Source organism: Melospiza georgiana, chromosome 12, assembly GCF_028018845.1.
Source record: "Melospiza georgiana isolate bMelGeo1 chromosome 12, bMelGeo1.pri, whole genome shotgun sequence".
NCBI classification, from domain to species: Eukaryota; Metazoa; Chordata; class Aves; order Passeriformes; family Passerellidae; genus Melospiza; species Melospiza georgiana.
In genome coordinates, this window is record NC_080441.1 from 5,361,286 (window position 1) to 5,477,934 (window position 116,649).

At 54.3% G+C, this 116,649-nt stretch overlaps 5 protein-coding genes and 2 pseudogenes across 7 annotated transcripts; 2 read left to right on the forward strand and 5 right to left on the reverse strand.

Annotated features, from left to right (window-relative positions):
• The first annotated feature begins 1,304 nt into the window (after positions 1–1,304).
• Positions 1,305–9,115, forward strand: LOC131088549 (phosphatidylinositol 3,4,5-trisphosphate 5-phosphatase 2-like; annotated as a pseudogene).
• A 4,728-nt stretch (positions 9,116–13,843) lies between these two features.
• Positions 13,844–14,968, forward strand: P2RY4 (pyrimidinergic receptor P2Y4). The gene has a single exon (XM_058032683.1). It carries the CDS (start codon positions 13,844–13,846, stop codon positions 14,966–14,968), a length of 1,125 nt encoding a protein of 374 aa, XP_057888666.1.
• A 1,706-nt stretch (positions 14,969–16,674) lies between these two features.
• On the reverse strand, positions 16,675–20,369 carry LOC131088542 (diacylglycerol O-acyltransferase 2-like). Of its 2 annotated transcripts, none has more exons than XM_058032688.1 (8): positions 20,330–20,369; positions 18,794–18,922; positions 18,614–18,721; positions 18,297–18,367; positions 18,013–18,217; positions 17,237–17,411; positions 16,930–17,132; positions 16,675–16,829 (listed from the first exon to the last, which is right to left on the reverse strand). In XM_058032688.1, exons 1-8 carry the CDS (start codon positions 20,367–20,369, stop codon positions 16,675–16,677), a joined length of 1,086 nt encoding a protein of 361 aa, XP_057888671.1. The 2 variants fall into 2 exon arrangements, with proteins under 2 accessions (XP_057888671.1, XP_057888670.1); XM_058032687.1 differs by having other exon boundaries at positions 18,794–18,988.
• A 1,298-nt stretch (positions 20,370–21,667) lies between these two features.
• On the reverse strand, positions 21,668–26,489 carry IGBP1 (immunoglobulin binding protein 1). The gene is made up of 6 exons (XM_058032692.1): positions 26,296–26,489; positions 25,482–25,781; positions 24,180–24,375; positions 23,240–23,325; positions 22,515–22,618; positions 21,668–22,187 (listed from the first exon to the last, which is right to left on the reverse strand). The coding sequence occupies exons 1-6, from the start codon at positions 26,484–26,486 to the stop codon at positions 22,039–22,041; spliced, it is 1,026 nt and encodes a 341-aa protein (XP_057888675.1). The 5' UTR covers positions 26,487–26,489; the 3' UTR covers positions 21,668–22,038.
• Positions 26,490–31,270: 4,781 nt separating this feature from the next.
• Positions 31,271–34,155, reverse strand: LOC131088543 (protein Wnt-11b-like). Its single transcript, XM_058032689.1, has 5 exons — positions 34,085–34,155; positions 33,770–33,990; positions 33,125–33,396; positions 32,159–32,451; positions 31,271–31,445 (listed from the first exon to the last, which is right to left on the reverse strand). Exons 1-5 carry the CDS (start codon positions 34,153–34,155, stop codon positions 31,271–31,273), a joined length of 1,032 nt encoding a protein of 343 aa, XP_057888672.1.
• Positions 34,156–41,270: 7,115 nt separating this feature from the next.
• LOC131088539 (transforming growth factor beta activator LRRC32-like) lies at positions 41,271–44,244 on the reverse strand (annotated as a pseudogene).
• A 3,340-nt stretch (positions 44,245–47,584) lies between these two features.
• Positions 47,585–108,070, reverse strand: EDA (ectodysplasin A). Of its 2 annotated transcripts, none has more exons than XM_058032685.1 (8): positions 107,795–108,070; positions 72,074–72,179; positions 56,718–56,747; positions 53,571–53,750; positions 52,755–52,789; positions 52,601–52,652; positions 50,141–50,265; positions 47,585–48,799 (listed from the first exon to the last, which is right to left on the reverse strand). In XM_058032685.1, exons 1-8 carry the CDS (start codon positions 108,068–108,070, stop codon positions 48,548–48,550), a joined length of 1,056 nt encoding a protein of 351 aa, XP_057888668.1. In that variant the 3' UTR covers positions 47,585–48,547. The 2 variants fall into 2 exon arrangements, with proteins under 2 accessions (XP_057888668.1, XP_057888667.1); XM_058032684.1 differs by having other exon boundaries at positions 50,135–50,265.
• Between the last annotated feature and the right edge of the window lie 8,579 nt (positions 108,071–116,649).

Consider the following 116,649-nt stretch of genomic DNA (forward strand, 5'->3'; position numbering starts at 1 on the left):
GGCTTGGCACAGTGCTCCATCCTCATCCTCCTCCAGCAGGGGTCTGCTTCTCCATCTATCTCCTGAGCAGCTCTGGAGCTGCCAGGCACTTGGACAGCAGACGGTGCTCATCTGTAATTAAGTGCTGTTAATCACCCTGGCAGCTCGAGCCACCACACGCCTGTGGGCCCTGCTCACTCCCGGCCACAAGGAGTAAAACCTCAGGGGCTGCACCCAGGACCTGCGGTGCTGTCCAAACCCTGTCCTACCAGGAAAAGTCTCCCTCCTTCCCGACCCCTTCCCGAGAGCCCCTGCACCCAAATTCCCTCCTCCCTGCAGGCAGGGCACACCCAGGTGTGGTGACACGAGTGCCACTGTGGGTGCCTGGCGTCTCTCTCGGCCCCAAGGCGGGCAACAGGTCCCCAGGAGCGGGCAGCTCAATCCCTGCCCACCACCCCAAACATTTCCGGGGCTTTGTGCCGTCCTGCACCGCTGGCAGTGCCTTGTCCCAGCGTTCTGCCATCCCTCACCCCGGGAGGATGTGCAGGGAGCAGCTGGAGGGAGGCAGGGCGCGCCCGGGGCTGTCCCCGCCGTGCCGAGCCCCGCGGCCGCCGCCTGGCCCCGGTGGCGGGGCTGGAGGAGGAGCGAGGAGGCCGCTCCGGGCCCGGGGCGCTCCGGAGGAGGAAGAGCGCGGCCGCCGCGGTGCCGAGCGGGGGGAGCGGCCCGTGGGACGGGCACCGAGGGCATCGCGGGGGGCACTGCGGGACCCCGGGGCCGGTGTGACCGCCGGGGGACCCCAGCAGCATCACAGCCCCGCTCCCCCTCGGCTGGACCCCAAAAGCTCAGCTCGCTGCCCGCAGCACCCCGCAGGAGCCACGGGAGCCCCGCACGGCGTGTGAGAGGGACGGTGAGTGCATCGGGTGGGGTCGGAGCCCTGAGCGCCGCCAGCACGGCCTGTCCTCGCCGCGCTCAGCGGCAGGATGGTGGCCCAGGGCCGCTTTTCCTGTGACCCACCACCAGCAGAGATGCCCTCGCTGATCTGCCCCCGTGCTCCCTGCAGGCTGGAGCCCCCGTGATGAGGATCACCCGGACCCCCAGCCTCCCCCAGCTGCCCCCCGGCTGCTCCTGCCACGCTGCCCGGCCGCAGGGCACCCTGTCCCCATGAGCATCGCCTCGGTGGCTCCCTGTCACCGGCCGGGACCTGCGGCCAGCACCACGCTCGGGTTCAGGGGACACGGTGTCCCCACGCCGCCCCCTCCTTCACCCGCCCCAGCAGCCCCCGTGAGTGCCAGCAGCCCCTGCTGAGCTGGATGTGGCGCTGGGACGGGGACACGGCTCGGCAGGATGGCGGCAGCGCGCTGGTACCACCGCGACATCAGCCAGGTGGTGGCCGAGGAGCTGCTGGCCAAGGCTGGGCGGGACGGCTCCTTCCTGGTGCGGGACAGCGAGTCGGTGAAGGGCGCATATGCCCTGTGCCTGCTGTGAGTCCCTGCCCCTCCTCTGCCTGTGCCTTCTGTGCCTCTGTCCCCTGCCGGCCTCCCTCTGTGCCTCTCCCCGCTCCAGGCACCGCCAAAACCTCATGGAAGAGCTGCAGGGATGTGGGTGGGGTGGCAGCTCCCTGGCACCGGGGTTTTGGGTGATCCCCGAGTTGGGAGCAGGATGAGGGTTGGGCCCACAGCCGTGCCCAGCACCATGGCTGCTGAATGGGTAACCCCAAATCCGGGGCACACTGAGCTGCTCTGGGGTGCCTGCTGGCCTGTGAGCATCTCCCAGCTGGCATGTGCTGGGGATTTGGGGCTACAGCCCCCAAGATGGGGCCTCTTGCCACCCCCACACCTGGAACCAGGTGTGCAGCCCCTGAGAGCGCTGCTGCCTGCACCCTTCCTGCCCTGCACCCTTCCTGCCCTGCACCCTTCCTGCCGCTGTCACATGTCTGTGCAGGCAGGTTTGGCAGGATGCGCCCCCTTTCCTTCACTGCCCTGGCTCTTTGTGTGGGACAAACTGCAAATTTGGGCTCTGGGGGTGCGGGGCATGAGCCAGAGATGGTGGCATGGGCAGGGATGGGCCCTGGCCCCACAGGCAGCACGGCAAAGGCTCTGTGTGTAGCCCAGTGAGTGCTGGGGGAGTCACAGCAGTCCCGAGCTGTTTGGGAGCAGGGGAACACTGCACATCCTCCCGCAGACTCCGAGCTGGGGGTGATGATTTATTTCTAGAAGTGCTGGCTCGGCCCCTCTCCCTGCAGAGGGGACGGGGTGTTTGTCTCAGGGCTGGGCCCCAGCGCTGCCGAGGGCAGCAGAACGGGGCCCTCACCTGCTCTCTCCAGGTTCCAGAGGCACGTCTACACCTACCGCATCCTCCCCGATGAGGAGGGGCTGCTCTCCGTGCAGGTGGGTGCATCCCCCGGCCCGGGCGGTGCCTGGGAGCTGGATGTGGGCAGGATGCAGCTGTGCAGGGCCCCCGGTGCTCGTCCCCCTCCCCGGCGAGATGGCATCAGCCTGTGGTTTGTGTTCTGCACAAGCTGCAGGATGCGGGCGCTTTGCAGCCTCACCAGCTCGGGAGGAGCTGCCTCTGCACAGCATCCCGGCGCTGTCCCTTGCTGCCACACGCCCTGTCACAGCCTGGCCACACAGAGCCAACCCCACGGTGGGTCTGTCCTGCCCTCGCTTCCATGTCCCCTCGGGGCTTCTCCTGGTGCCCAGCTTTCTCCAGCTGCCCTTTCTGCCCCCTAAAAGGAGCATCCCGGGTGCCCGCAGGGGAGCATCCCTGCCTGCTGGGCCCGGTGTCCAGCTGGCCCTTCCCACTCACCACGGGCACATTTTGAGGGACAGACCCACCGAACCCTGCAGGCTGGGGCTGCCTTGGCAGAGGAGGGGATGTGATGGCTCTTCCCCCGCTCTGCCTCCCCAGACCATCCAGGGCATCCAAGCCAAGTGTTTCCGCACCCTCCCCGAGCTGATCGGTGCCTACCAGCACCCCAACAACGGGCTGGTGACCCCGCTGCTGCACGCCGTGCCCCGGCCGCGGCCCGAGGAGGACTCGGGTGAGCCGGGAGGGGCCGGGGGCCGTGCCGGGCTGGCGGCGGGAGGGGAGGGTCCCGCTGAGCTGCTGACTCTGCCCGCAGACGGGGAGGATGCCCGGGGCTGGGGGCACACGGTGCCGTGTCCCGGCGCTGCCCCCTCCAGCCGCACCCACATCCCGCAGCAGCTGCACCAGAGGCTGCAGGAGCAGCTCCACAGCAGGTAACGCAGCCCTGCCCGCCCCGGGAGATGGGATGGTGGTGCCCAGTGGGGATCTTGATGTCCACCCCTGTCCCAGCCCGGCCAGCGACTTCATGGGCTTCATGGCCGAGTACCTGACCCACCACGTGCAGGACCTGGAGGCTCTGTGCCACGGGCACCCGCAGCTGCGGCACCTCAGCACCGCCTTCGCCACGGCCTGCCGGGCACTGCACAGGTCAGCGCGGCCTGGGGGCTGGAGCGGGGCCACCCCCCGCTCCCTGTCCCCTTTTGGTGCGTCAAGGCCCGGGAAACGCCCACAGCGCCCCTTCTCTCCTCCCCTGCAGCGAGATCGACTTCACGCTGGCGGGTCTGGAGACCCTGGCCAGGGTGTTCGACCCCCCTGTGTCCCCTCGCAGCCCGGCCAGGGAGCAGGTGAGTGTCCCCACAGCCCCCAGGGACATCCACATCCCAGACCCACAGCGAGGAATCCACCCCTCCAGTGCCACCGTGCTGCTCCAAAATTATCCATCCTCCCCTTCAGGGCTTCCTGAGCAGCGACCCAGACCTGGAGCTGCTCCTCAACAAGATCTCCACTGTCAACCACCTCCTGTCTTCGCTGGAGAAGAAGGTGCCTGACCCCAGTCATGGTGCAGGAGGAGGCACAGCTCCCCCTCCCCTAAATTAACCCCTCTGCCACCCCAAACTCTGGTGGCAGCACAGGGCTCCCAGCTGTCCCAGTGCCCCCATCATGCTGCCTGTCCCTCTGGCAGGTGCTGAAGTCGCTGCAGGAGACGGTGACAAGGCACAACCTGGCCCTGCCCAGCGTGGCCGTGGCCCCCCAGCCAGCTGCCAGGCCCCTGGCCGTGCAGAACTTCGAGGTGAGCCTGGGGACACAGAGGGACCCCGGTGCCACTGCTGGGCAGGGCGGGTGTGGGGACAGCTCCAGAGCCACATCCCCACGTGCAGGTGAAGGTGGGCAAGTCGCAGCGTGCAGGCCTGGTGGTGGACGTGGAGTCGGGGACAGTGACGGTCACCAAGCGGGGCAGTGGATCCCCGGAGGAGGTGATCCCACAGGATAAAAGTAAGGACTGCTGCACTCCTGCTGACTGCAGCTGGCATGGTTTGGGGCTGTTCACTGCCATAGGCCTGATGCCACGGGGATGGGCCACAGGCTCTGTCACATCCCCTGTGGTGGGCAGTGGGGGCCACCGTGCCCCCCTGACCCCCATCATTCAGTCCTGCAGCTGATCAAGTACCAGAGTGTGCAGAGCAAGGTGAGGCTGGTGTGTGCCCGTGAGAACCAGAAGAGCCTGAGCAGGGATTTCATCTTCCCCAACGCCCGGGTGAGCAGCACCAGCCGTGCCCATGGCATGTCCCTGGGGGAATATGGGGCCCTTGGGAATGGGGGAAGCAGCAAATCAGTGGTCTCAGGACTGTGACACCTCTGCAAGCTGGCTCCTACACCTGGGGGTGATGCCCACCTCGTCCTGGGGTGCTGTGCCCCCCATGTCTCTAAGACACCCTCACCATCCTGCAGAAGCGAGAGGCTTTTTGCCAGCTGCTGCAGCTGATGAGGATCCAGCACTCCAACCTGGACGAGCCTGAGATCATCTCGGTGTATGTCGGGACGTGGAACATGGGTAAGGGACCAGGAGAAGGTGGCCTTGTCCTGGGAGGTTTTGTGGCTCTTTGTGAGCCTGGCTGGGTTTTGGGAGGTGTCTCAGGTCCAAGCTGGTGGTCAGTTTGAGGAGGAGGCTGGAGAAGAACCAATCTGGCTGCCACGTGCTTTGTCTGCCCTGTGGCCATGCACTCACTAGGAGGGTGCTGGGGAGACAGAGGAACAGGGATATCACGAGGGTTTTGGGCTGTAAATCCCAGCAGCAGCCTGGGATGCACACGGCTGATCCAGGATGGCAGGCAGCTCCTGGAGACGGGCAGGGCTGCGCTGGAGAGGAGCTCGGGGTGCTGGCACGTCCCCTCCGTGTGACACATGTCCCTGCCCGCAGGCAGCACGCCCCCACCCCGCTCCCTGGCCTCGTGGCTGACCTCGAGGGGCTTGGGGCGCACACAGGACGAGACCACAGCCTGCATCCCCCACGACCTGTACGTGATCGGCACCCAGGAGAACTCCCTGGGCGACCGCGAGTGGGTCGAGTTCCTCTGCGCCTCCCTCAAGAGCCTCATGGCCATCGACTACCGAGTGGTAACGGCGGGCACAGCCAGCCCTGGGGGGCTGGCTACCAGCAGCCATCACCCCACAGCTCCCACCCCAACCCCCAGGTCCTCCCCCCCACCCAAATCAGCCCAGGGAACACCCAGTGCCCCACAGTCCCCATGAGCGCTGTCCCCAGGATTTAGGGTCACACTGACCTACCTGTGTGTCCAGCCCCATCCTCCTGGCCGTGGGGCAGGATGGGGGGCAGGCAGGCTGACCCCCTGCCCCCCACAGGTGGCCCTGCAGTGCCTGTGGAGCATCAAGATCGTGGTGCTGGTGAAGCCGGAGCACCAGCGGCGCATCAGCCACGTCCACACCTCCAGCGTGAAAACCGGGATTGCCAACACGCTGGGTAGGGAGAGGATGGGGCTGGGAGGTGACCCCGAGGGAGGGGACAGCCCGAGAGCCAGCACAGGAACCCTGGGCTCCCCCAGAGCTCAGCGGTGGCACATCCCTGCAGGGAACAAGGGAGCTGTGGGCGTCTCCTTCCTTTTCAATGGGACCTCATTTGGCTTTGTCAACTGCCACCTGGCCTCCGGCAGCGAGAAGACCCACAGGTGATGCAGGGATGGGGAGGATGGGTGTCTCAGGGGGCTGGAGGAGCCCCGAGGGGCTGTGGGGCTGCCCCCACCTGGCAGGAATAGAATGAGAGGTGTCCCCGGGGAGGCTCACGCGGTGCTGCTGTCCCCCTGCAGGCGTAACCAGAACTACAGCGACATCCTGCACTCCCTGGCCCTGGGGGACAAACGTCTGGGGGGCTTCGACCTCACCCTGCGCTTCACCCACCTCTTCTGGTTCGGGGACCTCAACTACCGCCTGGACATGGACGTGCAGGTGGGACCTGCAGTGCCAGGCTGGGGACAGCGCGGGGAGAGGAGCCCGGGGGTCACTGTCCCTTCCCTGGCACAGGACATCCTCAGCCACATCGTCAAGAAGGAGTTTCAAGCCCTCCTGGCTGTTGACCAGCTCAGCCTGGAGCGGGAGAAGAACAAAGTGTTCCTGCGGTTCAGTGAGTGTGGGGACAAGGGCGCTGCTCCTCTTGCGGGGACAGTGCCACCAGGGTCCCCACAGCCCTCCCCGTGTCACCCCCAGCTCTCAAGGTCCCCTCTCCGGGCACAGCCCTGCACAAGGTGCTGAGAGCCTGGGGGACCTTGGCGTGCACTGTGCCAGGGGTGTGAGCCTGCTGTGGGGACAATGACACCCCATGGGGACAGGCAGGACCCCATGCCACCTGCATGTCCTGATTGCAGGTGAGAGTGACATCTCCTTCCCTCCCACGTACCGGTACGAGCGGGGCACCCGGGACACCTACGTGTGGCAGAAGTCCAAGCCCACAGGGGTGAGTCCAGAGGCGTCCCTGCAAGCAGGACAGCTCTGGGGACAGGGACAGCAGGGTGCTGAGGGGGCTGTGTCGTGATGCTGTCCCCACAGCTCCATCAGCCTGTTCCCTACCAAAACAGGGTCTGGGCAGGAGGGAACTCACTTTTTGGGGTGCTGGGATGCCCTTGTGGGCAGGGGGACCCAGAGCTGAGGGGCTGCTGGACCAGCTGCTTTCTCTGTTTGTAGATGAGGATCAATGTCCCCTCGTGGTGTGACCGCATCCTGTGGAAGTCACACCCGGAGACCCACGTGGTCTGTAACTCCTACGGTGAGTGAGACCCTGAGTGACAGCAGCCAGGGGTGGCCAGTGCTGCCCAGGACCCCAGGGCTCTGGGACCCTCCCCAAGCTGTCCCTCCCACCATCCAGGCTGCACTGATGACATCGTGACCAGCGACCACTCGCCTGTCTTTGCCACCTTTGAGGTGGGCGTGACGTCGCAGTTTGTGCCCAAGGAGGGTAAGGGCTGGGGTCTGTCACCCCTCAGGCCGGGTTTGGGGTGAGGCCTGGCACACCCTGACCTGCCAGGACCTGCCTGCAGCTCCTGGCTCCGGCCCCGAGGCGCTGGCCTGCATCGAGTGGGAGAGCATCGAGGTGATCCTGAAAACCACGAGCCGCAGCAAGTGCTACATCGAGTTCCACTCCTACTGCCTGGAGGGTGAGGGGGTGCTGGGGTGCTGGGCATGGCTGTGGGGGTGACCTGGCCTGGCTGGAGCTGTGTGTCCCTCTGTCCCCCCCAGAGGTGCAGCGGAGCGGGGAGAACACCTTCCAGAACTGTGACATCCCCGGGTTCCTCAAGCTGGGCTGGTCCTCCAAGCATCTGCCTGTGGTGCGTGGCCCCGGAGCATCCTCACCCCCATCCCTGCCTCTGGCTCTCTGCCCTGAACCCCAATGCGAGCTGCACCTGTCACCACCCCCAGGACAGAGCCTCCCTGTGCCCCCCACCCCTTGGCAGCCCCCTAAGCCTCCCCTCTCTGTGCACAGCTGAACCCCATCCTGCCCGACCTGGAGTACCTGGGGGACCAGCACCTGCTCCTCAGCATCAAGGGCGTGGACAGCTGCGAGTCCTTCGGTACGTGGGGATGGTGACACTGGGGCCACCGTGGTGGCAGGGGGTGCCAAGCACAGCCCTCAGGTTACAGCCTGCTGGAGGTAGCGGGACCCTGGCACCCACCCTGCTCGGGGTGCTGCTGCTCACGGGGGTCTCCCGTGTCCCCCGAGCCCCGGGGGCTGACGCTGTGCCCGCAGGAGAGTGCTGCCTGGCCCTGCGGTCAGCGATCGGCAGCACGGCCCAGCAGTTCGAGACGTTCCTGTTCCACCGCGGCGAGGAGACGGGTTCTGTGCGCGGCTGGATGCGGGTCCGGGTGCCCCGGGGCCGGAGCGGCACCCGCGAGCGGCTCTACGGTAACGGCGGCCGCGCCCAGCTCCCTCCCGGTGCTCGGGGACGTCCTGGGCCACGTTTCCCTCTGGCCCCGGCCGTGAGGTGAGGCCTGACCTCGCTGCCTTTGCAGAGTGGATCAGCTTTGAGGAGGAGGATGCTGAGCCGGCGGCAGAGCCCGCGGCGTGCCCCAAGGCAGCCCCGCAGCGCCTCAGGTACCCCGGGCGGGCTCGGCCGTGCCGCAGCCCCGGAGCGGGGGGATGCTGAGCCCCTTCCCTCTGTGCGCTTCGCAGGAGCCGCCCCCGCAGCCTCCCGGAGCCGGCCACCGGCTACACCAACCCTGCCTACTTCATCTTCGAGGGGGTGCCCAACGCGTGGCTCCCGGCCCCCGGAGAAGGCCCCAGGCAGCAGGGAGAGGGCCTGGCCGGGGGGCAGCGCTGCCGGAGCCCCGCCGGAGCGCGGGTCCCGCTGTCCTCGCAGGAGGAGCCGTGGTGTGGCCGGCCCCGCTGTGCCCCACTGAGCCCGTCCCCAGGGCACCCCCTGAGCCCCCCCAGAGCGGGACACCACAAGAGACCCAAATCAGCCGTCCTGACACGGGACGCGCTGGGGCTGGGCGACTGCTCGCTGTATGCGGCCACTCACCTGAGCCAGGTGTCCCCGCAGGGCAGGGGGGACAGGCAGGAGCTGCCACCGCGCCAGAGCCAGCACGGCCTGGAGCCGCCGCCGCGGCCGCACCGGGAGGCGCCGAGGCCGCTGGGGAAGCGGGGAGCGCTCGGTGCCTTGGACCTGGAGGCTCAGCCCGCTCCTCCCGCCGACCTGCAGCCCGCCAGGATGTAGCGACAGCTGTGCCCCGTGCACCCCGGTGCCCTCGGAGCTGCTCCCTCCTCCCTCAATGCTCCCGGAGGGATTTCCCTCCAGCACAGCTCCCCAGACCGCTGCGCTGCTTCCCTTTGCTCTCACTCTCCAGAATAAAGCGTCAGGGACTGGGTGTGTGTTTGCTCACCTGCTTCTGCGGAAGGGCAAGCAGAAAAAACGCCGAGCCAGGCGGAGAAAACACCAAAGCACTGCCCTACAGCTCTCTGCATCCCATGGGAACCCTGCACATCCCATGGGAACCCTGCACATCCCAGCCCTCGAGGCTGCCCCTGCCCGTGGCAAAGCTGACGGGTGTCACAGCCCTTGACCCTCTCGCTCTGCTTTGCCCTGCACAGGGAGAGGGGCACCCCCTCAAACACACAGGGATCGGGCCGTGTCCCGGCTGTGCCACACGCGCGGTGGCCCCGGTTTGGGGACACGATGCCCGGGCTGGCCTCAAGGTGGCAGTGGCCGCCTTTGTCCCCAGGATCGCCCCGCAGGGCCGGGGGCCAGCGAACAGCGCCGCGGGCACTGCGGGAGCCCGGGGGCAGCGGGGCTGTCCTGGGGGGGGCGAGGGGCCCCAGTGATGGGGCTGCGACCCTCGTGGCTGGGGGACTGCGGTCTCCATGAGAGAGGGGCCGTGGTGGCCGTGGGCAGAGGGACACAGCCCATGGGAGAGGGACTATGGACCTTGTGGTTGAGTGACCACGGTCCCCACGGGCAGAGGGATGTGGCCACCACGGGCGGGGGGACACGGTGCCCATGGATGAGGGGCTGTGCCCTCATGGCTGAGGAGCCTTTCCCTTTCCTGGGAAAAGGGCTGTGACAGCATGGGAGAGGCCACCATGCCCCGTGTCCGGGGGCTGCAGGTGGCCCAAAGCCTGCGAGGGCAACAGAGGGATGGCAGCACATTGGGGCTGAGCCCTGCGGCAGCTCCTGCCTCCGCCTCTGCCCGCCTCCAGCCCTGCCTTCCCTGGGCACTTTGCTCCCGGCCGTGGGAAGCGGAGAGGGCACACTCGGCACGGCACGGCACAGCACGGCACGGCACTGTCAGAGCCACCCACAGCCCCCGGCATGGTCCCGTCCCGCGTGGGGAACAGGCTGTCCCCGTGGGGGCCCCACTCCTGAGAGCCGCCCAGGTCTGCAGGTGAGCCGGGACAGCCCTTGTTCAGTGACAGCCGGGAGGGACAGCCCTGCCTTGTCACGAGGTCCCAGCTGGGCTCAGGGCTGAGGGACAGAGATGGGACCTGCAGGGCTGGGTGGGTGCAGGGTGGGGGTCAGCCACTGCTCACCAGCCCCCCAAATCCCTCTGTACCCCCTCCTCTCTAACATGCCACCTCTTTCCTCTGTCACTGAGAGCCTTCATCCGTCCCAGTGTGTCCCCTTCCTCTCCTTCATCCTCTTCTCCATCCCCCAAATCTGTCTCATCATGGGTTGGAGCTGCCCTGGTGCTGCCGTGGCTCAGCCCGACACCGTGGCTGGGGACAGGGCCAGCCCAGCAAGGCTGGAGGGGAACCCTCACCCTCACCCCCACCCTGCCAGGGTCACCTCGGGCCAGGAGATGGGGTGGACAGCGAGGGAAACGCCCGACCCTGCTGGGCTCCCTGGGGATGTGTCCCGGCAGAGCGTGCCTTGGCTGCTCCTGCAGGCCAGGGGAAGGATTGGAATTGGGTCACATCCCCTTGTGCCGGGGCTTTGGCTGCACCAACCACGTGGCGATTAGGGACAAGGGTCCTTCTGCAGGGTGTTTTGCATAATTTCTCCTTGTTTTGCAATTTCCAAGGGCTTAGGCCAGGAGAAAAGCCCTGCTTTTCCCATGCTCCAGCAGCAGCCGGTCCAGGCTCACCCATCCCTTGGCAGCTGCTCCAAAATCTGCTCTCACCTCCCCTCTCCGAGCTCCTGCTGCTGCTCCATGGTCCCCAGCACCACCATTCCCATCCTGTCCCACCAGCAGGACTTTGGCTCCAGGGCAGGTTCTGCTCTGGTGTTGTCCCACTCCTCCATTTCTCTGGAGCCTTTCCAACACCTCCCTGAATCCCCAGGGCTGGGGGAGCCCTCAGATCCCACCAGGACTGGTGCTGCCAGCGGGGCCAAAGAACAGTTCTGGCTGGGAACATCTGCAGGACCAGGATTCAGGGAAAAGCTGCCAATCCTGAGGCCAAGGGCATCGTGTGCCCTCAATGTGTGCCACACAGCTGGCCCTGCCCCTTCCCACTGGCCCATGGCCATTGCTGCCTTTTCCAGGACCCCCCTTGCTGCTTCCTGGGGAAAACCACTCCAAAGACACCATCCCTGGGGGATGTGCCTGCCATGGACAAGGGGTTCTGCAGCATTCCTTGTACACAAAATGGGCAGAACAAGAGCATCACCTCTTCCTGCAGCACCTTCCATCTCCCTGCTCCAATTCCTCTCCCTGCAGGACCTTCCATCTCCCTCCTCCAATTCCTTTTCCTGCAGCACCTTCCATCTCCCTGCTCCAAGTCCTCTTCCTGCAGCACCTTCCATCTCCCTGCTCCAATTCCTTTTCCTGCAGCACCTTCCATCTCCCTGCTCCAATTCCTCTTCCTGCAGGACCTTCCATCTCCCTGCTCCAAGTCCTCTTCCTGCAGCATCTTCCATCTCCCAGCTCCACATCCTTGCCCTGCAGTGCCTTTCATCTTCTGCTCCAACAATCAGTCCCAACTCTTGGCTCACACCTCAATCTCACCTCAAAAGGTCACGGCCAAGGATAGTTCTGCTAGGAATGTCAGCAAGAAATAGGAATGGGGCTGGTGGTGATGGGTCCTCAGACTAGACCAATCTGATTCATTAGGTTCAATCACTGATTTTGGTTGTGACTAAGATAAGGAAGCAAGAAACTTGTTAAGATATAACTTGCCAAATGTCATCTTCTTCTGCATTTCTATATTTCGGTGTTTATCCTCAAAGGAATGTGCTTGGGAATGGTTAAATCCCACTGCTGACTGTGCTTCAGGCTGTGTCAGCTGCCAGAATCTGGGTGCCTGTGCTCTCCTCTGTGCAGTCCAGCAGTCCACAGCTGCTCAGGAGTTTTCCTCATGCATTTTTCACACTTGATTATTAACTTTTATGTACTGTCTTCTCCATATCTGAATTGGTTGGTGACCTGTGTCACAAACACTGATCCTGCAGCAGCTCTGCTCTGGTCAGCCTCAAAGCTTTGTGTTCCCTTGCACCCAGAGGCTGGAAGAGGAAACAAAATCTCCCGGTCCCTCAAGTCCTCAGCAGCTTGGGGACATGTGGCTGCCAGGCCAGGACCACCACTGGCACCTGCTGGCAAGCTCAGCTTTTCTACCACCTGTTTTCCTGAGAAAACAAACCAAGTTCTCCCCACTGTTAATGTTTGATCAGGACCTGCCTGTTGCTCTCTGAACTCATCCCTGCAATAAAGGCGGGAGCTGTGGCGGGCCAGGCGCCGCTGGGTGTTGGATGCAGGCCCGGATCTCAGCCCGCAACTCAAACAGAGCCCCGGGAGCAGGGCTGGAGGGGCCCTGCTGTCCCATCTGCCTGCTGAGTCATTTATGGGCATCTCTGTCAAGCCCAGGTATCTCTGCAGGCAGGGCGTGGCAGGGATGATCCCACAGAGACACCCCAAAGATATTCCTGCTGGGAGGAGGCCGCACATCCTCAGGGCAAAGGGAAACAGGAGGGGATGATGAGGGAGCCAAGGGATGAAGGAATCTCAGAGGATGTGTCCTTCCACCTTGCAGCACCAGCTCCAGCTAGAGTGCATCCCTGAGCCCTGAGTTCTCCCCTGTCCTGATGCCTGCCACCTCCTGGATGAGGTCTGGACAAAAGGAATTTTGTCAATCAAACATGGTTTTGGCTACACCCTGATCTCTGCCAGCAGCACAGCACTCCTGCTCCCAGGTTACTCATCCGAGCATCCATCCTCTGTTGGAGGAGTCGTTTCACCAGGGATGGTGGAGGGTGTAAAGGGGCAGTCCCAGGCAGCCCTCACCAATCCCTTGCTGGACACCACGGAGGTGGCAGATCCTTCCTTTTCCCTCAAGAAGAGAGCTCTGAACTTTGACAGCTTATCCTCCTTCCGACTTCCCAGGAGTTCACAGGAGATCCCAGCACAGCCAGGAGGGTCATGCCTGCCTTGCTCTGCCTGCAGCTGGGACTTGGCTCCAGCAGCTCCTCCCCACAGGGCTCAGCTCATCCTTCCCTACGGACAAACCCAGCAGCCAGCAGCTCCTCGCTGTGCAGGGACACTCTCTCCCAAAGGCTCCTTTAACAGCCCCCCCAGGATTTCTCCGGGCCACATCATTCCCCCAGACCAGCCTTTCTTCTCCTGCCGCCTTTCTTCTCCCGAGGAGCCCTCCGGGAGCAGCGGCACTGTCGGGATGGTGCCAATTAGGCTGAGGCAGCTTCCAAGAGGGTGGGCTGGCCCCGGCCGGGGGCTGCTGGTGCTCATCGGGGTCTCATTGCTCGGCGGGGCCGTGGGGCTGTGCCCGGAGGGGCTCTGTCCCCAGCGCGGGGCTCTGTCCCCTGCCCGCTCCCGGCTCCGCGCAGCGCGGCAGTCCCTGCACCAACTCAAAGGGGTAATTAATGGGTGATTAATGGTTGATTAATGAGTGTCAGCGCAGGGGCTGCGGAGGGGAGCTTTGCCGAGCCCGCTCCCCCCGCGCGAGTTGAGAAAAACCAGAGAACCATCAAAGTGGCCGGAGCTCCTGGAGGGGCAGAGAATCTGGCAGCTTTGGCTCCTTTCCACGCTTTGTGCCTGACAATGGTGGACAATCACTAGATCAGTGACTAGCGTGCTTTGTTAACTGCTCCCTAGGTCTGGCTGGCACACCATGGCCGCTCCGGTGAGGATGTTCCCGGTTTCCCTGAGGACACCGACGCCGGCTCCCTGGCCAGGGGGGAACACCACAGCAGCACCCGAGGCTAAGTGTGTCTTCAACGAGGAGTTCAAGTTCATCCTGCTGCCCGTCTCCTACAGCATCGTCTTCGTGGTGGGGCTGCCCCTCAACTCCTGGGCCCTGTGGATGTTCATCTCCAGGATGAGGCCCTGGAATGCCACCACCACCTACATGGTCAACCTGGCCCTCTCGGACACGCTCTACGTCCTGTCCCTGCCCACCCTGGTCTATTATTACGCCGACCGCAACAATTGGCCCTTCGGGACGGGGCTGTGCAAGATGGTGCGCTTCCTCTTCTACGCCAACCTCTACAGCAGCATCCTCTTCCTCACCTGCATCAGCGTGCACCGCTACATGGGCATCTGCCACCCCATCCGCTCCCTCAAGTGGGTGAAGACCAAGCACGCCCGCATCATCTGCGTGGCCGCCTGGCTCGCGGTCATCATCTGCCTCATCCCCAACCTCATCTTCGTCACCACCAGCTCCAAGGGCAACACCACCCTGTGCCACGACACCACCAAGCCCGAGGAGTTCGACCACTACGTGCACTACAGCTCCTCCATCATGGCCCTGCTCTTCGGGGTGCCCTTCCTGGTCATCGTGCTGTGCTACTGCCTGATGGCCAAGCGGCTCTGCAAGCCCAGCTTCTCCAGCCCCGGCCTCCGCATGCCCTCCTACAAGAGGCGCTCCATCAAGATGATCATCGTGGTGCTGGCCGTCTTCGCCATCTGCTTCGTGCCCTTCCACATCACCCGCACCCTCTACTACACCTCCCGCTACTTCCAGGCTGACTGCAGGACCCTCAACATCATCAACTTCAGCTACAAGATCACGCGGCCGCTGGCCAGCATCAACAGCTGCCTGGACCCCATCCTGTACTTCATGGTCGGGGACAAGTACCGGGGCCGGCTGCGCCGCGGGGCCGCCCAGCGCCTCCGGCCCGTGCCCACGCTGGACCTGGCCCTGGTGTCACCCTTTGCAGACAGCCTCACGGACGACAGCCACATGGCCGGTGTCACCCGAGGGACAGGGACAGCACGCAGTGGGGGCGGGTGCTGAGGGGGTTTGCAGCCTCAGCTCTGGGCTGCAGGAGCTGCAGCCCCTCAGGGCACTCACAAGTGCCCAGCTCTGAGCTGTCCCTGCCCAGTCTTGCCCTGTGAGAGGAGGGTGCTGGCACTGGACAGGGCAGGAGAGCCGCCCAGCACTCATGGGAATGGGAAGGACACTGAGGAGGCTCTTTTGGGGCAGCAGGCTGATGTTCCATCCCTGAACTCCCGGGGACGCATGGGGCTGACAAATCACTACAGAGAATTGTCACTGGTGCCTCCCTGGGCAGGCACAGCTCTTGCAGGTGACTCAGAGGTGACATGCAGGGACCAGACTGAACCTGGGGACAGAGCCCAGGCTGGGCGGGTTCTCAGAGATGTCCCTGTCACACTGCTGGCCGTGGCAGAAGGGAGGGACATGGCCTGGGGCATTTGCTGCCCATGACCCCCAATAAAGCCCCTTCCCCTCTCTACACTCAGGCCTGTTTCTCCCTGCAGCAGAAGGAAGAGGGACAAGACAATCATCCTCACCCCAGAGAAAATCCACTGGGGCAGGTCTGGGGGGATGAGCTGGAGCTCCTGTGGTGACAGGAAGGTTCTTGGGAATTTCCCTTTATGGGTGTTTGCTCTCAAATGTTTACCCAGCCCTTTTGTTTGACCAAGTGCCTGCGCAGAGCAGTGCACTGAGATTGGTATCAGTGCTGTTGACTCTCCCACGCCAGCCTGGCAGGAATGGGACAGGGACAGGGCTGTCCCCACTCCAGGAGCCCCAGGAATCCCTGCAAGTCCTTCCAGCATCCACCTAAGAAAGGGGTGCCCAGAGTGTCACTGGGTGTCACACACAGCAACCACACCAGTCACACACAGCCACATCCCACAGGAGCTGCCCAGGGGAAGGAGATGGCCCCGGGGATGGCCCATCTCAGCCCCACATCCCTGTCCCAACCACAGAGACCCTCACTCACCACTGAGCCAAGAGCAGAGAGAGCAGGAGACATCCCTCCGGAGCCCAGTTAAACCAGTAAGAGCTGCCCCTCACCTCCCATTATATTCAATGTGGCTCAGGTGCATCTGGGAGCTGCTTGGCTGCACCTGAGTGGTGCAAGGGCCCTGCCAAACACTGCCCCAGCTGCAGGTGGGACTGCAAGGGCACCCAGATGGGCAGTGCAGGGGAACTGCCAATCCCAACCTCTGGAACACACACACAGGCATTGGGAGGTTCAAAATCTGTATTGGGTATGGAGATGGCAGGAAAGGCTCATCTGGGGCCTCATGGTCCTGGCTCAGGACACATCCACAGGTCCCCAAGTCCAGGAGCGTCCCCCTTCCATCCCAGGGTGGGCTGTGCCCCAGGCTGGTCCCACTGGTCATCAGGATGCCACCCCAAAACCCCACGTCAGTCCCTCCTCCCGTGACACCCCTCCCTCAGCTTGTGGTGACCTGGTTACCCCAGGGGACCGTGCCCACGGCTGGCCCCAGCCCCACTCCAGCCCCTTGCAGGGAGCAGCTGTGTCACCCACAGCCCCCTCAAACCCCCTGCCAGGGGGAGCCTTTCCCAATCCTCCCCTCGCTTCCCCCTCTCCTCCCACCTCCCCCTCAGGCTGGAGGAGCAGCAGGCCAGAGTGGGGACTGTCCCCCGCATGTCCCCCATGCCAGGCTGGCTGAAATTCCCCCTGCAAGAGCCCTCAGGAGCCAGGACGGGGCCGGTGCTGGTGGCGCTCAGAGGATGTGCAGCTCGTCTGACTCGGACAACCCGTACTTGGTCTTGTTCTCGTTGAAGAGCTTGAGCAGGGCGCGGATGTAGAGCTCGTGGTACCGATCCACCAGCTCCCGGCTCGGGTTCTCCACCTTGGGCACGGCCAGCGGCTCCCCCACTGCCGGCAGGGGATGGGGTCAGCCTGGCGGCCGCACACCCGGCTCGCTGGGGACACAGCCCAGGAGGTTCTTCCCTGTCCCCCCAGCCCCAGTGCTCACCCACGGTGGTGATGGGTCTGGCGTAGGGCAGGAAGCCGCGGGAGCGGCAGGAGGTGAGGCCGCGGCCGTAGAACAGGCAGGGAGCGAAGCCCATCATCTTCTGGAAGCGCCGCTGGATGCTCCTCATCCAGCTGCCCTCCTCAAAGACCACCTGGCGGAAGAGGTCGTTCTCGCCAAAGGAGAAGGAGGGGACGAGGAAAGCCCTGAGGAGGGAGGGAGGGGACACGGTGGGTGGTGACGGGGCGCTGGGCACCGCCGGGACCCGCGGGGTGGCAGTGCCAGTGTCAGTGTCCCAGCCGTGACCCACCCGTGGCGCAGGGCCATGCGCACGAAGCCCTTGCGGTTCTTGAGGATGAGCGTGGTGACACCGGGCCGGCAGGACAGCGACTCGGCCGCGCCGCCGATGACGATGGCCACCGCGTTGCCCGTGCCTTGCTGGGACAGCAGGTACCCGATGGCACGGCGGGTCACCGGGAACAGTCCTGCGGCGGGACGGGACACCGGGGCTGTGGCACTGCAGCGCCCGGACACCCGGCAGGGACCGCCGAGGGTTCCCCCGAGCGACGGCACCTGGTGGGACCAGGGTAGGGACAGTGCAAGGGCTCCCTCTGCTGCGGGCAGGGCTGGGAAAGGTGCGGGCAGGGCTGGGAAAGGTGCGGGCCGGGAGAGGGCAGGGATGGGAAAGGTGCGGGCAGGGCTGGGAAAGGTGCGGGCAGGGAGCGGGCAGGGCTGGGAAAGGTGCGGGCAGGGAGCGGGCAGGGCTGGGAAAGGTGCGGGCAGGGAGCGGAGAGGGCAGCGTGGGGCAGTCAGGGCGGGCGGAGGGAACTCGCAGGGTGTGGACGAGCAGCGGGCAAGGCGGAGGAGCGGTCCCGACAGGGCGTAGCGAGGTGCGGGCAGAGTGCGAGCAGGGTGAAGGTGCAGCTCAGGCAGGGCGTGGGCAAGGTGTGGGAGAGCTGCGAAGTGAAGCCGTCGCTCAGGCACGGCGCAAGCAGAGCAGCATCCCTGCCCTGATTCTTTCCAGGAGCGCCATCCCTCCCGCGCTTCAGGAGGGATCAGGAGCCGGGCAGGGCAGGCACCGCTCACCGCCACTCATCAGGTACTCCCGGAACAAGGGCAGGCGGAAATTCCCGGCCAGCGTGGTGAGGAAGGAGCGGATGCCCGGGAACAGCTCCTCGAAGCCCGTGGAGCCCGTGATGAAGTTGCAGAAGGCGCCGACGCAGAGGATGCCGTGGGGGTGCGAGCCGATGATGTAGTTGTGGCTGGGGGACAGGTCGTGTGTCTTCACCAGCTGCGGGGACAAAAGGAGTCACGGAAACGTGAAGGTGGCACCTCCTTTTGGGTGGTCCCACCTCGTCCCAGCGCCGTACCTTCACCGGGAAATAATCCCGAAAGTGCTTCCACACGGTCCATCGCCGCAGGCACGACAGCCTCCTGCCACCTGCAAAGCCGGGAGGGGCCCCTGGAGATGTCGCCCAGCCCAGCCCAGCCCAGCCCAGCCCAGCCCGATCCAAGGGAAACCCTCCCCGCGGACCCGCTGCATCCCCCTGCCCACCGTGGTGCTGATGATGGAGGAGTGGAGGGAAGGGGAATGTGGTGCTCCCCAAATTCTGGGAGACACCTGAAAGGAGGACCCCTCTCCCATCCTGCTGCAAAGCTGGAGGAAGCGGGGACACGGCCAGCACACCTTTCTCCGGCGTGTCCCAGTCGAAGATGATCCAGGCCAGGTAGAGCACGGGGATGAGCCAGAGGCTGGTGAACAGCAGGTAGATGAGGAGCAGGAGGCTGACGATTCCTGCGGGAGCCGGGCAGGGGGTCAGCGGCTGTGTGGCCCCCCGGAACCCCCCGCAGCCCCCTACTCACTCACCCAGCAGCAGGAAGCTGAGCACCCACTGCAGCACGGCCAGCAGCTGGAGCGCGGAGCCGATGTCGCGCTGCGAGGGCCAGGGCACGGCCAGCAGCGTCCGCAGGGCGGTCTGGATGCTGGCCCGGCTGCCTGCGGAGAGGGGGACACGGCCCCCGCCCGGAACAGAGCGGCTCGTACGCGGGCGGGGCCACCGGGCTGCCGGCGGGATGGGGATGGGGATGGGGATGGGGAGGATGAGCAGCTGGGGAGGAGGGATGGGGTGTGGGGGGTGGAATGGAGGAGCATCCTCAGGAAGCTCTGGACCATGCCAGGAAGCAGCCCTGGGCAATCAGGGTGGGGAGCACTGGGCACCCCCAAGTCCAAAAGTTCCGTGCACCAGCAGGGCTGAGAGCAGCGGCACATCCTGCTCCATGCCCAGTTCCCAGGAGCACTCCTGTGCCCTCCTTGGTGGGGAGGGGATTTGGGGATTTCTCAGCTGGCACAGCAGGGAGGCACCACCCCCAGCAAGTGCCAAGGCCAGCAGCAAGGCCAAGCCAGGGTGGCCATCCCAGTCTGTCCCCACAGTGGCAGCGCAGCCACTCCACTCCCCCTGCCACCCCTTCCCTCCAGCTGCTCTTGGTGAACCATTAACCTCCCTGGGCTGGGAGCCAGGATCCAAACTCCAAGCCTGGCCCCATCCCTCTCCCTAAAACGGGCCTGAGGTGCCGGCACAGTGCTCCTGGCCAAAGGTCCCCAGGACAAGACCGCTCCAGAGAGACACTCCAGCATCACAAAAGCCTTGTATTCTTGGGAAAACTACCCCAAATCTGCATGTTGGCCAGAGAGATGATCAGGGGGACACAGGAGCACCCTGTCCCTGTGGCTTCCCAAGGCAGGGACCCCTGTGTCAGAGCAGAGCCACCGACCCCTGGTTCAGAAAGCTGGCAGAGGTTCAGTTCCTCCCAGCTCAATCCAAGCCAGGAATGGGACAAATGAAATAAATTAAACACTGGAGCCATCTCTGGCCCACGGGGGAATTTTCCAGTTGGAAATTTTTGTCTTTTTCTCCCATGCAGCACACTGGGCTCTGGGTGATCCCTTCCACCCACCACACATCCCCAAATCCCAGGCACCTGCAGAACCCAGGGTCTTTTTCCCAGGGAAGACACAGAGCTCTTCCCAGCAAACTTGTGCCCACCAAACTGTTGCTTTTTAATTTTCATAGCTCCTATTCCAAAAACCCCTGAATGTCCACACCACAGACACAGAGAACCCCGCAGGGCTCTGCTGTCAGCCCCATCCACAGCGACAGGAGCCTCTGCAAACCCAGCATTTGGAATTTCCAGGAGCATCTTGTGTGTAACACTCCCAAAGCCATCCAAAATTTCATGCCTGTGGAGCAACAGTGCGTTTTTTCTGTGGAGTTATTCTCTAATTGCTCCCAATACCCCTTTTCTCCTCAGCACTCCCAAGCAAGGAGACAACAGTGACAACCAGCAGCTCCTGGCACTGCTGGTGAACCAGGAGCCATGCCAACCCTTTTTGGGGATCTCTTACCACTGAGGTTCTGGGAGCAGGCTGCTATGATGGTTTTCATGGTGGCAGGAGCTCGGTGGTGCCGTGGGTGGAAAGGTGAGTTTGGCAATCAGAGGGCGCCGGGCTGTGTGTCCAGAGGCTTTAACCAGGTGACCCGAGGGACTCCGGCCCTGCTCAGGGGAGGGGACCTGCTCCAGCTGGGATTAGGAGCATGGAGAGCAAGTGCTGGTGCCTGCAAGGGTCACACAGAGGGTGAGGCACTGGGGCTGTGCTGGGAAGTTGCTGTTCCTTGGAAAGTCCCGGCTGTTGGTGCTGGCGGGGGCTGAATTCCTCTGGGAATGCTGCATCCCCCTGGGAATGGTACCGTCCACGCTGGGGGAATGTCACAAACACTGCCATGTGACAGCCCCAGAGCCACCCAAAAATATCACCCTGGAGCTCCACAGCCACCAGACCATTGCTGCTGCTCCCAGCCCCGGGATGGGCACTCTGCCTCCTGCCCAGGGAGCCTGGAGCGCTGTCCAGAGAGGTTTGGGGGGAAAAATGACAAGAAAGGGAAATAGGAGCAGCAGGGAGGCAGCACTGAGGGGGGGCTTCAGGCCAACAGCCCAAGGAACAGTGAGAACCCACAGGGAATAAATCCCTGAAGCTGTCCAGAGGTGCTCCTAGGAAGTGCTGGCTAACATCAGTGTAGGAGAGGGATAAACACACCCACAGGATCATGGTGGAAGAGTAAGAAATGTTTCCTGGGAGATCTGGAACCCACAAACCCTCCTGTGAATTGTTGGGACTCAGTACCTGGGAGAAAGGACCACAGTCCCTGCAGGCTTTCCTGGGTGTGGATCAGTGCTGAGGACAGGGATTGCTGCATGGAAAACATCCCAACTCCAGCTGTGCCCAAATCCTGCTAACAGGAAGGAAAACCACCAGATTTCTACAGAATCCCATTGTCCCAGGGTAAGGAAGCACAGTGGAGGTGACACTGCTCCAGGTGACACAAAGTGCCAGCCATGCTTTGCTTTTCCATCCCAGTATTTTACCAGGTTTGGAACAAGTCCATCCACAGCTACCAACCCACACTGGGCATTTCCAGAACTTCCAGCTGTGATTCCTCACCTTCCTGCACACACCTGCTCTGTGCCAGCTCAGTCCTCCCTCATTCAGGAATGGTGCCAGAGGGATTCAGTTTTCCCCTTTTTAAGGACTGTACTAGTGGGTTTCAAAGCACACTGACTACTTTGTCTTGGAATATGGCACCATTTGTCCCAGTTCTGTCCCTTGTGGGCTCCATGAGGGCATCCAGGGTTCATGTCCTGGAAAAGTTCAGGATGAAGAGCAAGAGAATTTCATGGCAAGAACCAGACAGCACAAAGAGAGTTTATTTTGCTTAAAATAGAGAGGAAAAAAAAATAAATATATCCACCCACAATACAAAGAGCAGTTTCCAAATCCATGGAGCTCCCCTTGGAGGCTGCCTCCGCCTGGGAGGGCAGAGGGAGCCTGACCCTCATGGAGCTGCCCCTCAGAGCTCCAGGGCACCCCCCAACACCACCAGTGGCCCCAGTCTGACATGGAATGCACACCACAGCAAGGGGCCACGTGTCCTCCTGCCATCCTGTGCCCTGTCCATCCAGGGAATTCCCAGATGCTCCACCTATGTACACTGTATTCCCTTCTCCCTCTCCAGGTTGTTCTCCCAGGATCTCCAGGCCCTGCTGGCAGCCAGAGCCTCAGCCCATGTTGTGCCTGTTGCCGTAGCCCCGGGGGTGTGTGTCCTTCCAGTCGTCCCAGTCCCGAGCTTTCCGAAGAGCTTCCTCATCATCCTCCTCCTCCTCTGTCTCCTTCTGCTGCTTCTGCATCTCCTCGTCACTTGTACCTGCTGGAGGGGAGGGACAAAGAGGAGATCCAGGTTCTCCAAAGGCCTGCTGGGAGCCGGGCTTGCCAAGACAGCAGGAGTGAGAACCTTGGAATGGGCTGGGTTGGAAGGGAACTCAGAGCCCATCCAGTGCCACCAGGAACACCTTCCACTATCCCAGGCTGTTCCAAGCCCCAGCCAACCTGGCCTTGGACAGGCCAAGCACAGTCTAACCCAATTGTTTTCCTAATAAAGCTTGAATTCTTCCATAGTCAGGGGTGTTCCATACCCTTGTTCACCCATCCCCTCAAGAGGTTTCCCAAACCCCCTGTTCCCATCCCTGTTCCATACCTGGAACCCTCTGTGGGGTGGACACGATTCCCTGCTTGCGGCGTTGCTCGTACCAGTCATCCACAGTCATGGTGGGCAGCCCAGGATAGCCAGCTCCAAACACCCTGCAGTGGGACAAGAACAGCCAAAACCAGGCAGTGAAATCCCCTGGAATGAGCAGGAACACAGGCAAGAGGCACAGGGCTATTCCATGATCTAATCTGTGCTAAGAATGTCACAAGGCAGGCTTGAGGGGTGACCCAATTGTGGCTTTCCTGTACCTGAGGGAAAGATGGAGAGGGACTGGAATGACAGGATACAGGGAATGGCTTCCCACTGCCAGAGGGCAGGGATGGATGGGATATTGGGAAGGAATTCCTGACTGGGAGGGTGGGGAGGCCCTGGCACAGGGTGCCCAGAGAAGCTGTGGCTGCCCCTAGATCCCTGGAAGTGTCCAAAACCGGGTTGGACAGGGTTTGGAACAACCTGGGATAGGGGAAGGAGATCCCAGGACACCCCTGGGAAGTGAAGCAGATACATGGAAAGCTCAGCATAAATCATGTCCCAGGCACGACAGGAAATCTGGTTTCTCTCCCATTTCGTGCTTTAGGTGCTGAAATTCCTGCACAGATTTCAGGGTGCCACAAACATGAAGGCACCACCTGGATTTCTGCACTTGATGGAATATTTTAGGTTTGACATGAGAGCAGTGCCCCAAAGTGTGTCTGGACCACCCCAACCCATACCTGGCCTGAGCAGCATCCCGGGTGAGGATGAAGGGTTTCACCGGAGTCCTGGCTGGCCGGGGTGGGCCACGGGAACCTGCTGGAGCCTGGGGGTGCAAACAACAGTCACCAGGGAATGGAGGGGATCAAAACTCCCCCTCTGCTTCCCATCCTGAAGTTATTAAAGGTCTTGCAGAGGAGAAACACTTCAGCTGTCAGAGCAACGCCCCAGGATGGAGAATCCAGGCCTGAATTTGGTTTAAATCAGGAATTCCAACTGTGCCTGCACAGGAATCACTTCCTGTGCCTCTGTGCCACCTGCTGGGGTCAAAGCAGAACTTTCCCAGGGCTGAGCTCAGAGGAGAGCAGGAAATGTTGTTTATTGTTGCAGTGGAACATTCTGAGCCCATCATTCCATGGACACCTTGGAGGAGCTGAGTCCTGCAGTGCCAAAAATGACCCCCCAAACCAGCCCTGCCAGGAGGCTGTGCCAGCACATCAGGAGCTGCTGCTCCCAGCAGACAGCCCAGGTCACAGAAACCCTGGACACAACGTTCTGCACAGGCATTGCAGGTCTGTGGGAATGTTCTGTCATTGCAAATGGGCTGATAACACCAGGACAGGCTGCAGACCAGGAATGGAGGCCTGACAGAAACCACAAGGGTCTCATTTTAATATCCAAACCCAACTGTTCTTCAGAATTAAGGATCTGCAGAAAAACCTTTGTACAGCCTATTTCAGCTCTGACATTCCAAGGTGCAGCATTCCACAGGCTGGATAGTGGGGGAAGTGTGGCAGCAGAGCCCAACCCAACACTCAGAATTGAGAATGAAGGAAACCCCATCAGCTCATGCTGCGATCGAGCTCAATTCCAGCTGGGAAGCCACTGAACAAAACTCAGCCACTGAATTCCTCTGGGATTCATCCCCTCATGCCCTGGATCTCAGGAAAGCTCCCTCACCTGCCTGGCTGCATCCCTGCTCTTCAGGATCACCAGCTCCTGCTCGATGCTCTCCATCTCCTCCAGGCTGGTGCCGATCCATTTCTGGATCTGGAGGATGTAAAATTCCCGGATCTGATCCTCGTCCGCTGTCCCGCTCTCCACGGAGCTGCTCATGGAGGCCAATTTGTTCTCCAGCTCCTTCTTCTGCTTGTATCTGCCTCAAACACAGCAAAATCACACCATGGAATCATTCTTCTCCAGCACAGCCCAGCCCTGGGGTCTTTACCACCCTTTCTAAGAGGATCAACCACATTTCATGGAAGTTGAGCTGGTTCCTGTTGGAATTTCAGCCTCTCCTGTCTGTTAAAAGCAGCTGTAAAGTGATATTTAATTCAGAGGGATCTCATGATTTTATTCTTCTCCTAAACATTGAGGAATCCTTGGAAATTGAAGCTTTTCTGGTAACATCAAGCAAGACTGGGAACATCAATCTCCTGAGAAAGCAGGACCGAGGAAATCAATGGAATGGCTGGTTTGGGGGGATTGCATGTCACACAAACAGAATAAAATGCTTTTCCACGGTGTTTTTTAAAATATGATTTTGGCATTTTGGACTTTTTGACCTATTCAGAAATTAGTTATTAAAGGGAATTACTCCTATATAATAAACTTCCAGGGTAAATTCATTTTTACTTTTTCAGGAATTAGTTATTAAAGGGGGAACTACTAAATCCTTGTGTCTTCCTTCCCTCAATTATTGTCACCTGAAGAATGAACAATAACAGCCAGGAAACCTTTGGGAGCTGAGAGGACAAAGAGCATAAAAGAGTAATTCTAAAATAGAAACCCTTCCCCTTTAGAATACAAATCATATTTTTCTATGCTTTTCTACAATTCAAGTCCAGCCCAGTTTGGACCTTCCAGTACTGCCACAATGAGCAACTCAGCGGCCAAAATCCCAACAAAAGCACCAAAGGCACCAACCACCTTTTTTCTAATGAACCCACTGGTAGGAAAGTTCCAGTTTGGAAGTCTTTGTGCTGCCAGCAGTGATTAAAGAACTAATTGTAAGATTAATTATGAAAGATTAAAGAGCTAATTTTAAGTTTTTGAGCAGTTTTTCCTCGGAGACCAGAAACTGGAGTCACAAACGCCCCTCCCCATTAAACAGCGAGCTGCATCTTTTAAAATAAGCATTTTATGATCAAATTATTCCAATACCCAGGGAAGCTCTTCCCTGTCCAACCCTAAGCTGTCTCAGGCTCCTGCTCCTCCCAGAGTGATTCCCAAAGCCCTTCCCAAGGCACAGAGCCCACCCACCTTTCAATTTTGGCTGATCTGTTCACGGCCATGGCCATCAGGGTGGACTGGCCGGGGTCCCGGGGGGCCGGGGAGCTCCTGGCTTCATCCTCACTGGATGTGCTGGAGGGCAGCTGGAAAGAGCCCAGCCCGTAGTTCCTGCAGAGCTTCAGGAAGTGCAGGAAATGCTCCCGGGCACTCTCCAGGTGCTCCCTTCTCTTGCTCAGGTCCACCTGCTTCAGCGTCAGGGCTCCCAGCAGCGCCGGCAGCAGCATGAACTTCAGGTCGGCTGAGGCGACCTCCTCCAGCTCCTCATTCTCACTGCCAGGGAGAGAGCAGGGAACAGGAATGGAGGTGGGAAAGGGGATGGACTCATCCTGGGAGGGGCGGCTGAGGGAGCTGGGGGGGCTCAGCCTGGAGAAAAGGAGGCTCAGGAGGGACCTTGTGGCTCTGCACAGCTCCTGACAGGAGGGGACGGCCAGGGGAGGCTCTGCTCCCAGGGAACAGGGACAGGAGGAGAGGGAAAGGCCTCAAGCTGTGTCAGGGGAGGCTCAGGTTGGAGAACAGCAGGAATTTCTCCATGGAAAGGGCGGCCAGGCCTTGGCAGGGGCTGCCCAGGGAGGTTTGGAGCCCCCATCCCTGGAGGTGTCCAAGCAACGCCCAGACGCGGCACTCAGTGCTCTGAGCGGGGTGACAAGGTGGGGATCGTCACAGGTTGGACTCGATGGTCTCAGAGATCTTGTCCAGCCTCGGTGATTCTGGGATCCTGTCCCGCCCCACCTCTGCCCTGCCCGGGGACCCTCCCCGTCCCCTCAGAGGCGTCCCCGGAGCTCACCTGAACAGCTCCAGCTGCGTCACCATGGCCGCCGCCCGCTTCAGCGCGTCCAGCCCCTGCCGCACCTTGTCCTGCACGGCCGGGGCTCCCGAGGAGGGCTCGGTGCTGGCCTCCAGCTCTTCCCAGAGCCGCCGCCCCAACGCCAGCAGCTCCGCCAGCCGGGGGCCGTCCGCGCCCGCCTCCGCCATCATGGGCCGGGAACGGCGCCGCCGCCACTTCCGGCGCGGTCGGGAGCGACCGTACCCGCCCCGGCCGCCATCTTGGGGAGGTCACCGCCATAGACACAACGCGGGGCGACATCTTGGGGAGGTCACGGCCGGAGCCACGGCGGGCGCCATCTTGGGGAGGGCACGGACGCAGTCGGGGCGCGGAGCCGCCATGTTGGTGAGGGCGGGCTGAGGGGCAGCGGGCCCAGTGGGCGCCGTGATGGCCCCGCCTCGCCCCGAAACTCTGGAACCCCCGGAGGCCCGGGCACCCCCGGCAGGAGCGGCTCGGAGCGGCCGGGAGCGCTCAGGGGCCTCCAGGGCCCGCGCGCTTTTCCCTGCCAGGTCCTGCTTGGTGCGCCGGCCCGCGCGGGTCCTGGCAGGGAGCGCTGGGATGGAGGCTGGGAAACTGGGAAAAATGTGGATAATTAGATAAATTGGCGGAAAACATCCGTTTTCCCGCTGTATAAAAGGGGGACACAGTGGAGATCCTCGACAGTGCAGTCAGTAAATATAAATCTATTTATGTAAGCACAGCACTTTCCTATACTCTATTTTTTCTACAGTACAAGTGGGACATGCGACCTTTTTTTTTTCTTTTTTTTTTTCTTCATTTATTTCACTCCTAAAATCCCCAAAATTCAACCAGACATCAGGCAGGTTAGGGTTAAACCTGTGCTTTTAGGAGCAGGTTATTTCCCTTAGAAATACAGGTGATTGACCTGGCTGTGAGCTAAGCATGGATGTAGCAACTACTGCTACTACTCCTGAGTAATTCCAACTCAGCCTCTGAGCATGACTCAGTTTACAATTGACTCTGTTTGTTTTCTTCATGCCTGTGTCAGATTGTGCAATGAGTTGTTACTCGCAGAGCCCAGGAGTGCTGTGGGTCCTCCCAACCTGTCCGGCCCCATTTTGCTGCTGGGAGGATCTCCTGGATATTCCCGGTGGGATGGCAGCCCCAGAGGGGGGTTCACAGCCACAGCAGTGTCTGCTCTGCAGAGGAGAGAGTCCCCAGGCTTCTGTCCTGCAGAGAAATTCCTCCTGGGAGAAATCAAATCCTTCCCTGTGAGGGTGGGGAGGCCCTGGAATGGATTTCCCACAGAGGCTGTGGCTGTTCCATCCCTGGAAGTGTCCAAGTCCAGGCTGGATGGGGTTTGGAGCAACCTGGGATGAGGAAAGTGTCCCTGCCCATGGTAAAGGGTGGAACAGGATGGGCTTTAAAGTCCCTTCTACCAAACCATCCAAGAATTCCATGATTCCAAGGGTTGGAGAGCTGCTTTCCCTCCAAACCCCCCGCAGCCCCTGCCAGAACTGCCCTTCCAGCTACACCCAAAATTCCTCAGGCTGCAGCTGGTTCCCCCTCAGACCTTATGGCTCTTACTCACCCCTGATTGTCCCTGTCCCTCAGCTGAAGATCCCCACACGGACAATCCCTGCTCTGGTTTGTCACCCTTAGAGCACCACGGTGCTGCTGAGCACCCCAGGAGCAAAGGAGAACAGAGAGGGAAGGGTTTTTCCTTAAATACAGGCGTTTACTCATGTCTGTGCCTTGTGGTGTGATGGTGCACGGACCAACCATCCCAAAGGTCACAGCAACATCCCCCAAATATTCCCAGCAGTGCGGGCTGGAAGGGGTTTGGAGCACCCTGGGGTAGGAGAAGGCTCCCTGCTCACGCCAGGAGGTGGAACTGGGTGAGCTTTAAGGTCCCTTCAACCCAAACCATTCCAGGATTCCCTGATTCTGTGAGATGTCACAGCTGAGCCCACCCTGGGCTTTGTCCTGCTCCTGGCTCAATGTGAGCAGCACAAGGAAAAGCAAGTGCAGGTCCCCATCCACACTCCAGGGCTGTGCAGAAGAAATGGCCCAACACATCCTTGAACTTTTGGAGCCATCCTTCCTCCAAAACGCTTAATTACCAATGGTTTGTTGCTCATGTTACCCTCCTGGAATGAGTTATGCAGCATCCCCCAGTGAATAAGGAAATAAAAGGGAAAATAAATATAAATCAGCGTTTTAACAGCAAAATCAAAAGAACCCATGAAAATCACTCGCCTTCCTCCCGACTTTATTGTTTGCACAAGTCTGACCAGCAACAAATAACCACGTCCACACCAGCGCTACTCCCTTAAACCCCCGGGGACAAACACAGGGCTCATTCCCACCGCATCCATCCCCTGGCTCCTGGGGGATGCTGCCATCCCGGCAGATCTCACATCCCTGCCAATTCCAGGTGCGGGCCCGGGTTCCAGCAGCCCCACCGAGAGCTGTCACAGAGCTGTCACCCCCTGCCAGCCTGACCCTTTGCACTCCCCAGCCAATTCCGGCTCCTTCCCATCTCCCGCGGGATTCCGGCAGCACAGGGACCCCTCCAGCCTTTTCCCAGCTCTCCCCTGTCGCGTCTGGAGTCAGGGAGGGAGAGGAGGAGTGGATTCTGCATATTCAGCACTTGACCCTGCCTTTTCCCAGGCAGAAATTCCAACAGGACCTCTCTAGGAGGGACCCCGACAGCTCCCCTGGGCATTCCTTGCTATTGTGGCTCCTCTCCTCTCCCCCGGGCGATGTGTGTTTGTAGTTACCAAATGCAAATCACATTTCCCACCCTCCTGGCTGGAGTTCTCACTCCTCAAGATCTTTCCCGGTTTTTTTTTTTTCCTCTCACCAGCGTTTTGCAATGCTCGGCGGAGTTCACAGCCCCTCCCGTTGTCACCTCCCTGTGATCTGGGATGCGCGGGGAACTGGATGGAGGGAAGGCGTTGAGGCAATCCTGATTTAGTACCTGCATCCCTCCGAACACAGAAACTGCGGCTGTTGTGCAGCCTGGCAGCTGAAACTCCTTTTTCTGGGGAATGCCGGGTATTGATCCCTAATTGCATTCTAAAAGGAAAACTCGAGATCGCTTTTGGCCTTGGGCAGCTGCGGTTTTCCAGGGGCTCTCGGAAGGGAGGTGGCAGCAGGCAGAGCCTGTCAATGGCACATTTACAACTGATAAGGAGGGTTAACTCGCTCCTGGCACTTCCCAAGCTCGGGCTCAACTTCCAGCCCCTGCATCCTGAACTCCCAGCCCCTGCATCCTCAGCTCCCAGCCCCTGCATCCTCTCCAGCCTCCTCCGATTCCTTCCCTGCTCTCACAGAAAGCTGGAGCACATTAAGGGGAGGGGGTGTTTTACAAGAAAAGCTCGTGCATTGATTCCGTGACCCAGCAGAGACCATTAAAAGTGATGGAATGGATATGGAAATGAGTAATCGTCCAGCTGGGCTCGGGCTGAGCGCGGCCAACTCCGCTCAATGGGAACCAAAAATAGAGCGGAGCTGCTGGAGCCTCCAGGCAGGGCTGGGAGCTGCAGGAATCCACCCGAGGGTTCCCATCCCCTTTACCTGTGCTCCTGGTGCTGTGCAGTCCCTGCAGCACCTGCTTGGACTCATCCTTTCTCTCCAAGGGCTGCACCAGCAGGAATCTCATCCCATCCAAGTGCTTGGCCAGATTCCGTGCTAAGGGAAATGTGGGAGCCCCCATCCCTGGCTCCCAACCCCTTGCTGTTCACACACACACTTGGCTCATCCAGCCCACATTCCCAAGGATCAGAAAATAACCCTGGAGTGCCACAGATTCCAGCAGCAGCCCTGAATGCCAGGCAGACAGAGACCTGAGCAAGCAGAGGGTAAAACAGGAGCAGAGGAAGGCAGGGATCTGTAATTAAAGGCAAATCCGGGCCAGTGAGAAGCAGAAAGAGTTAAAAGTGAGCTGGTCCTCAGAAAAGGAGAGGAAAAGTATCGACATGGGGCTTTGGGGACACAAGGCTCTCCTTACAGCCTCTCTCTCCAGGACCAGCTTGGAAGGACATGCAGGAAAGATTGGCCTAGAAAACAAGACACAGAAAGTTATAACATTTATTTAAAAACACAAACTAGAATCCCACTTACAGGAAGTACAGAAAATAAAGGTTATTTCTTGCTTCCCCAAGACCCTGGAGTTGTGTCCCCTCTCTCCAGGCCAGAATTCCAACATACCTGGTCCTGAAGGGTGGAAGGAGTGGGCTGAAGACCTCAGTGGGGCGGAAGAAGGGGCAGGAAGGACAAGCCATGAGAATTTAATGTGTTGAGTGTGTTCCCACCTCTGATGTGGGGACAGAAGCTGCAGCGATGCCATGGCTGGGCTGTTAACATGTGCTCAGGCGTGGGTTTGCCAGGCTGCCCAGTTTTGGCAGCCCCCAGGAGCTCTCCTGTCCCTGATGTCTCTGCCATCAACAAGAGCAGCACCATCTCCATGCATGCACTGGGGTGCTGCAGAGGGCCCTGGAGCAGTGTCCTCCCCTGGATGAGCCCACAGCACAGTCCTGTTCCCAAGGGAGCTGCCCATGACCCCCTCACCCGAAGCAGCAGTGTTCCATTCCTGCAGCTTCCCCCAGTGGATAACTCTACCCCCTTCCATCTATCACTCCTGGCTTTCAGGAGCTGTCAGAATCCTCCTGCAAAGGGACAATGGCAGCCCAGGGTCCCCGTTTCCCCCAGAGAAAGGGGTTTGTGGAATGATCAATGGCTTTTCCCAGCTGGAGACAAAGGGCTGGCCACTGACCAGCTGCAGGAGGGCAGCTCTTTGTCCCGCCCCGAGGTCTGGGTTGGAAGGCACCGAAAATTCCCAAAATCTCTCAGTGTGAGGCTTTCCATGAGCGACCAGGCTTCCCGCACAGCCTCCTCCTTGCTGGGGCATCCCTTGGGACGGGCTCCTGGTGTCCAGCCGTGCCTGGTGGGTGCGGAGGGGGTTCCCTGCTCACTTGCAGACGTGTCTGTCCAGGCTGCGGCGGCAGCGCCGGCACACCACGGAGCAGCACCAGCGGTAGCGGCAGTGGCAGCGCTCCTGCACCTCCTCCGTGTAGGTGTTGTAGCCACGGCCACAGCACAGCAGGTCACAGCTGTCACTGCCCACTGAGCTCCTGTTGCACGGCCTGCAGAGAGATGTGGGACATGGGGACCTGCCCTTCCTCAGCCCTGGCAGTCCCCAGAGTTGGTGTGCTCAGAGCAGGAGGCTGCAGGATCATGGAATCATGGAAATGTTGGGGTGGAAGGGACCTAAAGATCATCCAGTGCCATCCCTGCCATGGCAGGGACACCTTCCACTGTCCCAGGCTCTGTCCAGCCCTGTCCAGCCTGGCCTTGGACACTCCCAGGGATCCAGGGGCAGCCACAGCTGCTCTGGGCACCCTGTGCCAGGGCCTGCCCACCCTCACAATCAGGAATTCCTTCCCAATATCCCAACTAACCCTGGCAGTGGGAAGCCATTCCCCCTTGTCCTGTCCCTCCATCCTTTGTCCCAAGTCCCTCTCCAGCTTTCCTGGACCCCCTTTAGGCTCTGGAAAGGGCTCTGAGATCTCCCTGGAGCCTTCTCCTCTCCAGGTGAGCACCCCCAGCTCTCCCAGCCTGGCTCCAGCCCTGGGAGCATCTCCCTGGGCACACACAGACTTATGGAACAAATCCCTGCCAGTCTTATATTGGGGTCCCAGACCTGGACACAGCAGTGCAGGAGGGGTCTCACAGGACAGGGATTCAGGGATTCAGGGATGTGCTGCAGGCTCACCCCAGCCCAGCCACATCAGCTGCCCAGGACACCCAAACCCAGCAGAACAGGCACTCCTGGAATCAGAGGCTGAGTTCCTCCTACCTGTCCTGTGTCCCCAGAGAACCCAGCTGGGGGTTTGGGGTGCAGTAGTCAGGAGAGCTGATGAGATAAACCAGATCCATCTCTGTCACTGGCCTGGCATCCCCTTCCTTGGGGATCAGCTGCTTCCTGGGCCCCACGAGCCGATGGGTCACCTTGAGGGCTGCCAGGTACCTGGATTTGAGGTCAGAGGCGATTTCACCCAGGTCTGGCAGCCCTTTCCAGCAGGTCTTCACTGAACAGGAGCCTGAAACCCCGTGGCATTTACACCTGGTATCCAGGGAGTCACTGAGCACCTGCAGGGAAACAGGTGAGTTTGCTCCCTCCTCTGCTGCCCCAGGGATTGACTCCCAAGGGCACCCACGGGAGTTTCAAGGCATGAAAGAGCACAGAGCTGAATTTAATGGGGCAATCAGGGGCTCAGCCCTGCTTCAATCCCTTCTGATAAGAACTTGATCCTTGGGGAACTTCCAGGGGAGCCGGCAATGGGGCTGGAGGCTTCCCAAGCCTCACCTGGGGAACAGGAGTGGATGGAAGCACAAAGATGGGATGGGCTGGGGAGTGGGGCAGCATGAGCTCTGTTTCCAGTGAGAAGGGTGGAAAGAAGAGCTCTCCTGTCTCCCAGAGAGCTGTCTGCCAGCTCCCCCAGAGCACTGGGAGTACTGGTGTGAAATATCAGCTAACTGGGACTACTGGTGTGAAGTGCCAGACGTGCTGGTTATGGAAAGGGTGTGGGATGTCTGGGGGTGGGTAGCAATGCGTGTCTGCTAACACACTTTTAACCATTTTGTTGCCTCCTGACGTTCAGGACACCCCAAAAACCCGTCTGGCTTAAATTAGTGACCTCTGCTCCTGCTGCTGAGCTCCATCTATCCCAGGGGGCTCAGACCCACTGTGTCACCCCCGGGCAGTCCTGGGGGGCCTCACACACCCCATCCCAACCCGCATCCCCGGGGGGGCCGCACCCACCGCCCGTCCCACGGCTCCGTTGTGCCGGTTCACGGCGCGGAGCCCGGGCGCGGTGCCGGCTCTGGCGGAGCCGTCGGCGAAGGCGGCGCCGAGCTGCAGCCCGTGGCTCAGGTTGTCGCCGCAGCCGCCCCAGCGGGAGGCGGGCGCGGGGGGCTCGGCGGGCGCGGGCCCGCAGGAGCAGCGCGGGAGCTCCCCGGAGGCGCAGGAGCGGGCGATGCTCTGCGCCACGGCCGCCGCTGCCAGGGCGTGCACGAAGGCGGCTTCCCGCGTTCCTGCGGAGAAATCAGGGGTATTTGGATGTTTCCTTCCTCGCTGCACAGCCAGGCTTCCCCTCTCGCACGTCTCTCAGCGCAAGGAGTTTCTTTATTTCGCAGGATAAACGCAAGGATTCTCAAATTTTGTGTTTTAACCTGCGGTCCCTGGGTTACACTGATCCTATCCCCACCTCTTACCCCGCTTTTTTTTTGGGAGCCTCTGGCAGCTGTTTGAAATGGAATTTACTGTCTATCACCTCCCCCAGACGGAACTCGCACAGGATTAACGCCACGTAAAGGCAGCATATTTACCCCAAAACAGAAACCCACGCGCTGCCAGCCCGGGATGCTCCTGGGGCAGAGCGGGCTGGGCGGGAGGAGCATCCCTTACCTGTGAGCAGGTCGGGGCCGAAGCTGGGGGCGCGCTGGATGGAGGAGCAGTTCCAGCGCATGTCGGCAAAGCTCTGCTGGCACAGCTGCTGCGTCCGCCGGGCGGCCCGGACAACGCTGGGCATCGCCTCCAGGTGCCGGCGGCACAGCTGCAGCTGCTCGGGCACCAGCAGCCGGCAGTGCTGGCTCTCGTTCCAGGCCACCCCGCTGCCCGCCAGCCCGCTGTGGGGAGAGCTGCGGGTCACCGGGGGGCCCGCAGCGCCCCCAGGGAGCGCCGAGAGGGGCTCTGCAAGGAGAGATCCCCATCCCTACTCACAGCCACTGGATGGCTGCGGAGAGCCCCAGCTGGCACAGCAGCGCGGTGGCAGCGGCGGCGGGGCGGCCCATGGCCGGGAATGGGGCTGGGATGGGGACTGGGAGCTGGGATGGGGCTGGGATGGGGATTGGGAGCTGGGATGGAGCTGGGAGTGGGGCTGGGAGCTGGGATGGAGCTGGGATGGGGCTGGGATGGGGATTGGGAGCTGGGATGGGGCTAGGATAGGGACTGGGAGCTGGGATGGGGCTGGGAGTGGGGCTGGGGCTGGGATGGGGACTGGGAGCTGGGATGGGGCCGGGAATGGGGCTGGGATGGGGCTGGGAGCTGGGATGAGTATTGGGAGTTGGGATGGGGCTGGGATGGGGATTAGGAGCTGGGATGGGGCTAGGATAGGGACTGGGAGCTGGGACAGGGATTGTGAGCAAGGCCGGGGCCGCTCGGCCCCACCGCCCCCTTTATAGCCGCGGGTCCTGCCCCCCGGGGAGGGGAACAAAGGCGGTTTCGGTGCCATTCACACACAGGGTTCGGGACAAGGAGGGGCTGGAGGGCCAGCTGTCACCAGCAGTGACATCCCCAAGCAGCACCTGGAGGGGGTGAGGGATGAGCCGCTGCAGGGTGTTCCCCCAGCAGTGCCAAGGCCACCGCTGGCCGTGTCCCCAAAGTGCCACATCCACGTGGATTTTAAATCCCTGCAGGGCTGTGACTCCACCGCTGCCCTGGGTGCCCTTTCCATAAGGAATTTTCCCCAATATCCAACTAAACCTCCCCAGGCACAGCTGGAAGCTGTGTCCTCCTGTCCTGTCCCCTGGGAACAGAGCCTGACCCCCCTGGCTGCACGTCCTGTAGGGTCAGCACAGGCTCACAATTTCTGCTGCTTTTTCTGCCCTGGCAGGGTACCAGGGCTGGCTCGTGCCTGTCACAAGGTGCATTTCTCGGGATCTCTCTCTCCTACAAGTACAAAACCAAAAGTGCTGCCTGGAGCCCGTGAGGAACCAGGTAGGACGGGATTTTCCCACAGTGGGAGGTGACATTTGACACAAGCCCAGCTGACCCCAGGTTTTGGAAGGCATGACAGGTTGAAACCACTTTTTAGGCTTTCACTTTCTCCCTGGCTGTGCTACTTCCTCTCTTTCTGGAAGGTGCTTTTCCTTGACAGACCCAAACTGGGGGTTGCCATCCCCCTGTGACCTCTCACCTTGACAGGACGTCCCTGGATGGTTGATTGTTGTCCCCTTGTGACCTTCCTTTGACTTGGGACCACTGCACTGAAACCAGAACACAAGGCTTGAGTCATTGTCCTTCCCAAACGATTCCCTTGGGATGCAGAGGCCACAGCCCATTGTGCTGGAGCAATGGCCCTTGAGAAGGGTCCCAGGTCACTCCCAAATCCCCCACCAAGTTACAGGGGGATTGGTTAAAGGGCAGGGAGAAAAGGAGGAACACAGGGGTGACCCCTAAACACCAAACCTGACGTTGGGATTCTGTCCCTTGTGGCTTCCAGCTCAGCTCCTCCTCAGGGTGTGGATGGTGTTTTGTTTTGGGACCTGGAGGATCTCCAGGGGGTTGCCAGGACAGCACTGGGGTTGGATGGCAGCTGGGAAGGCACCTGAGTTCCCAAGGTGTTCCAAAACCGTGAGAATGGTCAGGAAAAGCTGCTGGAGAGCTGGAACGCAGAGAGGAACCACTCCAGGATGGAGGGAATTCCCTTCACAGGGATGGGAGCTGTGATCAGCACCAGGACAGGGGGCTTGGTCCCATCCCATCCCTTCCTTTGGGATGGGAGCTCACCCTGGGAATGGGCAATGGAAGCAGTGCCAGCACAGGGAACTGTCACAGGCTGCCACCTCCCACCAGAGGTATTTTTACCAATCCCTTTTCACAGGAAAGTTTTGCAATGATGGAGTAGTAGGAAAAACACAAACCCTTCCTTTTAAAGCAAAGCCAGCCCTCCTTTGAACGTCAATTCCTCTTTTTAGCTCAATCCTTGGAACAAGAGCAGGGTGAGTGCTAAAAATACCCCTTCCTTCCCCTTCCAAACTGGGCTGGGGGGTGGCAGGAGGGGATTCCCAGCCCAGGAGAGGCTTCCCTTCCCCAGCTGGGGCTTCACTGCTGGGGGGAGACCAAAGGAGCCGGGAAAACTTTGGGAAAGGTCCTGTCCCATCCCATCCCCCTGCCTGGCGCTGGCCACCCTGGGGACACGGGGAGGGGACAGCTCCAGGAGGGGCTAAAGGGGCAGAGCTGGTGCTGGGGTGAGGCTCTAGTGCAGGAACAGCAAAGAGTTGTCCTGGAGGGCCAAAGGTTGCTGTCCCTCCCTGCAGGGAGGCAGGGGCCAAAGCAAACAGCCGTGAGTGGATTGTGACCCCTGTGAGCACGCAGGGTCCCCATGCACTGTCCCAGCTCCCAGTGTCCCCGATCCCTGGCACAGCAGGGGCAGATCCAGAGACCTTCCAGGGGTTTCCCTGCCACCAAAGTGTCCCCCCAGGCCCTGGTGACCTCCCCACCCCAGCCTCACCTCCGGGCCGAGCCTGTGAGGAGCCACGTCCTGCGCCAGAGCGGTGACAGTGACGCAGGGGGAGGTGGCACGTGGTCACGGGGCACTGACGCTCCAGCTCCTGCCATGGCTCGGGATGGGGATGAGATTCCTGCTGCTGGTGGGCACTGGCAGCACCCTGTCCCCTGTGGCATGGTCACCCTGGGTGGCAGGAGCCCCTCCTGACACGGAGCTCAGCTCTCCTGCAGGGAAACCATCCCCTTCCTCCTTCCTGAGAGCACCAGGACAGGCTGGGGACAGTGGCAGGGACCTGATCCTGCAGAGCCACCTCCCAGTGCCACCTGTCCCTCCCTACAGCATCCCAAACCCGGCAGCAGGGACAGCGGCTCTGCACGAGGACACACACAGGGGGTGACACTTCCCTGTGTGCCCGCAGCAGCGTCCCCGTGCAGGCAGCCCAGCACAGCTGGCAGGGAGGATCCAGCTGCAGAACATGTGGCACATCTGTCCCCAAACCCCCAGCAGAAGCAGGAGGGACCCGGGGGAACACGTTCCACATCTGCCACACCCCGGGGCACCTCGGGATGGAGGGCCCAGCCCGGCCAGATTCCCTGGAGAGGAGGAAAAGTGTCATGAACGACACGCCCGGCCTCCCCCGGGCTGGGCAGGGCTGCCAGGGGAGCTGTGCCAGTCACGGAGCCGCTGCACCAGGCCGGGATAATGGGAAGCAGCCCTACGGATGGGAGGGACACAGGGCAGTGTCCTGGAGGTGCCACCAGCCTCTTGTGCCATCCCAAAGCCACAGAGAAAGCGCCACATTCACCAGGAGAACGTCCCAGGTAGCACCAGGATGGGCTGGACGAGATAAAACAGATTTGGGAATGGGATCTGCAGCAATATCAGGGAAAATGAAATAAACTGTACCTCCAGCAGCCCTCTGGAAAGGGAGGTACATTCAGCTGGGTGAAAGGACTCCTTATCTTCCTTATCTTATCAGGACTGGGGAGATTTAGGTTAATTTGGGCTCTGTCTGAACACAGAACAAGAGAAATTCTCCCCTCCTCTCCTCACTCTGCCCAGCTGGGATGGCCTGAGGAGGGAGATCTGCCAGGCACTTCCCAGGATATCCTTCAGCTCCTGCAGCAGATGAAGCCCTGGATCATGAAAAAAAGACCAAAAAAAAAAGAAGGAAAAGGGAAAAATAAAAAAAAAAAAAAACCAAGCAAAAAGGGAAAAGCAAAGCTGCCGCAATTGAAGGGAGTTGAAGGAAGGTAATTTCCGCCTGGGTTAGTGAAACAGCTCGGTGGAAATTCTTGATAAAAATCTATTCTTCTTTGAAAATGCAGATCCAGGGAAATGTGAAGGCTTTCCACTGGAAAGAATGAGTTTTGCTGGATTTCTCAACCAGTTCTCTAGAAAATTTGTCAATGGTCACAACATTTTAATCACTGCTGCTTTTTTTGTCAGACCAAAATTTACACTCCTGCCGCCTTCCAGCCTGACACGAAAATGCAACATTTTTGGCATCGCCGCTTTATTTGTTCAAAATTTAATATTCTACAGATCTTTTGCCCTCCTTCTGGATCAAGAAAACGCTGGAGATGCCAAGACATGCCTGGGATAGGGAAACCATTTCCCCTAAAGCACGGGAAGCTCCGGATGAGCAGCAGAGCAGAGCTCAGCACAGACCCCGCATTTCTCTTGTCCTCGTGCTGGTTCTGGGGACACAAATGTGGTTTGGTGCCACCTCATTGTCCCACCCCGGGCCAGCACAGGCTCACCTCATGTCCTGCTCCTGGCCAAGCTGCTCCTGGGGCTGGAAGAGGGATTAAATTCTTGGTAAATCCATGAGAGCACAACCCAGAATCCCGTTTTTCTTTGAGGCAGGAAAGCACACAGACATCAATAATGGTGATAACCCAACAGGATTGCCCTGGCTCATTTTCCACACCTTCACAGCCTCTCCTCAGCCTGGGGAGTTCCCCCTCTTCCCCCCTTACCCTGGGCTGTACAGAACCCTTAGGGCTCAAAAAATCCTCTGAGATCAAGTCCAGTTATTTGGGAGCTTTTTTCATGGGGTAAAACCAGCCCCAGGATTCTCCCCCTCTATTTTCAGTGCATTTCCCAGCAGATGCTTCAGTCCCCAGAGAAACTCCAGCACCAGCAGCCGCTGTCCCCAAGTGCCACTGCCCTGAAGGGGTCAACCCCCGCCAGCTGCTGCTCCGCGGGGACACAAACACGGCTGGGGACACTCAGGGTGCCCGAGGCAGCGCCTGGCACCGAGTGCCGGCAGCGCATGGTGTCCCTGAGCACCCGGTGGTACGCGGTGTCCCCGCCCGTCCCCAGTGTCCCCGCCCGTCCCCAGCTCCGGGATTAACGCTGGTGGCAGCAGCACAAAGCCAGGACATCTCCTGTGATACAGCCTGGGAAAGGGTGAAACGAGGAGCAGAGGCCACAAAAATGCACCAGAAACACCCAGGGAACGCACTGAAGTGTCCCTGCAATGTCACCGAGCGCTGGGGCAGGAGGATGGCAAAGGTCGGGATGGGCTGAGCTCCCCCAGCTGCTGTCCCAGCACTGGAAAAGCAAATCCTGCCCCAGGGACAGTCTGAGCTCACCTGGGGACACTGGGGGAGCAGGTCCCTGCCCCAGGGACAGTCTGAGCTCACCTGGGGACACTGGGGGAGCAGGTCCCTGCCCCAGGGACAGTCTGCGCTCACCTGGGGACACTGGGGGAGAGGGTCCCTGCCCCAGGGACAGTCTGAGCTCACCTGGGGACACTGGGGGAGCAGGTCCCTGCCCCAGGGACAGTGTGTGCTCACCTGGGGACACTGGGGGAGCAGGTCCCTGCCCCAGGGACAGTCTGAGCTCACTTGGGGACACTGGGGGAGCAGGTCCCTGCCCCAGGGACAGTGTGTGCTCACCTGGGGACACTGGGGGAGCAGGTCCCTGCCCCAGGGACAGTGTGTGCTCACCTGGGGACACTGGGGGAGAGGGTCCCTGTCCCAGGGACAGTCTGCGCTCACCTGGGGACACTGGGGGAGCAGGTCCCTGCCCCTGGAGCTCAGGTGTCACCCAGGGACAGGGGACAGAGCTGGGGAGAAGCCCAAGGTGGGCACAGCAGCTCCTGGGACACCCCATGCCCAGAGAACAGCTGGCTGTGGCTGCCCAGGGACATCAGGTGGGGACAGCACTGGGGATGGAGCCAGGGAGCATCAAAATGAGAGCAGACAAGGGTTGTGGTGGCTGTGACACAGGGACCTGTCACCTTTTGTGACTTGAAAGGGACGTGGGAACAGGAGTTCAGGGGAAGGGGTGTGGGAGCAGGAGATCCAGCAAACAGCAGCCCTGGAGCAGGAGGCTGGGTTCCCTCCTGTCCCCAGGGTCCTGCAGGGTGGTGACACACAGTGACAGGCTCCCCTGCCATAGCTATTCACTGTGACAGGGCACAGAGCTCTGCATCAGAGGGAAACTGAGGCAGAGGTGGAAATGTGGGGGCCACCAAAGTCACTGAGGGGCCTGGAGCTGTGTGCCCAGCAAGGACAGGAAGCTGAAGCCCTGATATATTTTACATCAAAAATGCCCTTTCTGCTTCCCAGTAAAACCATGATAAGCTTGAAGGAAAAAAAAAAAAAAAAAAAAAAAGGAAGAAAATGAAGCAATTGGGATTTTAAGTAACTTCCAAGCCCTTTTGCCCCCACAGCTCCAACCCACCAGGTGTGTGGAGGTGACTGGGCCCAGCTGGGGACTTCCAAGGTGGAACCAGATGGATGTGAAACATTAAAGGTTTCACTGCAGCCTCAGTCTGTCTTTCCTGGAGCTGGACCAGACCTTCAGGTGTTCCCACTCTGCCCAGGGAAGCTGGACAGGTCACCAGCACACAGTGACAATCCCACTCAACACCTCCTCCTGCTGCCTTGCTGAGCCCCTGGATCATCCCTGGCTTTGGGGGGTGCTCAGAGGGCGCCAAATCCAGCCAGGACCACAATTTGGGCAGCACTTACCTCGGGCTGGGACCAGCTGTCTCTGCCACCATCACCTTGGGGGTCCTGGCACTGAGGGTGGGACATCTTGTGCCAGCAGGGACAGCACAGACCCCCAGTTCTCCCATTCCCACCATCCCAGTGGGTGAGGACAGGGTGGAATTCCTCCCAGCATCCACAGCAAGGAAAGGCAGCAGAGAGGTGGGCACAGAAACCCCCTCCCCACCCCAGCACTGTGAGCCACCACCAAGCACTATTCCCATTCCCTCCTGCTCCTTCCCGAATTAGGGAATGCTTCAGGAGCAGCAGCAGGGTGTTAGCAGAGCTATTAAACCTTTATAAAGGGGCTGCTGGGCTAGCTGGGAAACAGCCAGGTGGCCCCAATGGAGACAATTCCCATCCAGCTGAGTGCGATGTGGAGGAAGGGGGGTGCCCTGGCAGCCAGGTCATGGTTCTTTTCTTGTGCTGAGAGATGGGAATGTGTGATGGCACCCCAAATTCCACATTTAATTTCTGGCAGGGATCACAGAGGATGGGGAATGTCCCTTCTGGAGAAGAGGAGGTGGCTCAGAGCCCAGCACCCACCACGCTCCTGTCACTGGGTTCACAAATCACGCAGGTAACCAGCGAGACTTCAACCACAATAATATTATTAATATTAATATTATTAATAATAATAATTAGAGTTCTGACCGATGGCTGCAGCTCTGGCCTACACTTTGGTGATGCTGTCAGGTGGCCTCTCCTCGGCTGGCCCCTGTCCTTTGGGGTGGGGCTGGGACACTCCCACCCTGTTGCTCTCCAGTCCCGCACATCCCGCAGCCTTCCGCCCTTTCCTCAGGAGGCAGAACACCCAGGCACCGAGGAGGAAAAGGCCCACCAGGGCCACCAGCAGAGCCAGGGAGGCAGTGCCCTCGGGCTGGGGACAGTTCCACCGGGCAGCGCCGGTGATCCTGGCCGAGATATTCCGGCCATGCTCCTGGAAGAGGCAGCGGGCCTGGCGCAGGTCGGGCACGGCCACGCCGGCCGCACGCAGCGTGTCCAGCCAGCCCAGAGAGCAGCAGCTCCAGGGGTTGCCAGCCACAGACACGGCCCTCAGGCTGTGGGACCAGCTCCTGACCGCTCCCAAGGCCTGCAGGTTGTTGTTCCGAACGTCCAGGCTCTGCAGAGGGGAGCAGGAAAGCCCCGGGGGCAGCAGGCTCAGGTGGTTGCCCAACAGGTCCAGCACTCGGAGCGTGCCCAGGCAGGGCAGCGCTGCCTCGTCCATCTGGTTGTCCCTCAGAGAGAGCTCCTGCAGGGACAGCTCCAGCCCTGCCAGCGCTCCCGGGGGCATGGACAACTCCCTGTTTCCTGACAGGTCCAGGGAGAGCAGTGGGGTCCCACTGAAGGCATGGGGCTGCAGCCTGGAGATGTTGTTCTTGGACAGGCTCAGGTGCTTCAAGTGAGGCACGTTGTAGAAGGGGGTGCAGGTGTCTCCTGGGGCTGACGTGTGAGAATCCCCTTGGAAATCCCTTCCCTGGTCACTCCCCTGGCTCTCACAAGGCTGGAAGCTGTTGGAGCCCAGATCCATGGATTCCAGGTGAGGCAGGGAATCGAAGAACCAGCGTGGCAGCACACGGAGGGCGTTGCTGTGGAGGTCCAGTGAGCGCACGGACAGCTCCGTGCCATTGGTGACAGATTCCCTGGCCACGTCCTGGAGGCAGTTCCTTGCCAGGCTGAGGCTGTGCAGGGAGCCCAGGCTGTGGAAGAAGGAAAATGGGAACAGCTCCAGGCGGTTATTGCTGAGATCCAGGTCAGCCACGTGTGTCAGAGCGGCCACAGGACGCACAGTCCTGTTGAACCTCTGCATCTCCTTGTAGGGCACGACAAACTCCCAGGGATGGGGTGAGCCTGGGAGCAGGGAAGAAATGAGGTTGTTGGAGAGGTTTAAGTGTGTGAGATCATGGGCTCTGGGGAGCTCTGGGAAAGAGAGGAGTCTGTTATGGCTCAAGTCGAGCACTCGGAGCAGGTAGGGCTCCGCTCCCTCCTCCTCGGAGAAGAGCTCCAGGGCGTTGTGGCTGAGGTTTAAAACTTGCAGCTGTGTGAGGCTGAAGCCAGAGATACAGTGGAGGGAATTCAAAGCCAAGTTCAGCACCTCCAGCTCTTCCAGAGGCTCAAAAGTTCCCTCCTGGATCTCCCTGATGTAGTTGTGGCTGAGGTCGAGCTGGCGCAGCCGCGGTGAGCTCCGGAAGGTCCCTGCCTGCAGCTTGGTCATCATGTTCCCAGAGAGATCCAGCACCCTCAGGCTGGTGAGGTTGCTGATGTACCAGCTGGCCATGTGGCTCTCCAGGTTATTCACAGACAGGTCCAGGACCTCTATATTCCTGAGCAGATGGAAAGCTTCCCCGTTAGCCAAGTAATTCCGGTCCAGGTGGTTTGAGCCCAGGAGCAGCGAGCGCAGCCGAGGCAGCTCAGCCAGGGCGGTGGCTGACACGGATTCCAGCTGGTTGAAGCACACATCCAGGTACTCCAGCTGCCCAAATCCTGGCATGTTGCTGCCTGACAGGTTTTGGATGAAGTTGTTGGAGAGTTCAAGGTACTTAATTCCTTTGCCAAGCTCCTTGGGAAATTTCTGCAGGCCGACTCCTTTGCAAGACACCTTCGTGGGGCTCTGTGGAGAGACAGGAGAGGTGTGAATGAGGAGGGGCTAAAAACCATGGCTTCAGTCAAGCCAGCTGCTGTCCAAGATGGGCATGAGAAGTGGGAACGAGCACTGCTCCCCTTTCCCAAGCCCAGCTGGTCCAGAGCATCCCTGTCTAGGCAGAGGAAGGGCACTTTGTAGGCTCCACCTTTCCTCTTGGTCTGGTTTCCTCTGGAGTTGGGAACCTGGATGGGAGCAGCTGATTTTTTTCTGGGGAGACAGAAACCTGCTGATCCCCATCCAGGCTCTCAGCTGCCTCACTGGAATCCCTGCACTCCATCCTCTGAGCACCTCAGGCATGGCAGGGATGTGGGAGCAGCTGGATGCCAGGGACCACCTCACAGGAGACCAGCTCCAAGGCAGGAAAACAGAGGAAAAGCTGGGAAAGTTAAAGAGATGGGGGCTGGAGGGAGGTGAGAGCCACAGGGAGGAGACCCAGGGCGATGCTGGCAGCCCCAGCCACGCTGCTGGAGCCATCCCAGCCCAGGTGCTCCTTGGAAAACAGCCTTACCTGCTGGCACAGGGGGGAGCTGGGCCTGGTCTCGGGGCTAGCCCGGGCTCTGAGGATGGACGGGAGCAGGCAGAGCAGGAAACATCCCCGTGCAGCCCAGAGCATGTTGGGCTGCGGGCGCTGCCAGCCCCGTCCCGCTCCTGCGGCGTCGCTGGCAGGCTGGGCAGGAGCCAGGCTCTGTATAAATAGGCTTCAGGATGGGATGGGGGAAGGAGATAAGGCATGTGGGTGTTCGTAGCTACGGAAGTGGGAAAAGAAAGACATCAGCTCGCAGAGGGGGAAAAACGGCACAAAGCCACAGGGAAGGGAAAGAGAAACGGCAGGATGGGGAGGAGGGAGCTCAGGTGACCGGCTGGACCCGCTGTGACATCAAATGCCAGGGGGCAGAGATGGCACTGGAAAGCTGAGAGGGTCTGGGGGAGTTTCCCTGTGCTAGGGAGAGGATGTGCCAGCTCCCGGGACAGCAGGGGCAGCTGGCGAGGGCTCTGCAGCCATCCTGAGCCAGGGACAGCTCCTGGCTGTGGGATCACCCGACTGTCACACCCAGGCAGTGACAGTCCCTCCCCATCCCAGCGCAGCCCAACCCAGGGGGACTCTGCCTCTCTCGGGACACAACAGCTTCCCAGGGCTCTTCCCCTGGGATGTGCAGAGCTGGAATCCCCCTCCTCCTCCTCCTCCTCCTCCTCCTGCTGTCACACCCCGTGTCCCCACCTGGGCTGCCGGGTCACCTCCTCGCCCAGGGCAGGAACAGAAGGGAACTGTCCCTGCGGCAGCTCCAGGTGGGATCTGTGCGCCCGGAGATGTGCCCCACCCACAGGGGCACTTTTTTGGTGATGGTATCTCCGTGTCCTTGTGCCACCTAGTGCTGACACACTCCTTGGGGACACGCCCCTCATGCTTCACGGGACACTCTTCAAAATGCACCGTTTGGGTTTTTTTTTTTTTTTTTTTTGCTCAATGTGGCTAATTGCATGTGAAAGAGCAACTCAGGCTACTGAAAGGATGTGAAGTTTCAGCCACAGAGCTCATGCTCTAATCCTGGAGGTGTCTGGCAGGAAAAAAATAGTATATAGACATAAAATACATAAATAAATAGATTATTTATATATATATACACACACAGAGAGTTACACAACTGAGTTACCCCTCTGATAGTCAGCATGGTGGGGGACACTTTGTCACCTCAGGATGTGACTCAGCCTTGAGCTGGCCGTGTGTCCCCAGCATCCAGGCCAGGCAGAACAGTGGGGACAGGCCAGGGCTGGCGTTTTGGGCTGCTGCCCCGTGGTGTACATGGCACATCTGTGCAGATGTGAGCTCCTGCCAGGGAAACACCGACCTTCGGGTGACCCCCGAAGCAGAACCGGCACATCCGGCCCTGCCACGCCCGGGGAAGCCCGGCCTGTCCCCCTGCACACCCCGACTGCTGGACGCGGCTCTGCACGGTGACACAGCCCCTGTCAGCAGCTGAAAAGTCCCTGATGTGGAGCAGGGACTTCTGCAGAGAATCCCTGGGCATTTGCATCCCAGGGCTGTGAACTCCCTTGGTGGGAGCACCGGGTGTGGATCAGAGCCGGCAAACACCGAGAGGCTGCTCTTGGATTGTGATAAAGGCAGAGTGAACCACACGGCCTGAGCAGGGAGAAACCAGCTCCCTTGTGCTTCTTGGCCTTCCTGCCCTCCACGCTGGCTCCAGGGCTCCAGCAGGATCTGTTGGAGAAGTTCCCTGCTCCCACTGAGGCTTTTGTGGGAGAAATCTCCAAAGGATGTGAGGAACGAGCAGCAGGACTGAGGTGTGGAGGAAGCAGGGACAGAACCACCTGTCCCTGCTGTGAGTGATGGGCTCCAGCCTGGCTGTTTGGGAGCAGGATACCTGGTTATCCAAGTCCACAGGATCTGCCCTTCCTTCCCTGGATTCCCAGGGCATTGGGCTCCTGAGCAGCTCTGATCGCCGTGAGGGGACCATGGCTCTCCCACCCCTGAAGGATGGAGCTGTCTCCTCACAAAGCACAGCCAACCCTCTGCTGTGGCCATACAGACCTTCCTTGGGAGCTCCTGGTGTGGCTGGGGAGAGACATCCCACCAGGAACACCAAGACAAGGAAAGAGCTGTGTTTGCCAAGGCCACCTGAAGCCAGACCCAAGTCCATGTCTTCAACTCACACTTTGGTTAGTGTGAGCACCAGAAAAAGCCTGTTAACACATTCCATGAAGGAGTTGCTCCCTCCTGCACCCCAAGCATGCACCAGGAAGAACTTCCATGCAGGAAATGCTGTCTCCTGTTCTCCTCCAACATCCCAAGCACACACCACAGGGAACAGCAACACTCTGGCCTTTTACAGAGCAAAGGGATTCTCCCTCTGCCTCCCCCTGCCCACAGCCATGGAGCACATCCCAGATCCTGCCAGTGGGGGACAAGGAATGCAAACTCCATCCCTGGCTCTCCCAACCCCCTGTTATTTATGGCTGCCCCCAGCCTTGCTGCTCAGGCCTGTTCTAAAGCAATCCTGTTAACGATTTGCTTCATGTTCTCACTGTACACAGTTGTCCCGCTTCATTCTTGTCACAGGAACATGTCCCTCTTAATCCATTTGAAAGGAAAGAAAACCACAAAGCCCAGTGAAGAGCCCCCAAGGCTCCTGCCCGTCCCACATGTCGAGGCTGAAGGGAGGAGAAGCCACTAAAAAGGCAGAGCAGCCCATTTGTCACGCAGTTGTTTCCCGAAGTGCACGGCTCCTGTGAATAGCGAGGCCGCGGCCAACGCCGCTGCCCAGAGGAATTTTTGTCTCCCAATAACTGCAACACTTGGCAAGGGACATCACTCACTAGGGCTGGAGCCAGGAATGCTCCAGGCAGGGCGGACCCTCTGTGGCCACAGCACAGAGCTGGGACACGTCCCTCCCACACCCTGCAGGTGACCACGAGCCACCTCCGAATGCAGCCAGCACCCACAGATGGAATCACAGGATTGGGCTGGGAGGGATCTTATGGATCAAACAGTTCCACACCCTGCCATGGGCAGGGGGTGCTTTCACCAGCCCAGGGTGCTCCAAGCCCCATCCAACTTGCTTTGGACACTTCCATGGATCCAGGGGCATCTTGCCCTGTGCCAGGACCTCAGCACCATCACAGGGAAGGATTCCTTCCCAATGTCCCATCTATTCCTACCCTCTAGCAGTGGGGAGCCATTCCCCCTTGTCCTGTCACTCCAGGCCCTTGTGCAAAGTCCCTCTCCAGCTCTCCTGGAGCCCCTTGAAGCACTGAGTCCCCAAAACCTTCCCTGCTCCAGGCTGAAGATGTCACTTTGGGATTTGTCCCGTTTCTACACAAGCTGCAACTTCACTCCCCTCTTGAAAGCACAAACAGGCTCTGGAAAGAAACACAGGGAAACAAAACCCCAACCAAGCTGAGCAAGTGTGAGCCAAGGGCTGAGACAACAGAGCAATTTGTGCCTCTTATGGCTCAGAGCATCTTATGGCTTTAGGTCTCCCCAGCTGAGGGGAGGTAACGGGACAGAGTTGCTCAAGAAGCCAAAAGAAACAATAGTGTCCCAGCTCCTCTATTAGTCACCAGAAATCAAGTTATGACTAGACTCAGCAGGGCTCAGAGAAAAGAAAAAGTGGTGACTTCATGCTGGACCGGATTTTAAAATCCCATTTTTTTTCCTTTGCTAAAGTCTCCATCACCACTTATTTTAGGTAGAAGGGTGCCAAAAGGAAAGGGGTGGGGGGAGGAAGGCTAAAAACCACATCTAAAAGCAGGACAGTTGCTATTAAAACAGAAAAAAAAATCTCCTGTTTGAATATTTTATTCTTAAACATAACAAACTTCCTCCGAGTGTTGTCACAAGTACTTGTGGCTGCTCTACGTGGCTCGGTGAAGCCTGTAGAAATGTGTTCTGGTTTGCAAAATATTAATTAAAAAGAACAAAACAAAACTCCCCCCCCCCAAACAAAACAAAACAAAACAAAAAAACCAAAACAAAACCAAAATACCCCCAACCCAACTCAACTTGCTGTAACAGCAGCAGTACTTGAAGGCAGCCCCCGCTGGGGCAAGGTTACCTCTGGGGTAAGGGCAGGAGCTGAAAGGAGCAGAGGCCTGGACCCGGGAATCGGCGTTTTCTTTGGGATTTGGTGGTTTCTGGAATGTGGAGGCAGTTTCCTATCTGCTAAGCCTGCTCTAGTTACTCCTCTTCCTCTCGCACTTCCTGCTTTTGCTTCCAAGCTCTAGGTCGAGGCACTTTTCCTCCTCCTCCTCCTGAGGATGAATGTAAACACCACTGACCCTATCTCACGCACCTCCCCTCGCCCCCCAGCCCTTCCAGCTCCCCCTGGGAAGGCAGGGAGCCAGAACCCCCTTCCTGGCTGTGGTTAGCGTGCACATGCAGGAGCCTGGCTGGGATTTGGGGACAGGAGTCCGTGTCCTCCCGCTCCCTCCTGCCTGGGATGCTCCTGCCAGCGCCAACATCCGAGCAGAGCCCCCAGCTCTCCCAGCAAGCCTCGTGTGAAGGTCACAGAGCAGAGTATCAGTGCAGTAATACTTGAAATACTGAGACAAGGCACACCCAACAGCCTTTCCTCCTCACAACGCTCTCCCCACCAGCTTTTTGGTTTGATCCGAGTCTCCCCGCGAGTCACAGAGGACAATTGTGCTTCCTGCATTCACATATAGGAATAAATAGCTCTGGATCAGTTTCCTTTATGGCCGGATTACAGAACCCCTGAAATACTGATAGGCTTTATGAACAGCAGCACTGGGCAGTTCCGTGGGCGTCCCTGGCCACGCCAAGTTCCTCTCTAGGACGCGGGTGCATCTCCCAGGCGGATGGCCCCAAAGAAAGTCGTGTGCTTGCTCATGTTGATGGAGATGTCAGCGTGGACCATCTTCACAGCAATCTTCTGCCTGGCCTTGAGCAGGCACACGCCGGCCGTGTAGCAGGTGTTGAAGTTGGTCTTGCCGGTCTCGATGCTGCGAGTGCATTGCAGAAAGGGCTTCTCGTCCACCACCACCTCGTAGCTGGCGAAATCGGTGAAGTTGATGTAGTAGACCTGATGTGAAGCAGGGGGGAGAAAGGCGTCAGGGAGGGGGTTTGGGTGTGGGGAGCAAGTGCAGCGTCCTGGGGGTGTGTGCAGCTCCTGCTGGCCCCAACACCTGCACTCACAGGTGACTTGTCCCAAACCAACCAGGAGCCTCTTTTATTCCACTTCAGACTGACCCAAGCATGCAAAACCCCCTGAATCCGTGTGCCTAAGGCTGAGCTACCATCCTGCTTATTTCACACACCTGCACAGAGCCATGCAGGACCCCCTGCGTGCTACAGCAGCTTCTCACCCCACACACAGACACACACATTCCACTGAAGGCCTCTTGCACTTACCTGGCCAGTCCTGCTTCCTGGTGCCAGGAGCCTCCTTTAGTGGTGACATCAGAACTGCCCTAAGGTGGCCTGGGAGCTGCCTCCTGGGTACTGGACTCGGTGCTTGCACAGGCACGAGCTATTACAGGGAAAAGGCTCCCCCAACCTCCACAGCTTGGAAGGAAATCACCTCACAGTGCTGCTACTGATTGAACACCCTGACTTCTTCCAAGGCTCTGTGACTCTACTTGCCCTCACTTAACCCTCTCCCACACTCTGATTCCAAACAGCTGCAGGAGGAAGACCTGTCCAAGGAGAAGTCAGTCTCAGGGAGCTGCTTCATCCTGAGAAAGGAAATCCAGCCCTTTTGGAGGCAGGAGCTGCCTGAACACTGAATCCCTTTTTGCTCCTTGATGGACCACAAATGATGAGGCTTCACTGGTCCAACACTGTGGCCAGCAATCAACATCTTGTGAAACAATTATACTTTGGCCCATGTGGAGTTGTATTTTCTGTCCCCATCCAAACTGGACACGTGTCACCTATTCCATGGAAGAGCACCTGACATCCATGGTCCACTTCATCCCAGAGCTGGCTCTGGGGAGGAGCTACACAGATCTGGGGAGGCAAACGGAGTCACCTGGGCTGGAATCTGGCCAAACCACCTGGACTGGGAGTCCTGTGCTTCCAGAGTGACACAGCTCCAAAATAACCACAAACGACCAGAGTTTGGGTCTTTTAAAGCACTGAGCTCAGTGTCCTGCCTGCAGGGAGGTTTGGAAGGGCCGGGATATAGATAAGCAGAGGGATAACCCCGAGATTGGCTGGTGTGGGGTGTGCTTTCAGTGACTAATCCCTGGCGGGCGGTGTCCTGGCGGTGACAGGGGTGTGACACTCCTCCCCACACCCCTCCTGAGCCGAACACAAGCTGCTGGCATTTGTCTGTTGTCTGGAGCCCTCTCGTGGTTCATGCAAGGCTTCCACCGGAACACAAGAATAGGAGGAGTTAGCCTAGGACCGTACTCACTTCTACCTGACTATAGATGAAGTATGTGCCGTCCACCAGTACCTCCAGCTCCCCACTGCGGGCATGCAGCTTAAACACCTTGGGGTTCAGAGTGATGCGAGACCAGTCATTGAGGACTCCACCTGAAAGATCTCAGTATGAGAAAACGGCGGTCACTCAGTACCCGTCAGGAGGAAAGCGCAGGAGCAACACAAACACAGTCACAGCACCACGGGGAGCAGGGAACTCACAGGGGGATCCCAGGATTACACACCAGGGAGTGGGAGCAGGGACTCCTCTCTAGCTCTGAGCACACACCATGGCTTGTGACATCACCTGTCCTCCCAGCCCTCTGTGTTCTCCACCTCAAAATCCAGTGTAGGGCCTGTTGTGCTCTGCTTATCCCAGGGCTGGACATGGACCTGCCTCCTCCTGACCCTGCAGCTGAGCTTGTTTGATCCCTATTCCCTACTGTGTGCATGGGAATGGTCACCAGAGAACCATCATGGAATGGTTTGGATGGGAAGGGATCTTAAAACTCATCCCATTCCATCCCCTTCCATAGGCAGAGACACCTTACACTATCCCAGGTTGCTCCAAGTCCTGTCCAACCTGGCCTTGGACACTTCCAGGGATGGGGCAGCCACAGCTTCTCTGAGCATCCTGTGCCAGGGCCTCTCCACCCTCACAGGGAAGGATTTCTTCCCAATCTCCCAACTAAATCTACCTTCCTTCAGTTAAAAGCCATTCTTTCTTGTCCTGTCAGCCCAGGCCCTTGTCCCAAATCCTTCTCCAGCTCTCCTGGAGTCTCTTTAGGCACTGGAAGGGGTTCCCTGGAGCTTTTTCTTCTCCAGGCAAATGGAGGCCAGCTTTGGGTCACACAATTGATTTTAATTCTGGGGTTCCTTGACTTCACCATTCTCAACTTTGTAATTGGGATAATTATAACAAAACTTTTGCCTTTACAACGCCTAAGGTTTCAAAAAGCCAGAATAACAAGGAAGTAGGAAATTGCATCATATCTCACAACACAATAATCCCTCAATATACGGATTTATGGATCCACCACCCAGTCCTCTGGGATTACTGGGATAACCTAGGGACAGACTTGGCTATGAGCCCCAAACTGAGCCAATCTCTGTAGGTGCCTCAGTTTGTCAAATCCCACTCTTTTCCTCTCAGTCTCCATCTGCCTCTCCTCTCCCTGCTGGATGGGCCTTTTACTTAAGAGTTGGACTCGATGATCCTTGTGAGTCCCTTCCAACTCAGATTATTCTGTGCATCAGCTGGAGCTCTCCAGGCTGGCAGCTGGACAGCATTCCTGGCTCCCAGCTCTGGATTGTTCCTGAGCAGCAGGGAAGGACACTCACAGGGCATTCCCACTCTTAGAGAGCAGCGTTATCCCTCTGGAAACCCTCAGCATCCCCAGTCATGAAGGGAAAATTGCTTTCTGAACGTAAGCAAACAGCAGCTTTTCCCTCACATTGTTCCTGGGAACGGGCGGTTTCCTTTTCATTCTGGGGATCTGCAAGCACAAATCCCTGTCCATGAGAAATTCCAGCTGCCACTGCTCACAGGGAAAGCTGCCTTCCCCCAGGAGCAGTGGCCAGCCCTCCCCATCCCATGTGTGAGGCAGGGATTCATGGACAGGGATCCTGCAGCCCCTTCCTGCAGCCCCCACCCTCAGGAGTCCCTCCCAGCCTGGGATTGGGGTGAGGATGGATGGATGGATGGATGGATGGATGGATGGATGGATGGATGGATGGATGGATGGATGGATGGATGGATGGATGGATGGATGGGGTCCCTGGGGAGCTGCACGTGGGGACTCAGGGAGGGGACAAGCCAGCTCCTGTCCAGCACAGCCAGAGCAGGGAGGCAGGAGGTGAGGAATGAGCCCCAGCTGTTGGCAGGGAGAGCAGCAACTTGAGGAGAATTTGGATGGGGATGTGGGAAGGAGGAGGAGGAAAGCAAGGAGCTGCCTGTGGATGGGAAATGGCTTGGCAGGATCTGGGATTAAAGGCTGTTGGTGGGGACAGAGGTGCTCAGGGGACCTCAGGAAGAGCTGGACAACACCTCTGCGTCCTCTCACCACTGGGTCTTCCCTGCCTTAAATTCCTGGGAAACTGGAGGAAAATGGGCAAATGAGGAAGAGATAGGACAAGGATCCACCGAGGGCTTAAAATAGAATGGGGGGAAAAAAGGCCTGGTCATGGAGGGGCTGGGGAGGCACGAGATGTACCTGGAGGTCAGGGAGAGGGAGATTCAGGGGGACAGAATTACTGGGGTGGGCAGGGCAGGGATAATCTGGGAGATACACAGGAGCTATGGGGAAATGGAGGTGGAGACTCCACACAAGACTCTTCTGGGGCAGTCTGGGCAGGGGTATTGGAGAACAGGGATGGGCAGGGATCATCTTGGAGCTGTGTCATGGGATGGACTGGGATCCAGGAGGGGCTCTTCCCACAATTATCAAGAGATCCTTACCATTCTTCACTTGGATTGCTGAGCCTTGGCCTTGGAGATGGACCACAGCTGGCTGCAAGGGAAAGCACAGGGATTGAGGATTAATGGGAAGCACCGTGCCAGTCCACAAAAATGCCCCCCAAAGCTGGGTTTTTCCATGGAAAGATCAACCCACCTGGATGTCTCTGGAGCTGGCCTTGTCTGTGGCACCTGCAAAAGGCAATTCCACATCATTGAGGAGGGTTGAATGAAAAATCCCATAAATAAAACTTATTTTATCCCAAAAGAACCCTTAAACCCCCTCATAAATAACCTTTTTTTTACCCCAAAATAACCCTGAAACCCCACATAAATTACTTTTCTTACTCCATAATAACCACTAAAACTCCATATTAACAGAAGGAGAGATATGGGGTGCAGGTAATATTAAAATATATAAAACATACATATTCAATATTTAAAAATATTTAAAAATATACAAGGAAGAAAAAGACCCATTCTACATTTCCCTAGTTTATTCCTGGCATTTCTGTCCAGCTATCAAAATTCTTTATTATTCAATGGGCTTCCACTAGAAGGAAAAATTGCACAACCCACTCCCTGATCCACAGCAGGAATAAAACCTCTTGGCTGCCAAGCTGCCAAGTTTCCCTCTGCAGGTCATCCACTCCATCTCCCTTCCCTGGGAGCCAAATCCTAATTAGGGAGGGGATGCCTGTGGCAGCACAGCATGGAGCTGAGGGGCTCCTGCTGCTCCCAGCCATTCAGAGCCACAGAATCCCAGAAATCCAGCATGGTTTGGGTTGGAAGGAACCTTAAAGCCCATCCTGCTGCCATGGCAGGGACTCCTTCCACAGGCTGCTCCCAGGACACGGCCCAGCACACCCCAGTCCTGCTCCAGGCCTTTGTGCCATGGCATTGGGACACTCTGGTGACATCTCCAGCATTCCCACTGCCCAGCCTGGAGCAGAGAGCTTGGATGGATGCTTACCTGAGGGGCCCTGCAGGCCGGGGGGTCCCTGAGGGCCCGGGGGGCCAGGGGGGCCGGGCGGGCCCATGACGGTGGTGCCTGGAATGCCGGGGATGCCGGGAATGCCGGGGGGACCCTGCGGCCCGGGAGGCCCCGGTGGCCCTTGGGGACCGTTGGGCCCTGGAGGACCAGCCTTTTTACCTGGAAAACACAAGGACAGGCCTCACTGGGGCTGCAGGGAATGGGAGCCTGGGGATGGATCACTCCTGGCTCAGCACAGCCGGGGTTGGGGTCCTACGGCTCCACGCCATGAGGACAACGCTGCCAGCAGGGCAGGAACAGGTGCCCACCCTGCAGGCTCCTTCCTGGTGGGAATTACACTGAAACGAGGCATGGGGGCTCTCTGGGGCCTCCTAAAGGATGGAGGCTCAGGGGGGCTCTGGTTCACTCTGCCCTCAGCATGGGGTCACTCCTCAAGTCCCATGCCCTGGGGCTGGTCACATCCCTACACACCTGGGATCATCTCGATGCAGTCAGGATGCTCCCACAGCATGTTCTAATGCACCCAGCCATGGCTGGGCTATTCTGGACCACACAAACCACTCTGCAGTTGCTGTATTTGCTGGGTTTTGACGGAAAACAGGGATAATCTTTCCTACCTGTTGCACAGGATTAGGACTGGGAGATGATCCCCATGGCTTGGTCTCCTCCAGAGGGCAGTTCAGAGCTGAGCTCCAGCTCTTCCCCAGCGTTGCTGGAGGAGCCCCTGTGCTGCTCGTGCCTCAAAATAATTCAATATTTTGGATTTGGGAAGGACTAACCCCATCCAGGGGATGGAAACATGGGGGAATTGTTACAATCACAGATGCCAGACTGGTTTGGGTTGGAAAGGACCTTAAAGCCCATCCAGTCCCACCTTCCACTAGCCCAGGCTGCTCCAAGCCCTGTCCAAGCTGGCCTTGGACACTTCCAGGGATCCAGGGGCAGCCACAGTTTCCCTGGATAACCTGTCCCAGTATTTTACCAGCCTAGTGGTAAAAATCTTCTTCCCTACCATGATCCTCAAACACCCCACAGGTCCCAAGGAAGAGAAATTACACAACCACATCAGGAATGACTCCTACATACAGAGAGTGGGATGAAAGAAACTCTGCAGGGAAAGCCTGGTCCCCACTCTCCTGATTTTCCTGACAAATTGATGTTCTTTTGATGTAGGTTTTAAAATGCGACTTTGGAACAGCTTTTCTGCCAAGGAACATAAACAGAGTAAAATCTCTTCAATTGCTGCCACAAGGTCCCCAGTAGGACAGAATTAAACTCATATTTAGATGACAGCAGCAGTTGGGATATGAAATTATAGTTGTTGGAATAGTTTCTGAGCACATTTATGTACTTGTTTCTCTACTAATATCCATCCTTGTAATGGACAGAAGTGTGAGGACAAATCCATCTGTTTTAGCACAGGACTGGGAATCTCTAGGTGGCCACTAGCCAGGAGCAAGGACATCAGGGTGGGACAACTGTGGACATAATTTAGATGTGCAGAAAATGAAGTTAAAGTAAGCAGGGGTGAGTAAAGCCACACTGGTATCCTAGAAAAAGTGGGAAAAGGCTTCAGGAACAAATCTCCACAGCAGTATTTCTCCCCAAATCAGCAGCCATGACTTCCTACCTGAGCTGGCCACAATCCAGACCTCCTCTAATCCAGTACTTCTCTTCAGGATGATGGCCTGCTTTGGAAATGATCACCTTGAACCTTTTTCCCAACACCAAACTCCTCTCACTGACATCCCTCCAATCCAGGCCCTCCCAAGGGAGGACTGCAGCCACGGAGTTGGGAATGCTGCTGCTGTCACTCCAGGCTTCCCTTCCCAAGAGGGAGGCACATCACAGCTGGTTTAACTCATCTGCCTCCAAAATCTGCTCTGCTACTCAGGGAGCTGCTGCTTGAGCAGTGACACAATTGCTCATCCCAGCCACACATTTCTGTGCCTTTCCCTCCTCCGAGGCACTTCAACCATTTCTCTGCATTAACAAACCTCACAAGACATAAGATATTCTGTTTATTATCTGATAGCTCCCTTGTCAGGTCTCCAAGGAGGGTCCCAGCACCCAAATCCCAGCCTGCCAAATCTCCCATGTCCATACCCACAGGCTTTGAAACTCAGAGCAGGCAAAAGCAGGGAGTTCTCCATAATCCTTACTCATCAAACAATGAACTGGAACTCTAAAGGAATTAAATATGACAATACCATAAAATTAAGCTATTTTATACAGCTGTATGCAATCCAGCTCCACAAGATCCCCTTGCCCCTCTGGAATTGCTCCGGAGGCTGCAGCCATCCGTTGTTATTTGTGGGGCTGATTGAACGCGGGCTGAGCTTTGTTAGGACAAACTTCTCCAACATACAATTTTACGCTGCTTCTCGGGGTAAATACAAACAAAGTTGCTAAGTGTGGCCTGTTCCCACCTCTCAGCTGTGGCTCTGGAGTTTGCATCCAAAGATTAGAGCCATTTGATGTGCAACTGCAGTAGTACAGACATTGAAAACGCAACTGCTCCATCCTTGGACTTGCTCAAACTCCTGGAACTAAATGTGGGACCCTATGTGTGGGACCTAAGTGTGGGACTCTAAGTGTTCCCAGCAGTCCCACAGAAACAAGGATGGCATCAGGAACCCCCCACAACAGGGCTGCCTGAATAACCCAAATCCCAACAATCCACTGCAAACTGCCTGAGGAACATCACGAAATCCACAAAACCTCGAGGGCTGAGCAACACTCAAAAGGGGCTCATAAAATGATAATTTGGAGGTTAAAACAAGGAAAAGCAGAATGCAAAATGTGTTCATGCTGAGTTTGGTGGGTCTGAAGGAGAATCCAAGCTGCAAGTTGGCAGGACTGGGATGAAAGCCAAGGCAGGAAAACAGCAACAGCTCCTGGTATTTGGTACTGACTCAACTCAACTTTTCAATCGCAGAATCTTCAGGATTACTTCTGTACGATGTAATTAACTTCTTTCAGTGTTTAAGGAAGTTTTAAGGGGTGCTTGTGGGTGTTATTTCAGCCTTTCCTCGAGAGGGAAGCTGCCATTGGTTTCTCCTTTGTATTGGCTGAAGAGAATTCACAAAGCACAGAGAGGAAAATCCAGTTAAAAGTCAAACTTACCCTTTTTCTTGTTTTTCACTGAACTTGGACCTACAAAGCGGAAAAGAAGAAAGAAAATTAGTGAAATTCAGTGATCATTTCATCAGAGAAAATCCCCATTGCCATTTTATTTTTCAAGTGGACAATGGATGTATTTGTGGCCCATGCAGCAGCACAGGAATGGTCTCAGCTGAGAGCAGTAACCCAAATTTCAGAGCATCACAGAGTGGTTGGGGTTTGAAGGGACCTTTAAAGATCATCTGGTCCAACCCCCTGCTGACTCCTTGTGAGCCAAGTTGTTTAAAAATAAGAATAAAACACTAAAAAACCACAAAAGCAAAGAATTATTCTGAACTGGCTGTTTGAAACAATGGGAACCCAAATCTCCCGAGCACAGAGAGAAAATATTTACAGTGGATCTGAGAAATGACAGGACTTTGTGAGCTGAGGCTGAAGTGTGAAACATATTCCACTGCTTCCCCAAGAATTCATCATGTATGGGAATTAACTTCAAAAATCCCCAAATACTCCCTTGCTATTCATCAAGAAAATCCCACTAAAACCTGGGGTTTAGCACAGCAATGACTGAAATCACCTTTAACTGAAATAAAATTATAACCAACTGAAAGTAATGAGGTTGCTTTCAGTCTGAGGGGGTGGGGAAAGGTAAATTCCCAACAGAAAAGCCATTTCCCCATAGATAGGTAGAGGAAAGACAGGAAAAGAACCAGAGAAATTACCCATCAACTTTACTGATGCTTTTCCAACAGAAATATTGATTTTCCCACATTGTGCTGTTGGGTCATGGGAAAATGATGGTATTATCTATAAAAGGCATTATCTGTAAAAGACATTACCTATAAATGGGAGATTATATAATTTATATAATTTAAGGGAGTAATTCCTCCCTGTGAGGGTCTGGCACAGGTTGCTCAGAGAAGCTGTGGCTGCCCCATCCTTGGAAGTGTCCAAGGCCAGGCTGGACAGGGCTTGGAGCAACCTGGAATAGTGGAAGATGTCCCTGCCCATGGGGATGAATGAGCTTTAAGATCCTTCCATCTAAATGATAATTTCTGCTCATTTACTATTTTTTTCTAATACTCAAAGGTTGGACAACACATGGATTCCTAACAATGCCATCCCAGTATACCACTAGGGAGTCACACCAAATTGCAAAACCTTTTAGGCCGGACAACCAGGCTCCTGATTCTGCACTTCTGAGCCCCACCAGTCTTCATTGTAGCCACCAGCCACTGAACAACATTAGAAGAGTGGAAAAAAAATCCCATTTAAAGATCCCAGCCCATCCCAGCCCAGCGAGACGCGAGCGGCTGTGCCTCGGCAGCCCTCGGAGTCACGAGAGTTTATTTCATGTTCCATAGATCCCACCATTAGCACCAGAACCAGAGTGAAAGTACAAATAGCTGTGGCCAGCCAGACACATTTGGGCTGGCTGGATCCAATTAGCTTCAAAGATGACTGGGAGGAATGAGAACCACATGGGATGTCAATGTTCGCAGTCTATATTACAACACACGCATCTGTTCCAGGCACGACAGAGAGAGATGTTATGGATCTGCAAGTGGAGCTTTCGACAGACACAAAAGTATTCCTGACACGAGGGGGGAAAAAAACTCAGGATTATTAAGCTTGGGAGCTTCTGAGTCTCTCTGGGGTTTGCATCTGTTCGCCTCCCGAGAGCAGGGGGGGATCGTTTAATTGGAGCACAGAGCTGAAGCTTCTGATACAGCAGAATTTCCCTTGGTTCTGCTCAAAATGGGAAGTTCGTGAGCTACTGCTCCATTTAGGCTAAAATGGTAATAAATTACTGGGTCTAAGCTGAGGGCCACCAAAATTTCAGATCAGTATTCCTCTCAGGTGCTGAGGTGTTGAAGCATAAGGTTTGAAAACTTGCCTAGATGTGCAGAGGAGAAAAATGGTAACTAAAAAATCCTTTCTGCCAGGGTTTTCAGAAGCCACAACCCAATGTTTAAACATCAAACTTGTTATAATATTTTAAAATACTTTTCAAAATATTTAAGCTTGTTAAATGCAATGGTTGAACACACAGATAATATAATTATAATATAATGGATACCCCATTCCCTGGAAGTGTCTAAGGCCAGGCTGGATGGGTCTTGGAGCAACCTGGGATAGGGGAAGGTGTCCCTGCTCATGGCAGGGCAATGAGGTGAGTGTTAAGGTCCTTCCCAACCAAACCAATCTGGGATTCCATGATATATCTGACCCACTGGTTACCTCTTAATTGATGGTTAAATACCTACAAGTTATGCAAACCATTTATTTACTGTGGCTTCACGCAGCCCTTGATTCCAAGGATGGCCTAAGAGAAAACTCTGTTTTTTCCACTCCAAGATGTGGATCACAGGTGTATCCACTGTGATCCTTCACTGTCCAGGAGTATAAAAACCAAATTACAGGATATCTTCTGCTGCTCCAGAGTCTACAGACCTGCCACCTTCATGGAGAAAGAAACTCAATTGACTTGAAGAATTTCTGACTGATCAACAGCTCCCACGCCTGATTTCAGGGACTTTGCCATGCTGCAGTTGAGGATTTATTCCAGTCCCAATGGGATCTGAAAGCAGCCCAACCTCTCAGCTGTTCCCTGGCACCTTTTTTCCCTTCTTTTTAAGTGTGCACCTTTCTGCTCCTGATAACCCCTTTCCATGGCCATCAGGAATGTCCCAGAGATCCAGGTGGTCCCAGCTGCCAGGAGTGAATGCGACAGCCACCCAAGCACAGTTATTCTTCCTGACCTCTATCCTTCTTCCCACTAATTCCACCTCTCCCTTTCCACATGCTGCCTGTTCTCCTTTGAGGCCAAACCAGGCCCAGACCTTGGGAAGTCCATCCCCCTTCTGCTTTTCCCATCTTTCAACTGGAATTAAATATATGTTTAAACTCTGACTCCTCCTTGAAGGAGTTGTCAGCTCTGTTCACCCCCTTGTTTAGGGGGAGGGAAGTTGGCCAGAGCTGTTAATACAGAAATGGACTGGGAAAGCAGGACAGGCTGGATGGCTTTGAAGGATAATAAGCATGGAATGAGATTCATTCATACAAAATATACAGTCCTATAAAAAAAATATATATAAATATATGGGAAATAATAAAGTGTTCTGGTGGATGCTGGAGGACACCTGCACGTGTTCAGCTGCTGCTGTTCAGCCTGGCAAGGCAGAAACACAATCTTAAAATGGGAATAACTCTGGAAAACATGGGGAAATCCTGATGCCACTTAGGGAAGGGTTGAGGTTGAGGAAATCCTGGGAACAGTGAAGTCAATCTGAATCATCTGATACAGAAAGATGAATTGAAATAAGAGGAATTCCACAGAAAAGATCCAGGAAGGAATAAGAAGTGGGTTCAGATGCAAACACCTCACTTGAAGCTGAGGGAAACCCTTGCAAGAGATGAGCTTTTGGTGTGCAAACCCCCAGCTGTGGCCCAGCCAGCAGCAGAAGACATCTCCCCAGGCTTCAGGGAGCAGGTTCCAGCCCCTGCTCCTGCAGCCATACCATCTGCTGGAGCCATTCCAAGGCCTTCAGAAAAATCCCAGATGGTGATGCAACTCAAGGATATTACATGTGACATGTTTGCTCTCAGCAAGATTAATAGAGTTGACTTTGCCCCCCCTCCAATCTCTCTTTCTGCACGCTACACACTGCTATGATTTACTCTAAATACAGAAATATCCCAAACTTCTTTAGGACATCTGCTGATATAAATAGGATATTAAAAAACCCCTGCATTCCCTTATTAGCTGTGTGTGTGGATTAACAAGAAATAGTTTAAATTCCTGCCAAACAGTTCCAACTGGTTTTATGGACGGGAACAGATCTTTGTAATTATGCTGATTTTATACCAAACCTATAAAAGGCTGACCATTATAGGAATCAGCCAAACAAAGGATACACCTAAAGAGGTGCTGAACATGCTGGAATTCCCAGTTGCCAAGAGCAGAAAAAAGCCATGGAATGCCACAAACATGTTTTAGCAGCATCATTTCATTCAGGACACAACACCAAGTGATGTCTTTAAGTTCATCCAGTTTGGGAAAGGTACATGGCAGCAGCCACCAGTTTTGGGTATCCATCCATCCATCCATCTATCCATCCATCCATCCATCCATCCATCCATCCATCCATCCATCCATCCATCCATCCATCCATCCATCCATCCGAGACTGTTTTCAGCAGTCATTTGGAATTATTGATCCTTCTCCTATTTCCTAGCACTGAGTTACTACGGAACATCCTCAACCTTCTTCCCTAAGTGTGACACTGGTCTGGGGACATGTAAGACCAGGTAATTCAACTGAGGCACCTCAGTGTTTCCATCTCCCCTCCACCTGGGAGAGGAGAGGATGGAGGTACTGAGGAATTCTCCTCATCCCAGGTTCCAGATTAAAGACAAAATGGTGGTGATTAATGAGAGGTTGGTGCAATCCAGAAACACCACACCACTTCTCACTCCTTCATAAAATAAACATTAAATCACTAAGTCACAGAATCATGGAATGGTTTGGGTTGGAAGGACCTTAATGCTCATCCAGTCCCACCCCTGCCATGGGCAGGGACACCTCCCCATCCAAGCCCTGTCCCACCTGGCCTTGGACACTTCCCAGGATGGGGCAGCCACAGCTACGCTGAAATCAATTCCAGCCCCTCACCAACCACACAGGGAAGAATTTCTTCCACATGTCCAAAAACTGCCCCTCTTTCAGTTTGCACCCATTTCTCACTGTCCTCTCACGGCCATTCCTGATGACGAGTCCCTCTCTGGCCTCCTTGTACATCCTTTCAAACACTGGAAATGGTGGAGTCCCCATCCCTGGAGGTGTCCAAGGAAGGTCTGGATGTGGCACTCAGTCCCTGGGCAGGTGACAACGTGGGGATCAGTCACAGCTTGGACTGGATGATCCTGGAGAGCTTTTCCAACCTCAAGGACTCTGGGTGAAGTCCTACCCATCAACCAACCCCTCTATCCCTATTTTACCAATACCAAAGGTGGGAAGAGCAGCTTGGGTGTTCCTGGAGATTCCAGGTGATGATGAACCTCCTGCCATCCGGGATGTCAGCTTTCCCAATGAACAAGAAACCTCCAGAACTCAGCACTTGCCTTTCCAGCGCTGGTGCAGTGACATTCATTTCATTCTCATGGGCAGAAGAAATGTAAAGCTTTTCAAATATTTTTAAGTGTGGGGTTATTAATGCCAGATTCCAGTGGATTGGGGAAAGCTCCCAACACATGCCTAATCTAGAACATGTGGTTTCGGGGGAGGTTTGGAACCAATATGTTTTCAACATTTTCAGGAAATTTGGTCTATCCAGATGAAAGCTTCTTGGACCCTACTGAACTATCAGTCAGTGATACAAACACTGAAACAAGAGGAATATTTTCCCTTTTCCCTGAAAAAGAAAGTGCTTCGTTACCAACTCGAGAGAAAGCAATGGGTCTGCTGAAAAGCAGCCTTGGGATTATTGCTGCAGAATATTTAGAGAATATGATAAATGATAAATCTAGGAAAACATCCCAGAAGTAAATCACATCCTGTGCTATGAATTCTGGCACATCTTCCCAGAGTGGCTTTTTGAGAAGGAAGGGAGATCCTTGGCTGAGAGTGGAGAAAAAGTGCTGCCCACACTCTGAGGAACCCAAGCCAGGGTGTGAACTAGAACTAACTTCAACAAATCTGAACACAGAGAATATGTTTGGTAAGGGAATGGGGAGGGAATCCAGACACAAAGTAGGGGAAGGATGAAACAGCGCTGTGGGATTTGTGAGTCCATAGCACAGAGCCCAGGGCATTCCAGCTTTCCTCAGCCCCACTTTTCCTTCTCTCCCTGCTTTTGTTTCAATCTTGTTTAAAACTCCTGAAAATTCACGTGTGAACACAGCCACCCTTAATGGCCTTTGCCTGGTTACACCTTAAATTGAGATGCTCCACAACAGCCCCCACAAGCAAGAGCTCCCTCCCTGCCCTTCATCCAGTGGGATCTCGGTCCCATGCCATTCCCAGAGGCACCAGAGGGCCATCCCAGCCTGCTCCACCAGCACAACACTGAATTCCAGGAGTCTTTGCTTTGTGTTGCCCTGTGCCACTGCGGAGTGAGAGCTGCAGAGTCCCCAGAAATGGCTTGGGGACAGTGACATTCATGATCCTCTAGCCCTGTGCTGGACAGTCCCAGCCTGAAGCCAGTCTCCACCAGCCTGGGAGATCAAGGACAGTTTGCAGCTCATTTTGGACTCTTATGAGGCACTCCCTTGGCTCCATGCAATTTTTGAGGCAATTCTTCATCTCTTTGATGGACTTCCCATGTGCCTCCAGGGGAAGTGTCCTGCACTGAGGTCACTCCTGGGGCTGCTTGGCCACAGGGTGTGAGAGGAGCTCCTGCCCCGGCACCAAGGGCTGGGAATCATCTCTCATGTGGTGGCTTAGGGCTGAGAGTGGCCTTTGCTGCCTCCCTGCTCCTCTCCTCACATTCCACCAAAGGACAAACCTCCATGCATGTGTCATCCAGATGAGCAGATGCTGCTCCAGGAGCTCCATGGATCAGTAGCCTGCTCCCTCCCCATTCCTCTGATCCCAAACACCAGCCCCCAGCTCAAGCTCATCGGGCTGAAAACAAACGCAGGGAAGTCACAGCTCATCCCTGGAATCCCTGGAGAGACATGAGATGCCAGAGAGCCACAATCTCTCTGCTCAAACAGCTTCAGACCACGTAAGATCTCATCAGGAACAGGGGTTTTTTTGCTGTTGAGAAAGTTTTTTTTTTCTCCTGCCAGTACTCAGAGATTTTTGCTTGGCTTGACAAAACCCAGGACTCCTTGGGGAATCATTTGGTGAAGCTCCTAAGGGCAGTTAAACTCAAATTTACAGATAATGCCAATAGTGGCAGGAGGCTGTGATGTAGTTTACTCTGGTCTTTAATCACATTCAAGGGAAAAAAATCTGATTATTGCAGATGATCAGAATCAAAGGGTGAACAGGAGACAGACCTAAGGGACAACCACTCATCAACTTGATTTTAGCTCCAGGTAAAGGTCAAAAGGAAAGGACAAAAGGAGCAGGATGAACTAGTTATGCTCATGCATTCCACAGGTTTTTCCACCTTCAGGAGGATGATGGGACTCAAAGGGCAAGAGGTGCTGTTTGAAGGGAGGTGCTGGAGCAGGTAGAGCCCCACCAGCTCTGTGTATCTCCTTCCTAAGGGCTTTTTGGCATGAGGAAAAATACAGGCGCAGGATTGTAGGAGAACCAGGATGGAACAGCTCCTATCCTTTAGAGGTCTGTCTCCTCTGCTGCTGTCACCTCTGTCACAGTGCTGGTCCCATTTAGGAGAGGCTGGATCCATCACCTCCTGGGGTTCTCTCCACCCTACAACCTCAACTCTGCTCTCCAACAGCCAGAGCTCTGCTGAAAATGCCTCCTCACTTCCTTGAGCAAGGCAGATGTGCTCACTGAAACGGGAATTTCCAAGGCTTTACAGGACACAAATAACAACCAAGGTGATTTACCCCCTCCAGATCCACTGTAGATCAATGGCAAGGCACCAGGACAGGCTGCTGGTGCCAGAAGGCTCTAAAAAAACAGCTCCAGCCTCTGAGTAGGTGCAAGAACACCACAGCACAAATGTGGTCACGAGCAAAGACAAAATCCTGTTCCCAATTAACTCCAGAGCCACTGTTGCTGGCAAAATCCTCCTGCACTGACTCCTCAGAAACACAAAAAGCCAATCAAACAGAGATCTCCGCCCTCCTCAGCTCTGCTCCCACATCACCAGCCCCAGCCAAGTTCCTGGGGTTCACACCAGAACCTGTGGCCATCATATTTCATTTTCCACCCTCTGGCTGGCTCTGGAAGGAGGATGTGATGTGCCTTTTGTTTCCCTTCAGGCATTTAGGTTGGATTCCAAGTGCAGAGCTGACAAAGAACATTCCCAGTTCTAATTCGAGGATCCCAAGGCTTTTTTTGGCAGCTGGCTGGAGTCACCAGGCTGATTTTCTATCCACCACTGCACCCTCTTGCTGCCTTTATCAATCCCACATATTTAAATCCAACAATTTGAAGCGTAGCGTTACAGCTGTGCTTTTATTTTGTTTGTTTTATTCGGTTGTTGCCTAACACAAAACACTCTGACATTTTCAGTCACATCCCACTAAGATAAACAACGAACATATGTCATGAATTCCAGCAGAAATGATTCCCAAGTGGGGCAGCAGCAAGGTTTGAAGTGGGAGTGCGAGAGGCTCTCCCGAATTGTTTGCTGGATGTTTGAAATAAGCTCTTCCCGTGGTTACGCATCAGGAACCAAGGGCAGGTGGGAGGAAACCTCTCTGACAGCCTCACCCCTGCAGAACTTGATGTGTTTTTCCACCTCCCATCCATAATCCTGCCTAATTGGATGGAAAACCTCCATGGCATTGAGCAGCTGCCTGAGAACTGATGGATTAATGACACGGAAAAATGCAGGATCTATATCCAAGGATCTGCCCGTATGCATCCACACGTACTTAGAGCTGGATGAACCTAAAAACAGGGAGAAAGGAGGGGAAAAAAGGGGGGAAGAAGGGGGAAAAAGAAAGAAACCCAAGAGAGACCCCATCACTCTTGTGAGGATTGGATGAATTTGATAAGAGGGAAAAAGAAGGGAAAAAAATGGGAGGAAAGGAATCCCAGGAGAGACTCTGCCACTCTTGGGAAGCTCAATGAAGTCCCTGCAGCAGCTGGGACACAGGGAATGCTGCCTGGCTCAGCCAACCCTTGCATTTATCCATTGAAAGCAATTAAGGCACTTCCCCAAATCCTGCTGGAATTAGTGGGATCAGATATGACTCCAACAATGTCTCCATACATCACAGCCAACAAAGCCCTCATGAAAACATTCAACCCCAGCCTCATTCACAGCTTTTTCCCCAAGGAATTCCTCACTGGAGAGCTCTGCAGCTCTGGGCTGGTGCAGCTGCTCTGTGACAGCCAAGAGGGTTCCAGTGAGTGCCCAGAGAGGGCACAGGGAGGACAATCCCAACTGCCACCACCAGAGCAGCAGCTCCAGGTTTGGCTGCTCACAGAATCCCAGAATAGTTGGAAGGAACCTCTGGAGATTATCCAGTCACCCTTTGGAGCAGGTGACACAGGAACATGTCCATGTGGGTTTGGGATGTGTCCAGAGATGGAGACTCCACACCCTCCCTGGGAAGCTGTTCCAGGGCTGTGCCCCCTCCATGGAAAGAAGTTCTTCCTTGTGCTGAGGTGGGACTCCTTGTGTTGTAGTTTATGGGCATTGCCCCTTGTCCTGGAGCCTGCCACTACCCTCTGACACCCTTTGGAGATATTTGTATGGATTATGAGATCCCCAGACAGAAAACCAAGCTTATTCATCCCAAAATCTGCAAGAGGAGGATCCTTGTGGAGGCAAGGGCAGGACATGACGGGGGGCTCAGGTGGATCTGATCCAGTTCCACAACAATTCCTCCACTTGGAGCGACCAGATGGGCCTGGAGCACGTGCTGAGCCTGCAGAACCTCCCTGGCTGAGGGTTTACCCACTGAAATCAAAGCTGAGCTGCAAATCCGCCAGCAGGGAGACAATGGAGCCTCTCATGCTGCGAGGAGGGAGCAGCAGCTTCCAGAGGAGCCCGGCATTTCCAGCGCTCGGTGCAGCTCAGCTGCACTCACGGCTCAGCTGCAGCCACATTCCTGCCCCTCTGGAACATCTGTTCTCCTCTCATTAGTGCTGGCCCTGTTTCGTAACACAAGTAACTCTGTGAGATTCCTGAAGCTCAGTGTGTGACCTGGGGCGTTCCGAAAAGCCCCGGCTCTCAGGAGTGGAATTCAGATGGAATCACCAGCCACTTCCAATAACGGCCCTGGCGGCTCAAAGTGCAGCTGGAAAAGGAGCTGAGCTCTGGTCAAGTTTGAGCACAGCCCCTGGGAGCTCAGAACCCACCCACAAGTGCAGTCAGGGCAAGTGTCTGGAAGTGCCACCGAGGTGACAATGACCAGAGAATTCCTTCTCATCCTCAGCAACTCCAGATCTCCCAGTGGCCACCCCATGGCCTCGTCCCAACCAGGGAAGGACAAACACCCCCAGAGCAGCTCCAGGGATGGACCAGATCAGCAGCACCTCATCACAGCTTTGTAAACTTCCAAATAATGAAGCAGAGTTCCTGCTGGAACGATCCAGATCCCAACTGGAAGGGCTGCTGAAGAAGCCAGGGGGCAAAGGGAGGTTGTGGATGGGTCAGGACACACCAACCATTATTCCACTGTGATCCCTGACAGCCAGGGTAATTCCTCACCCTGGATATCACACAACTAGGCTTGGGCCTCTCCCAGCTTTTCCTATTTAACAACCAACAGGGACAGCAACACAGCAGAGCTCAGGGAGTAATTCTGGACTTCAGCACAATCACAGAATCATGGAAAAGTTTTGGCTGGAAGAGATCTTAAAGGTCTTCCCATTCTACCCCCTGCCATGGGCAGGGCCAACTGCCACTATCTCAGGTTGTACCAAGCTCTGTCCATCCTGGCCCTGGACACTTCCAGGAGCACCCACAGCTTCTCTGCACAAACCTGTGCCAGGGCTGGAACAGAGCTGGAACCAGCACCTAGACACCACTCTGGGTTTTTAGGGACAAGACCAAAACAAATCCCTGTTATCATAAGCCTGGGAATAACACAGAGATAAGGATATGTAAATAAGCTGCAGCCTTAATTTTATCACAGTAGTAACAAACACTGACAGCAACATCCCAGGAAAGGGATGAGTTTTCCCCCAAATATTAAAACATCACATTATTCCAAATTTCTCCCATTTAGATGGAAATCACAGAGAAATTCTGAGGGAAATCATTAAGAACAAACACTTTGTGGTGAGCCTTTCCTTCTGGGACAGTCTCCTGTGCTCCAGGATCCAGGAAATGTCCAGTATTTACTGCGTGCTCATCACCATGGTTTCGGAGCACAATAAGGCTCTATCGCCCCGCATCCATCTGTGTTTCTGGGAATGCCGGGGCTTTGGGAATTGCAGGGGCCAACACAAAGGCACCCATTGTTCTGGAGGCAGAGGGACGAACCTGCCCTTTCCACAGGAGAGGAAGCCAGCAGGAAAAGTTGCTATTGTGAGCTGGATATTAAAAAAAACGTGGAAAAAAAGTCCAATTGCATCGTCAGTGCTGCCGGGTCGGGAAAGGGGCAAGGCTGGGACAGGGCACCTGTGGGATTGGGGGCTGCCCTGGGGGAGCCAGGCATCCCCACACAGACTGGCATCAGCTACCTGCTAAACCATCCCAAAAACATCCAAAATCCATCCTAAATGCACCCTAAAAGCCAGGCTGGCATCAGATGCCTACTAAACCACCCAGAAACCATCCTAAATCCATCCTAAAAGCCAGGCTGGCATCAGCTACTTGCTAAACCATCCAGAAAGCATCCAAATTCTACCCTAAACCCACCCTAAAATCACTCTAAAAGCCAGGCTCTGGCATGAGCTACCTGCTAAACCATCCAAAACCCACCCTAAAACCACTGTAAGACAATTCCAAACCTATTCAAAACCAACTTTAAAACCATCTTAAAACCACAGTGAAATCACCCTAAAACCACCAAGCAAATCTTAAGAGGGTGAAACTGGACCCAGGTAGCTGGAGCATCACTTCCAAAGCTCCAGGTAGGAGGAGGGATGGGGAAGAACTTTAAATCCCCCAGAATTTGATTTTCCTTTCAACCCAAAGCCATTTGCAGTGCTGGAATTCTCCTCCAGGACTTTCCTCGGCAGGAAGAACTGCCAAAGTAGTAGAAACCAAATTGTTGTCAGCTTAAGGCCAGCCATCTGCTCAGCCTCTTCCCAGCTGCCATGCTCCCAATCAAAGCCTGGAGAACAATCCCTGATGTTTCTCACCAAGCTCAATATGAAAAAAATCTAGGAAGGAAAAAAAAAAACAACCAAAAAACAACAAACCAACAACCCTAAACCCAAAATGCAAAAAAACCCAGAAACCAGGAAAGCAGCCCGGCAGGGATCTAACTGGGAACAGAGATGAAAGTAGGAGAAAAAGAAACTATTTTATTTGTTTAAAACAATGTTTTTTAAGGAGTCCTATTGACATCTGCTTTGTAAATGCTCTGTCATTATTTATAACCTCCAGAGCACGGAATTGTCTCTGGAGTTACAACCATGCTACTCCCAGATTTTGGCTTTGTTAGCAAAGAGCCAGCAGCATTTTTACTGGCACTCTGGGAATAGAGATCTAACATTTCATACCCAGTTTATTTAAAAGTGGACTAATTTAACATCCTTGATGGTTCCTTTTAGCACAACTGTTGCTAATTAGCAGCTCCAGAATGATTTGTTCATCTGGGAGCAGCAGCAGTTCCACAGCAGCATAAATACACCAGGGCAAAAGGGAAGGAGGGGGGGAAAGGAGAAAATAGGGAAGAGGCATTGGAGAAGGGCAGGTTTTGGAGAATTAAAGGAAAAGAAGCAACAGGTGGAGATGGGAACAGTGAGGAGAAAAGAGCCAAAAAAAAAATAGAGTGCAAAGGGATAATCCTGGGCCTTGAGAAGCTGGGAAAATTGGTGGCAGTTTTCAAAGCTGTGCCAAAGTTGGTTCTGGTGGCATGGACTGGAAAGTGGCTTCAGGATGATGATCCCAGGACTGGTTCAGGCACCAGCCCCCAGAGTTCCCATGGGATGCCCCAGGGCTGAAGGGATTCAGGAACAAGGAGAGGGACCTTGGCCAGGACACAACCTCGGCTGCTTTAAGTGGCCCCAGGGCACTGTGGGTGCAGGGCCACAACCCAAAATTAAGCAAACCCAACCATAAAACATGTCAGGGGTCAGAAGGCTGAAACCAGAGTCTTTCAAGGAGGAGCCCCTGAAATTCCAGAGTCCTGTTGGAGAGTGACAGGATCCCACTGATGGCTTTGCACACAATTTTCGTTGGATTTTTGAACAAAGAGGCACCAAAGCAGCTTTGTTGCTCCCATGTCCCATCCCTGTGGCTCCATGCCCTGGGCACAGCCAGGACCATCACCCTCCTCTGGCTGCACAGAACCAGCTCTGCCCTGTCCCAAAATCACCTCTTTCGCAGCAAAAGGCTTGAAAGGAAATCCTCCAAAAAGAAAAAGCTTTTGGGAAAGGAACCACGTTCTCCCTGATGTTTAGAAATCATCAAAGCCAGCCTGTTGCTGGTACCAGGATGAGCAGGACTGGAGGAGCTGGGAAGGGTCGGAGCAGCCTCCCTCCAGCCCCAGCCTCCATGCTCAGATCACTTTGGTCTTTCCCTGCATGTGTAAAAGCACTTGAAAGTTCATAAAATTAATTCCAGACAAATATTAGCGAGGCATCAAGTGGAAAGCACATCTCCTGCCTTCTGGGAATTTATAGTTCAGTCACTTTTATCTTCGGGAGGCTCTTTGGAGATCAAAGTATTGATCAACTTTCCTTTTGCAAAACTCAAGAAGAAAACGGTGTTATCAGGACCATGACATGATTTTATTTATTAGTTTAATGATTCATTGCCCTGCTCTGACAGCAAGATTCCTTCACAAAGGTCTAAAACAAACAGCCTGAGCTCCCCAAGGCTGTGGCTCTGTTTGTTTCTCGATTTTATGGTTGTTACAAGGTCAAGCCCTGCCCTGACAGCTCCCACTTGTTAAGTGCAGCTCTAAAACCACCACAGCCAAACATGGGGCAACCACTTGCCAAAGCCAGAGGGACACAACCTGTCACTCTGGCAGTTTTTCCCATCTCCACCGCATGTAGGGTCAAAATCCCTAATTTTCTAAAAGAGACAGGTAAGAACCACAGGATCAGTGGGGCTGGGAAAGGTCTCTGAGACCACCGAGTCCAACCTGTGACTGACACTAGCCCAGAGTGCCATGTCTGGGTGTTTTTTGGACACCTCCAGGGATGGGCACTCCAGCACCTCCCTGGGCAGCCCCTTCCAGTGCCTGACCACTCTTTCCAGGAAGAAATTCCTCCTGATGTCCAACCTGACCCTCCCCTGCCACAGCTTGGAGCCATTCCCTCTTGTCCTGTCCCTGACAGGAGCCCCACATGTCCCAGCTGCTCCTTCCTGTCAGGGAGCTCTGCAGAGCCAGAAGGTCCCCCCTGAGCCTCCTTTTCTCCAGGCTGAGCCCCCACCAGCTGTTCTAGACCCTTCCCCAGCTCCACTCCCCTCCCAGGACTGGATAAGGGTGGAAGTGCTCTGCATTTCTGGAGTGACTCAACTCTGAGCATCCAGGGAACATCAGGGAAATCAGGGAAAGGAATGCCAGTCATGAAAGGACAACACTGGGCACAAGGGTGATGGGCAAAACCCTCCTTAGACACCAACCCTCTCTCTCCTCAGCAGCTCTCTGCACATCTGGCAAGGCAGAGGCAGCCTGAGGGATGAAGTTAATCCCTCCCAACATCTGCCAGTAGTGCTCCATCAACTCCGCTCGCCTCCAGTGGGAACTTGCTACTACACAAGCAACTGGTGAAGACACTGGGATAGATTTCAAGGAGACTGGGAAAAGGACCGGGGTGCTGCCTGAGCCATCTGAGCACCAGAGCAACACCAGCTCCAAAACTGAGGGCCCACACGGGGCTGGAATCACTCAGAGAGTCTGCATCAAATGCATCAGACTTGTCAGCATTCTGGGCAAGAGGAATCCAGGGAGTTTCACCAAGCTCCTTCTTGGAGCAGAGCCACAGGGAAATGCTTCTCCACTGTGACACTGCAAAGGTTTCAGAGGAGCTGGGAAACTCACAGGGCTGGACTGGAAAAATGATAGTGATAACAGAGTAAGGACTTGGGCACAGAACCTTTCCAGAATCCAGTCCTTTCTCTGCTCCTACAAAAGGGAATCTGTTCTTTCCTGCAATATGAAAGCATGAGAGCTCTTCCAGGAGCTCATGCTCCTGTCTTTGTGTCATGGCAATCATGGAAAGCCAGGACTGGAAATCAAATGCCTCACAAAGAAATCAGGAACCTTTGCGCTCTTTAATCCAAGCTTTTTACAGCTTTGCCGTCCCTTCACACGAGCTTTGGCCCCACCTGAGACTCCACAGCAACTCAAAACCCCCTTAAAGCAGTCACCAGTTTGGGATGCAGATGTTCCCAGCTGTTTGTTGGATTGTGAAAAGCTCCTTGATCATTTTAAGCAGAGTTGGGTGTGCAGGACAACAAATAAGGACAAAATATTACAAATTAAAGCCTTAAATAAGCACAGTTCTAGGAGTCAAGGAGGGAATTCCTAAGCAGCATTAATTCACACAAGACCTACAGCTGCAAAAATCAGAACTCCTGGAATTCCTCATCTGGGAAGGGACCAAAATCAGTGGGAAACTGAGCAGGACTCACCGTCGGGCCCTTCGCTGCCTTTACTCCTTTTATTCCGACGGACGCGCCTCCCTTCTTCTCCAACGTGCAGCTTCTCCTCGGGGTGGAAGAAGTTCAGCAAGGCCAGCTGTAAGGAGAGGGACAAGTTTAAGCATCTCTGCCTCTCAGCCAAGCTGAAAGATTGGAGCCTAAATGCCAAATCCTTTCCAGCAGGGATGAGCAGGAGAGACGAGGAGGACGCGATGGCTGCTCACAGATCTCAGCTCATCCAAGTGCCCTTGGAAGCAGTCTAGGACTTGGGAAAACTCCACCTGAGGGGTTTCAGCATGGAGAATCCTTCCCCCAGAGGTGGGAGACAGCAGGCTGCAGGGAGACCTATGGCTGGAAATAATCAAACAACTCAAAGGCCGATGCGATAATTAATAATTTTTCTCTGCAAAACTTGCTCAATCCTGGATCTCCTTCTGCAGCATTACTCACTGCCAGTAAGTTTTGCCTCTCTCAACCTCTTCTCTGCAAGCCTCATTAGCTACTAAGATTCAAAGGTCTTCAGGGACCTTTAAATCCAACCCAATATACCACATAAATTAACACTTTAAACCTGCAGCAACATTTGTAACACGAGATTTGCCAGGAGGCAAAAATTTTATGTAGCGACCTCTTACTCAGAAAAAAATTACTGCTGCCTTAAAAGTCTTTAAAAGATGAACATCCCGACCCAGAAATTAGAATTTGGGGTTAGAAATCAGAATCCCAGCTACCCCCGGGTGTGGCAGCACATCCCCAGCGGCATTTTCCTGCTATTTCCACTTCATAAAAAAGGGAAGTCAAAGATCAATTAGGGACCAAACACCTTCTGTGTGTTACTGTATCCAACAGCCAGGGCTGCTCCGACCAGGATGGGGTTTTCTTGCTCAAGAAACCCGATCTGCTTATTTCAGCTGTAAATACACAGCAAAACAAAAACACAGCCCAAGACGAGAACCAGGGGGCTTCAAAAAGCAGCCCCAGAGGTTATCGAACCCATCATTGTTCTGAGAACAAAACCTGGGGCATCAAAAGCAGCTTTGAAAGAGCAGAGAAGAACAAACACCTCGCCTGAATTGCCGGGCTCGTTAAGCTCCAGCCCATAAAAGTCCCTATCGAGAGCAATAATCGCAAAAGGCCCTTGGCTTTTCACAAGCCCCAGGGCTCTCACCTCCCCTCTCCCTCCCATTCCCGAGGTATTTCCCAAGCACAGCTCCCCTCCCAGCCTCAGCATCCCAGTCCTTCACTCAGATTTTACATGTGCATTTTGCTTCACTCCAACAAGCTCGGCTGCAGTCTCACAAATTGAAATGTTTGGAAACATTTTCGTTTCCAAAGGACAACCCCCAAAGCGTTTCTCAAATTCCCAAACCGTTGCTATTTCCTTCTGTCCCTGGGCAGGCAGGTTTGCAAAATTCCTGGGTGTTTGTCACTGCAATGATGTCGTGGCTGAAAGGACCCAGAAACGCTGTGGGATGATGTGGGATCAGCTTCCCAAAGGCTCACTACTGGGCTTTTAAACATCCCTAAAAGGCAATGATGAGTAAAGCTTACCTGCCTGAGCAAGGCTTACAGGGTTGGATGGACAACTGAAGGCTGTCATTTACAACAAGGAATAAAGGGCGAGAACGATTCCCAAAGCACCACGTTCCCAAAGCTCCCACATCCCACTGCACTGCCCCAGGTGTGAAACACCGGAGCAGGATTCTGCTGCAAGCACCACTGGCACCTGTCCTGACACACCATAGCACAGCCAGGGATGAGAAAAAGTGATTTTCTCTTTAAACCCCTCATTTAACTCACGTTCAGACACTGCAGAACTAATTGAAGGAACAAATTACATTATAATTTGGGTTAAAGTGTCAGTGAAATCCTCAGTATGGCTTTGGAATGCTGTTATTGCCTGGACCATTACTGGATTTACAGAACAAGGTAATAGAGGCTCTAACAGAAATAGAGGCTGTTCCTCCAGGCTGAACCACCCCAGCTCCATTGCTCTGTTCCAGGTTTTACCCTGATGTCACTTGTGACTGACCACTCAGAAAAACACTAAATTTTGGCTAAAAGTAATCTGTCCATTAAACTCCATTTCTAGTCAGGAAGAGGAATGACAGTGAGGATGAATGACTGAATCACACCTTTTACTTAAAAAACAAACCCACAAACCCATGTTTTCCAGGAGCAGTGACACACCCCACCCGGGAATGGTCACCATCCCTGTGAGCAGAGAGGGGCTCATCCCCAGGGTGGACCTTCCACAGAGCTGTGAGTTATGCAAACACCAGCACTGACCCTCCCGTGACCGGCACGGAGGGCTCGGGGGTCCTGCTTGGGATGGAGGGAATGCTCAGATCCCCGGGAAGGTCAGGGGCAGGGAAAGGGTGACCAAGGCTCTTGCAGCCACCCAAGCTGTCAAAGGCCAAGTGGCTCTCAGGGGACTCAAGGGCCCCGTTGTTCCAGGGCTGCAGCTGCCCGAGCTCGGGGATGCTCGGCCATGAAGGGCCCGTCTGTGTCCAGCTGGGAGTTGCTTTTTCCATTCAGCACCCCCGAGACAGCAGTGATAAATTGGGGACAAATTCCTCCCTGTCAGGCCCTGGCACAGGTTGCCCAGAGAAGCTGTGGTGCCCCTGGGACTCTGGAAGTGTGCAAGGCCAGGTTGGATGGGGCTTGGAACATCCTGGGATAGTGGAAGGTGTCCCTGCCCATGGAAAAGGGGTGGAATGAGATGAGATTTGAGGTCCCTTCCAGGCCAAACCATCCTGGGATTTCATCATTCTATGATAAAATTTTAAAACTATTTTCCCTTGCTCCATAACAAACCCAAGACTTCCTGTCCGAGTGCATTTTTTCTCTTTTCAGGACAAGGGCTTTAAAATCCTCTTTTCTCAATCTGAATGTTAAATTTGGCCTTTGGTGGGGAATAATTTTTATGATGTTTAAGGTTTCTTCCTTCCTCTGCATCAACCCTGGGCTCATGGGGCACCCCGGCTGTGCCACCTTCTGGGGAATTCTAAAAGGAATTCTTACCTAGTCCATGAAACTCCTCTGAAACTCCTCGACCTCAAAGTCATGGAGAGCTGATTCTCTCAGCTCACTTTCAGAGCCAGAGAATTTTTCAGGAGTCAAGCACACACAGCTTTTTTGGAAGCAGGTATTTTCCCTGCACAGTCTAAACAATCCCCATTTCCCTCCTCCTCCAAGCTAAAGCCCTCAAATCACCCTTAATTTTAGAAACACCGTGGGTTTAATCAAGAGAATCACTATAGGATGCAAAAAGGTCAAAAAGCCAACACAGGAAAAATCCCAGGGGAAGGCATTCCTCAAAATAACCTGGGAAACAATAGCACAGGCACTGCTCGCTGGAGGGAATTGGATCTGCCTCGGTTTCTCTGGGCAAAACAAAGCAAAACAAAGGCACACAGAGCTGGTTTTCCCTGCAGAACCTGCCTGGGAACATTGGACAAAGCTGCTGGAGGATGGATGTCAAGAGAGCACAGGGGGAGCTGCCAAAATAACAGGGCCTCTCAAACTTGTTGGTAGGATGGACATTTCACACTCCATACAAGTAAAGGATAAAGAAAGGTATTATCATTTTTCATAAAATAAATATTTGCCTTGTCATTCCAAGTCCTTGTCAAAAGTCTCTTGAAGAGCCACTGGACACTAAGGGAATGTATTTCCAGTGGTCAAACAGCCTCAAAGGAAGAAAAGTGAAAAATATAAACCCACCCCATGCAATAATACACAAAGCATGGACTTTTCCTTAGGCTAAGTTGGTAGGAAGAACAAGTGTATTCTTCCTGCAGAAGGGAAAAACACCCAAACCTTCAGGTGTACAAGGCCTTGTGGGTGAAAAGTGAAAAAAACCCAAAGATTTTCTGCCTCTAACAGCTCTCAGTTCCTCCTGACTAAACAAGTCCAGCCAAAGATCTCATCCAGAAACCACAGCTCAATGTCTTAAAGCATCTCAGAAAATAAGCATGAACTCACCCTCTTGCACGAGTGTTTAACAGGATTGTTAAAGTCAAATTCCCTCTTCCTCTGCAGTCTGGGAGATCAGCAGTGTGAGGAGCATAAGAAGCAGCCCAGGCTCTGCAGCATTCTCTGCAAGCAATATTGTTGTTTTTCTAGTGCTCTCTAGTTCAGCCTGTGGTTCAGAGGAGCAGCTACTTGAATATCAGCCCCATTGTCCTCCAGAGCTTTGCCTCTGGTCACACGTGGTGCACAAAATAAAAAGATCAAGCAGATAATTTATATTCCACCAGCTCAGAAAGAAGCTCGAGGAGTAGCTTTGCTTTATTGAAAAGAAACCCCATCCCACATATTTCAAGAATTGTTTTTGTCATCGTTTCTTGCTCCTCATAAAAATGCAAGGAGCAAACGAGGGAACAATTCCCATTTCAACGTGACAGAACTTTGACACCGTGTCTTGTCTGCAGGACAAGCCACAGCCCTGCCTGCCAAACTCGTGGAATACCATATACCATGAGGGGAGGACCAGAGATGGAGAGAGCAGAGATGGTACAACCTCCACTGCCCACCTTCCTCCCCAAACCTGGTACTCCCAGTGGGAACCCTTGCCAGGGCTCTGGAGCAGGTTCCACACCACAACAAACCCCTGCTCTCAGCTTTTCCTGTGTGAAGCTCCAGTTTGGTTCCCACCTTCAAGATGCCCAGAACTCCTCTGGTCCCTGTTGCTTCATCTATTCCCTCCAAACTCCAGCCACATTCCTGCTCTTTCCAGCTATTCATCCTGAAGCCCAAGATCCCAGAGGCACAATCCTTCACCCTGGAGTTTGACACAAAATCCCAACTCTCCCTCATTCCAATCTGCACTCAGGATCCTCACTGGTTTTCAGACACAACAGGGATCTTAAAAAGCATTGTCCACCCAAAGCTGTTCTATAATCCCAAAACACCAGCAATGCAGGGAATGGGTTGGACTCAATGATCTTGAAGTTCTCTTGCTACCTTGTGATTCTGTGCTAAGGAGTTTATCCAGACAGAATAAGCTGGGAGGAGGGATTGAGCTCTGGCCGGGCAGGAGCTGTAACAGAAGAGCCAACACTCGTGAGGAGCTTCACAAAAATGACAGCCAAGGAGTCAAGGGAGTATTTGACCACAAGAACACAGAAATGACCTTGGACTTGGAGATGGACCATGGAATGCCATGGCCTGGGGGCACAGCACCTGCCAGCAGGCAGGAACTCCCATCCCAGCACATCTACACCCTGAATATGCCGCCAGTGCTTTTGGAACAGGATTTGAGATGCTGCCAACATGCTGAGCACTGGGTCAAAATCCTCTCCCAAGGACTGTGCAGTCCCAGTTTGGAGAAGGCCAGGGAATGACACTCTGGGTCTTCCAAGCACGCCAGTAACAGATACCAACTGGAGACCAATGGAGAGGAGGGAGCAGGTTTTCCCAGGACTTACTGGTATTTTACATTTGGTACCCAGGAAAGCCAAGGTGTTTTGCAGGACAGAACCCTAAATCCAACTGCCAGTTCTCAACTCGAGCCAAAGTGATGGACAGGGAATTCGTTGCTATCAGAACAATTAAAACACCTTATAAACTTCCCTTCAGATCCAAAACTTTCCCTCTCTCTTCCTTCTTTCCATGTGGAACTGGGCTTTAAGCAGACCTATGACAGCAGAATCACACCCTGCAACTCCAAGTCCAAACAGGAATTTCCTCCTTTCCTCTAATCCAAACCTTCCTCAGCTCAAACTCAGCTTAGCTCAGTAAGCAACATCCCAAATACTTACATTTCCACCACTGACCCAGTTGAACACACCACTTGATTTTTAGTTTCAATCAGCTCAGGGAACCTGGAGCAAATGCAGGCAAACCTGGCAGGTAAGGACACGGCAGAGGGGCAGGCAGGTGGATTTGCTCCTGGTGGGAGGAGTGAAGTGCAACTTTGGAAAAAGGAGGTTCCAGCATTCCTTCAGACAGAGAGGATAACCTGTGGAGCCCTCAGAAACACTTTCTGCCCAAAACCTTCACAGAAAATTGGTTTCAGCACAAAATGGAACCAGGTCCACAGTCCGAATCCCTGGATTCCACACACCCCACAACTTTCCCTGACTGTAGGAGCAGCTCAATCACTAAATTTGACCCCAAACCAGCACCACCTCAAGCCATGATTTGTTAAACAAGGCTGTTTATCCATGCACTTGTCTAAGACACCCTTCCCTGGAGCTGCCCTGTGCTGAAGGGGACCTGGTGGCTCCCACAAGGACTTTGATGGGGGGACAATGCCGTGGAGGTGGACACGGCTCCAGCTGAGCAACAGCTCAAGCTTCCCATTCCTTACACCTGCTGGCACTGCAGGGAAAGCTCAAACACAACCCAGATGTGAGCAGAACAAGGTCAAAGCTGAGTTTAACACTGCACATGAAGACACCTGCAGTGAATTTTTTACTGGTAGCAGGAATAAGAGATTCCTGCTGCAGGCTCCGGGTCCGGCACAGCAGAGCCAGGGGAAGTTCCTCGCTGGGAACAGGCTGGTTAAATGCTGAGAGGGATCAATGTCAGTAAGGTAGGGAACTTAAATCAGTTCCTTTTGCCTCCCAAGGAAATCAAATTTAGCTGTGAAGCAGCGCCAGGCAGGGATCTGCTGTCTATTAGCAGGAATTCTCAGTTTTTCACATTTTAATTAGCTTTTGTAGCCCTTTGCAGGCCAATTTTCAGCCAGCTGGGCTACGCCCCCCTCCAGATGGAGGTCATGGGTTCTTCTCCTTCATTCCAGCAGCAATTCCTTCCTTATTTGAGCAGTTATATTCCCAAAATATTAATACATTTTATAAAACACAGCACACACTTGCTCTGGGGGAATGCAACCCTCAGCACTTCCTTACCAGCCATAGTTCCTCTTCCATCCTCCAGATGCACCATTGCTCTTGCTCCTCATGACCTGAAGCTTCTCCAGCATATCCAGAACAACATGAGGTCAATAGCACAATCTTCCTCAGGCCAGAATCCCTCTTAAAAATATTCCCCAAACCAGGAGCTGCTCCAACAAAGAGCTTCATGCCCCTGCTGCTTCCCTGGCAGCACCTCTGTTCCCTGCAAAATGAAGAACTGGGCTCTCTCCAGCCTGAAATCACCCTTGGGGCTCCTCCTTAAGAGAAAAACTCCTTTTGCCAGGTCTGAAAACACTTTCAGGAATATCTGGAAGGTCCTGCTAGTCATGGCAGGAACAATGACCTCAGCTGCTTCCACAACCAACATAACATGGACCATAACATGCACAGGGACCATTCCCAGAGGACGCTCTGGATCACCTCCACTGAAGGTGTCTTTTGCCACTCAACTCCTTCAACTCCCACCAATTCCAGACATTTCTCAAGAGACAGGAGCATTGACATCCCAACGTCAGGGAAGAGCAGCTGATTCAATGAACAGTCCCCTTTTTGAACCCATCTCCAAAGCAGATAAACACTCCAGGTGGCCAAGCCACCTCTTCCTGCAGGAGGTGACCAACCAGATCTTGCTCTGGAGTTTTCCACTGGGAATGTGGCTGAAGGATCCAAATGTATGGCATTTTCCAGTTCTTTGGTATTTGGCCTTTTATCTCCATTCTACATAACCCCATTGCCTGGAGTGGGACCCGCTGCAGCAAAGAATTGGTATGGATTCCCTCATGGATATGGATCCATATGGGAGAAAGTTACAGGAGAACATCTGTCAGACACTGGAGCTGATGCACTTCATTCTGCCCTTGCTCTCAGACAAACCCTCCTATTGGGCTTTGGGAGGGGGAAATATTAAAAAATCTTCATAAATTTAAATACCTCTGCTGTTCAGATAATTGAGCTGTTTAAGGAAGTATCCAAGGCCCGGTTGGATGGGGCTTGGAACAACCTGGGATAGTGGAAGGTGTCCCTGCCCATGGAAAAGGGGTGGAATGAGATGAGATTTGAGGTCCCTTCCAGGTCAAACCATCCTGGGATTTCATCATTCTATGATAAAGTTTTAAAACCATTTTTCCTTGCTCCATAACAAACCCAAGACTTCCTATCCAAGTGCAATTTTTCCCTTTTCAGCAGAAGGACTTTAAAATCCTCTTTCCTCAATCTGAATGTTAAATTTGGCCTTTGGTGGGGATTAATTTTTATGACGTTTTATTGGAAGAAGAACGGAAGGGAAAGAAACAGGAGGAGGGAATCAAGTAGTCCAAATTGAATTGAATAAAAATGAAAACAAGTCTGCTGAAAATGTAACACCCACAAAATAATGCATCCATGAAACAGTGTGGATAAACAGCCCACTGCAGCAACTGGGAAATAATCCAGGCATTACCCAGCCATCCACATCAAGGGTGAAGGTTTTAATGGCAATTCCCACACCTGCAGGGATGCCTGGAATTGTGGTGGGAGACAGTGACTGCCTGGTTAATTCTATACAATAATCTGCTCAAATAAATTACGCTCTGTTGCCTAATTAATCAGATCCCCTGCAATTAACGTCAAGGAGCCAATGACCTCATGCAGACAGGATTAAGAGCTCTGCAAGGCTCCGTTCCGGGCACAGCCATGGGAACAAGTCCCCGCAAGGCAGGGCTGGGTGCAGTGCCAGAGATGCTCCTTCATGCAGGAATTGCAAAACTCCACATCCTACAGGGGCTCCCTAGAAGCCAACTGGACATGGCATGGGAATGTGGGGAATAGGGAATGTCCCCTCGCGCTCTGGGTCCAGGGAGAACCAAGGGGCTTCTCAGCTCGTGGCACTGCCTCCAGATAAATGTCCTGCTTCCCAAAAATTGGATTATAGAAACGTGGAATGGTTGGGCTTGAAGGGACCTTCAAGAACATTTGGCCCACTCCTCTGCCATGGACAGGGACACCTTCCACTAGTCTAGGTTGCTCCAAGCCTCATCCAACCAAGCCTTGAATATTTGTAGGATTGAGGTATCCACCTCCACTCCAGGCACCCTGTGCCAGTGGTGGTAAAAACCACTCTTATTGTAAAAAATCTCAAATTCTACTGCTGTTTAGTCCCCTCCTTGCCTGGCTTCCCCTGCCTGTGTGAGCTCAGCAGCAGGAATTGTCTCCTCTGGAAGTGAGGACACGTGGAGCAGCTCCCACAGCCATGGCACCCACCAAAACCACCAGCATGAGGGGAAAAGAACACCCCAGCACCTCTGGGATGGATCCTTCCAGAAGCAAACCTGTGGCACCCTGGCCCACCTGCCAGCTGGGCCATCTCCTCATCCTTGGAATGCGCTCTGAGACATGTGAGCAGCTGAGGGAGTCAGAGGAGGTGGCTCCATGGAGCGCCTGGAGCGGTGCCATGGGATTGACCAGGCTGGCCCTACCCCACCATGGCCTGTGCACTGGGACAGCACAGCCCTGAGCTACGAGGGATCAGCTGAATCAGAAACGCCACGATGTGCTGTGGAAACTCTGGGAAGAGGAGCTGGGAGGAGCTCAGGAATGTGAGCTTTCCAAGCCGCTATCTCACAGCCGGTCCCAGCACCGTGCGCACCCCCGGCCGCCTCCAGGCCCAGCTCTGGGGCCATCAAACCCATCTCCACTTGCTGCTGCAAGTACCAGACAGTTCCTAATCACAACAACATTCCCCACTCGCTCTCCACATGGCAACAGCTCCGTTTTCCATCCCAAACAACCCATCCCAAGCCCCACGGCCCGGCCAGCGAGCGCGAGCAGCTGGCACGGCACAAGCGAGCGGATCGCGAAGCCGCGCACAGGAATTCCATCACCTTCCCAGCAAACAAACCTCAACCACGGCATTCCCGGCGCTCTGGCTGCGGGTGGGAGCCACGGCAGCCCCAGAGCAGAGGCTGAGGTGTGAGTTTGTGCAAGCCAAGCCTTTCTGAGCCTGGCTTTGAAGTGCAGAGACCAACGCACGTCTTCAAACAGCGCCCGAGGCTGCACAGCAGCATCGGCTCAGCGGCTCCCGCCATGCGCCGCAGCCCATCCAGATGTTTCCAGCCAGGCAGCCAGGCCAGCTGCGGCACAGCTGCCTCGTGTCGGGCTGGGGCAGCTCTTGGGAGGGAGCAGAGCTAGCTCAACATCCCCTATGACATGTTCTGACTCCGTGAGGCTGAAAGAAAAAGGTTTTGTGCTGGCTGAGTTGTTTGTCGAAAGGAGTTTAAGTAAGGAAAGTAGTAAAGGATTTAATATTTCAGCTCCTGGATGGTGCTCATGCCTCTGCAGCAGATGGTTCTCTATCCTGTGGTAAAACTGATGCACTGGGAGGTTAAAAGAACACAGAAGGTTAAAAAAATGGAAGGTTAAAATAAAAAGGGGCCAGAAAAAGAATTTCATGGAAAGTTCTGTCTATACCCAGTGGCTAAAATGAGGCTTACTGACTTGGACTATTTGGAGCTGGCCAGCAGCTTCTGACCCTGGAAAAGAGACAATTCCTGCAGCAAAGGGTGGGGAATTCAAGACCATAGGATCCCACATTGGTTTGGGTTGGAGGGACCTTAAAGCCCATCATGTTCTACCCCTTGCCATGGGGACACCAGGCCAGGCTGCTCCAAGCCCTGTCCAAGCTGGCCTTGGACACTCCCAGGGCTGGGGTGGCCACAGATTCTTTGGGTAACCTGTGCCAGGGCGCCACCACCCTCACAGCCAGGAATTCCTTCCCAATATCCCATCTATCCCTGCCCTCTGGCAGTGGGAAGCCATTCCTTGTCCTGGCACTCCAAAGTCACTCTCCAGTCTCCCACAAAACTCCAACACACAACTTGGGGTGACATATGAGCTGGGGGGCTGGAGGGGGGTCTCATCCAGGCACTCCTCACACTCACCAGTAACAGGAAATGCTGCTGTGGTGAAGGAAAATTAAGAAAACAACCCCCTCCTGCAGCCAGGGACTGTTTTCCTACTCCTCTGTGCAAGACAAGCAGTGACATCGCTTGGGGCTCAGCATAAGAAAAAAAAAAATACTGTTTACAGAGAGAATTTTGCAACCTCTCCTAATGTCATCCTGGGTCATATTTTGCCCATGATGGGGACACAAAACCTGAGGGAAACTCCAAAGTCTGTGGAGCCCCAGGGTGCTCCCTGCAGCTCCTGCCTGGACATGGAGAGGCATCACCACGTGCTGAAGAAGGACCCACAAACCTTCTAAAGGCTTGAAACTAAAGAAGGATGGAAAATGTTTAACTTTTGCCAGGAAAAAGTATCAAATATATCCTCCTAGGATTTTTCAGACAGCTTGGTTTGGGTTTGTTTGTTGTATTATTTTTTTTTTTTTTTTCCTGAAGTTGAAACTGGTTTCCTAAATCATCCTGGACAGACAAACAACCAGGGACATCACACAATTCAAAACCCAAACAAAGATGAGTCCACTGGTCAACTTTTGCTACAAATTGAGTGGATTAAACCCTTTATTTTTCAATAATGACCAGCCATGCTGCCTGCAGAACACCGTAAGGTCAAGGGCAGTATCTGGCTAAAATCCCATTCCCAAGGAGCAACAACACCAGGGACCAGCTGGAACCACCACTGTGGGATTCCCCAGGGGTGATCAGGTTCAGGATTTTTATTCCCCTGACCCCTGGGATCAGCCAAGCTGGGAAAAGCTCCCACAAAACAGCTCCAAACGAGAGGGATATTTTACCATAGCTTTAAATAAACAAGAGCAGAGGAGAGAGAGGAGATGCTGCTGGGAACTACAAAGGGGAACTGTAAACACAACAGCAGATAAAGCAGATGGATGTTTGAAACAACCATTTGCACTGAGGAAAACACATGGGATCCGTCCCCAAGCCCGCAGGGAATGAATTTACTGCAGCCAGAAACCACGTGCTGCAGTCAAATTTCCATTTATAACCATTACCTGCTAAGCCTGAAAAACCCACAAATAAAATCCAGGGCAGCAGAAATTTGTAACGTTGCAACAGGAAAAACCAAAGGACTGAGGATCCCATGTGGAGAGAAGGATACTGGGAATGCTGCTGCTGGGAGCTCGGGGTGCCCAAGGGCAGAAATGCATCTGGTGGGTTTAATTCCCAGAGAACTCGGACATCCAGCACCCAAAGGAGAGGGAAATGCTTGGTCTGGATCACATCAGCCTCAGTTCTGACTCTCTTTTTCTTTCTCCAGCAGAGCAAACAAATTGATTTTTATTATTAGCCTGGAGAGGTGCAGGGTGGAGGTGGGAAGTGAGTGAGCAGAGCAGGAACCAGCCTCTGGTGAGAGATCTTCTGGAAGAAAGCACACAAACTACCAATAAAACAGCCTTATAAAGTGAATTATTTGGGAATGACACCACCTTTTAACAATGGTATTTTGGTAGCAGCTCCCACTCCCCCAGCAGCACCTTCACCTATAGCTTGTGGCTGAATTTTAAAGTTTAATTAATTAAACCATGGCCAGGGAGGCAGGAGGAGAATGTATTGCTTTGGACCACAGTCAAATAACAGATGCAGACACTGGACTAACTGAGACACACTTGGCACTACTGGAATATGCCAGACTCCCAAAAAAGCCCATTCCCCACTTCTCTTTGCCTACACATGACAGCTCCTCACACAGGGCTGGGATTAAAGGGGGAACATTTCACCAGTGCTGGGAAGGGATCCTGAGGTACATGTGTGATCCTAGAGAAATTCAGGGAATTAATGAGCAGCCTCCCCTCCTTCCCAGATGCTCCCATATATCACTGGGCACGGACAGCACAGAGTCAGACAACTTTATGCAGCAAGGTCACCTTTCAAAAGGAGAAGCCACCCAAGGTCTCTTTCAACTTTTAGAGTGGAAGAAAAAAAAAAGAGAAAAGGAGAAAGAACATCTGAAAGGGATGAAACCCCCCAAAATTCACCTCACTGCTAACAAACAACTCCCCGCGGCCTGAGCGTGCAGAGCCGCCCCGAACCCGCTTCCTTGTGGGATGCCAAAAGCACTGTCAGTCTTGCATTCCCAGAGGAGAGGAGGGATTCCTGAACCAGCTGTCTGTGTGCAGACAGCTCCAGCAGCAAGTCCCAACACCTTCCCCTGCGGCCCTGCTTTCTGGCCTCACCCACAGCCGTCAGGGGCTCTTTGAGTGTTGACAAATCCTGTTCTGCACAGCTCCCCACCACGGGAAGCAACAAAAGGCTGGGCTGTGCTGCTGTGGATTAGCTGCTCTCATCCCTCTAGCCAGGAGCTGTGCCTGTTCCCTGCATTCATCAGGAGGATTCTTTAGCCAAGCATGAGGCAGAAAACACAGGGAAAGACAACAAACAGGGCTGCTCGTCCCACCCCACGCTCCACCAGAGGCACCAGGAGAACTAAAGTGGTCTTCACTTCAAGCATAGCCTCAAGCTGTGCCAGAGGAGGCTCAGGTTGGACAGCAGGAGGAATTTCTGCATGGAAAGGGTGGCCAGGCATTGAAGGGGCTGCCCAGGGAGGTTTGGAGGGCCCATCCATCCCTGGAGGTGTCCAAGAACACCTGGATGTGGCACTCGGTGACAGTGTGGTCCCAGGTTGGACTGGGTGATCTTGGAGGGCTTTTCGAAGCTCCGTGGTTCTGTGTGATAAGTGAAAAAGCAGCACTTACTGCAAGCAGAACATTCCAGGCAGGGAATGTGTGAGCTTCTCTCAAGCTGCTCCTCCACCTTTTTCCTTGTTCAGCACCTCCAGCACCTTTCCTGACCCTTTAGCTCTGCTGCAGCTGAAGCTCCATCCCTGTCCCAGCATCTTCTCTTGACACCAATGCCAGCTCATGTCTTTTAGCAGCAGTTATTCAATGACAAGCAGATTTTGAGACACGTCTCACGTGGCACTGGAGTCTTTCCACCAGCAGTCAGGGCAGCCAGCTCTTCCTGTCACAGCCAGACAAGGAAAACTGATCCAGGGAAAAGGGAAATGCACTGGCACAACGTGGCCACAAACACTCAAAGCCCAGAGCACAAGATCATGTCGCCAGGAGGACTATGTAGAATCCCAGACTGGTTTGGGTTGGGAGGGAAATTAAGGTTCATCCAGTTCCATTCCCTGCCATGGGCAGAGTCACCTCCCACTGTCCCAGGTTGCTCCAAATCTCATCCAACCTGGCCTTGGACACTTCCAGGGATGGGACAGCCACAGCCTCTGTGGCTCTGTGTCCATAGAAATGCTCATGGGCTAAGGATGGACAGTGCCCCTGCCCCAAAAACCCAATGTATGCACACAATATATAAATATAAATGTAAATAGAAACAGCAGCCTCTTTACCAACACTGGTACAAAACCAATATAAAACCAGAACAAGGCTCCACTTTCCCATCAGCAATACACACAACCCCCCAACACAAACACAAGCAGATCTGAGGCATCACTCAAGCCTGGCTGATGAATAATGTTGAGAATAATCCCTTTAACACAGCTCTGCTCCCCACTTCCCTCCTGGCCCTGCCCAGACACGCTCCCAGGCTGAGCTGCTCACCCAGGCTCTGATGTGGAGACACAGAATCCCACACTCACAGGATGGTTTGGGGTGAAAGGGACCCATTTGGGGTCGCCTTTGTCATAGGGCACATCACTGACCAGGCACAGCAAGCCAAAATGTCAGGGTCCATTGCCTGAACCAGAAATCCTCACTCCAACCCCCCCCAAATTCCAACAACATCACTCACAGTGTGTCATTTCCAAAGAAAAAGAGAGGCTAGAGGAACTGACAATAAAGACAATGAGAATCTGTTCTTAAAAAACACTGCTAGAAAAAACAAATTTCAAATTCAAGTTCTGTGCCTCTAACACACAAAAGCAGCTTATCATGTTATGAAAACCCTCTAATTTGAAGTGAAAAAACCCTAAACCACACAATTATCAAACTGCAGGCACTAAATCCTGTGTCTTCCCTAATTTCACAATTTTTCTTTTGTTAATCACTGATTAACACTGCAAACCCCAGCAGAGGGCCCTACCTGTCCCTTTACACTACAAAGCAACTGAGAAAAGAGGAAAAAAGCTTTTTCCTTTCTTCAGAATCTCTAGTTTGGGTATAATAAATCCCTCCTAAACCAGCAAAGTGTGCTCTTAGCAGGTGCTGCCACAGCAAGATGCTCCTCCTTCCCAGTTTACCCCAAAGTCAAACAACTCATGCTAAATTAATTCTTATTTTCTATACAGCCAATGCTCAGAACCTATAGCACCCAGGCTGGATTTCTCCTGGCAAGCCAATCCAAATAATCATATAGAGAATAAAAACAGACATAAACAAGACACAAACCTCATGGTTTCTCAAACTTTTAGAAGTTTAGTTGGGCAAGAGTGAGAAGCAACCAGTGGAGCAATAGGAGCCAGAGGTAAAAATAAAAATGCGGAAAAAGGGAGCATAAACCAACATGGAAAACTCCCTGCTCCAGCAACAGAAATTAATTAATTACTCTTAGTTTGTGCATGACCTGGCCACGAAAATGTGATTTCCAGCACTGCTCCTCGAGGTGTTGATGCACACCAACTTTATTTCTTTTAAAAAGAAAATGATAAGTGATGACTTTTATTTCAGTTATCTCAGTGTTTCTGTGTCCTCTACAGACACAGGTCCTTGGTGGTGGTTTTCACTCTGATCCAGGAGGGATCTCAGGAGGAAATCAAGAAGGGAAAGCCACTTTAAGTTTATCAAACTGCCCAAGAGCTGGCAAAGACCTGAAGCTTTCAACCTGCTCCATCACAACCCCAATTTCCAGGCTACAAACCTTTGGGACAGACCTTTTTAACCTTCAAAACCCAACCTGCTGGGGAACATCCTCTACAGTACCATCTCACTGAAGGAATTTCGACAAATCCCTTGGGATGCAGAACATGAATCCGAGGATGATCCTGAAACCCCAACCTGGCATCTCAAAGATGCAGGGAGAGGCACAGATGTGCAGAACTCTCCCTGTTTGTTTACTGACCATCAGAATTCCTGCTGGATCAGCTCCCAGGGACCCACAGGCTGTAAATCCTGGCAGCCCTGATCCCTGGGAACACGTGCTGCCCCCCACTAATGCCTCCAGCAGCTCGGCCCCGGCTCCTGCACCACGCCAAGCCTCGGCCCCAGACGCTACAAATTAGTTCTGACTATAGAAATCCCAGCCATAAGGCTAAACCCAGAATGCCAAACAATAGAAGGGAATCTAAACCTCACCCAGAGACCATTTGCTCACAATATAGTTTTTTTATAATGTTTGCCGCATAAATCACAGCAGAAGTGGCCTGGGTTTGATGATTTCATTTGAGGGTGGACATGCAGACGCCTCTTTTAGGGCCATAAAAGAATTTTCCAGAGCCACCTTGAGTGCTCTGCAGCAGGAGGGGATGTACTGCCACAGGAGCCTCTGGAAAATACCTCCAGCCCCTCAGGAATGTCTGGGGCACAGCACAATTCCCAGCCCCTTCACCCACGGATCAGCCTCAGGTTGAATTTCCAAACTATCACAGAATAATCCTGGAATGAGTTGGGTTGGAAGGGACCTTAAAGCTCATCTCATTCCACTCCTTTCCCACCTTCCACTATCCCAAAAACCTTTTCCAACCCACCCTTGGACAATTCCAGGGAACACTCCCACCAATCTGCCTCCACCCCAACCCCTCAGTGCCTCCAAAACAGTTGCCAGAGCATGGAAAAATGGAACAGATGGACAGCAAAGGCACCATCCTGCCTGCACATGTGCTGCCAGCAGTGCAGGATTTTGCTGCCTTCTAATGCAGGATTTTGGGACACCTCTCCCACCCAAAGCAGTTGAGTTTCCCTTCAGCAGCCTTGTCCCAGTGAAATCCCAGCTTCTCCCCGAGCTGCTCTGGCAGATTGGGATGCCTTTTTTTCATTAAATCCCTCCTTCCAAGTTAAGAGCTTTTCCTAAATTTAATTTGAGTGAATCACTTTCTTGCCAAAGGAAAAAAACAAATCAAAGGTTTATTCTGATGCTATTGAATTCAATGCCTGTAAATTTAATTTCTATCTGTACTTTTGTTTAAACATTTTATGGTGTTAATTACAACAAACCATGCAAATTAGGCTGCCAGTGGAATAAAAGGCCTGTTCTAACAGATAATAAATAGCTCTCAACCATAAGCTCATTAAGATGCTGTTCAAGTGCGTGCTCCGACTCCCAGGTTGAGATCAAAATCTGCATCCTAAAAACAAGAGGATCTTTGGGGCAGCACAAGCTGCTGGCACGGAATATTGCATTCTTTCCAAAGGAAGATCCTGGAGCAAGAGGATGGTCTGAAATCCAAACCCTCAGTGTCTGGTTTGGGGCTCCATCAGAGCTATTTTAAACAGGTACCACGAATCCTACACATTATTCCTGCTTATCCATGAGCATTTAAATGTCAAATAAATGTGCAAATAAATTACTTCTTTGGTTGAATCATCGATACCCTCCAAGCCCTGCTGCCCTGAACCCCTTCCTTAAATCCACAGGGAAAACCAGCTGAAGTGTCAGACACATTCCCTGCAGGAGAAGCTCAGCACTTTTCTGGTTTTCCACAAGGTTCCATTCTCACCACCCCAAAGGAGGCTGGAGACCAACACAGACCAAGGAGAGGCAGGTGGGATGGAGAGATCTGAAATGGCTCTGTCTTTACAAAACCTGGGAGAGATTCCATGGACACAGAGTGAAGCTCTCCCTGCCAGCTGCAGGTCAGCCTCAGGACAGCATTTTGAGGACACCCGGTTGATCCTCCCCTTGTGATCCAAGAGCCTGGGAGAGAGGAAGGTCTCCTGCCTGTCTTGTGGACCTGATACACTGCTGACACTGAGACTGAGAGGAATTACCATTCCAGCTGGGAGCAGGTGATCCATTGACAGGAATTCCAACAACCAATATCCCAGGGAAAAGGAGTGCGCCCATGTGTGGCACATGGAGACCTGCACATCCCACAGGGATTTGGGAATGTCCTCCCACCCCAGGGGCAGCCCTGAGCCTCATCCTGCAGCCACAACCAGGGAGGGATGGGGAGATCTGGAAAGGAATCCAAGTTGGACAGGGAGCCAAGGAAAGCTTTTCCTCACAGGGAATGTGAACAACACGGTCTGTGCTCTGGACCTCGCCATCCTTAACTGGGATCTGTCACCAAACTGGCCAAGCACCAAGATCCTGCCAGTGCTCCTTCCCTCCTGCCTTTTGGAAGGACACCAGCCCCAGTGCCAGATGCAATTGTCCCCCTGATCCTCGTGGGATGCAGCCTCAGCCTGAGGAATGTCCCTTTCCTCTGGGCTCATCCGGAGACAAGGATGTGGAACATCTCCACACTGACAGCTCCCAGCATCACAGTCCCCATCCCACTTTCTGCTGGAGACAGGCTGTGCCTGGAGCCCAGCTCAGCAAGCACAAACAGCTTTGATGCTCAGATTGCTCCTACAGGGAATCATCCCCCCTCACCAACTGGGAATTGAAGTAGTTAAAAACACCAACCATGAATCCAACGAGTTTATCCTCAGCACCACCCCTGGCTGTTCTAGGGATTTGAGCCATGTCCTGCCCAAGGAAAAAGATGGATTTACCACAGAGAGGAGACCACCAGCCACAGCCCCTTCAGGCACCACCTCCCTGCTTTCCTCAGCACAGCAACCCTGGGCAGAGCACCTCCAGCCAGCCACAGATGTTCCAACCACACATCTGGCACATCAATGGCTTTCCTCCATTCCCTCTGCATGGACAGCGACTCCTTGATCTCCTGATTTAATATGGATTTCAAAACAAAGCACAGGCAGGTGTTTCCCTCCACAGTTGGGCTTTTGGCTCTCTTTGAAAGGCCAGAAGAGCTCAGAGAGCTTTAGGCAGAGCTCAGAGAGCTTTAGGCAGAGCTCTGGCTGGAGGTGGTGGCTCAGGGGATCCAAATGGAAAATGTTGGCTCAGCCAACTCTGCCTGGCACAGAGGCTCCTCAGCACCAACATCTCCCCATTTAAGAATGGGGTGAAACTCCCCAACCCAACCATCTCCTCCTGCTCTTCAGGGCCTTTCCTGTGTCGAGAGGAGGGAACAGAGCTGGGAGAGAATCTGGAGCACCAGGAGCAGCTGAGGGAGCTCAGCCTGGAGAAAAGGAGGCTCAGGGGGGATAATTTGGCTCTGCACAACTCCTGAAAGGAGGGGACAGCCAGGGGGGTCAGGCTGTGCTCCCAGGAACAGGAGGAGACAGAACAGCCTCAGGCTGGGCCAAGGCAGGTTTAGCTGGATATTAGGGGAAATTTCTTACAGAAAGGGTTGTCCATGCCTGGCACAGGGCTGAGTCTCCATCCCTGCAGGGGTTTAAAAGCCATGTGGATGTGGCACTTGGGGATGTGGGCCAGAGGTGGCCTTGGCAGTGCTGGGGAAAGGTTGGACTCAATGATTCCAGAGGGCTTCTCCAACCTGAAACATCCTGGGATTGTCTGGAACAGAAAATGAGGCCACAGCCAAGGAAAAAGGAGAGTTTTGAAGGTGAGGTGGGTGCACAGAGCAGCACTGGGCCCTTTTAGGAGCACTCAGAGGTCTGGAGAAGGTTGGGTCAGATCAAGCCAAGGGTGCCTGGAAGGGTGAGATGCCTCCAGTTCCCATTCTGGAAAACATAAGCCTCATTTGTCCTTCCTGGAAAAGAATGGGCAGCCCGAGAGAGGTCTGGTAGGTTGGAGCTATAAAAGAGAATAGCAAAACATAGCCAAGAAGGAATTTTCCATTCAGCATTAATTAGTTTCCATTAACACCCAATTGCACGGCTCACTTTTAGAAGAAAAGCTCTTTTGTTCCAACTCCAGGGGCCGAAAAGGGCAATGAAGGGCTGAAAATGCTCTTCCCAGCGAAAGAAGAAGCATCAGGGTTTGTATTCCTGATATTCCTGGGGTTCGAAGATGTAGGGAAGTCACTTAAATGCAGAGCTGGGTCTCCTCCTGTTTAATTACTGCCAAGTAATTTTGTCATCAGTGTAGGAAATTCTAGAGAAAAGCAGCAGCTGCATGAGCATCTTCAGTACTAAACTCTTTCCATACTTTAGGATAATTATTTGGAAAGAAACCTGGAATGGTTTGGGTTGGAAGGGACCTTAAAGCCCATCCAGTTCCACCTCTTATCATGGGCAGGGACACCTTCCACCAGACCAGGCTGCTCCAAGCCCTGTCCAACCTGGCCTTGGACACTTCCAGGGATGTAAAAGGAACATTCCATGCTTGGAACAGGGAAGCAAATCCAGTAGGATCAGATTAATAAGGAAATAAACAGAAAAGTGACTCTGCCCATCTTTCCTAAAGACCAACACTCCAAAAAATTAAATTAAACAAATGCTGAGCATTTCCTCCCCTCATTTCAAACCCTTCCATGCTGGATTTGAGAGTTTTTCAGGGATTTCCAGCTACGTGCAGCACAGGGGATGGGAATCTCCATTTCCAGGTGGCAGCAGCCAGGACTGGGCAGGAATAGAGAGGAGCAGGGAATGCTCAACCCCAATTCCCAGGCAGTGACATGGAACAGTGCAGCAGCACAGAGCTCAGAGCCCCTCGTGTGCCCTCCAAGAGCCTGCAGACAATGTGGGGCTGCAAGAGGCAAATCCTCAGCCCCTGGGTGCCCCCATCCCTCCTTGGGAAGGCAGCTCAGGAAGGGCTGGGACACATCAGGAAAGTTTCCACATCTGCTCCCACAGCCCAGGCACATCCAGCAGCTCCCACTCCCTCCAACCCTGCCATGGGGGGCACCCCAATCCCTGGGTACCCCTGGAAAGCCACCAGGCACCACATTCCCTGCTCTGCTCCCTCCAGCTCGGCAGGTCCCACATATCCATGCTCCACTACACAGCCCAAAATCTGCTTTGCTAGGGGTTTTAGGTTGGGTTTTTTTTTGGTTTGGTTTTTTTTTTTTTTAATTTTAATACTATGTTTAAAGTTGTATATTGTTCCAAAGTTTCCTTGTTTCATGTCATTGTTTGTTACTGTGCTTGAAAGTTGGCACATATTTGTTCAATTAAAGATTTATTTGCACTATTTGTTGAATAAAGATTATTCTTGCTAAAAGCTAAATAAAGTTTCATAAAAACTCACACGTCCCATAAACAAAATACAATGTCCTTTCCAAAAAAGCGTTGCACAAAACATTTCAAAATCACTCAATTCATTAGACAATAAATCCACACACAAAATAACCAGGCCTTGCCAGAATACATCATAAAATCTCATTACAACACTTTCAGGCCGGGGCTTCAAAGCAGGAACACAAAGGCTCCACCAACCCCTCAGCCTTGAAAAATCGCTGCTGGCGTGGCCAGAGCGAGTCCCTGGCACCCTCCAAAAGCCCTGGCACCTCCTGCAGCACCCATGGGTGCCAATTCCCTGCCCCCAGGCCACTCGGGTGGCTCCAGGCCAGCGGGGCCATTGTGGTCAGAGTGGGGATGCCGGGCATCACATCCCAGCTCTCCCAAAGCACGGGAGCAGATGGAGAGCAGGGCTTCCCAAATCAGCACCACACGAGCCCCTCTGGGCACTGCAGCTACAGGAGGAGCTTCCAAAGCCACGGATCCATCCAGACCCCAGCACAGTATCCAGGCTGGGGATGGGACAGTTGTGAGGTGAGGAATAAGTCCTTGAAGGCTGAGCTGAGGTTTGGGGCAGGAAGGGATGTTACAATGCACTTAGGGAATCCCAGCTGTGGAAAAGCATCCCCAGACTCAGAAATGCTTCCAAAGGAAAATGGCAGCCCCGGTGGTTTAGTTGGACCTGGCCAAATGTCAGCCCTGACCATGGCAAAGGCACCATCAGCACCAGCCTTTGTCACCCTGAGGGCATCTCAGCCTGGCACACAGAGGGACTGTGGCACTGCCACTGCCACCATCACCAAAATTACCATCATGGAATATCCTGAGCTGGAAGGGACCCCCATGGATCATCAGTCCAGTTCCTGGCCATGCACAGACACCCCAACAATCCCACCCTGTGCATCATCCCTGTGCATCATCCCACCCCTGGGAGTGTTGTGCAAATCCTCCTGGAGCTCTGGCAGCCTTGGGGCTGTGACCATTCCCTGGGGAGCCTGTTCAGCGCCACAACACCCTCTGGGGAAAGAACTTTTTCCTAAAATCCAGCCTAAAGGAGTTTCGGGTAAACCTCTGCCCCCAAAACAAAGCTGTGCCATCACACACGATCCCTGACCATGAGCAATCCCAGCCTGTGAAAAGCTGTGAAAAACTGACATTTTCATTTACAATTGCACAACACCTTGACTCTTCCATCAACCAGAATCTGTAAGCTGGAGAGGTTTTGGGGTTTGTTTCCCTGGCTTTAAGTGCTGAGGGCTCTCAGAGAGCAATGGCAGTGCACTGGCTGTGCTCCCTCCAGCACAAATCCCAAACTTTATGGATGTACTTACCCACTCCCCTCTGAGCAACAGCTGTCCATGTGGATTTGGTTAGCTGGGAGCAGCTACTCCACAGCAGCACTGGAAGAAGCCCCTTGTGCCCAGGAGCCCTCAGCAAATCCCAAAAGAAAGGGATGATGGAGCATGGAGGGGATGGCAGTGCCCCAGCTGGGTGTGACAGAGCGCCCAGGCTCTGCTGAGCAAGGGAAACTCTGGAATAACGTTAGGAGAACCTGCTGGGAGAGGGATGAGGCTGTGGAATTGCTTTCCAAGAAAAATGGGTGCAGAGCTAGCTCTGCTGCCTGAGCAACACAGGGAATTAAGGAAAGGAGCAGAAAAGGTTGTGGAATTAGATGATCATCAAGGCCCCTTTTGACCCAAACCATTCTGTGGCTCCACAATAACAGAGAACACAGCACAGATGCCCCATCGCCTGAAAAGCCAGGACACATTTTCCACCTGGAAAAGCTCTCTGACTTCATTAGAATCAACTGCTAAAGCTCAGGACACAGGAGGAAGGATGGGGACAAAGGCGCCCGAAGGACAAAGACCCCTGAAATGGGTCTTGGTGAGGAGATCTGAGGTACACAAAGGTTCACAGGGTTAAAACTCTGCTTTTTCCTGCCTCTTCAAGCACATAATCACTTGCTTTAGTTGCTAGAGACGCCTCCCTCCCAGTTCTTGGGGATTATATTGTCTCAGCAGGCAGAGGGGGATGAACTCATCGTGGTTTCCCAATCCTGACCAGGGGCTCTGCGAGCTACTGGCAATACATATAATAAGTTATTATGCAAATAAAAACTGGACCCGGCCAAGGGAAATATGCTGGCTCTTCAAGTCCCATCTGCATCCCAGCAAGGATCTCAATGAACTTTAAAATCCTTATTGTCACCACAATGGGCAATATTATATTCTAGTTTGGATCTGTTCCTTCGGAGCATTAGCTCTCATTTGGAGATATTTTTAGATTTTCCTATCCCACTCCTCATTATGAAACACTGAGCTGCAGATTGATTTATTTCTTAAAAGCAAGTTGCTGTTTTCCCAATAACAGATTTAACAAATTTGTTCCACCTGTTCAGCTATGCTTCCAATGTCTTTTTTGTGGTTTCATTGAAGTTTTTTTTAATCCAAACCTCAAAGCCTCTAAACTCAGCATTAAAAGACAAGCTCAGCATCATCACTACCACTCACAATTCAAATGCTGCTCCAAATTACTGCAAGCTTTCATTTGTAAGTCGATACAGACACCAAGATTATGGAGCTTAATGGCTGTGGGCACAAACACACACTCTTCCAAGGGCATTCTCCTACTGGAAATCCTGCCTTGCTGGAGCAGGGACTCACTGCCTCATCCTCTCCATCCTTCTCCCTCACCCCAGCTGACCCCAGCCCCCAATGGCAAACAGAGCTACTGAAAGAGAAATTAAATCATCCTCTATATTAAATAATTCTATATTCACCAGAGCCCCTTCAGCTTAGTGTTTTCCATCATTTTATGGAAGAGGCTGTGGTTGCCTCATCTCTGGAAAGGTCCAAGACCAGGCTGGAGCAACCTGGGATAATGGAAAGTGTTCCTACCCATAGGAAGGGGGCCGGTCCCATCTTGACCCACTCCACTGCTTCTAAGAACAGTTCATTTGCTTGAACAACCTCTTTCTGTGCAGCCTTAATTCATAACTGACCATGTGAGAAGTCTCAAAAGAATAATTTTTAGCTTTCCCAAACCATCTCTCAGCAAATATTTTAGGAGCAGCATTTCAGGGCAGCAATTTCCTGGTGGGTGATGGGAGTGCACAGGTGTGCACAAGAGCTGGCCAAAAATTCTGCTTCATTTATGTGCAAATGGTTCTGTTGTGGAGATTGCAGAGGGAAAGGAAAAAACAAGGATTCTGTATGAAATAACCCAAGTTCTTCCAATCCGAGCATGTCAGCACTGAGCAATGACAGTGGAAGTCTGAGAAAAATCATGGAATCATTGAGGTTGGAAAAGCCCTCTGAGATCAGAGCCCAACCACTCCCCCAGCACTGCCAAAGCCACCACTGACCATGTCCCCAAGTGCCACATGCAGCTACAGGGATGGTGACTCCACCACTGCTGTGCCAGGGCTGGAAAACCCTTTCCATGCAAGGTGTCCCTTAACACCTCTTGGCCAACAAAGCCCAATCCTGCTGATCTTCTGCAGATGCAGCAATCAGCTCCTCCTGAGCAGCCTGACAGGCTCCTCTTCCCCATAGACACCAACCCTGGGAGAACTTGGTGGAAAACTCCACGAGGAGCCCAAACTCAGCCCAGCCCAACGAGAAATTCCCGATCTCCGAAACGAGCGGCACAATGCACTGGATGTAAAGATAAATTGAGTGACTGCTCATCCTCCTGCAGCTCCAGCTGCCACACACATCTCCACTGGCTCTCCAACAGAGCTCCCTAAATCACTCAGCCTGTGGGGTGAAGCCCTGGCTACACCAAGCCCTGCTGAACCAACCAACCTAAAAGCCACCACATCAGAAGCTGCCGGGGACACAGGACCAACAGGGCATCACAGAGAACATGGCCAATCTCTTCCATCTCTAAACCGCCATAAATCTTCCCCACAGAAGTTCAAGATCTTCAAACCCAGAGAAGTGGCCTTAAAAAAACCCCAAACATCCAAGCAATGGCCCTGGGTTTTGTTCCATCTCAGGCGCCCGTCAGGCTGACACGTCCCGACACGAGAGCCCCGGGGCCAAAAGGGACACGGGGACATCCAGCTCAGCCACGGCTCCTCCTGCTCTCAGACCTCTCCCTGGAGCACAATTCCCTCCACAACCAACCTCTTTATCAGCAGGAACATTTCAGTCGGGGTAAGAGCAGAAGTAAAATCCAGGGAAGGCAGATTTCTGGAGCAGCAGTAACTGCAGCTCTGTTCTGGGGACGTCAGGCATATTTCATGGGAAGATGTCAGCTCCTCACATTTAATGCTGACACTGTCATTTGCCCTTCAGCGAGAAGAAAGGCATGTAAGCAACACAAACCAAACTGAAATTTCCCCATTGCAAAGCATTCCTGCCAGGAATCACAATCCCAGTGTCATGTTTCTTATGCCCTTCCTTCCACAATAGCCCTCGAAGGCCGCACTTCCAAAGTTTTATTGCTCAGAATTCCTCATGCCGGAGTTCACAGAGCATCCTGGACACCCTCTGGACCAGTTTCAGGCCAGTGCCTTTCTATATCAGAGTGAAATCAAAGGGAGCAGCTGGATCACGACCAACTTTACAGCTTTATTCCAAATTTTTCGTGTCAAAGTCCCACTGTTTCTCACAAATGCAGTTTTGCTTCATTCTGCAAACACACACAACCAGGACAGAGGGATTGGTGGATGAACATGTGACACAACACCCTCACAGAAACATTTATTCCCATTTAATAACAGTTCAGAACTATTGAATAGAATCCAGCCCCAGCACATGGGGAGCCCAGCTGGGCTGAGGGTTGAGATGACTTTTGGGGTCTCAGGAAGGGCTGCCCCTTCCAAAGTCATTTTTTACTGCCCAACCCAAACATTTTCCTTTAGTTTTTTCTAACCCCCCTCTTTCACCTGCCTCTAAGAGCCTCACAGAAGTTAGAAGTTAAAACCCTTCCAATCCCAGTGTTTTTAAAACTCTGATTCAGGCACTATCTCACCACATTTGGCCACGCTCCAATTAACTCCTAAATGCCAAGGAGTCAAACAAAAAGCAAAAATCATTTGTTATCTCTAAGCTGACAAACCCTGCAGTGGGTTTTTTGTTGCTATTGTTCTCCAGGTTTGGGCTTTTTGAGCACTTCATGATAAGAAAATTGTTCGGTAAATATGTCAGGAGCCCTTCCCTGTCAGCCGTCATCGCCTCCGGGTGTGACTGCTGCTCACAGACATCAAAATTTTTGCTATTTGCCAGATTTCAGAAAGCAAACTTGGATCCCCTGGGAGATACCTGGCTCTGCTCGTGTGCACCAGCAGCAGGAATTTTTAACTCCTTCAGTACCTGATCCAGCTTGAAGCCACACGGGATCTTCAGAGGGATCTGACTGAAGGGTAGCTGCCCCAAACACCCCATGAACCCTTGTTAGCAGAATTATCATTTATAAATTGGGGTTTCTGCATCTTCAGAGATGGGCAAAAAAGAATTTTGAGTCAAAACAACACAACAGAGAAGCCCATGGTCAGAGAGTGGGGGGTACACCAGCCCAGGGGTCTCTGGGGTTCTTCTCCTGAACCCATCTGCACAAAACCGGGCTCAGAAAGCCTCTTTTAGGAACAAGTTCTTTAATACTCCAGCAAAAATCCCCCTGGGTCCAACATTTTAGGTACCAGAGGAGAAACACTTGAGTTAATCTCAGCTTAATGTGACCCTCAGCAATGGGATTGCAGAGTGACCCCACAGCCATCGTGTGAGGTGCTGCTGCCTGGAGTGGGGTGAGGATGGAGGGAAACTCCACATCACTTCCCAACAGCCCAGTTATTGCAGAGAGCAGGAGAAAAGCTGCCTGGGATCATAGGGAGGAAAGAGTTGACAGCTCTTTGCTGCATCCAGCGTCATTTTCCTTGGCAAATCCAGGCTGTTGTTGGAACCGGGCGCCAGACGGGATCGGAGCTGAGCCGGCAGGAGCAGCGCTTGGGATTTAACACTTGAAGGCCTCAAGAGCTTCCCAGAGCTCCTCCTGCAGCTCCATCCCAGCCAGGACAGGGACATAGCACATCTGGAATTGTCCAAGCCCTGCAGCCATGCAGGGAGTGTGAATGACCTGCCCAGCACCTGTGCCTGAAGTGAAATTCTGCCTTTATTGGGAATGTGCTGGCTCCCAACATCCCTGGCAGTGGCACAGAGATCCTCCTGCCCCTCTGCTGCTGAGCCTGGAATAAGGAGCAGCCCCTGGGGACATGGGGGAGATGCCCTGGACTGAGCCCAGAGTGCTGGATTCCATCCAGGGGATGCAGGGATTACACCAGGCAGCATTCCTGCAGGTGCTGAGCACGGAGGCTCTCCCACCTCCTAAGCAAAATCCACCCTGCCAGCAAAAGGTTGAGTTTTTATCTCGGTTTCAGCATCTCACCAGGCACAGAGGCCAAGCTCAGGATTAGTGCTGAGCTCCCAAGGCTCAGTTGATGCCTTCAGTTCAAGGACTTTACTGCACACGTTCCCTTTCCAGTGAATGAAAACAATGGTTTGGGTGGGAAGGGGCCTTAAAACCCATCCAGGGCCACCCTGCCATGGACAGGGACACCTTCCACTGTCCCAGATTGCTCCAAGCCCCATCCAACCTGGCCTTGGACACTTCCAGGGATAGAACAGCCACAGAATCTGTGCCAGGGTCTCACCACCCTCACAGGGAAGAATTCCTTCCCAATATCCAAGCTAAATCAATCCTCTTAGTTTAAACCCATCACCCCTTGTCCTTTCACCATCAAGTCCTGCACAGTCCAGGAATCTCTGCAGGAATCATGCTCTGAGCCAAAACAACTCCTGTCAACAACAGGAGAAAACCCCAAGTTGGCAATAAAGATATTGTTCAGAAGAAGATTCAATATTCCTTTAAAAAGGACAATTACCAGCTTTAAATTTTGCCTTCCTGCCCCACTAGGAAAAAAAATAATCCCCTTTTGACCTTAGAAATCTGCCAGAATTTACTCAGAGGGCACGTGGAGGTGATTCCTGATGGGCTTCCCTCCCCTTTGGATGGGATCTCCCCCCTTCCCAGCAAGAGTTAACACCCCAGACAGACAGAGCAAGCACCAACAAGCCCATCCACAGCCCCAAGGCAGCCAGCTACTCATTGAGTTCATTATCACTCAAAAGATACAAACAGCTGCAGTAGAAAACCCAGCTCCTCTCTTCACCCTGCTCTCCAAATGCACCTCATCAGCTGCACGCCCAGCGATTCCCTGTCTGATCCCATTTTTCTCTCAGAGGTTATGTTTTATGGGAAAACGTGAGAATTCAAGTTTCCCAAGCAGAGCCTTCCTGCAGCCCCAGGAACAGCAGCAACTGCAGTAAAAAATTAAAATAACCCCCTGATTTTTCAGTCTAAGCTGTTCCATCCTCTTGGGTTGGCAACAGTTCCAGCTGCCAGCTTTAAATGCCTTATCCTATTTTCCTATCCCATGGGAAAATTAGAATACAGCACTGGTTAAGGGAACCAGTAGCTCAGCAACTTGTTTGCAAAGTTGAAGGAAATAATTGCTCTGAAATGATTTCCTGGATGAATTTCACTGAGCCTGGCACGTGGGGAAGACTGGAAAGATCACAAAGGTCTGTTTAGGCCATTTAGTGCCTACCCCACATCCCTGGCTCCACACTTTCCTGGGAAACCCAGGGAAAGCTGCTGCTGCCTCATGGATCAGAAAACATAAGGAAGAATTCAAAGATTTAGTCATTATTAGAAAATATAAATATTATTACCAAATAAGAATGAGATTCAAAGATCTGATTTTTTTTTTCTGGACAGGGTACTCTGATCTTCTCAGCTTTCTGGGAAGAAATGCCAGAATTACCTAGTTAAAACAAGAACTGGAAAAGGAAGAAGAGACAACTGGGAAGATGCCCTAAGAAGTTGCCCCATCCCTGGAAGTGTCCAAGACCAGGCTGGAGCAGTTTGGGGCAGTGGAAGGAGTCCCTGCCCATAGTAGGGGATGGGCTTTAAGGTCCCTTCCCACCCAAACCATGCTGGGATTGTGGGATGAAGGAGCACAATGGGGTCTGTCTGACACAGCAGCTCCCCAAGCCTCTCACCTGCAGATAATTTACAACCAGAGCCTGTATCTGCTCCCAGGTGGGTTTGACTTCCAGCCCAGCTCAGGGAACACCTTCCCTGTCTCCCCCCTCCCTTTGTGCCTCAGGAGAGGCTCAAAACCCAGAGGTGACAGGAATTGCAAAGAGGGATTAAAGGACAAAGGCAGCACTCAGGGACAGCACCCTGCTGGCCTGGCACATGGGATTTAACCCTGCTGTCACACAGTTACGGGATTTAACCCCTGGGGCACCGGCACTGCCCGGGAGGGGAGCCAGGAGGGCTCTGAGCTCCCAAGGGCCATGCAAGAGACAGCTCTGGCAGGAGGCAACTCTTCCCTGGTCCTCTCCTCCTCCATCCTGGGAGCATCCAGCAGCTTCCAGCCATTGTGGCCACTGTACTGCCACACCACACAGTGACCACAGCCCCACACAGCACAAACAGCCCCTGCCCTGTCCACCATGGCAAAGCCAAGTCACACAACAGCCACTGCCACAAAGCCACCGAGCCACCATGGCAAAGCCACGGAACGTGGACCCTCCACATGGACATAAACCTGCAAAACATGGACATGGGCCTGCACACCATGGACACAGCCCTCACACCATGGAACACAGGCCACCCCCATGGACATGGGCCTGCACACCATGGAACACAGACCATCCCCATGGACATGGGCCTGCACACCATGGAACACAGACCATCCCCATGGACATGGGCCCTCACACCATGGAACACAGACCATCCCCATGGACATGGGCCTGCACACCATGGAACACAGACCATCCCCATGGACATAGGCCCTCACACCATGGAACACAGGCCATCCCCATGGACATAGGCCCTCACACCATGGAACATAGACCATTTTCATGGACATAAACCCACACACAATGAACATGGACCCTGCCCATGGACATAAACCTGCATAAAATGGACGTGGACCCTCACACCATGGAACACAGGCCACCCCGATGGACATGGGCCCTCACACCATGGAAAACGGGCCCTCCCCATGGACATGGGCCCTCACACCATGGAACACAGACCATCCCCATGGACATGGACTCTCACACCATGGAAAATGGGCCCTCCCCATGGACACGGGCCCTCACACCATGGAACATAGACCATTTTCATGGACATAAACCCACACACAATGAACATGGACCCTGCCCATGGACATAAACCTGCATAAGATGGACATGGGCCCTCACACCATGGAACACAGACCATCCCCATGGACATGGGCCCTCACACCATGGAACCTAGATCCTCCCCACACCACACAAACCCTCCCCATGGACACAGACCCTCACCACAAGATGCCACCTCATGTCATGCACTGTCCACAGCTGCAAAGCCACAAACTCAACCCCACACCACGCAGTGAACCCCAATCCTCACGGGATCCTCCCAGTTCAGCAGACTCTGGGATTCCACTGCAAGAGCCACCCCCAAGGAGTGCATCTCAGCTCCATGCCCAGAGCTGAGGTGCAGCCAGGCAGGAGGATGCTGACAATCCCATTTGGAAGGTGTTATAGGCCTGGCACCCCATCAATAGGGTCCTGCATCATTACGACTTTGCACTTATAACAGCGTTTCACTGGGGCTTAGGGAAGGAGCTCGTTTCCATCCACACCCATCTGGGAGTGATTATTCCTGCTGTAGTAGCATCCAGGCCCGACTGGCATCGGCACCATTAGCACACAAACCCAGAGTTTAACAAGAGAGCACTTACCACTGAAACCGCCCCATAAAGGCACTTAGCCACGTTCAAATTGCAGCCAAATCTCCCACTTAACCACGGTAAAACTGCAGCCAAATCTTCCACTACACCACGGTAAAAATCACATCAAACCTCCCTGGGATTCCCTGCTTGTGCACAATGGATCCTGACAGATTACTCCTCTTCAGGGACATGCTTCCCACTTACTGCACGGAGTTTACTCAGGGCTTCACATCCCCCAAACCCCTCACAGACCCGTACCTTCTGCAGCCAGACACCTCTAAAAATAACATCCTCCCCAAGTGTTGAAAGATATTAAAATATAAAGCCATTAACATATAATAAGAGTGGAATGAGAGCTCCGCATGCTCTGAAGCTCTCAGGGTTTGGCTTCCAGTCAAGAAAAATATATTGGATTAGTCTGAGAGCAAAATTAGGCTGGTGTGCAGTTTAATTAGCATTACAAGACACTACATGTGTATGGGAGAGCAGGGAAGATTTATGTTATTATGTGGTAAGAAAAATAATGTTAAAAGGTTAAAATAATATGGGGTTGATATGGCACTATTTACTCTGGGGTTAAGGGGAAGATAACTTTGGAATGCCACTGAATGTTGTTAAAACCCCAAGTTCAAGGATTTGCCAGGGAACTCATCAAAAAATTGTGGAAAAACCCTGCAATTTGGTCACGGGTCAGTCAAACACTTACCCTGGCAACAATATTCTCCATCAAGGAACTCAGTTAATGCTGATAAAACATCCTGGTCCTCACACAAAGCCACAGATTTTCTCCTTCATGGAATGAACAGAAAATAGAAAATGAAACCCCAGATAAGCAGTGGAGGAGGCTGGGGCGGGCAGAAGAAAAGCACCATAAATCTGGGAATAAGGACTTTGGGAAGGTCGTGATGGAGTTGAAGGTGTCCCTGCCTGTGACAGAGAGATTGGACTCGATGGCCTTGAGAGGTCCCTTCCACCCCAAACCTTTCTGTGATTCCACAATTCCCAAGGACCAGCCAGGCTGTTCCCACCCAGCCAAAGGTTTCTCCTCACACAGGAATTCACCCCACAGCACCTGCAGGGATGCACCTCCCGCCCTTGGGGAAAGCTCACACTGTATTTAATTTCCCAAAGGATGCAACACATCCCACAGGCACTGCCAGGCTCCCGCCACTCTGCAGCATCTCAACAGGAGCAGTTCTGGATTCAGGCCAGATTGTGCATGGAATATTCACAGGCACAGCAGCAGGGATAGAGAATTTGAGTTGTGAATGAAGGTAACCAGAGCCTGACATTTGCCACAGAGCTCCACAGGCTCCCTTTATTGCCCTCTGAGAGCTTCTACCAGCTGCAAGCAGCACCACAAAGTGGGATTTGAGGGAAAACCCACTGTGAGGGCACATCCCTAATCAGCATCTTCCCTCTGCACACACCCAGCCTTCCCCTAACCCGGGAGCAGAGCCATGAAATCCCAACACACAGACCCTGAAAGGTCAGAGCCCACAGGAGCCATGCTGAGGCTGCTGCCAGAGGAGGCTGGAGAAGCATTTCCAACAGGAGCTCTGCTCAAAGCTTTCAGCACGTTGGGCAGGTTTCAGCTGGGATGCAGGAGGCAGACACGGGGATGAAGATGCATGGATGAGCCACAGGTATGCTCAGGGAGGGAGAAGCCTCTGGAGCAGCTTCCACACCTTTAGAGCCTTTGTGCCAGCCACACCAAGAGCTGCCTCTTACTCCAGAGCCAAAATTAACATAAAAGGGAAAAATAACTGCAATTTCACACTGGTGAGGGAAAAGAAAGGAAGAAATTCTTCCCTGTGAGGGTGGTGAGGTCCTGTGAGAAGCTGTGGCTGCCCCTGGATCTCTGGAAGTGTCCAAGGCCAGGCTGGACAGGGCTTGGAGCAACCTGGGCTAGTGGAAGGTGTCCCTGCCCATGGCAGGGGTGGCACTAAATAAGCATTAAGGTCCCTTCCAGCCCAACTACTCCATGAAATCAAGGATCAGGAACACCGATGAGGGCACTGCTCCAAAGTGGGAACATCCCTTGTTAAAAAGGGGAGAAGTGGAGACTGAGATCAGACACCTTGGCACCGGGAAGGTGAAATGCCAGTCAGCAAATTGCTGCTCAGCACATTTTTTTGGATGACTCAGCACCTCCCCTCCCTCCCCCCACCAGCGCCTCCACAATTAGTTTGACAAAACCGATGGCTTTTGATCCCATTCCCAGGCTTTGGAAGTTTTTATCCCCGTCTTGGGACACTCTCAGGGCACACATTTCACCCAGCATTGGCCAAAGAAAAAGTTTTGGCAGAAATGTGGCAGGAGGGGATTTGGTTGGAGAAAAAGCACGAGAATGATGCTCTGCACAACTCAAATATTTCAAGGATGATTTTTTTAACAGCAAAATATGATTTAATTTAGGCACAAAATCCTCCAAAGGAACACAGTGCCCTGATGCGGATCTCCACGAGCAGAGCCTGCCTGACAGAATCCCTCTCCCATCCCACAGCACACCCATCCAGAGGGATTATTTGCATTTTATTGGTGGAGCCAAGGCTCCACCACTCCCCAAACCCTCTCTCACACCTCCGAGCCACTGAAGAGTCAATGAATTAAAGCAGCTCTAACAAACTCCTCATCTCGCAGCCAGCGCGGTGATGCAACACCCGGCGAGTTCTGGGACAAAGATGTGGAACTACAATGCCTCAACCTCTGCCATGAAAATCTGCCCTTCCATCCCAAATGAGTTACATATTTGGATACCCTGTGAGATAGGGAAGCGGGGCGTTATCGAGCTGCCAAATCTCACTCCTGTCATGAGGTCATTTCTGGCACGGGGCCAGGTGAGGTTTGGGCCAAAATCTCGGCGCTGACCATCGCTCCCCGTCCTTCCCCCCACACTCCTTTTCCTCCTGCCTCAGGTCAGGAAGGGGAGGGGGAATAAAATAATTTAAAAATAAAGATAAAAGGGTCAGGAAGGGGAATATCTTTTGAGTTTAAATGAGATTGTACAATCACAACACACACAGCACTCGGCCTCTTCACTGAGAGACCTCAGCAGCTGAAGGACATTTGAGGGCTCACAGCACTGTGCTCATTGGTTCCCCCACAATGAACTCTGACCATGGTCCTCAGGAGAGAAATGTCATTGATCACATTGCTTGAATTAATTATTAAGTAATTTCAGTAATTTATGCAAGCATCACGTATATGGGATCACACTTTGGGTTTATCAGCAGCACAGCTCGGAAGGGCTGCTGGGAACCCCTCACGTACCCCAAAGCTGGACAATAACTTTCTAAATGAAGCTGTTTGCAAACCCCTCATTTCACTGCTTTAATCATGGAAGGGATGCACTCACAGCACCCCAGGACACCCAAAGTGCTTGTTGTTAGCTGCAAGGCAGAAAAATCAGCAAGAAACGGGTGAGCAGCACCACTACAACTCCCATTAATCACACGATGTCACAGGAGCCGTTCCCAACCGGAGCAGCTCGGGACACTCAGCCTTCCTTCCCCATGTCCCTACTACCAGCAACCCTTCTCTCCAACCCAACTGCTTCAATGTGCCCCAAAGAGTATTTCATCTCAAGCCTGACAGGCCAGATGTAGAAAAAAGAAATAAATAATTAGCGTTACCTTATCTGGAGTCCGTCATCTGCAGCGAGCAACGCTCGGAGCTCCGTCCGCATCCAGAGACAAATTATCTAACGCTGTAATTTATGAATGCCTCAAGTATTTGCCCTGGTATTTCATTATACGCTCGCTGGAAAGAAGAGCTCGAAAGACTAAACAGATCCAGCACGATAACACGAAAGGCACTCCAGCCGCGCGCTATTCCAAGGCAACCCAGGAATCCCAGCACGACATCAAACCGCTCGGGCTCGCTCTGTGTTGACACTGCTGGAGAGGCAGCGAGGGCAGAGCGATGACCCGAGAGCTCGGCTTCCCTCCGCTTCAACGCTGGGCTCGGATTTATTGTGGGAAGCTGCGGGACCCGGGCAGCGAAGGAAGCGCAAGCCCGGCTCTCCCGGGGGCAGCCGAGGCCGGCGCGGCGGAACGGCTCCCGCTGCCAAGTGGGAGGAAGAGTTCCAAACTCGCCGCTTTATCAAAGCTATTTTTGTCCTTCCCCCCACGCACTGATAAGCAGCAAGGCGAGGACCGCCGGGGTGCCGAGGCAGGGCTTGGCATCTCCCCCGAAACCCCGCTGCGACTCCGCGGCAAAGCCACCCGGCACCTTGGGGGAGCGGGCCATCCGCTCCGGAGGCTCGGAGGGGAGGAAACTCCTTCCTCCAGCTTATCCTGCTCGCAGCGAGGTTTCGTGCCTGGAAAAAATGAGCTAAGTTTGCGAGCGGAGGCCCCAGCTCCGCTCCGGCTCTCCCAGAAGCTCCCGGGACAGGCGACCCCCGCCAAGGGCTGGGGACAGCGGCGGGGACAACCGGGAGGCTGCTGCCCACCTGTCCTGCACAGGCTGAGCAGCTGCTGAGGGGGGCATCACCCAAAGGATGATGCACCTGGGCTGGGAGAGGAGCGCAACCACGAACACAGCGTAGGAGGAAGGAGGGGAGCGAGCGGAGGCCGTGCGGGACCGGGACCCAGCGCGCACTGTGTGCGGGGCCGAACCGTGCGGGGCTCCCCGGCAGCAGCACCCCACAACTGGGGGCACCCCGCAAAGGCCAGGGCACAGCCGCTGCCCCCGGCCAAGTCTGCGCTGTCGGGACACACGGCGGGTATGTCGCGACAGGGAAACTGCGAGCAGCAGGTGGAACACAGGCGGCCCCGCAGCCCGTCACCCCCAGCCCAGACGAGCTCCCCCCGTACTTCAGCCCCGCACCGCGACTTGGGGCTTTCCCCCCTTTTCCCACCAAACTCCCCCGAGGGGCCGCTCCGAAGCGCCCCGGGGCGCGGCCCCCGAGCGCGGAGATGGAGCCGGGGGATGGCCCCGAGCAGCGCGGAGCCCCCGCGGTCCCCCCGCCCCCCGGCCGGACCCACCTGCTGGCGCCGCTCCGCGCCCTCGGCCGCGCGCTGCGGGCGGCCCCCGGCCGGGGCTCCGGGCGCTGCCGCCGTCCCGTCCCGGCGCGGCGGGGCCGCGGGCTGCGGGCCGCGGTCGCGGCGGAGCTCGGAGCGCAGCTCCAGGTAACAGCCCAGGGTCAGGACGTGCAGCGCCAGCGACAGCGCGAAGAAGCCGAGGAAGAGCCGCCAGCTGCCGCCGCCGCCGCAGGCGCAGCCGCGGGGAGCCGGCGCCGCCGCCCTGCGCTCCGCGCCCATGGTGCGCTCGGGCGGAGCGGCGCGGAGCGGCCCCAGCGCTGCTGCTCCCGGGGCGCGCCGGGCACCGCGGGCTGCGCGGCCGGGCCGCCAGCGCCCCGCCAGGGGGCGGGGCCACCCCGCGGGGCGGGGCCGGGCCGCCGACGGGGCGGGGCGGGGCGGGGCTCGGCCGCGGCAGCGCCGCCTCAGCGTCCGGCCGGGGGGCGGGGTCTGGGCAGGGGCGGTGACACCGAGGGGCGGGGTTATGCAAATTAGAGGGCGGGTCAGATCGGGCTGGAGCCGCGCCCCGCTGCCGTCACGATCCCTTATCCCTAATTCCTATCCCGTATCCCTAATTTCTATCCCTTATCCCTAATTTCTATCCCTTATCCCTATCCCTGTCCCGGAACGGACAGGCGCGGTGAAGGGTGGGCCCGTGCCCAGTACGGTTCAGTCGCGCTTCCCATCCCAGTCCCAATGCCGGTCCCGATCCCAGTCCCAGTCCCGGCCGACATCCCCATCCCTGTCCCAGTCCCGGTACGGATGGAGCCGATCCCGTCCCGGTGCCCGCAGCCCCGCCAGTCGCTGTCCCCGCAGCCGGCGGAGCGTTCCTGGGAGCAGGCACCAAACGCCACCGACCCCCGGGCAGGGACGGCGTTGTCACCGCTCTGCTGGGGGCACGGCCGAGCACGGGGTGTCCAGGGCTATGTGAATATTCTCCAGCTTCTCCAGCTTTTTAAAGGTTGATTTGCACTGCTGGAAAGTAATGGAAGCTGGAAAACAGCCTGGGAAAGAGTGAACCGGGGAGAGGAGTGGATTTGGAGAGGGAAGCATGGTATCAAATCACACCTGGTTCCGTTTGGAAGGACCTTAAAGCTCACCAAAAGGAATTGGCAAAGCCTGTGCTGGCTCTATTTCCAATCAGGGGGTTTAATTGATAACGAGAGGGATAATGACATGATTAAGGTGCTGTGTGATGCTCACAGGCTGCCAGGAAATTCGAATTGAGAAATTAGAGATGTTCCGAACAAACTCGAGAGGTGGCCTGAAGAGAATAGGATGTGATCTGGAAAAGTAAAAGGAAACAAGGGATTAAATAGGAGGTGGTAATGGCTGCAGAGGAGGTGGCACTGCAGAGGAGGGTTCCAGATGGTTTTGGAGGATCACATGAAGCAGAGTTGGTCAGCAGCACTGGGACTGAGCCATCAGTCAGAGCCATCCCCAGGAAGGGCCAGCACCAGGGACTGTCACTGCTGGGAGATGTCAGAGCCATCCCCAGGAAGGGCCAGCACCGGGGACTGTCACTGCTGGGAGATGTCAGAGCCATCCCCAGGAAGGGCCAGCACTGGGGGCTGTCACTGCTGGGAGATGTCAGAGCCGTCCCCAGATCCCCAGGAAGGGCCAGCACCGGGGACTGTCACTGCTGGGAGATGTCAGAGCCATCCCCAGGAAGGGCCAGCACCGGGGACTGTCACTGCTGGGAGATGTCACAGCCGTCCCCAGGAAGGGCCAGCACTGGGGGCTGTCACTGCTGGGAGATGTCAGAGCCATCCCCAGGAAGGGCCAGCACCGGGGACTGTCACTGCTGGGAGATGTCAGAGCCATCCCCAGGAAGGGCCAGTGCTGGGGACTGTCACTGCTGGGAGATGTCAGAGCCATCCCCAGGAAGGGCCAGCACCAGGGACTGTCACTGCTGGGAGATGTCAGAGCCATCCCCAGATCCCCAGGAAGGGCCAGCACTGGGGGCTGTCACTGCTGGGAGATGTCAGAGCCGTCCCCAGGAAGGGCCAGCACTGGGGACTGTCACTGCTGGGAGATGTCAGAGCCGTCCCCAGGAAGGGCCAGCACTGGGGGCTGTCACTGCTGGGAGATGTCAGAGCCATCCCCAGGAAGGGCCAGCACTGGGGGCTGTCACCAGCACATCCCTGTGCCGGGTCTGGTGACCCCCCTGGGTGGGCTCCCAGAGCTGGGTGGTCCCTGCCAGGTCTGTGCTCCCAGACCTGGGGGCAGGGTGAGTTTCCCACCAGGCTGTCCCTTCCATGAGAAACCCTTCCAAGCCCTGGGACACAACGTCTGAGAGTTTGTGGGGTCTCCATGCCACAGATCCCAGCCAGAAAGAATTCCATGGTGGCCTTGTCCTGCCTTTGGGGAGGAGGACGACCTTTTCCAGCCCTTCCTGGCCTTGTTTTCCTGCAGTAGGGTTGTTGTTTTTTTTTTTTCCTACAAGTCCTGTGTCATAGACATGAAATTCCATGAGAGCCTCTGTTTTCATTTAAGAAAGAAATGTTTCCCTAATATTTGGGAAGAGCAAAACTGGAAGCATCAAGCGCTGCCAACCTCAACAACTGAGGAGCACAAAGCAAATAAACACAAATGAACCCTCTGTTCAAAGCCCTGTAATTATTTCAGGAACATTTATAATTATTTGAGTGCTTAGTGTTTTTACTGGTTTTCATAGAATGACAGAATACCCTGAGCTGGAAGGGACCCTCAAGGATCATCAAGTCCAACTCCTGCACCACCAAAATCCTGTTTTCCAAGATGAAAATCCCAACCCCAATCCTACATCGACCTACCCACACTTGCAGCAGCCTCATCCCCTTTTCCAGAGTCACTTAGGTCATTTTGAAGGTGAATTTTAGAGGTCAGGTCAGCCTGGGGCTGGGTCAGGGGGAAGATGTGAGCTCTCTCCATTTCTGCCTTGATCTCACTAGGGATTTTGGCCAAATCCTCCCCTGAGGGATTTCTGCCTCCTAGAGCTGACCAGCACCCCGCTAATTGAAAAGGAATCCCATGTGACGATGGAATTAAAACATAATTAATAAGTGGGATCCTCACACCCAGACCAGTCGAGCCCCACAGCCCATGGTTCCAGTTTCTGCAGGATTTTGTTTTAATTCCTCTTGTTCTGAGCATTCCCTCCTCTTCCTCTGCCATCCCTGAAAAACTTCATTGCATGGATGAAGAACCTCACAGGTTTAAGTTGTTTTTTGTCTCCTGCCTGTGCTCCAAAAGTCCTGGCCCAGGAGAAGCAGGAGCCAGAGGGTGGGGAGGCTGCAGAAGGGACAGGGATCCCTGATGCTCTGGATGGGAAGTTAAAGAGCAGTGGAGAGGGTCCTGGGGAGGGTGGGCAGAGGCTGAGAGGAGGAAAACACACAGGGAATGTGTCTGGAATGACTTTTTCTCTTGATTCCCAAACTTGCTGGGGTTTTTCCAGCATTGCCTTCCCATCCCAGCAGGATTTAACCACAGGTGGGAGGAAGCTGCTGCAGCTTAGGAGCTCTCCCTTCCTTCCCTTTGGAAGGGGTACAGCTCTGCACAGCACAGGTGGCAGGTCTGAGTGCCCCTCTCCATGTGAATTCCACAGATCAGGGAATCTCTGAGTGATGTAAAGCAGCTTTGAGCCCATTTCCCATTTACATTTTGGCAGCAGCTGCAATTCCTGCAGCAGGCTGCAGAGTGAGTTTAACATGTGTGACCTAAAAGCTTTGGAATTCCTGACTTTCTTTTGAGGAAAGCCATCCCTTGCTCTCTCAGTGATGTTCTCAACAGCAAGAGTACAATAAAGTCTCCTAAAACCTGAAATCCTGGCACTCCAAATGCACATCCATCGGTGTTTACAAGCCCTTAGGAAGGAGAATCTTGATTTTATGGAGCCTCCATCCAGCACTGCAGTCCCAATTCCTTTTCCTCAGTGAGATCTAAGATGTTCCATCCAATCTGCTTTGCTTAAGAATGTTTTTTTTTCAGTAACTGTGAGCTCTGTCCATGCAAGAAAGATAATTGTGTCCAACTGCTTCCATAGGGGCAGAGATCGAGCAATCTGTTCATCTTAGAAGAGCAAGATGTACTAAGAAATCACATTCATGCCCTTTTTCCTAGCTCTGCCAAGGACTCTTCCAAAATTTCCCCTTTCAGGGCATTGCAGTGTCTCTGATCATTGATGTCTCCTTTTCATCTTCCCCCATGAATTCTCACAATGAACACTGAGTTGCCCAGAGCAGCTGTGGCTGCCCCATCCCTGGAAGTGCCCAAGGCCAGGATGGAGGGAGCTTGGAACAACCTGGGATAGAGGAAGGTGTCCCTGCCCATGGCAGGGGATGGGATGGGCTTTTACAACAAGAGAAAAAACAAAACAGCTATATTGACTCTTGCTGGGTTTATTTTCACATTTCCCCCTGCACTGCTGACTTTTGAGGAGCAGCAGCACATTGACACCTCATTTTCCTGCCTGGATCAGGCTTTGCTGTGTTTTGAAGGAAGATGAAGCCTGGCAGGCCCATGACTCCATCCCAGAGCACATAGGAGGAGGTTTGGCCAAGGAGGCCGACTTCAGCCTAAACACAACTCCTTGCAGAGGGGGCGAGGAAGATGCCGCTCTTGGTTCTGTTGTATGTTTATTTATATGTTATTTGGTGATAATGAGAACCAAATGTCCGGGATCTATTCAGTTCTTAAACTTTTATAGACTCATTGTCTCGATTTTCAACTGTGCAGCCGTCGCCGAGCCCCTGCCTCCCCCGGAATGGTGGCAGTGCCGTCGGTGACCAGGCTCAGCTGTGCTCTTACTCATCCTGGCTGGAACAATGATATTCCACACCACGTTATTCAACCTCCCCGGTGCCTCCTGGCCCCCTCACCCCCATCCCCACAGCCCGGGTCAGCGCCGGAGCCGGCCAAGGCATTGTCCTGGGGGTGCCACTCTGGGGCTGTGCTGGTGCCAGGGAAAGAGGATACGATCTGTGCCTGGAGGAGCAGACGTGATCCATGGGAGATGCTCTGCCAGGGAGCCCAGAGCCTGCTCTGCCCCTCACCAAAAGGCAGGGAAAGGAGGAGAAGGGAAAGGAGGGAGCTGTGCCCGTAACGCTGAGCCTGACCACAGCGAGGGGGGTGGGATGCTTTCTCTGCCCCTTGGCAAGGGTTTCTCCAGCCTTCCTGGTGCCATGGTCTTGCTGGGTCCTAGGTTGGACTCTGTGATCTCTGAGGTCTCCTCCAACTTCTTGGATTCTGTGCTTTTCCAGGCCTGTTTGCCCAGGAGAACAGCTCTGGATTTGGAGCTCCTTGGGGAAAAGGTTCCACACCACAGAGCCCTGTCCAGGCAGGAAATCCCTGAAACTGAGCCCTCCCCACCCCAACCATGACTGCTTTCACAGCACAAGGGTTTGCAGCAGCTTTGCCACACCCTGAGAGCCCCTTCCAGTGCTTAAAGGGGCTCCAGGAGAGCTGGAAAGGGACTTTGGACAGGGAATGGAGGGACAGGACACAGGGAATGGCTTCCCACTGCCAGAATACCATGTTGAGGGTTTCCTATACCCACAGTGCCACCACTGGTGTCCTCTCCAGGCAGGGGGAATTGTGACAGGAGAGCTCCTGCAAATCCCCTGCCACAGGTTTGTGGCCCACGTGCCCATTTCAGCTTCTTTGGCTTTTGCTTCTCTCTCTTTAGAGATTTAAATTCCGTGGATAAGGATTTGAGCCTAAAGATGCAATTTCTGCATTAAGAGAGACAAATGTAAAATGACTAAAATCCCTTGCAGATGGAGCAGGGCCACAGTTCCAGCCCCAGTATAGAATCCCAGGATGGTTTGGGAGGGAAGGGACCTTAAAACTCATTCCATCCCACCCCCTGTCACGGGCAGGGACAACTTCCACCAGCCCAGGGTGCTCCAAGCCCCATCCACCCTGGCCTTGGGCACTTCCAGGGACCCAGGGGCAGCCACAGCTTCTCTGGGCACCCTGTGCCAGGGGAGAATTTCTTCCCAAAACCATATCTAACTCTGCCCTCTGTCAGGTTGAAGCCATTCTCCCTTTTCCTGCCACTCCAGACCCTTTTCCAAAGCTCATTTCTGGCCTGAACTCAAACTTTCAAGCACTTTGGGTAAAGCAAGGCAAGTCCAGCATTAAGAACTGAAGCCCTGGTTTTAAAAAGGGTAAATCCAAGGAATTCATATCAAAGCAGGAACAGTCATAAGGAGAACATATGGAAGTGTCTTTTTCTGCTCACAGTGATTGGAAACTGCATGGCCAGGCCCTGATCCAGCTACAGGACCCCACATCCGGGGCTTAGTTTCCAGGTGACCTGGGATTTCAGCGATTTCCAGCCTTGGGATTGTTAATGTGAGATGACAGCAATAACCAGGGAAGGAAAACTCCACGTGTTTGTTCTTCCCAGCATGCCAGCACTTGTGGATTTAAGTGAGGAGAAAGATCACAAGGCTCAGACAGAATATCCTCCAGAACACAGCCCTAAAGCAGCAATTTCCTCTGCAGAGCCCGTGTGAGATCAAGGCAGGATAAAACACTCCATGTGAGCCTGGCTGAGGGGATTTGGGAAGGGGCAGGAGCCATTTGTTGGGGATGGAATAGTAAAGATTAAATTGGGTGTTACAGAGGGACCTTTCCAGAGGGAACAGCTCCAGCTCCATTTGCCTTCACCTCTCCTCCATGAGAAGACTCCTGGCTTTGGGAACGCAGCATTCCTAAGCTAAACCTGCTGATAGGAACATGTGCATTTCATCTCAGAATGAATAAAAAAATGACTGAAAAATAGCAAACCCCGTAATTTTGGTGAGGAATAATTCCTGAGCGATCGGAGGCAACGCGCTCTGGGATGGAAGGGCCCATTCCTCTGGATCAATGGGATGGAAACATCTGCTTTATCTCAAAGAGATCTGAAGAGGTAAGAGCTGACAGCTCTTTGTGGGAATCTTTGCTTTCTCATTGTATATCTAAATTACATTAATTGATGTCCAACGTTGATGTTTCGGGTAATTCTCGTGGATCTCACAACCTTCTGTTTCAAATTCACAGTCTTCCACCACTCAAACTATTATTATTTTTACCAGTCCCAAGGGTGTGCTGGAGTCTCTTTGGTACAAATTAGAAAGGCTTTTATGAAAAACTCACAGTTTATGGAACAGAGGTTCCCGTTGGCTTCCTGACCCCGAGGTAGTGACAGCTCCCACCGGAGCCTCACCCACAGCAGGGGTTTTAGCACCGATCCCAACGCGGCCTGGGAGCTGACACGGGCTGAGGAACAGCAGTAATTTCCCCCAAGAGGGACAAAAAAAGCCAAATGCTGACAAGTTTATGAGTGCAAACATGCCAGGGGATCTCCTGGCAGCGAGGCTTTGCTCCAAGCCTGTGCTTGAAGGGTTTACCTGGGGCTGGTTGTTCACCTGGGGTGGGCTCTGAGCCTAGGGCAGGGATTTAGGGGAGACAGAACCCATTCTGCAAGGAACAAGAGTGGGGTAGAAATGGCCCAAAGATCCCAACCTAAATAATTATATTAAAAACCCCTAAACTCAACGAGTTTTGGAGAAAAGATCAAGCAACACAGCTGAGGGAGAGAAGAGGGTGGTAGGAAGATGCTGAGACTGGAGGAAGAAGAGTCACAGAATCCCAGGATTTCCTGAGCTGGAAGGGACCCACAGGATCATCCAGGCCAAGCCTGGCCCTGCACAGACACCCCAACAATCCCAGCCTGTGCCTGGGAGAGTTGTCCAAACTCAGCTCTGGCAGCCTTGGGGCTGTGTCCATTCCCTGGGGAGCCCTTCCAGTGTCTGACACCCTCTGGGGGAAGAACCTTCCCTAAAACCCAACCTGAACCTGCCCTGACAGCTCCAGCCATTCCCTGGGTGCTGTCCCTGGTCACAGAGAGCAGAGATCAGAGCTGTGAGCCCTTGGAAAGGTGACACTGAGAGTGAAGGGTGAACAAGAAACCCGGGGGAGGTGGAGGCAGCAAACCCAATCCTCCCCAGCAGGCAGCAAACCCTTCCTCTTGCCCATCAAGGGCTTCTCATCACTGCAATTAAAGCTGAATTAATAACAACGTGGATTTTTCAGTGGGGAAAACACAACAGCGAAACCTTGATCTTCCTCAGGTACCAAAACAGATCCAAGGCCATGATCCAAAGGAGAAACCAGGGAAAGCAGAACAAGAGAAAGAGAAATTACCAGTGAAAGCCATCTGGCTCACAGCATCCATGGAAATCCATACAAACCCACCTTCCACAGCCCCTCCAGGCTCTGCTGGGGCAAAGGGGGCTGGAATGAAAAATTAATTGTAAGCTGTTACTTAACACAGATTTTGAGACAAAAAGAAGAGAACAAAGGAGTCCTTCAGGCAAAAAATGTGGAAAATGACAATCATTAATAACGTCAACTCCTCGCTCCAGGATTTTCATCAGTTGGCTGAGGTGGCATCACATTGTCAAGTCACAAAAGCCATAAACACACCCAAAAAAACCTGATTGATGCCAGAAAAATAAATGCAGAACTCACTAACAACAGGAGTTCCAGTTGGAATGTATCCAGAGTGTCCAGACTTGGAAAGGCCTGAAACCATCCTGGAGTTTCCTGGTAGGTGGAAAACACCCTGAAAATGCATTCCTGAGAGGAGGAATCTTCTCTTCAGAGTTCTTAATCTCCCATGGTCAAGTGTTGGTTTGGAAAACAAGGATCTCAAGCACATTTTTAGAACCCTGTTTCTGGATTTCCATGAAGCCCAAGTTCTCCTCTCAGAACTCAGGGAGGATGGAGAAGATGCAGGAGGTCTGAAATTGTTCAGAAACACACATTTGAAAATGGTCTTTTTCCCTTTT

Bases quoted from the DNA above. Each gene is read 5' to 3' on its own strand.
- LOC131088543 (XM_058032689.1), bottom strand. From the start codon at position 34,155: ATGGGCCGCCCCGCCGCCGCTGCCACCGCGCTGCTGTGCCAGCTGGGG. The intron at 32,452-33,124 runs GTGGGTGCGGCC...GTTTCCCTGCAG, and splicing joins ACGGAGCCGTGGGACGGGCG to GTGCTCAGTGACTCCCTGGA. The intron at 31,446-32,158 runs GTAGGAGGAACT...ATCTCTCTGCAG, and splicing joins TCTCTGGGGACACAGGACAG to GCCGTGCAACAGGAGCTCAG.
- LOC131088542 (XM_058032687.1), bottom strand. From the start codon at position 20,369: ATGAAAACCATCATAGCAGCCTGCTCCCAGAACCTCAGTG. The intron at 18,218-18,296 runs GTACGGCGCTGG...TTGTCCCCGCAG, and splicing joins GGGATTATTTCCCGGTGAAG to CTGGTGAAGACACACGACCT. The intron at 16,830-16,929 runs GTGAGCACTGGG...CCCTGCCGGCAG, and splicing joins CAGACCCATCACCACCGTGG to TGGGGGAGCCGCTGGCCGTG.
- EDA (XM_058032684.1), bottom strand. From the start codon at position 108,070: ATGGGCGCGGAGCGCAGGGCGGCGGCGCCGGCTCCCCGCGGCTGCGCC. The intron at 72,180-107,794 runs GTGGGTCCGGCC...CTCTCCTTACAG, and splicing joins GCGCGGAGCGGCGCCAGCAG to CTGGCCTTGCTGAACTTCTT. The intron at 56,748-72,073 runs GTGAGTCCTGCT...TCCGCTTTGTAG, and splicing joins AGGCAGCGAAGGGCCCGACG to GTCCAAGTTCAGTGAAAAAC.
- IGBP1 (XM_058032692.1), bottom strand. From the start codon at position 26,486: ATGATGGCGGAGGCGGGCGCGGACGGCCCCCGGCTGGCGGAGCTGCTG. The intron at 23,326-24,179 runs GTGAGGGAGCTT...TTGCACCCCCAG, and splicing joins GCAGGGATGCAGCCAGGCAG to GCTCCAGCAGGTTCCCGTGG. The intron at 22,188-22,514 runs GTATGGAACAGG...CCTCCCCTCCAG, and splicing joins CACCCCACAGAGGGTTCCAG to CAGGTACAAGTGACGAGGAG.
- P2RY4 (XM_058032683.1), top strand. From the start codon at position 13,844: ATGGCCGCTCCGGTGAGGATGTTCCCGGTTTCCCTGAGGACACCGACG.